This window comes from Taudactylus pleione, unplaced genomic scaffold, assembly GCF_031769625.1.
Source record: "Taudactylus pleione unplaced genomic scaffold, aTauple2 ptg001135l, whole genome shotgun sequence".
NCBI lineage: Eukaryota > Metazoa > Chordata > Amphibia > Anura > Myobatrachidae > Taudactylus > Taudactylus pleione.
In genome coordinates this window covers 304,797-448,975 of record NW_028285536.1, presented here as the reverse complement: position 1 = coordinate 448,975, position 144,179 = coordinate 304,797, and the positions used below count along the sequence as shown (strand labels likewise).

Here is a 144,179-nt window from a genome sequence, read left to right as displayed (position 1 = left end):
TACATACACACGCAGTATGACCATAACACCGCACCACCTCCATACATACACACGCAGTATGTACATAACACCGCACCACCCCCATACATACACACGCAGTATGACAATAACACTGCACCACCCCCATACATACACACACAGTATGTACATAACACCGCACCACCCCCATACATACACACACAGTATGTACATAACATCGCACCACCTCCATACATACACACACAGTATGTACATAACACCGCACCACCCCCATACATACACACACAGTATGTACATAACACTGCACCACCCCATACATACACACGCAGTATGACCATAACACCGCACCACCTCCATACATACACACACAGTATGTACATAACACCGCACCACCCCCATACATACACACGCAGTATGACCATAACACCGCACCACCCCCATACATACACACGCAGTATGTACATAACACCGCACCACCCCCATACATACACACGCAGTATGACCATAACACCGCACCACCTCCATACATACACACGCAGTATGTACATAACACGGCACCACCACCATACATACACACGCAGTATGACCATAACACCGCACCACCTCCATACATACACACGCAGTATGTACATAACACCGCACCACCCCCATACATACACACGCAGTATGACAATAACACCGCACCACCCCCATACATACACACACAGTATGTACATAACACCGCACCACCCCCATACATACACACAGTATGTACATAACATCGCACCACCTCCATACATACACACACAGTATGTACATAACACCGCACCACCCCCATACATACACACACAGTATGTACATAACACTGCACCACCCCATACATACACACACAGTATGTACATAACACCGCACCACCCCCATACATACACACACAGTATGTACATAACACCGCACCACCCCCATACATACACACACAGTATGTACATAACACCGCACCACCTCCATACATACACACACAGTATGTACATAACACCGCACCACCCCCATACATACACACACACAGTATGCACATAACACCGCACCACCCCCATACATACACACGCAGTATGCACATAACACCGCACCACCCCCATACATACACACACAGTATGCACATAACACCGCACCACCCCCATACATACACACACAGTATGCACATAACACCGCACCACCCCCATACATACACACACAGTATGCACATAACACCGCATCACCCCCATACATACACACACAGTATGTACATAACACCGCACCACCCCCGTACATACACACACAGTGTGTACATAACACCGCACCACCCCCATACATACACACACAGTATGTACATAACACCGCACCACCCCCATACATACACACACAGTATGTACATAGCACCGCACCACCCCCATACATACACACACAGTATGTAAATAGCACCGCACCACCTCCATACATACACACACAGAATGTACATAACACCGCACCACCTCCATACATACACACACAGTATGTACATAACACCGCACCACCTCCATACATACACACACAGTATGTACATAACACCGCACCACCTCCATACATACACACACAGTATGTACATAACACCGCACCACCCCTATACATACACACGCAGTATGACCATAACACCGCACCACCTCCATACATACACACGCAGTATGACCATAACACCGCACCACCCCCATACATACACACGCAGTATGACCATAACACCGTACCACCCCCATACATACACACGTAGTATGTACATAACACCGCACCACCCCCATACATACACACGCAGTATGACCATAACACCGCACCACCTCCATACATACACACGCAGTATGTACATAACACCGCACCACCCCCATACATACACACGCAGTATGACCATAACACCGCACCACCTCCATACATACACACGCAGTATGTACATAACACCGCACCACCCCCATACATACACACGCAGTATGACCATAACACCGCACCACCCCCATACATACACACGCAGTATGTACATAACACCGCACCACCCCCATACATACACACGCAGTATGTACATAACATCGCACCACCTCCATACATACACACACAGTATGTACATAACACCGCACCACCCCCATACATACACACACAGTATGTACATAACACCGCACCACCCCCATACATACACACACAGTATGTACATAACACCGCACCACCCCCATACATACACACACAGTATGTACATAACACCGCAACACCCCCATACATACACACACAGTATGTACATAACACCGCACCACCCCCATACATACACACACAGTATGTACATAACACCGCACCACCTCCATACATACACACACAGTATGTACATAACACCGCACCACCCCCATACATACACACACACACAGTATGCACATAACACCGCACCACCCCCATACATACACACGCAGTATGCACATAACACCGCACCACCCCCATACATACACACACACACAGTATGTACATAACACAGCACCACCCCCATACATACACACGCAGTATGTACAAAACACCGCACCACCCCCATACATACACACGCAGTATGTACATAACACCGCACCATCCCCATACATACACACGCAGTATGTACATAACACCGCTCCACCCCCATACATACAGACGCAGTATGTACATAACACCGCACCACCCCTATACATACACACGCAGTATGACCATAACACCGCACCACCCCCATACATACACACGTAGTATGTACATAACACCGCACCACCCCCATACATACACACGCAGTATGACTATAACACCGCACCACCTCCATACATACACACGCAGTATGTACATAACACAGGACCACCCCCATACATACACACGCAGTATGACTGTAACACCGCACCACCTCCATACATACACACGCAGTATGTACATAACACCGCACCACCCCAATACATACACACGCAGTATGTACATAGCACCGCACCACCCCCATACATACACAGACAGTATGTACATAGCACCGCACCACCACCATACATACACACACAGTATGTACATAACACCGCACCACCTCCATACATACACACACAGTATGTAAATAACACCGCACCACCTCCATACATACACACACAGTATGTACATGCACCACCCCCATACATACACACGCAGTATGACCATAACACCGCACCACCTCCATACATACACACACAGTATGTACATAACACCGCACCACCCCCATACATACACACGCAGTATGACCATAACACCGCACCACCCCCATACATACACACGCAGTATGTACATAACACCGCACCACCCCCATACATACACACACAGTATGCACATAACACCGCATCACCCCCATACATACACACACAGTATGCACATAACACCGCACCACCCCCGTACATACACACACAGTGTGTACATAACACCGCACCACCCCCGTACATACACACACAGTATGTACATAACACCGCACCACCCCCATACGTACACACACAGTATGTACATAGCACCGCACCACCCCCATACATACACACACAGTATGTACATAGCACCGCACCACCTCCATACATACACACACAGTATGTACATAACACCGCACCACCTCCATACATACACACACAGTATGTACATAACACCGCACCACCTCCATACATACACACACAGTATGTACATAACACCGCACCACCTCCATACATACACACACAGTATGTACATAACACCGCACCACCCCTATACATACACACGCAGTATGACCATAACACCGCACCACCTCCATATATACATACGCAGTATGACCATAACACCGCACCACCCCCATACATACACACGCAGTATGACCATAACACCGTACCACCCCCATACATACACACGTAGTATGTACATAACACCGCACCACCCCCATACATACACACGCAGTATGACCATAACACCGCACCACCTCCATACATACACACGCAGTATGTACATAACACCGCACCACCCCCATACATACACACGCAGTATGACCATAACACCGCACCACCTCCATACATACACACGCAGTATGTACATAACACCGCACCACCCCCATACATACACACGCAGTATGACCATAACACCGCACCACCCCCATACATACACACGCAGTATGTACATAACACCGCACCACCCCCATACATACACACGCAGTATGTACATAACATCGCACCACCTCCATACATACACACGCAGTATGTACATAACACCGCACCACCCCCATACATACACACGCAGTATGTACATAACACCGCACCACCCCCATACATACACACACAGTATGTACATAACACCGCAACACCCCCATACATACACACACAGTATGTACATAACACCGCACCACCCCCATACATACACACACAGTATGTACATAACACCGCACCACCTCCATACATACACACACAGTATGTACATAACACCGCACCACCCCCATACATACACACACACACAGTATGCACATAACACCGCACCACCCCCATACATACACACGCAGTATGCACATAACACCGCACCACCCCCATACATACACACGCAGTATGCACATAACACCGCACCACCCCCATACATACACACACAGTATGCACATAACACCGCACCACCCCCATACATACACACACAGTATGTACATAACACCGCACCACCCCCATACATACACACACACACAGTATGGGCATAACACCGCACCACCCCCATACATACACACACAGTATGTACATAGCACCGCACCACCCCCATACATACACACACAGTATGTACATAGCACTGCACCACCTCCATACATACACACACAGTATGTACATAACACCGCACCACCTCCATACATACACACACAGTATGTACATAACACCGAACCACCTCCATACATACACACACAGTATGTACATAACACCGCACCACCTCCATACATACACACACAGTATGTACATAACACCGCACCACCCCCATACATACACACGCAGTATGACCATAACACCGCACCACCTCCATACATACACACGCAGTATGTACATAACACCGCACCACCCCCATACATACACACGCAGTATGACCATAACACCGCACCACCCCCATACATACACACGTAGTATGTACATAACACCGCACCACCCCCATACATACACACGCAGTATTACTATAACACCGCACCACCTCCATACATACACACGCAGTATGTACATAACACAGCACCACCCCCATACATACACACGCAGTATGACCATAACACCGCACCACCTCCATACATACACACGCAGTATGTACATAACACCGCACCACCCCCATACATACACACGCAGTATGACCATAACACCGCACCACCCCCATACATACACACACAGTATGTACATAACACCGCACCACCCCCATACATACACACGCAGTATGTACATAGCACCGCACCACCCCCATACATACACAGACAGTATGTACATAGCACCGCACCACCACCATACATACACACACAGTATGTACATAACACCGCACTACCTCCATACATACACACACAGTATGTACATAACACCGCACCACCTCCATACATACACACACAGTATGTACATAACACCGCACCACCCCCATACATACACACGCAGTATGACCATAACACCGCACCACCTCCATACATACACACACAGTATGTACATAACACCGCACCACCCCCATACATACACACGCAGTATGACCATAACACCGCACCACCCCCATACATACACACGCAGTATGTACATAACACCGCACCACCCCCATACATACACACGCAGTATGACCATAACACCGCACCACCTCCATACATACACACGCAGTATGTACATAACACCGCACCACCCCCATACATACACACGCAGTATGACCATAACACCGCACCACCTCCATACATACACACGCAGTATGTACATAACACCGCACCACCCCCATACATACACACGCAGTATGACAATAACACTGCACCACCCCCATACATACACACACAGTATGTACATAACACCGCACCACCCCCATACATACACACACAGTATGTACATAACATCGCACCACCTCCATACATACACACACAGTATGTACATAACACCGCACCACCCCCATACATACACACACAGTATGTACATAACACTGCACCACCCCATACATACACACGCAGTATGACCATAACACCGCACCACCTCCATACATACACACACAGTATGTACATAACACCGCACCACCCCCATACATACACACGCAGTATGACCATAACACCGCACCACCCCCATACATACACACGCAGTATGTACATAACACCGCACCACCCCCATACATACACACGCAGTATGACCATAACACCGCACCACCTCCATACATACACACGCAGTATGTACATAACACCGCACCACCACCATACATACACACGCAGTATGACCATAACACCGCACCACCTCCATACATACACACGCAGTATGTACATAACACCGCACCACCCCCATACATACACACGCAGTATGACAATAACACCGCACCACCCCCATACATACACACACAGTATGTACATAACACCGCACCACCCCCATACATACACACAGTATGTACATAACATCGCACGACCTCCATACATACACACACAGTATGTACATAACACCGCACCACCCCCATACATACACACACAGTATGTACATAACACTGCACCACCCCATACATACACACACAGTATGTACATAACACCGCACCACCCCCATACATACACACACAGTATGTACATAACACCGCACCACCCCCATACATACACACACAGTATGTACATAACACCGCACCACCTCCATACATACACACACAGTATGTACATAACACCGCACCACCCCCATACATACACACACACAGTATGCACATAACACCGCACCACCCCCATACATACACACGCAGTATGCACATAACACCGCACCACCCCCATACATACACACACAGTATGCACATAACACCGCACCACCCCCATACATACACACACAGTATGCACATAACACCGCACCACCCCCATACATACACACACAGTATGCACATAACACCGCATCACCCCCATACATACACACACAGTATGTACATAACACCGCACCACCCCCGTACATACACACACAGTGTGTACATAACACCGCACCACCCCCATACATACACACACAGTATGTACATAACACCGCACCACCCCCATACATACACACACAGTATGTACATAGCACCGCACCACCCCCATACATACACACACAGTATGTACATAGCACCGCACCACCTCCATACATACACACACAGAATGTACATAACACCGCACCACCTCCATACATACACACACAGTATGTACATAACACCGCACCACCTCCATACATACACACACAGTATGTACATAACACCGCACCACCTCCATACATACACACACAGTATGTACATAACACCGCACCACCCCTATACATACACACGCAGTATGACCATAACACCGCACCACCTCCATACATACACACGCAGTATGACCATAACACCGCACCACCCCCATACATACACACGCAGTATGACCATAACACCGTACCACCCCCATACATACACACGTAGTATGTACATAACACCGCACCACCCCCATACATACACACGCAGTATGACCATAACACCGCACCACCTCCATACATACACACGCAGTATGTACATAACACCGCACCACCCCCATACATACACACGCAGTATGACCATAACACCGCACCACCTCCATACATACACACGCAGTATGTACATAACACTGCACCACCCCCATACATACACACGCAGTATGACCATAACACCGCACCACCCCCATACATACACACGCAGTATGTACATAACACCGCACCACCCCCATACATACACACGCAGTATGTACATAACATCGCACCACCTCCATACATACACACACAGTATGTACATAACACCGCACCACCCCCATACATACACACACAGTATGTACATAACACCGCACCACCCCCATACATACACACACAGTATGTACATAACACCGCACCACCCCCATACATACACACACAGTATGTACATAACACCGCAACACCCCCATACATACACACACAGTATGTACATAACACCGCACCACCCCCATACATACACACACAGTATGTACATAACACCGCACCACCTCCATACATACACACACAGTATGTACATAACACCGCACCACCCCCATACATACACACACACACAGTATGCACATAACACCGCACCACCCCCATACATACACACGCAGTATGCACATAACACCGCACCACCCCCATACATACACACACACACAGTATGTACATAACACAGCACCACCCCCATACATACACACGCAGTATGTACAAAACACCGCACCACCCCCATACATACACACGCAGTATGTACATAACACCGCTCCACCCCCATACATACAGACGCAGTATGTACATAACACCGCACCACCCCTATACATACACACGCAGTATGACCATAACACCGCACCACCCCCATACATACACACGTAGTATGTACATAACACCGCACCACCCCCATACATACACACGCAGTATGACTATAACACCGCACCACCTCCATACATACACACGCAGTATGTACATAACACAGGACCACCCCCATACATACACACGCAGTATGACTGTAACACCGCACCACCTCCATACATACACACGCAGTATGTACATAACACCGCACCACCCCAATACATACACACGCAGTATGTACATAGCACCGCACCACCCCCATACATACACAGACAGTATGTACATAGCACCGCACCACCACCATACATACACACACAGTATGTACATAACACCGCACCACCTCCATACATACACACACAGTATGTAAATAACACCGCACCACCTCCATACATACACACACAGTATGTACATGCACCACCCCCATACATACACACGCAGTATGACCATAACACCGCACCACCTCCATACATACACACACAGTATGTACATAACACCGCACCACCCCCATACATACACACGCAGTATGACCATAACACCGCACCACCCCCATACATACACACGCAGTATGTACATAACACCGCACCACCCCCATACATACACACACAGTATGCACATAACACCGCATCACCCCCATACATACACACACAGTATGCACATAACACCGCACCACCCCCGTACATACACACACAGTGTGTACATAACACCGCACCACCCCCATACATACACACACAGTATGTACATAACACCGCACCACCCCCATACGTACACACACAGTATGTACATAGCACCGCACCACCCCCATACATACACACACAGTATGTACATAGCACCGCACCACCTCCATACATACACACACAGTATGTACATAACACCGCACCACCTCCATACATACACACACAGTATGTACATAACACCGCACCACCTCCATACATACACACACAGTATGTACATAACACCGCACCACCTCCATACATACACACACAGTATGTACATAACACCGCACCACCCCTATACATACACACGCAGTATGACCATAACACCGCACCACCTCCATATATACATACGCAGTATGACCATAACACCGCACCACCCCCATACATACACACGCAGTATGACCATAACACCGTACCACCCCCATACATACACACGTAGTATGTACATAACACCGCACCACCCCCATACATACACACGCAGTATGACCATAACACCGCACCACCTCCATACATACACACGCAGTATGTACATAACACCGCACCACCCCCATACATACACACGCAGTATGACCATAACACCGCACCACCTCCATACATACACACGCAGTATGTACATAACACCGCACCACCCCCATACATACACACGCAGTATGACCATAACACCGCACCACCCCCATACATACACACGCAGTATGTACATAACACCGCACCACCCCCATACATACACACGCAGTATGTACATAACATCGCACCACCTCCATACATACACACGCAGTATGTACATAACACCGCACCACCCCCATACATACACACGCAGTATGTACATAACACCGCACCACCCCCATACATACACACACAGTATGTACATAACACCGCAACACCCCCATACATACACACACAGTATGTACATAACACCGCACCACCCCCATACATACACACACAGTATGTACATAACACCGCACCACCTCCATACATACACACACAGTATGTACATAACACCGCACCACCCCCATACATACACACACACACAGTATGCACATAACACCGCACCACCCCCATACATACACACGCAGTATGCACATAACACCGCACCACCCCCATACATACACACGCAGTATGCACATAACACCGCACCACCCCCATACATACACACACAGTATGCACATAACACCGCACCACCCCCATACATACACACACAGTATGTACATAACACAGCACCACCCCCGTACATACACACAAAGTGTGTACATAACACCGCACCACCCCCATACATACACACACAGTATGTACATAACACCGCACCATCCCCATACATACACACGCAGTATGTACATAACACCGCTCCACCCCCATACATACAGACGCAGTATGTACATAACTACGCACCACCCCTATACATACACACGCAATATGTACATAACACGGCACCACCCCCATACATACACACACAGTATGTACATAACACCGCACCACCCCCATACATACACACACAGTATGTACATAACACCGCACCACCCCCATACATACACACACAGTGTGTACATAACACCGCACCACCTCCATACATACACACACAGTATGTACATAACACCGCACCACCCCCATACATACACACACACACAGTATGTACATAACGCCGCACCACCCCCATACATACACACACAGTATGCACATAACACCGCACCACCCCCATACATACACACGCAGTATGCACATAACACCGCACCACCCCCATACATACACACAGAGTATGCACATAACACCGCACCACCCCATACATACACACACAGTATGCACATAACACCGCACCACCCCCATACATACACACACAGTATGTACATAACACCGCACCACCCCCGTACATACAGACAGTGTGTACATAACACCGCACCACCCCCATACATACACACACAGTATGTACATAACACCGCACCACCCCCAAACATACACACACAGTATATACATAACACCGCACCACCCCCATACATACACACAAAGTATGTACATAGCACCGCACCACCCCCATACATACACACACAGTATGTACATAACACCACACCACCTCCATACTTACACACACAGTATGTACATAACACTGCACCACCTCCATACATACACACACAGTATGCACATAACACCGCACCACCCCCATACATACACACACAGTATGTACATAACACCGCACCACCCACATACATACACACACAGTATGTACATAACACCGCACCACCTCCATACATACACACACAGCATGCACATAACACCGCACCACCCCCATACATACACACACAGCATACACATAACACCGCACCACCCCCATACATACACACGCAGCATACACATAACACCGCACCACCCCCATACATACACACGCAGTATGCACATAACACCGCACCACCCCCTACATACACACGCAGTATGCACATAACACCGCACCACCCCCATACATACACACACAGTATGTACATAACACCGCACCACCCCCATACATACACACACAGCATGCACATAACACCGCACCACCTCCAAACATACACACACAGTATGTACATAACACCGGACCACCCCCATACATACACACACAGTATGTACATAGCACCGCACCACCTCCATACATACACACACAGTATGTACATAACACCGCACCACCTCCAAACATACACACACAGTATGTAACACCGCACCACCCCCATACATACACACACAGTATGAACATCGCGACAAAAGAAATATGATCCCTGGTGGTGTACATATAGCCACACAGTTGATTAGTGTAACAACCGGCTTCCAAATTATGGTAGCTTTAGATCCCACTAGGATCACGGGGGAGCTTTAAATTTTAGATACATCCAAGACCTGGCTTAATTAATAGACAATATCACTGAGATGTATGATGACACTTTCAGGTTTACGGGTAAGGAGCTACAGGCTTATAAAAAGGAATTGGTACAACATAGGCTAATGTTAAACTACCTGACATCTATTACTGGTGGATATTGTGTGACTTTGGCCACCCAATTTGGTGTCAAATGTTGCACATACATCACCAATAAAACTGATGACCCCAAAGAGGTGATAGACCGGAAAATTGATGAAATCCTACAACTGAAGTGGGAATTTCGGATTGGCCATAATATTTCCCTGTATGAGACTGAGGTAAAGGTAGAGAAATGGTTCTCGTGGTTAAACCCTGTAAAATGGTTCTCTGGTCTGGGAGAGTGGGTACAGGAGATGATTGCTAGTATAGGTAAGCTCCTTATTCTTATACTTGTTGTCATTTTAGTAATTGGTTTATGTGTCAGATATGTTCTTACTGTGGGGTATAAAAATATGAGATATGGTAAGAACTTACCTTTGTTATCTCTATTTCTACGAAGTCCATAGGGTTCCACAGGATACCTTGGGGTATAGGTGATGACGTCAGGCATCTGGCACCATAGAGTTAAGTTTTCAGCCTCCCAGGATGCACTAGGGTCCCCCTCCTATACCCCGCCCCCGAGCCAAGGCATCTCAGTTACGTACCAAGCCATAGGCCGGAGGAGAAGAAGGAAGAGAGAGAAAAAAGATCTGGACACACACAAGAATCACATTCTCACCAGAGGGAGACGGAGAAACCGGTGACCAGATCAGAGCCCATCTGCAGCACAGGTGCGACAGGGTGAGAGTCCTGTGGAACCCTATGGACTTCGTAGAAATAGAGATAACAAAGGTAAGTTCTTACCATATCTCATATTTTCTACATCAGGATCCATAGGGTATCCACAGGATACCTTGGGGATGTCCCAAAGCAGTATCCTTTAAGGGTGAGGACGCTCCTGTGCTGAAAGGAGAATCCGCCACCCGAAGGAAGCATCCTGAGAGGCAAAGGTGTCAAACGCGTAATACCTCACAAAGGTATGGACCGGGGACCAAGTGGCAGCCTTGCAGATCTGGACTGCAGAGGCACCACGTGGAGCAGCCCACGAAGGACCCACAGACCTAGTGGAATGAGCCCTCACAGAGAAATTAACCGGAAGGCCATCATGAAGATACGCTTCTGAAATGGCCATACGAATCCAGCCTGCCAAAGTCTGCTTTGAAGCAGACCAACCCTTTTTACGGAAGCCATAGAGGACAAACAAGGCGTCTGACTTCCTAAATGAAGAAGTGCAGTCAACATAAATCCTTAAGGCTCGCGCAACATCCAAAGTGGCCTCACCCACTGAAAGATCGGGTGAGTTAAAAGCCGGCACAACGATTTCCTTGTTGATGTGAAAACTGGAAACAACTTTAGGAAGGAAAGCAGGACCAGTGCGCAGCACCGCCCTGTTCCTATGAAAAATCAGAAAAGGGGGTCTACAGGAGAGAGCCCCTAAGTCAGAAACACCTCTGGCCAGAAGGAAAATTGTTTTAGCTGTCAGCCATTTGATGTCCACTGAGCCCAGTGGTTCAAACGGCGGTCCCTGGAGAGCCCTCAGGACCACAGCTAAATCCCAAGGCGCCACCGGTGGAACAAAAGGTGGCTGAATTCTGAGCACACCTTGCATAAAGGTGCGCACATCAGGGATTGCAGCAATCCTACGATGGAACCAGATGGACAGGGTAGACACCTGCACCTTCAGAGACGCAAGGCGAAGCCCATGATACAGTCCCGCCTGTAGGAAAGCTAACACTCTAGACAGACGGAACTCCCGAGGAGCATAACCTCTCGGCCGACACCACTGGAAGAACGTATGCCACACACGATGGTATATCCTTGCAGAGGATGGTTTCCAAGCCCTTAGCATTGTTTGCACTACAGAGCTGGAAAACCCCCTGGACCTTAACATGGCCGTCTCAACAGCCACGCCATCAAAGACAGCTGAGTCAGGTCCAGGTGAAGACAAGGACCCTGTGCCAGGAGGTCCGGTCGTAACGGCAACCGCAGAGGAATGTCCACGGACAGTCCCTGGAGGTTTGAGAACCAGTGCCTCCGGGGCCACGCAGGAGCTATCAACACGAGCGTCCCTCCTTCCTGTTTGAATTTTACGGATTACCCGTGGAAGAAGGGAAAACGGAGGAAACAGATAAGCAAACCGGAACGTCCACTGGACGGACAGAGCATCCACCAGAGATGCCTTTTCGTCTCTTGTGCGAGACCCGTACACCGGCAACTTGTTGTTGTGCCGTGACGCCATGAGGTCGATCTCTGGAAGACCCCACCTGTCCACCAGAAGTTAAAAGACGTCCTGGTGCAGAGACCATTCCCCCAGATGAACGTCCTGGCGACTGAGACAGTCCGCCTCCCAGTTTAGGACTCCCAGGATGAAGACTGCTGATATGGCCGGAAGATTGCGCTCCGCCCAAACCAGGATTCGGGACCTCTATGAGAGCCGCCTGACTTCGGGTTCCTCCTTGCCGATTTATGTAGGCCACGGTGGTAGCATTGTCCGACTGGACCTGCACTGGGTGACCTTGGAGAACCCGATGTGCCTGCTGGAGAGCATTGAAAACCGCGCTGAGCTCCAAGATGTTTATTGGAAGCTCCGCTTCCGCCCGAGTCCACCTGCCCTGGAACAAGTGTGGACCCGTGACTGCTCCCCAGCCCCGAAGACTGGCGTCCGTTGTCAACAGGACCCAATTCGCCACCCAGAACGGACGACCCTTGTTGAGATGGGTCGTCTGCAACCACCAGGCTAGAGACAGGCGAACCTCCGGAGTAAGCACCATTGTCTGGGATTTTAGACTCTGAGGCAGTCCATTCCATTTGGACAGGATCAATTGCTGCAGAGGTCTGGAGTGAAACTGGGCATATTCCACCATGTTGAATACTGACACCATGGAGCCCAGTAACCTCATTGCCGAGTGCAGAGACACACGGCGATTCTGCAGACAACTGCGCACCCTCAACTGCAAGGCAGAGATCTTTTCCCCCGTCACAAAGATCCTTTGCTGTCCAGAGTCCAATAAGTGGTGCAGAATCCTCTGAGACGGGATCAGGGTGGACTTCTGCCAGTTTATCAACCAGCCGTGCCGTTGCAGTACCGCAATGGTCAGGTCCAAGTGGCGTAGAAGGAGCTCTGGAGATCCTGCCACCAACAGAAGGTCGTCCAAGTACGGTAACATGCGGACTCCCTGCGGCCACAGGGAAGCCGCCATGACCGCCATCATCTTGGTGAATACACGTGATGCTGTCGCCAGCCCAAAAGGTAACGCCCGGAACTGAAAGTGGTCGTTGCGGATTGCAAACCTGAGGAATTGTTGATGGCGTAAAAGAATAGGGACATGCAGGTAAGCGTCCTGTATATCCAACGACACCGTGTAATCTCCAGGTTCCAGCGCCAGAATGATGGACCGTAGGGTCTCCATCCAAAACCGCGGCACCCGCAAAGACTTGTTGAGTGCTTTGGAGGATCGGACGATACGACCCATTGGGTTTCTGCACCAAAAACAGATTGGAATAGAAACCCTGGCCCCTCTGGGAGAATGGAACAGGCACTATAACTCCAGCCTGGAGCATAGTGTGCAAAACCTTCCGCAGTTCCATGGCTTTGTTCCGGTCTGATGGAAGACCCGTGGTGAAGAATCGAGACGGGGGCCTGTGCCGAAAGGAGAAGGCGTACCCGTGAGAAACCACCTCGAGAACCCAAGTGTCTGTCGTGGTCACCAACCAACACTGGGTGAACTGCAGCAGGCCGCCTCCCACTTTGGGATCCCCCAAAGGGAGGCCCGGACCGTCAGGCCGCAGGCTTGTCATCGGGCTTAGGGGCCAGACGTCTGGTACTCCAGGCTTGTTTACGGGGCTTGGCCGATTTCTTGGGGCCAGCCTGTCTGGGAAAAGACTGCGTCTTAGGCCTACCCTGGGCCCTGTAAGGCCGACTGTCACAGTTGGGGCTAGTGAGTTACCTGTATCAGGTGATGAACTGGAATCACTGGAGGCCGGCTGGACTGGAACCATGGATAACATGAATAGCTCTTTTATTAGAAGAAGTGGGTAGCAGTGAGAACTGCCTTTGGTGAAGAGTGACTGGAACTGGAAACTTGAGATGTTGGAATGAGACCAGAAGGAACTTGGAGGGACCAGACTGGGAGGCTGACTGAGCTGGTTGGGACCAGTAGATGGGCTTGCAGACGGAAGGTAGCGTGGAAGCTAAGCCGTGGGTAGACATTGGTAGCTGGGTGGCTACGTGGAGCGGCTGGATAGCCGTGGGTAGACGCTGGTAGCTGGGTAGCTACGTGGAGCGGCTGGATAGCCGTGGGTAGATGCTGGTAGCTGGGTAGCTATGTGGAGCGGCTGGATAGCCGTGGGTAGACGCTGGTAGCTGGGTGGCTACGTGGAGTGGCCGGATAGCCGTGGGTAGACGCTGGTAGCTGGGTGGCTACTTGGAGTGGCTAGACAGCCGTGGGTAGACGCTGGTAGCTGGGTGGCTACGTGGAGCGGCTGGATAGCTGTGGGTAGATGCTGGTAGCTGGGTGGCTACGTGGAGCGGCTGGAAAGCCGTGGGTAGACGCTGGTAGCTGGGTGGCTACGTGGAGCGGCTTGGGAGCCGTTGGTGAGAGATGGTAGTGTGGAAGCTACTTGGAGTGGCCTGGGAGCCGTAGGTGAGAGATGGTAGCGTGAAAGCTGCTTGATGCGGCCTGGGAGCCGTGGGTGAGAGATGGTAGCATTGAAGCTACTTGGTGCGGCCTGGGAGCCGTGTGGAGAAGCTGGTAGCGTGGAAGCTACTTGGAGCAGCCTGGGAGCCGTAGGTGAGAGATGGTAGCATGGAAGCTACTTGGTGCGGCCTGGGAGCCATGTGGAGAAGCTGGTAACGTGGAAGCTACTTGGAGCTTATGTGTACCTTGCACGTAGTACACATAAGCTGGAGAGGAAAGTCACTCTCAGACATGATGGTAAGTATGTGACCCCTCTCACTGATACTTGTTAGTATAGTGTGAGACCACCCCGCAATCACCGCACCGCAAGGGCTTTAGCAGAAGAAGAGCAGGGACAGTGAAAAGGCTGACAGTAGAAATGAAAGTACAGGCAGCAGCACTAGCAGAAGTCACATACAATGCAAAGAAAATCAATTCCTGCACTATCAGCGCTGATACTCAACTACGCAGACAGGGAGCCTGGTAGGACACAGCGCTGCATACACAGACCTGAACCCAACGGAGGAGAGGAATGCCGGGGGACCCAGACCGCGATGCCACCGCTCCAGAGCTTCCACCATGCGTCTTGAAAAGATGGCCACCGAGGAGCATAGAGGAGGCCGGCCTGGGGGAGGAGCGCTGCCACAGGGCCAGTCAGCACAGTGCAGAGAGGGCTGTGTGCAGCGGGGGAGGCGCTGGCTGTGTACAGGGAAGGCGCGCTCCCCTGGCATGCAATTAACCCCTGGGATGCCGCAGCACTACCGCTCAGCCGCGGTCCGCTGTCCCAGGGGGGTAGTGGAAGCGCAGGTTAGATACCTGGCTCCACGCTGCAGCCAGTCCCCAGGGAGCCGCCTGCCTGGGGACCCTGGACCATGTCTCAGCAGGGTCCAACCGCGGGACCCCGCTGCTTACCTGCTGCCCCCTTGGATCCGGCCATGGTCCCAAACATCTGGGGTCACCGCTAGCTGTGACCCCAGATGCTTACCAGCATCCCCGGATTGGTACCGGCGTTCTGGTACCTGCGGGGGTGTAGAGAAGACAGCATGGACATCAGCACTGACTGTCCATGCTGTACTTCCAGATGTGCAGCCACAGCTGCATTGAAGAAAACTTCAGGGGCAATTCTTAGCCTCCCTCTAACAGGTGCATCCGACTCCGGCCGGGCACCAAACGAAACTGAGATGCCTTGGCTCGGGGGCGGGATATAGGAGGGGGACCCTAATGCATCCTGGGAGGCTGAAAACTTAACTCTCTGGTGCCCGATGCCTGACGTCATCACCTATACCCCAAGGTATCCTGTGGATACCCTATGGACCCTGATGTAGAAATGTACCAGCAAGGTAAACAGTGAAAACAAAATCATGATGGTGGTGAGTGGTGGTGGTATAGGTACTAAGGTTGATAAAGAACTGCATTACAATCCTGAAATTGAATGTGCCATCAGATAATAACATGTGAATAGGCTTGGTCATGTATAATAAAAAGTATTGTAAATGTTCCATTAAAACATCATAGATAATGTAGTCTCAATTCCCCCCAAACTTCCTTTATAGTTCGATGAGGTCCCACATCCTACCAATGGTCCCCTATAGATCCACAGATGGTGTATAAGGGTTGTTTTACCCTTTCCTGAAATGCATTATTAACGGCTCAATGACCGAGTTGTGTCATACCGTTTAGAACATTGAATACTCATTTATTATGCATGACTAATAAGGTTGAATAGAATGTGATAGTTTTATGTTTGCTATCAAAGGGTGGACTGTCAAAATCAAATAATTGGATATTATCGCTTGCAATTATTATCTGACGATCTAATCGTCTATGGTCTGACGATGTTACCACGACGCCACTTTGCATCGGCGCAATCCAATGCGCACAAATGCGATTCCACAACACATACATACTGATGCACATAACGCACACACATATACATATATGCATACACAGACGCTCGTATGTGTATCCACATACGTACACATAGACGCTCATATGCGTATTCACATACATACGAACATTTCCTATTTCAATATACAGACGCACATATGCGAACGCATACATATAAAAGGGTTCCTACACATTATAGTTAATAACCAGAGTTATTAAAGGTTTTGTTTGTTAATAATTACGATGTAATATGTACTTAAATGAGATCTAAGGTTTAGAATACAGTGGACATGTCATGTTTGGTATCATACTAATTCCCTTTTTATTTGCAGACATCCGTTTCTATCGGCGAAGGATTCGCATCTTGCGTTCGCTAGTTATGGATTATAGGTAGTTATTGGTTAGAATGCTATTACTTGTATGCAGTGTCTGTAGCCAGTTTTAACTAGTTCTTCGGTGGGAAACTACACAAAGAAGCTATTGGAAAACTAAGCCATACCTCTGATGACACCGTATGAACTAACCAATGACCAGATTGACCAGATGCAAGAACCAATGAAAACATGCCAACTTGTCCCTTTGTTAACCTTGTAACCTGTACCGTATATATGCTGTGTGCTGGTCTCAGTGTTCAGTCATTCTCCATTTTGGGTGACCGCAGGATTCAGGATAGAAGGACTGCATACTGGGACCAGTAGCGCATACATATGTATCGGCTTGTACTATTTTTAATTGCTTTTTATTCTAATTGTTAAATCTTTCCATGTTTACATAAATAACTTTTTGTGCTTTGGAACCACAAGATTGGACTGGAAAGCAATTATTTCTTGAGCGACTTGCAGCGCTAACTAGCGACAATTAGGAATCAATACTAGATCATGGATCCTTTCTGTCTGCCACTCCCAGGCCACTGAATCATGGATCCTTTATATCTGCCACTCCCAGGCCACTAGATCATGGATCCTTTATGTCTGCCACTCCCAGGCCACTAGATCATGGATCCTTTCTGTCTGCCACTCCCAGGCCACTGGATCATGGATCCTTTCTGTCTGCCACTCCCAGGCCACTGGATCATGGATCCTTTCTGTCTGCCACTCCCAGGCCACTGGATCATGGATCCTTTCTGTCTGCCACTCCCAGGCCACTGGGTCATGGATCCTTTCTGTCTGCCACTCCCAGGCCACTGGATCATGGATCCTTTCTGTCTGCCACTCCCAGGCCACTGGATCATGGATCCTTTCTGTCTGCCACTCCCAGGCCACTGGATCATGGATCCTTTATGTCTGCTACTCCCAGGCCACTGGACCATGAATCCTTTCCGTCTGCCACTTCCAGGCCACTAGATCATGGATCATTTCCATCTGCTACTCCCAGGCCACTAGATCATGGATCCTTTCGGTCTGCCACTCCCAGGCCACTAGATCATGGATCCTTTATGTCTGCTACTCCCAGGCCACTGGACCATGAATCCTTTCCGTCTGCCACTTCCAGGCCACTAGATCATGGATCATTTCCATCTGCTACTCCCAGGCCACTAGATCATGGATCCTTTCCGTCTGCCACTCCCAGGCCACTAGATCATGGATCCTTTGTGTCTGCCACTCCCAGGCCACTAGATCATGGATCCTTTGTGTCTGCCACTCCCAGGCCACTGGATCAGTAAGTGCTACTTTTAATAAATGTTATTCACTTAGGGCCTGATTCAGAGTCACACGCAAGTTAAAATGCAGACACATCTCTCGCCATTTATCAACCTACTCACAATGCATATGTACTTGAAAGATGGTCCACGCATGACAGGTTATCTCTGTCTATAAAATGTGTATTTCTAGGTGTTAGCAAAAAATATGGTAGTTGCTCAATCAGCTTAATAATATACTACAGGAGCTTGTAAAGGGCGGGGTTTACACTGAGCTACAGAAAAAAGGAATTTGCCCCCCAGCACACTGCAGCTAAATCAAAAATACTTGAATCCTACATAATAATAGAAATTCAGAGGTATTGGTAACATACATTTGAAAATATATGAATAAGCGCTGTGCCATCGTCAAGGCTCCTCTATACCAGCGTCCCTAACATTAAGGGGTTCACGTCCGAGAAGCGAGGCACCCCTAAAATATTCCAGCCAAGGACCATCCCCAGGGCATCACACGAAAAGGGGAGGAGCATCCTTAGGCTGCTTTAGACGGTCCATGTGGCACTACTGCATAGATTCTGGCTGCAGGGTGACATTATAGGCCCCGTTATCCACATGAGACTAGCAGAAAAAAATCTCAGAGGGCCAGACCCAATGATTCTGCGAGCCTTATATGGCCCCCGGGCCAGAGGTTCCCCATCCCTGCCCTAGACTCTACTCAACGCATTTCACACCTGTCAGGCCCTTTAATGAAACAAATAATTTTTTAACTGCCTAGATACAGCCCAATTGCTTTGTAAATGCCCAGATTCTGTCCCCAATTGTTGTCTACACAGAATACCCCCCAGTAACTAACGTGAGATGACTCTTCCCGCCAGACAGCACACCCTTGGTTTTATTCGGCCGACATTCGTGCTGCGGCGCTGTCACATCGCCATTTTTCCATCCCCTTTGTCCGGCGTCAGAACACATTCTGTGCAGTGTGCATAGCTGTCCAACAACAAGGGGAGAGTCCGGGCCCGGGTGAGTGCCAGTCAGTACCTGCATTTAGTACTTGTTGTTACGCCCAGCCGCGCTCATGCATTAACTTGTGCTTCTGGGTGACCCTTCTGTTGCATTTACCCTCTTTGTGATCATACTTTGGGCAGTATTCTATTGGGTTAGGGTGCTCGATCTCCCATCTAAAGTGAGAGGAGATTGCAGGACAATGTTCAATTGATGCCTGACATTGCGCTGATCGCGTCCATAGCGGTCGGGTTTAGCCTTGTAAAACGACTACCCCTACCAAAGTGCTGGGCGCGATCACGACCAATCAGGTAACTTTTCGCCAATTTCAGCTTGCACCCCCCAGGGGGTTCGAGCTGGATAGGTGCACCAGCAGATGATCAAGCCTAACAGGAGCAACTACCGGTATTGAATACAGAAGCTCGTCTCGGGCGCGTAGGAGGCGAAACAATTGAATTTCGTCCTTTATTTGTACTTTTGGCTGTACGGTGCTGCGGAATCTGTGGCACCTTATAAATAATGATGATATCTGCACAATAATTGCTGCTTGGACACTGACCTTATCTTTTGCCCAGATACTGCTGAGTTTTTGAAGGGATTTTTTGTATCTAACAGCTGCTGGCTACACAGGAGGGTGGCAAGTTCCAGGTGGCCACAAACGCAGAGCGGCAGCAGGAGGACCACTCTCTCCACTGTCCCCGCTGCCACCGAGGCACCCTCTTATACAGGGGGAGGGGTCTTCTCTCCAGTCTGATGCCGCCCACCATCCCCTTCCTCTTATACAGGGGGAGGGGTCTTCTCTCCAGTCTGACACCGCCCACCATCCCCTTCCTCTTATACAGGGGGAGGGGTCTTCTCTCCAGTCTGACGCCGCCCACCATCCCCTTCCTCTTATACAGGGGGAGGGGTCTTCTCTCCAGTCTGACGCCGCCCACCATCCCCTTCCTCTTATACAGGGGGAGGGGTCTTCTCTCCAGTCTGATGCCGCCCACCATCCCCTTCCTCTTATACAGGGGGAGGGGTCTTCTCTCCAGTCTGACGCCGCCCACCATCCCCTTCCTCTTATACAGGGGGAGGGGTCTTCTCTCCAGTCTGATGCCGCCCACCATCCCCTTCCTCTTATACAGGGGGAGGGGTCTTCTCTCCAGTCTGATGCCGCCCACCATCCCCTTCCTCTTATACAGGGGGAGGGGTCTTCTCTCCAGTCTGACGCCGCCCACCATCCCCTTCCTCTTATACAGGGGGAGGGGTCTTCTCTCCAGTCTGATGCCGCCCACCATCCCCTTCCTCTTATACAGGGGGAGGGGTCTTCTCTCCAGTCTGATGCCGCCCACCATCCCCTTCCTCTTATACAGGGGGAGGGGTCTTCTCTCCAGTCTGACACCGCCCACCATCCCCTTCCTCTTATACAGGGGGAGGGGTCTTCTCTCCAGTCTGACGCCGCCCACCATCCCCTTCCTCTTATACAGGGGGAGGGGTCTTCTCTCCAGTCTGACGCCGCCCACCATCCCCTTCCTCTTATACAGGGGGAGGGGTCTTCTCTCCAGTCTGATGCCGCCCACCATCCCCTTCCTCTTATACAGGGGGAGGGGTCTTCTCTCCAGTCTGACGCCGCCCACCATCCCCTTCCTCTTATACAGGGGGAGGGGTCTTCTCTCCAGTCTGATGCCGCCCACCATCCCCTTCCTCTTATACAGGGGGAGGGGTCTTCTCTCCAGTCTGATGCCGCCCACCATCCCCTTCCTCTTATACAGGGGGAGGGGTCTTCTCTCCAGTCTGACGCCGCCCACCATCCCCTTCCTCTTATACAGGGGGAGGGGTCTTCTCTCCAGTCTGATGCCGCCCACCATCCCCTTCCTCTTATACAGGGAGAGGGGTCTTCTCTCCAGTCTGACGCCGCCCACCATCCCCTTCCTCTTATACAGGGGGAGGGATCTCCTCTCCGCTATGACTCCGCCCACCCATGTGACGCGGAAGTGGTCGCGATGTTGTGACGTTCTCTCCGTCAGTGCAGCGCGACTTTCGTCGCATCAAAACCATAACAGGACCGGGCAGCGGGGTCCCTATACCGGGCAGCGGGGTCCCTATACCGGGCAGCGCCCCGGGGACGTTACGCTCTGTGCCCAGGATGAAGCTGCTGGAGAATTCCCGCTTTGAAGCTGTGAACTCCCAACTCTGCGTAGAGACCGGAGACTCTCACATCGTAGGCAGGTACATAAGGGGTATATCCGCCTCCTAATGCCCCCCGGGGGCACCGCTGCTGTCACTATGGGGGTATATCCGTCACCTGTGTTATCCCTTATACCCCAATACTAACCACACCTCACCTGTGTTACCCCTTATACCCTAACACTAACCACACCTCACCTGTGTTATCCCTTATACCCCAATACTAACCACACCTCACCTGTGTTACCCCTTATACCCCAATACTAACCACACCTCACCTGTGTTATCCCTTATACCCCAATACTAACCACACCTCACCTGTGTTATCCCTTATACCCCAATACTAACCACACCTCACCTGTGTTATCCCTTATACCCCAACACTAACCACACCTCACCTGTGTTATCCCTTATACCCCAACACTAACCACACCTCACCTGTGTTACCCCTTATACCCCAATACTAACCTCACCTCACCTGTGTTATCCCTTATACCCCAATACTAACCACACCTCACCTGTGTTATCCCTTATACCCCAATACTAACCACACCTCACCTGTTACCCCTTATACCCCAACACTAACCACACCTCACCTGTTACCCCTTATACCCCAACACTAACCACACCTCACCTGTGTTATCCCTTATACCCCAACACTAACCACACCTCACCTGTGTTACCCCTTATACCCCAATACTAACCACACCTCACCTGTGTTATCCCTTATACCCCAACACTAACCACACCTCACCTGTGTTATCCCTTATACCCCAACACTAACCACACCTCACCTGTGTTACCCCTTATACCCCAACACTAACCACACCTCACCTGTGTTACCCCTTATACCCCAATACTAACCTCACCTCACCTGTGTTACCCCTTATACCCCAACACTAACCACACCTCACCTGTGTTACCCCTTATACCCCAATACTAACCTCACCTCACCTGTGTTATCCCTTATACCCCAACACTAACCACACCTCACCTGTGTTACCCCTTATACCCCAACACTAACCACACCTCACCTGTGTTACCCCTTATACCCCAACACTAACCACACCTCACCTGTTACCCCTTATACCCCAATACTAACCACACCTCACCTGTGTTACCCCTTATACCCTAACACTAACCACACCTCACCTGTGTTACCCCTTATACCCCAATACTAACCACACCTCACCTGTGTTATCCCTTATACCCCAATACTAACCACACCTCACCTGTTACCCCTTATACCCCAATACTAACCTCACCTCACCTGTTACCCCTTATACCCCAATACTAACCACACCTCACCTGTGTTACCCCTTATACCCCAATACTAACCACACCTCACCTGTGTTATCCCTTATACCCCAACACTAACCACACCTCACCTGTGTTATCCCTTATACCCCAACACTAACCACACCTCACCTGTGTTACCCCTTATACCCCAATACTAACCTCACCTCACCTGTGTTATCCCTTATACCCCAATACTAACCACACCTCACCTGTGTTATCCCTTATACCCCAATACTAACCACACCTCACCTGTTACCCCTTATACCCCAACACTAACCACACCTCACCTGTTACCCCTTATACCCCAACACTAACCACACCTCACCTGTGTTATCCCTTATACCCCAACACTAACCACACCTCACCTGTGTTACCCCTTATACCCCAATACTAACCACACCTCACCTGTGTTATCCCTTATACCCCAACACTAACCACACCTCACCTGTGTTATCCCTTATACCCCAACACTAACCACACCTCACCTGTGTTACCCCTTATACCCCAACACTAACCACACCTCACCTGTGTTACCCCTTATACCCCAATACTAACCTCACCTCACCTGTGTTACCCCTTATACCCCAACACTAACCACACCTCACCTGTGTTACCCCTTATACCCCAATACTAACCTCACCTCACCTGTGTTATCCCTTATACCCCAACACTAACCACACCTCACCTGTGTTACCCCTTATACCCCAACACTAACCACACCTCACCTGTGTTATCCCTTATACCCCAACACTAACCACACCTCACCTGTGTTATTCCTTATACCCCAATACTAACCACACCTCACCTGTGTTACCCCTTATACCCCAATACTAACCTCACCTCACCTGTGTTACCCCTTATACCCCAACACTAACCACACCTCACCTGTGTTATCCCTTATACCCCAATACTAACCACACCTCACCTGTGTTATCCCTTATACCCCAACACTAACCACACCTCACCTGTGTTACCCCTTATACCCCAATACTAACCACACCTCACCTGTGTTACCCCTTATACCCCAATACTAACCACACCTCACCTGTGTTACCCCTTATACCCCAATACTAACCACACCTCACCTGTGTTATCCCTTATACCCCAATACTAACCACACCTCACCTGTGTTATCCCTTATACCCCAATACTAACCACACCTCACCTGTGTTATCCCTTATACCCCAATACTAACCACACCTCACCTGTGTTATCCCTTATACCCCAATACTAACCACACCTCACCTGTGTTATCCCTTATACCCCAATACTAACCACACCTCACCTGTGTTATCCCTTATACCCCAATACTAACCACACCTCACCTGTTTATCATTATATGCTCTATTAATAACCTTGATGGAAGTTATTCTCACATTGCTTTCTTTTGTAAGAATCATAAAGGAAATGTCTAGGTGGCTGTATGTGTGTATGTATGTGTGTATGGATTAGTTGTATCATTTGGTTGGTAGCACCTCTGCTTATGTGGTGTTATCTGTGTTCTCCAGTTCTCTCTATGATGCACCTGCTGATAGGTCTAATCCAGGGTTACTATGTAGGTCCTGCTGTGCTTTACAGTAACACTCTCTATGTACAATGACACTCTTCTCTTTATCCAGGGTTACTATGTAGGTCTTGCTGTGCTTTACAGTAACACTCTCTCTATGTACAATGACACTCTTCTCTTTATCCAGGGTTACTATGTAGGTCCTGCTGTGCTTTACAGTAACACTCTCTATGTACAATGACACTCTTCTCTTTATCCAGGGTTACTATGTAGGTCTTGCTGTGCTTTACAGTAACACTCTCTCTATGTACAATGACTCTCTTCTCTTTATCCAGGGTTACTATGTAGGTCCTGCTGTGCTTTACAGTAACACTCTCTCTATGTACAATGACGCTCTTCTCTTTATCCAGGGTTACTATGTAGGTCCTGCTGTGCTTTACAGTAACTCTCTCTATGTACAATGACACTCTTCTCTTTATCCAGGGTTACTATGTAGGTCCTGCTGTGCTTTACAGTAACTCTCTCGATGTACAATGACACTCTTCTCTTTATCCAGGGTTACTATGTAGGTCCTGCTGTGCTTTACAGTAACACTCTCCGGGTACAATGACACTCTTCTCTTTATCCAGGGTTACTATGTAGGTCCTGCTGTGCTTTACAGTAACACTCTCTCTATGTACAATGACACTCTTCTCTTTATCCAGAGTTACTATGTAGGTCCTGCTGTGCTTTACAGTAACACTCTCTCTATGTACAATGACACTCTTCTCTTTATCCAGGGTTACTATGTAGGTCCTGCTGTGCTTTACAGTAACACTCTCCGGGTACAATGACACTCTTCTCTTTATCCAGGGTTACTATGTAGGTCTTGCTGTGCTTTACAGTAACACTCTCTCTATGTACAATGACACTCTTCTCTTTATCCAGGGTTACTATGTAGGTCTTGCTGTGCTATACAGTAACACTCTCTCTATGTACAATGACACTCTTCTCTTTATCCAGGGTTACTATGTAGGTCCTGCTGTGCTTTACAGTAACACTCTCTGGGTACAATGATACTCTTCTCTTTATCCAGGGTTACTATGTAGGTCTTGCTGTGCTATACAGTAACACTCTCTCTATGTACAATGACACTCTTCTCTTTATCCAGGGTTACTATGTAGGTCCTGCTGTGCTTTACAGTAACACTCTCTCTATGTACAATGACACTCTTCTCTTTATCCAGGGTTACTATGTAGGTCTTGCTGTGCTTTACAGTAACACTCTCTCTATGTACAATGACACTCTTCTCTTTATCCAGGGTTACTATGTAGGTCTTGCTGTGCTTTACAGTAACACTCTCTCTTTGTACAATGACACTCTTCTCTTTATCCAGGGTTACTATGTAGGTCCTGCTGTGCTTTACAGTAACACTCTCTCTATGTACAATGACACTCTTCTCTTTATCCAGGGTTACTATGTAGGTCTTGCTGTGCTTTACAGTAACACTCTCTCTATGTACAATGACACTCTTCTCTTTATCCAGGGTTACTATGTAGGTCTTGCTGTGCTTTACAGTAACACTCTCTCTTTGTACAATGACACTCTTCTCTTTATCCAGGGTTACTATGTAGGTCCTGCTGTGCTTTACAGTAACACTCTCTCTATGTACAATGACACTCTTCTCTTTATCCAGGGTTACTATGTAGGTCCTGCTGTGCTTTACAGTAACACTCTCTCTATGTACAATGACACTCTTCTCTTTATCCAGGGTTACTATGTAGGTCCTGCTGTGCTTTACAGTAACACTCTCTGGGTACAATGATACTCTTCTCTTTAATCCAGGGTTACTATGTAGGTCCTGCTGTGCTTTACAGTAACACTCTCTCTATGTACAATGACACTCTTCTCTTTATCCAGGGTTACTATGTAGGTCCTGCTGTGCTTTACAGTAACACTCTCTCTATGTACAATGATACTCTTCTCTTTAATCCAGGGTTACTATGTAGGTCCTGCTGTGCTTTACAGTAACACTCTCTCTATGTACAATGACACTCTTCTCTTTATCCAGGGTTACTATGTAGGTCCTGCTGTGCTTTACAGTAACACTCTCTCTATGTACAATGACACTCTTCTCTTTAATCCAGGGTTACTATGTAGGTCCTGCTGTGCTTTACAGTAACACTCTCTCTATGTACAATGACACTCTTCTCTTTATCCAGGGTTACTATGTAGGTCCTGCTGTGCTTTACAGTAACACTCTCTCTATGTACAATGACACTCTTCTCTTTATCCAGGGTTACTATGTAGGTCCTGCTGTGCTTTACAGTAACACTCTCCGGTACAATGACACTCTTCTCTTTATCCAGGGTTACTATGTACGTCCTGCTGTGCTTTACAGTAACACTCTCTCTATGTACAATGACACTCTTCTCTTTATCCAGGGTTACTATGTAGGTCCTGCTGTGCTTTACAGTAACACTCTCCGGTACAATGACACTCTTCTCTTTATCCAGGGTTTTGCTAGAGGTGAGGCTGCCCCAGGTACAGTGCATCCAGAAAGTGTTCACAGCGCTTCACTTTTTCCACATTTTGTTATGTTACAGCCTTATTCCAAAATGGAATAAATTCATTTTTGTCCTCAAAATGCTACACACACTACCCCATAATGACAACGTGTAATAAGTATTCACAGCCTTTGCCATGAAACGCAAAATTGAGCTCAGGTGCATCCTGTTACCGCTCATCAATTAAGATGTACTAACATCTCAAGGATTTTTGTCTACCTATGTAAATTCAGTTGATTGGACATGAGTTTGAAAGGCATACACCTGTCTTTATAAGGTCACTCACTTGACAGTGCATGTCAGAGCACAAACCAAGCATGAAGTCCAAGGAATTGTCTGTAGAGCTCAGAGACAGGATTGTCTCGAGACACAAATTTTAGGGAAGGGTACAGAAAAATATCTGCTGCTTTGAAGGTCCCAATGAGCACAGTGGCCTCCATCATCCGTAAATAGAAGAAGTTCGGAACCACCTGGACTCTTCCTAGAGTTGGCCGGCCATCTAAACTGAGCGATCGTGGGAGAAGGGTCCTAGTCAGGGAGGTGACAAAGAAACCGATGGTCACTCTGTCAGAGCTATAGCATTCCTCTGTGGAGAGAGGTGAACCTTCCAGAAGGACAACCATCTCTACAGCAATCCACCAATCAGGCCTGTATGGTAGAGTGACCAGACGGGAGCCCCTCCTTAGTAAAAAGCACATGGCAGCCCACCTGGAGTTTGCCAAAATGCACCTGAAGGACTCTCAGACCATGAGACACAAAGATTGAACTCTTTGGCGTGAATGCCAGGCGTTATGTTTGGAGGAAACCAGGCCAATACCATCCCTACAGTGAAGCATGGTAATGGCAGCATCATGCTGTGGGGATGTATTTCAGTGGCAGGAACTGGGAGACTAGTCAGGATAGAGGGAAAGATGAATGGAGCAATGTACAGAGACATCCTGGATGAAAACCTGCTCCAGAGCGCTCTTGACCTCAGACTGGGGCGACGGTTCATCTTTCAGCCGGACACCGACCCTAAGCACACAGCCAAGATATCACAGGAATGGCTTCAGGACAACTCTGTGAATGTCCTTGAGTGGCCCAGCCAGAGCCCAGACTTGAATCCGATTGAACATCTCTGGAGAGATCTGAAAATGGCTGCGCACCGACGCTTCCCATCCAACATGATGGAGCTTGTGAGGTGCTGCAAAGAGGAATGGGCGAAACTGCCCAAGGATAGGTGTGCCAAGCTTGTGGCATCATATTCAAAAAGACTGGAGGCTGTAATTGCTGCCAAAGGTGCATCAACAAAGTATTGAGCAAAGGTTGTGACTACTTATGTACATGTGATTTCTTGGTGTTTTTTATTTTTTTTTATTTAAATTTGCAAAAATCTCAAAAAACCTTTTTACACGTTGTCATTATGGGGTAGTGTATGTAGAATTTTGAGGATGAAAATGAATTTATTCCATTTTGGAATAAGGCTGTAACATAACAAAATGTGTAAAAAGTGAAGCGCTGTGAATACTTTCCGGATGCACTGTATATGACTCTCCAATTGTAGAATCTATATGAATCTTGGCAAATGGCTAATGAATAGCCTGGACTTCCGAGCTAATTGAATATCTCCCGGGGGATCCATTGCTCATAGGCTGGTATCCAATGTGCTGTTACTGTATGTCCCTATATACGATGGAGTCCATATATATACGGTAGGGAGGTATATACTGAACGTGTCCATATATACAGGTAGTGAGGTATATATTGAATGTCTCTCTGTGTTCCCCCATCCAGGATAGAGAGCTACTCCTGTAAAATGGCCGGTGATGATAAACACATGTTTAAGCAGTTTTGCCAGGAGGGGCAACCACATGTCCTTGAAGCTCTGTCTCCCCCCCAGACTGGAGGAGTTAGTCCCAGCAGGTAAATGTTGTCCTCCAAAAGTCTCTCTAAGGTTAAACAAAAAATATGTATTTTTGTTCTTTAGCTCTCGCGTAGTTTTTGAGTTAGAAGGTCAAAAATTCACAAATTTTGCCACTTGCGAACCCACAAAAAACACATTTTCTCAGGTCAGGATTAAGATACTTGGAAAAAACAAAAAACTTATCAGAAGAAAACACGTTTTAATTTGATTTTACCACAAGCCCATTTAAAAACAGATGTTCAAAAACAAAATTCTACAATATTGTGTTTATTCCTTGATGTTTTCCGATTGTACAAAAGACAGGAGGTTAAGGAGGGCTTCTCCGCACTGCAATATAAATGACAAATCCTTTATATTAGATGTATATAGAGGAGAACCAATATTCTGTGCATAGTCACGGATCTAACCAAAGTTACTCATCTTCCCATTGTCACACGGGAGAGTAGGGGGTACATTCTCTGTACCAGTATATCATATTCATACACATACACACAGTTACTCCTCTTCCCATTGTCACACAGGAGAGTAGGGGGTACATTCTCTGTACCAGTATATCATATTCATACACATACACACAGTTACTCCTCTTCCCATTGTCACACAGGAGAGTAGGGGGTACATTCTCTGTACCAGTATATCATATTCATACACATACACACAGTTACTCATCTTCCCATTGTCACACAGGAGAGTAGGGGGGTACATTCTCTGTACCAGTATATCATATTCATACACATACACACAGTTACTCCTCTTCCCATTGTCACACGGGAGAGTAGGGGGTACATTCTCTGTACCAGTATATCATATTCATACACATACACACAGTTACTCATCTTCCCATTGTCACACAGGAGAGTAGGGGGGTACATTCTCTGTACCAGTATATCATATTCATACACATACACACAGTTACTCCTCTTCCCATTGTCACACAGGAGAGTAGGGGGGTACATTCTCTGTACCAGTATATCATATTCATACACATACACAGTTACTCCTCTTCCCATTGTCACACAGGAGAGTAGGGGGGTACATTCTCTGTACCAGTATATCATATTCATACATACACACAGTTACTCCTCTTCCCATTGTCACACAGGAGAGTAGGGGGGTACATTCTCTGTACCAGTATATCATATTCATACACATACACACAGTTACTCCTCTTCCCATTGTCACACAGGAGAGTAGGGGGGTACATTCTCTGTACCAGTATATCATATTCATACACATACACACAGTTACTCCTCTTCCCATTGTCACACGGGAGAGTAGGGGGGTACATTCTCTGTACCAGTATATCATATTCATACACATACACACAGTTACTCCTCTTCCCATTGTCACACTGGAGAGTAGGGGGGTACATTCTCTGTACCAGTATATCATATTCATACATACACAGTTACTCCTCTTCCCATTGTCACACAGGAGAGTAGGGGGGGTACATTCTCTGTACCAGTATATCATATTCATACATACACACAGTTACTCCTCTTCCCATTGTCACACAGGAGAGTAGGGGGGGTACATTCTCTGTACCAGTATATCATATTCATACATATACACAGTTACTCCTCTTCCCATTGTCACACAGGAGAGTAGGGGGTACATTCTCTGTACCAGTATATCATATTCATACATACATACACACAGTTACTCCTCTTCCCATTGTCACACAGGAGAGTAGGGGGGGTACATTCTCTGTACCAGTATATCATATTCATACATATACACAGTTACTCCTCTTCCCATTGTCACACAGGAGAGTAGGGGGTACATTCTCTGTACCAGTATATCATATTCATACATACACACAGTTACTCCTCTTCCCATTGTCACACAGGAGAGTAGGGGGGTACATTCTCTGTACCAGTATATCATATTCATACACATACACAGTTACTCCTCTTCCCATTGTCACACAGGAGAGTAGGGGGGTACATTCTCTGTACCAGTATATCATATTCATACATACACACAGTTACTCCTCTTCCCATTGTCACACAGGAGAGTAGGGGGGTACATTCTCTGTACCAGTATATCATATTCATACACATACACAGTTACTCCTCTTCCCATTGTCACACGGGAGAGTAGGGGGGTACATTCTCTGTACCAGTATATCATATTCATACACATACACAGTTACTCCTCTTCCCATTGTCACACAGGAGAGTAGGGGGGGTACATTCTCTGTACCAGTATATCATATTCATACACATACACAGTTACTCCTCTTCCCATTGTCACACAGGAGAGTAGGGGGGTACATTCTCTGTACCAGTATATCATATTCATACATACACACAGTTACTCCTCTTCCCATTGTCACACTGGAGAGTAGGGGGGTACATTCTCTGTACCAGTATATCATATTCATACACATACACAGTTACTCCTCTTCCCATTGTCACACAGGAGAGTAGGGGGGTACATTCTCTGTACCAGTATATCATATTCATACATACACACAGTTACTCCTCTTCCCATTGTCACACGGGAGAGTAGGGGGGTACATTCTCTGTACCAGTATATCATATTCATACACATACACACAGTTACTCCTCTTCCCATTGTCACACAGGAGAGTAGGGGGTACATTCTCTGTACCAGTATATCATATTCATACACATACACAGTTACTCCTCTTCCCATTGTCACACAGGAGAGTAGGGGGGTACATTCTCTGTACCAGTATATCATATTCATACACATACACAGTTACTCCTCTTCCCATTGTCACACAGGAGAGTAGGGGGGTACATTCTCTGTACCAGTATATCATATTCATACATATACACAGTTACTCCTCTTCCCATTGTCACACAGGAGAGTAGGGGGGTACATTCTCTGTACCAGTATATCATATTCATACACATACACACAGTTACTCCTCTTCCCATTGTCACACAGGAGAGTAGGGGGGTACATTCTCTGTACCAGTATATCATATTCATACACAGTTACTCCTCTTCCCATTGTCACACAGGAGAGTAGGGGGGTACATTCTCTGTACCAGTATATCATATTCATACATACACACAGTTACTCCTCTTCCCATTGTCACACTGGAGAGTAGGGGGGTACATTCTCTGTACCAGTATATCATATTCATACACACATACAAAATAACTTGGGTACAGTACAAAGAGGTGCTGTATTCTGTATGACATTTTATTAATATATATTATTTAAAAAAAGAATATAATTCTCCAATCTAAACACAACCATATAATCATAAAATAATAGATTAGATTGATTTTGTTTTGGATTTTAAATTTTAACAAAATATTAAAGAAAGGATGCGTCCATCTAAGTGCAAATGGTAAAACCGGAATAAGGTGATTAAAACCAAAGTTGGGGAACCTATGTCTCTATTGGGCCCAACAAGGAGAATACCTCCAATTTATACAGCTGTCCCATATTGTCCGCCAAAGAAATTCCCCCCCTAGTCTGGTCTTATTCACTTTATTGCTGTTTTTTTCCTTTTTGCATTAGATGAACATTTCTCCCTCTCTCTTTTGGTAAAATTTTAAATCTGAACTAAAATAAAAATGAATAAATCTAATCTATTATGTTATTATAGTGTTTTATTTCAATTTGAAATGTAATTAAAATATCCTTTATTTAAATATAAAATTATTATGGAACAGTGTCTGCTTTTTATCCTTTTGCTCTTTGTCTGTTATAAGATCGTCCGTTCCAAATTTCAAGTTGGAATCTCAGTGAGATTTTGGTCACAGTAATAAGTGAACATTGAAACTTTTTTTAAAAGGTTTTACAAAAACATAATACAAAAGGAACAAGGAATTATCTGTACACGAGCGGATGTGTGCAGCATAAACACAAAAAAAGACATCATCATAGGACGACACATTTGTATAATAGAATAATTAGCGAGATCAGATGGCTTAGCTATATAACAGTAACCAGGGCACAAGTGCAGAGAGAGAACGGCACGTGGGAGCAATAAAAACCATGAAGAGGGACAGTGTAGAAGGATTCGGTGAGAGATATTCGAGGGTGGACTTAAATGGGACCAAGACCAGGTATGCCACATGGTGCAACTTCTCTACTGCATTGCTGCTTATATACAGCAGGGATGGGGCTGGATAGAGTGGGGAATGCAGGCAGAGAGGAGGGCCAGGTGGGGCAGAGTGGGGACGGGGCTGGATAGAGCGGGGACTGCAGGCAGAGAGAAGGGCGAGGTGGGGCAGGGACGGGGCTGGATAGAGCAGGGAATGCAGGCAGAGAGGAGGGCGAGGTGGGGCAGGGACGGGGCTGGATAGAGCAGGGAATGCAGGCAGAGAGGAGGGCGAGGTGGGACGGGGCTGGATAGAGCGGAGAATGCAGGGAGGGCGAGGTGGGACGGGGCTGGATAGAGCGGGGAATGCAGGCAGAGAGGAGGGCGAGGTGGGACGGGGCTGGATAGAGCGGGGAATGCAGGCAGAGAGGAGGGCCAGGTGGGGCAGAGTGGGGACGGGGCTGGATAGAGCGGGGACTGCAGGCAGAGAGAAGGGCGAGGTGGGGCAGGGACGGGGCTGGATAGAGCAGGGAATGCAGGCAGAGAGGAGGGCGAGGTGGGGCAGGGACGGGGCTGGATAGAGCAGGGAATGCAGGCAGAGAGGAGGGCGAGGTGGGACGGGGCTGGATAGAGCGGGGAATGCAGGCAGAGAGGAGGGCGAGGTGGGACAGGGCAGGGATTGGCTGGATAGAGCTGGGAATGCAGGCAGAGAGGAGGGCGAGGTGGGACGGGGCTGGATAGCGGGGAATGCAGGCAGAGAGGAGGGTGAGGTGGGGCAGGGACGGGTCTGGATAGAGCGGGGAATGCAGGCAGAGAGGAGGGCAAGGTGGGACAAGGCAGGGACGGGGCTGGATAGAGCGGGGAATGCAGGCAGAGAGGAGGGCGAGGTGGGACGGGGCTGCATAGATCGGGGAATGCAGGCAGAGAGGAGGGTGAGGTGGGACGGAGCTGCATAGAGCGGGGAATGCAGGCAGAGAGGAGGGCGAGGTGGGACAGGGACGGGGCTGCATAGAGCGGGGAATGCAGGCAGAGAGGAGGGCGAGGTGGGACAGGGACGGGGCTTGATAGAGAGGGGGAATGCAGGCTGAGGAGGGCGAGGTGGGACGGGGCTGGATAGAGCGGGGAATGCAGGCAGAGAGGAGGGCGAGGTGGACGGGCTGGATAGAGCGGGGACAGAGCAGGGACGGGGCTTGATAGAGCGGGGAATGCAGGCAGAGAGGAGGGCGAGGTGGGACGGGGCTGGATAGAGCGGGGAATGCAGGCAGAGAGGAGGGCGAGGTGGACGGGCTGGATAGAGCGGGGACAGAGCAGGGACGGGGCTTGATAGAGAGGGGAATGCAGGCAGAGAGGAGGGCGAGGTGGGACGGGGCTGGATAGAGCGGGGAATGCAGGCAGGGACGGGGCTGGATAGAGCGGGGAATGCAGGCAGAGAGGAGGGTGAGGTGGGACGGGCTGGATAGAGCGGGGACAGAGCAGGGACGGGGCTGGATAGAGCAGGGAATGGAGGCAGAGAAGAGGGCGAGGTGGGAAAGGGCAGGGGGCAGCACGGAGTAGTCCTTCACTTTACTAGTTATATTATGTTGAAAATGCTTTTACTCCAAATTTGGAAAAAAACAAATCCTGCTAAATGATTTTAGTAATGTTCTGCGTCATCGTAGTGAATTGTTCAGACAAAGGTAGGGAGCTGGTGTCGGTAGGGGCTCAGCCTGGCAATCCAGTGATTTGGAAAGGTAGCAAGCCATCAGATTCTAGATATCCGGTATCTGGTATAGTCCAGAAAAAGAAAAGACAGCATCTGATTGGCTGGCGTTTTTCCTGTCCTTGTGCAGCTGACCCATTGGTAGAAATGCAATGTCCTCTATTATGTATTTAGCGTTATTTCTGCCGCTCGCTCCTGAGGCGATGAGCAGAAATGTGTGAAAAGTCGTCAGTGCGCCCAATCATTTAGATGGGTTTAACCGCTTTATGCGGCTGATCTGTGCCTTTGGTCATCTGTGGCATTCGCACCCGTCGCTGTAACAATTGATGCATATTGTTGTCCCTATAAAGGACTGCGCTTCATCCTGCACCGGTGACGGACTCATTCTCTCGCGGCGTCTCAGGTTACTTGTAGGATGCAGTTTGCTGTTGAGCTTTAATAATAGTTTTAACTATAGAAATTGTTCAGACATCTTCAGCACTTTTAGTAAACGCTTGTCCTGTCCTGTCCTCTGTGTCCATCAGCTGTCCCCTTACCTGGACCTAAATGTCCCTCATATGCCACCTTTACCCGCGTTCCTCTTATCAGAAGTCGCTGTGTTTAGGATATAGTTCAACAAATTTTGATAACACCGTTTTCTCCTTTGGGTCCCAACACTACCAGTCAGAAGTTTTAGACAAACCCCATTTTTCCAGCTTTTATTGAAATGTCTTAATGTACTATGCAATTATCGCATAGGACATATAAACAATAGGCGATGAAAAGAATTCAGAAAAACATTTTGTTTGTGTCAAAATTAAACCTAACTCTGACTTCTCACAGTATCCGCCTCATGCAGATCTAACCGCCAATCACATATTCCCAACGCTATGCGGCTGCTGTGCCGCGACGCCTTCCCACTACGGCAGCTTTACATTTCATCGTGCCATAGAGGCAGCTCAACACGGGGACCACCTAGGGAGACCTGAACAGAGACTGTTTTATAAGAAGCCAATTTGGGGCTGAGGTGAGCCACAGGTCATATTTACACACTTACCATCTGGACAGTTATATCTAGAAAGTGTCATAATTACACACTTACCATCTGGACAGCTGTATCTAGGAAGTGTCATAATTACACACTTACCATCTGGACAGTTATATCTAGGAAGTGTCATAATTACACACTTACCATCTGGACAGTTATATCTAGGAAGTGTCATATTTACACACTTACCATCTGGACAGTTGTATCTAGAAAGTGTCATAATTACACACTTACCATCTGGACAGCTGTATCTAGGAAGTGTCATAATTACACACTTACCATCTGGACAGTTATATCTAGGAAGTGTCATAATTACACACTTACCATCTGGACAGCTGTATCTAGGAAGTGTCATATTTACACACTTACCATCTGGACAGTTATATCTAGGAAGTGTCATATTTACACACTTACCATCTGGACAGCTGTATCTAGGAAGTGTCATAATTACACACTTACCATCTGGACAGTTATATCTAGGAAGTGTCATAATTACACACTTACCATCTGGACAGTTGTATCTAGAAAGTGTCATAATTACACACTTACCATCTGGACAGTTATATCTAGGAAGTGTCATAATTACACACTTACCATCTGGACAGTTATATCTAGGAAGTGTCATAATTACACACTTACCATCTGGACAGTTATATCTAGGAAGTGTCATATTTACACACTTACCATCTGGACAGTTGTATCTAGAAAGTGTCATAATTACACACTTACCATCTGGACAGCTGTATCTAGGAAGTGTCATAATTACACACTTACCATCTGGACAGTTATATCTAGGAAGTGTCATAATTACACACTTACCATCTGGACAGCTATATCTAGGAAGTGTCATAATTACACACTTACCATCTGGACAGCTGTATCTAGGAAGTGTCATAATTACACACTTACCATCTGGACAGCTGTATCTAGGAAGTGTCATATTTACACACTTACCATCTGGACAGTTATATCTAGGAAGTGTCATAATTACACACTTACCATCTGGACAGTTGTATCTAGGAAGTGTCATAATTACACACTTACCATCTGGACAGTTGTATCTAGAAAGTGTCATAATTACACACTTACCATCTGGACAGTTATATCTAGGAAGTGTCATAATTACACACTTACCATCTGGACAGTTATATCTAGGAAGTGTCATAATTACACACTTACCATCTGGACAGTTGTATCTAGGAAGTGTCATAATTACACACTTACCATCTGGACAGTTATATCTAGGAAGTGTCATATTTACACACTTACCATCTGGACAGCTGTATCTAGGAAGTGTCATATTTACACACTTACCATCTGGACAGCTGTATCTAGGAAGTGTCATATTTACACACTTACCATCTGGACAGCTGTATCTAGGAAGTGTCATATTTACACACTTACCATCTGGACAGTTATATCTAGGAAGTGTCATATTTACACACTTACCATCTGGACAGTTATATCTAGGAAGTGTCATAATTACACACTTACCATCTGGACAGCTGTATCTAGGAAGTGTCATAATTACACACTTACCATCTGGACAGTTATATCTAGGAAGTGTCATAATTACACACTTACCATCTGGACAGTTATATCTAGGAAGTGTCATAATTACACACTTACCATCTGGACAGTTATATCTAGGAAGTGTCATAATTACACACTTACCATCTGGACAGCTGTATCTAGGAAGTGTCATATTTACACACTTACCATCTGGACAGTTATATCTAGGAAGTGTCATAATTACACACTTACCATCTGGACAGTTATATCTAGGAAGTGTCATAATTACACACTTACCATCTGGACAGCTGTATCTAGGAAGTGTCATAATTACACACTTACCATCTGGACAGCTGTATCTAGGAAGTGTCATAATTACACACTTACCATCTGGACAGCTGTATCTAGGAAGTGTCATATTTACACACTTACCATCTGGACAGCTGTATCTAGGAAGTGTCATATTTACACACTTACCATCTGGACAGTTATATCTAGGAAGTGTCATAATTACACACTTACCATCTGGACAGCTATATCTAGGAAGTGTCATAATTACACACTTACCATCTGGACAGCTGTATCTAGGAAGTGTCATATTTACACACTTACCATCTGGACAGTTATATCTAGGAAGTGTCATATTTACACACTTACCATCTGGACAGTTATATCTAGGAAGTGTCATATTTACACACTTACCATCTGGACAGCTGTATCTAGGAAGTGTCATATTTACACACTTACCATCTGGACAGTTATATCTAGGAAGTGTCATATTTACACACTTACCATCTGGACAGCTGTATCTAGGAAGTGTCATAATTACACACTTACCATCTGGACAGCTATATCTAGGAAGTGTCATATTTACACACTTACCATCTGGACAGCTGTATCTAGGAAGTGTCATAATTACACACTTACCATCTGGACAGTTATATCTAGGAAGTGTCATATTGGAGAGACTATCGCTACACTCATGTCAGATATAACATCCTGTCTTTTTATTGCTATAACACACTGAATTGAGACATTGGTTTCTTTAATTGTTGCCATTGTGTAGCTCTTTATTGTGGTGAAATAAAACGGTTTTATATTAGTCTATCAGCGCTACCGTCTTTTACCGCTGTTATCTACGTCTGTATGTAGATGATCGAAGTCCTAATTTGTCACCTAATATTTCTCGGCGATTGATTCCCTGTTATTTCTGCCTCTGTGTTTGTGACTTCTCAATAAAATATGATTCATTTTGTACATTTTGTGAGCATCGGGCTTAATGCATCTTTCCTCAGCCCGGGATGTAGATTTCCCATCTGCAGGGATCATACACATAGAATAGAACAGGTAATTATATAGTGTCCCGCGGGTGGAGAAATGTGCGGTGGCCTGGTCACCACCGGAGAATAGACGCCAGACACATGTGCCCGGCATCTATTCTCCCTATCTGCAGCGCTTGGGGGCTGCCCGGCGCGTCCGTAAGTGCCGGGCACGCCCCCAAGTATGACGAAAAGGGGACGCGTCTTATAGACACGCCCCCTTTTCATGGCCACACCCCCTTTTCGGGCGCGTGCTCAACGTTGCCCTCTCTAGCTCCGGCACCTTGCCTGGCGCTGGAGTGAACACTAATTATATATATTTATGCATTTTTATACTAGGGCATAGACTTTATTAAACATCTTGTTTTTATATTTACTAGTCCGGGCGCCGAGCACCAGGAGTTCATCCCTTTGTGAGTTGGGGTTACCGAGAGCCAAGTCCCAGTCCCCAGCTTTCCTCCACACTCTCCATAGGCCAAGCTTCCAGCTCTGACAGCTGGGGACTGCAGCTTGTCCTAGGTTGGGGCAATCACAGGGCTTCTACACCAGGGACCACCTTTCCTCCACACTCTCCATAGGCCAAGCTTCCAGCTCTGACAGCTGGGGACTGCAGCTTGTCCTAGGCTGGGGCAATCACAGGGCTTCTACACCAGGGACCACCTTTCCTCCACACTCTCCATAGGCCAAGCTTCCAGCTCTGTCAGCTGGGGACTGCAGCTTGTCCTAGGCTGGGGCAAACACAGGGCTTCTACGCCAGGGACCACCTTTCCTACAGACTGATTATTATTTAGTCAGTGACAGTATGTGGAGCTTTCTCTCCCAGTCCCCAGCTCTGTACACATCTACGCTATGTGCTCCTGGCTGCACGCACTTTCTCTTTATACTCCTCTGTTGCAATGGGGGATACACAGCATTGTGAGGATACGCAGATCACTCGGGCACGGTAGTAGATGAACAGCCCAGCACGCCTCAGTAATACAATCTTAACAGTTCCCACAACAAATCCTCGGCAAAATATCACCTCTACACCTAGGGCCAGTTATTCTGAGCAAGGCAGCGCACAGATTCACAGGACCCTGGGGTAAGGTATCCAAAGGAAGAGGAATGAGGGTCCTTTCAGTCCTTCTCCCTCCAGGAACCATTACTACACCAGCCTTATCTCTGTTCTTCCTTGCGTCTCCTTATACTCCCAGAATAGCCTCAGGCTGTTTGGTTTACTTCTGTGTGTTAAGATCTCATTGCATAGGACAGAGGTTCCCAAACGCGCTCCTCACGGCTCCCCAACAGTTCAGGTGTTAGAGAGATCCATGGATGAGCACAGGTGGTTAAATCAAATTGACTGAGGTACTAATTAAGTCACCTGTGCTCAGCCACGGCTCTCTCTCACACCTGTGCTCGGCCACGGCTCTCTCTCACACCTGTGCTCGGCCACGGCGCTCTCTCGCACCTGTGCTCGGCCACGGCGCTCTCTCGCACCTGTGCTCGGCCACGGCGCTCTCTCGCACCTGTGCTCGGCCACGGCGCTCTCTCGCACCTGTGCTCGGCCACGGCGCTCTCTCGCACCTGTGCTCGGCCACGGCGCTCTCTCGCACCTGTGCTCGGCCACGGCGCTCTCTCGCACCTGTGCTCGGCCACGGCGCTCTCTCGCACCTGACCTGTTGGGGAGCCGTGAGGACCGCGTTTGGGAATACAATACATATTCCCTAATTAAGGTAATTAATTAGGCACAACGAGTTAAGGTGGGTGAGTCCCCCTATGCATTGCCCCCAGTAGTTGACCCCCTATGCATTGCCCCCAGTAGTTGACCCCCTATGCATTGCCCCCAGTAGTTGACCCCCTATGCATTGCCCCCAGTAGTAGTCCCCCCCCCCCTATGCAATACCCCTAGTAGCAATCTCCCTAAGCATTGCCCCCAGTAGTAATACCCCTATGCTTTATCCCTAGTAGTCCCCCCCAAGTATTGGCCCACCTATTTGCCCTTTAGTGACCTGGGCATAATGCCCAGGTTACTCATACCTTCAATTGGGCCTAATGCCCCCTATGTGGCCTCCTATATACCCACTGGCCTATTGCCTGAATGTATCCCACGGGCCTAGTGCCCGACAACCCTGGTAGTCTAGGGAGGGGTTAAAATAACGGTGGCCCAAGGCCGCTTACCCGTACGGTGGTAGAGGCTGCGGGGCAGTCCTCTTCGGTCCTCCGCTTCATTCTTCTGCCGCTGGCCGGTCCTTGCCAGCGGCGCCGCCTCTTCCTTCTTGATCATGCAGTCTTCTGGCCCCTTGCGCGGCCGCCGGAACTGTTGCCGCGCCGCTCTTCACTCCTCCCCTCCGCCGACGGACTGAATGTTCCCAAGTGGTCGGGGCTATGACGTGGCAAGCTGCGATTGGCTCGTCACGTCTGCCTCCTATTGGCTGCTGGACCGTGAGCCGTGTTTGGCTCTCGGCCAGTGCCAAACAACCGCCGCAGCTTCTTAGCTTCCGGGCAGCGAGCTCCACTTAGCTTGCGCCCGGAGCCAAGCTTCTTCCGCCGCCACTTTACCGCCGACGCTGGTGGAAGGGACCAGGCGGTCCCTTCACCAGGTACCCGCCGCAGTGGCTTACCCAACGCTGGGAACAAACGCACTGTCCCAGCGCCGGGCACGGACACTGTGCCGATGCTGGGATCAGACACTTGATTCCAGCACTGCTTTCCACAGCAGCAGCCAATGAGGGTCTATCTGACTCTCGTTGGCTGTTCTAACAGACAGCGTTGTCTTTCTCAGGGGGACGCGCTGTCAGGGATTGGCCACAGCACAGCGCGTCCCCGTGGACCCGGCTAATTTATAAAAGTGAGTCCCCAGTGTCCAATATCGGTTTGCGAACAGTGTGTGTGTGTGTGTGTGTGTGTGTGTGTGTGTGTGTGTACACACATACTGTCCAAAAAGTAATGCCTAAATGCTCATAACTGCAATATTTATATGAAACTTTGTCAGTCTGTAGTTTAATATGTCTGCTAGCTATATATGTATTTTTGTTTAGGTAGTCCAAGAAATACCATGGAATCCAAGATGGAACAAAGAGCAGTCATTGAATTTCTGGAAAAAGAAGGCTGCAGTGCTACAGAAATCCACAGAGGACTGAAAAACGTGTATGGTGAGCGTCCAAGTGACTATAGCAATGTCAGAAGGTGGATGAAGCGTTTTCAATCGGGAGAATCGTCCTTGTGTGACAACACTCGTGGTGGCAGACTATCAACTGCAGGGACAGCAGAGGACCAACACAATGTCGATGCCATGATTCAGAAAGACCGTCGTGTGACCATCAGAGATATCAGTGATGACCTGGAATGTAGCCATGGCACTGTAAAAACACTAATCAATGATTTGGGATATCGTAAAGTGTGTGCTAAATGGGTTCCAAAGCAATTAACCAGGGATCATAAGGCCCAGAGGGTGGAAGTGTGCAATGGCCTTTTTACCAACTTTGAAGCCAACCCTGAGACGTTTTTGGAAAATCTCATTACAGGACATGAGACCTGGGTATTCCTTTATGACCCAGAAACAAAGGCCCAATCAAAACAATGGAAATGTCCAAGTTCACCTAGGCCAAAAAAGTTTAAATCACAGCGATCCGTAAACAAAGTCATGGCCACATTCTTCTGGGATTGCCGGGGTGTTGTTCTCATCGATTACTTGGAACCAAACCAATCAACTGTGATTGATACATTATTACACTTAAGCTGAAAGAAGCCATCCGCAAAAAAAGGTCAACAATTCGACTATCAAATGTCATCTTACACCACAACAATACCAGACCCCACACTGCGATGGCAACATCTGTGGCCATTGCCAAAATGGGGTGGGCAATAATGCCACATCCACCATACAGTCCTGATTTGGCCCCTTCTGACTTTCATCTGTTTGGCCCTCTCAAATACTGTCTCCGGGGTCAACAATTTTGAAGACATAGAGGTTGTTAAAAACGTCATACGTTTCAAACACCAACCACTGGAATTTTTCCAAAGTGGAATCACAGCTTGGGTTGAGAGGTGGAGAAAATGTTTGAGGGCAGATGGTGAATTTTTTGAGTAGAGTCATTCTGTTACTAAGACTTCAGAGTATTTTACTGCAAATTTTCAAATCTGTAGCTATAATAATGTGTGAGCATTTAGGCATTACTTAAAAAAAAAAAAAAAAAAATATATATATATATATATATATATATATATATATATATATATATATATATATATATATATATATATATATATATTTGGTATAGGATACCTTGGGGTATAGGTGATGACGTCCTGCATCGGGCACCACAGGGTTAAGTTTTTTTTTTTTTTTTTTTTTTTCATCCTCCCAGGATGCATTGGGGTCCCTCTCCTATACCCCGCCCCCGAGCCTCAGGCACTCCGTTTTTCGTTGGTGCCCGGCTCGGAGTCGGATGCAGCTGTATCAGAGGGGGGGTCTGTTAAGGCCCCTGAAGTCCTCCACCCCCCCGGTACCAGAATGCCGGTACCGATCCGGGGATGCTGGTTGGTAACTGGGGTCACAGCTAGCAGTGACCCTGGTTACCAGGACTGTGGCTGAATCTACGGGGGCAAGGCAAGCGGCTGGGTCCCCGCTGATCAACACAGTCCTGAGTCCCCAGGCAGGGGGCTCCCTGGGGACTGGCCGCAGCGTGGAGCCAGGTACTGATCCTGCGCTTCCACTACCCCCCTGGAACAGCGGGCCGCAGCGGTGCAGAAACGTCCAGCGTCCTGGGGGTTAAATGCAGGGCAGGGGAGCGTGCCTTCCCTGCACAGCAGCCGGCGCCTCCCCCACTGCACACGTCCTTTCCATTGTGGACTGGCTTATGTGTAGGCGCTCCTTCCCCGGGCCCGCCTCCTTTCAGCTCCTCGGTGGCCTTTTTCTCTAACTTGGCGAGCGCTGCTGGACGCTGATAGCGGTGGCATCGTGGTCCGGGTCCCCCCTGCATACCTCTCCTCCGGTGCAAGGTCTGTGTATGCAGCGGTGTTTCCTACCAGGCTCTGTAGTCTGAGTAGTTGATCACAGCGCTGATGGTGCAGGGTCATTGTGCATGGTATGTGACTTACTGCTAGCGCTGCTGTCTGTGCTTTCATTCTCTGCTGTCAGCCAGTTTACTGTCCCTATTATTCTCTGCTAAAGCCTTGGCGGTGCGCTGTTGCAGGGTGTTATTGTCACATACAGTTCTGTTCACTCACCATATCTGACAGTGAAAGCGATTTTCCTCTGCGGCCAAAGTGTACCATTGGCGGAGGGTGATGGAAATTCTGAGGGGCTATGTATGGTGTGTTTTTTAATATCACGCCCGATATCTGTCACTGCACCTGTGCAGGAGCCGTCCTGGGCTTGTTTTGCTAAGGCACTTTCAACTTTCAACCCTTGTGGGCCAGCTAGCGACGCCCCCTGCGTTCCCCCAGATGGGGTTTTCACAGCAGTCAGTGGTGTCGTCACCCGTACAGGGGTTCCCCAGACAGTTGGTGGTACCCCAGAGTCTCCGAATCTCGCCCCCTCAGGTTGCTCAAGAGCCGACGTGGGTTAGTTCCCTGTCCACTACGGTGGAACACCTGTCGGATGTTTTACAGGGGGAGTCATCATTGCGGCCGCTTAAGCGACCTTTGCCGTCTCAGCCTGCACAGTATGATCAATATGATGTGTTGACTGATGACTGTGAAATGTTAGACCTTTCTGACCAGGAGACTTTCCGTACAAGAGAGGCGGAGTCTAAGTCTAAGGTACACATACCAGCCTTATACGTGCAGTCCGTACGGCCCTAGTTATTGATGAGGACCATCCCCACGTGACTAAATCGAAATATGCCTTTTTTAAGGATATTAAGGGTGATACCACTGCGTTTCCCCTATCTGGTCAGCTAGTGGACCATTTAGAGGAGGCGTGGAAATATCCGGGTAAGCGGTACCAGCCTCAAAGACGTTTGGCCGTCGCATACCCTTTTGCGGATAATTATTTCTCAAAGTGGATACTCCTCCACAAGTGGACTCTCATGTCACACGCCTTGTGAAGAGTGCTACATTGCCCATGCCCTCCATGTCCTCCTTTTAAAGGATGCTACGGATCGCAAGGTGGAAATATGCCTGAAGTCCATTTATTCCCTTGCTGGGGGAGCGTCCAGACCGGCTATGGCCGTGTGCTGTCTGGCTAGAGCCATGGAGCGCTGGGCTGATAGCTTGGAGGCGTCTCTGGACACTTGACTGGTCACCTGACCAGGTGGAGTTAGTGGGTAATCTAAGAGACTCTGCTACATACATTAATGAGGCAGCCTTGGATATAGGTCTCCTTGCTTCCAGGATCTCCTCGGCAGCAGTGGCTGCTCGCCGTTCCTTATGGTTGCGTTCTTGGAAGGCGGATGCAGATTCCAAAAGTTTGGAATGCTTGCCTTTTAAAGGACGTCCTATTTGGGCCTGATCTGGACAAAATTGTGGCTACTCTGGTGGCGGCCAAGTCTGCGTGTCTGCCATCAGCTATGGACCCATCAGGGTCGGGTTCGTCGTCCTTTCGGCCTTACAGAATTCAAGGTACAGTCCTTTCTGAGACAGACAGGAGCCAAGAGAACTGCAAAGCCGAAGAAACAGGCTTGGAGTGCCAATCGTCAGGCTCCCAAGTCAGATGACAAGCCTTCAGCCTCACGGGGCGGACCTCTCTTTGGGGGACCCCAAAGTGGGAGGCCTACTTCAATTCGCCCAGTGTTGGCGTCTGACCACATCAGACACTTGGGTAAAAGAAGTACTTTCTCAGGGGTACGCCCTCTCCTCTGCGTTACAGGTAAAGGTTCGCATTTGCCTGCGGAGTCGCCGGATGTCTATTCACTCGGCGATGAGGTCACTGGGTTCCATGGTGTCTATGTTCGACATGGTGGAGTTCGCCCAGTTCCACTCCAGACCTCTGCAGAGGTTGATTCTCTCCAGATGGAATGGGTTGCCCCAGCGGATAAAGAAACAGACAATGGTGCTTTCCCCGGAGGTACGTCTGTCTCTAGCCTGGTGGCTGCAGACTGCTCTCCTGAACAGGGGGCGCCCCTTTTGGATTGCAGACTGGGTCCTTCTGACGACGGACGCCAGTCTCCGAGGCTGGGGAGCAGTGATGGGTCCTCACTTCTTCCAGGGAACATATTGGAACTTCGGGCAGTGTTCAAGGCTCTCCAGCAAGCAAGACAGGTCCTGCACGAAAGACCCGTGCAGGTACAGTCAGACAACGCCGCCAGGGTGGCTTACATAAACCGCCAGGGAGGGACCTGCTGTCAGGCGGCTCTGACAGTGGTGTCCCGCATTCTAGCTTGGGCGGAAGGCAATCTCACTGCAATATCGGCAATGTTCATACCAGGAGTTCTCAACTGGGAAGCAGACTTTCTCAGCCGTCAAGACCTGCATCCAGGAGAGTGGTCTCTTCACCAGGAGGTGTTTCAGCTACTGGTGAACAGGTGGGGCCTTCCAGGAATAGATCTCATGGCCTCCCGACACCACAACAAACTGCCGGTGTTCGGGTCAAGAACAAGAGACGCAAGGGCTTGTATATAGTGGATACCCTGTCGGTCAGGTGGACCTTCCAATATGCGTACCTCTTTCCTCCGTTCTCCCTCCTTCCACGAGTGATACGCAATTTCAAGCAAGAAGGCGGCACGCTCTTGCTGATAGCTCCAGCGTGGCCCAGATGGCACTGGTACTCAGACCTTCGGAGTCTCTCGGTAGACACTCCAATGCTGCTGCCTCAACGTCCGGACCTGTTATTTCAGGGTCCTTGTCATCATCCGGACCCGGGTCGGCTGTCTTTGACGGCGTGGCTATTGAGACTGCCCTCTTGAGGTCCAGGGGTTTTTCCAGCTCTGTAGTTAACACCATGCTAAGAGGTCGGAAACCCTCATCTGCAAGAATTTACCATCATGTGTGGCATACTTTCTTTCAGTGGTGTCGCCCTTGAGGCTATGCTCCTCATGTGTTCCGGCTATCCAGGGTATTGGCTTTCCTACAGGCAGGCTTAGATCACGGTCTTCGCCTTGCTTCTCTGAAGGTGCAGGTATCTCCCCTGTCTGTATGGTTTCATCGTAGGATTGCTACGCTTCCTGATGTCCGCACCTTCAGCCTCCCTTTGTACTACCTGTGGTGCCTTGGGATCTGGCTGTGTCTTACGAGCTCTTCAAGGACTGCCGTTTGAACCATTGGGCTTAGTGGATTTGAAATGGCTAACGATTAAGACTGTATTCCTTCTGGCCATTGCCTCGGCTATGCTTCGCACTCGTCCTTGTTTTCTCCCGAAGGTGGTATCTAGTTTCCATATCAACGAGGAAATTATTGTGCCGGCCTTTAATTCACCGGACCTTTCGGTTGGTGAGGCCACCTTAGATGTGGTGTGGGCCCTAAAACTTTGTTGACCGCACTGCTTTTAGGAAGTCGGACTCTTTTATTTGTCCTTTGGCTTTCGGCAGAAGGATTCGCCTGGCTATTTCTGAAGCTTATGTTCATGAAGGCCTTCCTGTTCCATCTTCTGTTAGGGCTCATTCCACTAGGTCTGTGGGTCCTTCGTGGGCAGCTCAACGTGGCGCCTCAGCGGTTCAGCTTTGCAAGGCAGCCACGTGGTCATCTGTCCATACTTTCGTACGATATTATGCATTTGATACCTACGTCTTTCAGGAAGCTTCCTTCAGGCGGCAGATTCTCCTTTCAGCACAGGAGCGTCCCCAACCTTAAAGGATACTGCTTTGGGACATCCCCCAAGGTATCCTGTGGATATCCTATGGACCCTGCAGTAGAAAATAAGAGATATGGTAAGAACTTACCCTTGTTATCCTCCACTCGTTACCTGTATTAATGGCACCTGTTTGAACTGGTTAACTGTATAAGACACCTGTCCACACCCTCAAACAGTCAGACTGCAACCCCTCCACCATGGCCAAGACCAGAGAGCTGTCTAAGGACACCAGGGACAAAATTGTAGACCTGCACAAGGCTGGGATGAGCTACTCGACAATAGGCAAGCTGCTTGGTGAGAAGAGATCAACTGTTGGCACAATTATTAAAAAATGGAAGAAATACAAGATCACTGACAATCTCCCTCAACCAGGGACTCCATGCAAGATCTCACCTCGTGGGGTTTCAGTGATCTTGAGAACGGTGAGGGATCAGCCCAGAACTACACGGGGGGGACCTGGTCAATGACCTCAAGAGAGCTGGGACCACAGTCACAAAGGTTACCATTAGTAACACACTACGTTGTCATGGATTCAAATCCTGCAGTGCCCAAAAGGTCCCCCTGTTTAAGCCAGCACATGTCCAGGCCCGTCTAAACTTTGCCCGTGACCATCTGGATGATCCAGAGGAGGATTGGGAGAATGTCATTGGTCAGATGAGACCAAAATATAACTTTTTGGTATAAACTACACACGCCGTGTTTGGAGGGAAAAGAATGATGAGTGGCATCCCAAAAACACCATACCCACTGTGAGGCAGGGGGGTGGAAACATCATGCTTTGGGGATGCTTTTCTGCAAAGGGGACAGGACGACTGATCCGTATTACGGAGAGGATGAATGGGGCGGCCATGTATTGTGACATTTTGGGGAAAAACCTCCTTCCCTCAGTAAGAGCACTGAAGATGCAACGTGCATGACAATGACCCCAAACACACTGCCCGGGCAACTAAGGAGTGGCTCCATAAGAAGCATTTCAAGGTCCTGAATTGGCCTAGCCAGTCTCCAGACCTCAACCCAATAGAAAATCTGTGGAGGGAGTTGAAAGTCCGTGTTGCCCGGCGACAGCCCCAAAACATGACACGTCTAGAGAAGATCTGCATGGAAGAGTTGGCCAAAATACCTGCTGCAGTGTGTGCAAACCTGGTCAGGAACTACAGGAAACGTTTGACCTCTGTAATTGCCAACCGAGTTTACTTTACAAAGTATTGAGTTAAACTTTTTGATTGTCCAAATATTTATTTTCCGCAAGAATATACAAATAAATTGTTTAAAAATCATACAATGTGATGTCTGGAATTTTGTGTTCTGATTCGGTCTCCCACAGTTGTACCTATGATGGAAATTACAGGTCTCTCTCATCTTTTAAAGTGCAACAACTTGCACAATCGGTGGCTGCCCAAATACTTATTTGCCCCACTGTATGTGTGTGTGAGATACATATCTATCTATCTATCTAATATACACACACTCTGAACGATCACCTGCTTTTGGCTGCGTGTCCCTCCATCCTCCCTGCTGCAAGTATACGGGTGGTCGCACATACTGCACGATGCCCGATTTATTGGCAGGTCTATCTGTCCATCGGCTGTGCAGCAGAGCCGACATGGTATCTCTGAACGACGTTGTTCAGACATAACGCTGGTACACACTGGCCGACGGGCACCCTATATATTGGCCGATCAGTTGACAGCCAAATATATCTGCCAGTGTGTAGCCAGCTTTACCCTGTCTAGATAGATTTGGAGCAGAAGGGAACCTATCTCATCTCCTGTTAGGTAACAAAGACGGCTTCTGTTACAGTCTGCTCTACATGAGCTGACAATCTAATTACTGATGTATGCCATAAGTCACCAATAGGAATCTCCAGGGCTAACGTGTATATTCCACCTACAGTGTAAAGGCGTTGTTATATAGCGCAGAATATTCCGTTGCGCTTTACAATTGGAAATATTAATAGAACAAAACTGGGTAGAAGGCCCTGCTTAAAAGCTTACAATCTATATGGAAATAGGCATTGATACAAAGGACAGGTGCTATATATTGCATTTTGGTCCAGCCAGTCCTGTGATGCATTGGGACAAATCCCCACTCCCTCGATCCCGGGGACCAGGCATCGGTCAGTGATTTGCTGATCACTATTAAAATATCATCGTGATCAGCAAATCGGGGAATTTTTACCCCCACCATTTTATTTTTTTTTACGTAATTTTAATTTTAACACTTTTTTTAAGCTTTTTACACACAGATGCATCCACGGAACTCACTGATGCTTCTGTATCTGACACAGGTCTGTGATGGGAGGGTCTATGGGAATGGCCGCATCGTACAGGTCTGAGCAACATATAGTTTGTCGTTAGGTAGGGCGTACACACTGCACGATAAGAAGGGAATTGTTATAGATAGGGCGTACACACTGCACGATAAGAAGGGAATTGTTATAGATAGGGCGTACACACTGCACGATAAGAGGGGAATTGTTATAGGTAGGGCGTACACACTGCACGATAAGAGGGGAATTGTTATAGGTAGGGCGTACACACTGCACGATAACAGGGGAATCGTTATAGGTAGGGCATACACACTGCATGATAAGAGGGGAATTGTTATAGGTAGGGTGTACACACTGCACGATAAGAAGGGAATTGTTATAGATAGGGCGTACACACTGCACGATAAGAAGGGAATTGTTATAGATAGGGCGTACACACTGCACGATAAGAGGGGAATTGTTATAGGTAGGGCGTACACACTGCACGATAAGAGGGGAATTGTTATAGGTAGGGCGTACACACTGCATGATGAGAAGGGAATTGTTATAGGTAGGGCGTACACACTGCACGATAAGAAGGGAATCGTTATAGGTAGGGCGTACACACTGCACGATAAGGGAATCGTTATAGGTAGGGCGTACACACTGCACGATAAGAGGGGAATCGTTATAGGTAGGGCGTACACACTGCACGATAAGAGGGGAATCGTTATAGGTAGGGCGTACACACTGCACGATAAGGGGAATTGTTATAGGTAGGGCATACACACTGCACAATAAGGGGAATTGTTATAGGTAGGGCGTACACACTGCACAATAAGAAGGGAATCGTTATAGGGAGGGCGTACACACTGCACGATAAGAGGGGAATCGTTATAGGTAGGGCGTACACACTGCACGATAAGAAGGGAATTGTTATAGATAGGGCGTACACACTGCACGATAAGAAGGGAATTGTTATAGATAGGGCGTACACACTGCACGATAAGAGGGGAATTGTTATAGGTAGGGCGTACACACTGCACGATAAGAGGGGAATTGTTATAGGTAGGGCGTACACACTGCATGATGAGAAGGGAATTGTTATAGGTAGGGCGTACACACTGCACGATAAGAAGGGAATCGTTATAGGTAGGGCGTACACACTGCACGATAAGGGAATCGTTATAGGTAGGGCGTACACACTGCACGATAAGAGGGGAATCGTTATAGGTAGGGCGTACACACTGCACGATAAGAGGGGAATCGTTATAGGTAGGGCGTACACACTGCACGATAAGAAGGGAATTGTTATAGGTAGGGCGTACACACTGCACGATAAAAGGGGAATCGTTATAGGTAGGGCGTACACACTGCACGATAAGAAGGGAATTGTTATAGGTAGGGTGTACACACTGCACGATAACAGGGGAATCGTTCTAGGTAGGGCATACACACTGCATGATAAGAGGGGAATTGTTATAGGTAGGGCGTACACACTGCACGATAAGAAGGGAATTGTTATAGGTAGGGCGTACACACTGCATGATAAAAGGGGAATCGTTATAGGGAGGGCGTACACACTGCACGATAAGGGGAATTGTTATAGGTAGGGCGTACACACTGCACGATAAGAAGGGAATTGTTATAGGTAGGGCGTACACACTGCATGATAAAAGGGGAATCGTTACAGGTAGGGCGTACACACTGCACGATAAGAAGGGAATTGTTATAGGTAGGGCGTACACACTGCACGATAAGAAGGGAATTGTTATAGGTAGGGCGTACACACTGCACGATAAAAGGGGAATCGTTATAGATAGGGCGTACACACTGCACGATAAGGGGAATTGTTATAGGTAGGGCGTACACACTGCATGATAAGAGGGGAATTGTTATAGGTAGGGCGTACACACTGCATGATAAGAAGGGAATTGTTATAGGTAGGGCGTACACACTGCACAATAAGGGGAATTGTTATAGGTAGGGCGTACACACTGCACGATAAGAGGGGAATTGTTATAGGTAGGGCGTACACACTGCACAATAAGGGGAATTGTTATAGGTAGGGCGTACACACTGCATGATAAGAAGGGAATTGTTATAGGTAGGGCGTACACACTGCACGATAAGAAGGGAATCGTTATAGGTAGGGCGTACACACTGCACGATAAGAGGGGAATCGTTATAGGTAGGGCGTACACACTGCATGATAAGGGGAATTGTTATAGGTAGGGCGTACACACTGCACGATAAGAGGGGAATCGTTATAGGTAGGGCGTACACACTGCATGATAAGAAGGGAATTGTTATAGGTAGGGCGTACACACTGCACGATAAGGGGAATTGTTATAGGTAGGGCGTACACACTGCACGATAAGAGGGGAATCGTTAACGAGATTGGTAGATTTTCCTGCATGTACAAAAGAGCTGAAGCTGGGACCAATGATCCGCAGGAATGCGGATCGTCATAGTGTACACACTGGATGATATGAATGATTTGTCGTACCGATGTGTCGGAATGGGCCAAATCATTAAATATATCGTCTATTGTGGGGCCTATAAGGGACTAAAAAGTACATATTCATGTGGTTTTGTCACAAGCATGAATCACAGCAGCCCTGGGCTAGTCCTACAAAACAAAAATACATTGAATATTTACGTTGAAATGGCCCCTTATGCCGATAGTCCTTATGAAAATGCTGCAGCACAAGGTTTGTAAATGTTTGAATCTGTTACCTTGAATTGTTGACTGCCTTAAAAGCTAGGCTTGTGGTGTGTGTACATGCTAGGCTTGTGGTGTGTGTACATGCTAGGCTTGTGGTGTGTGTATACATGCTAGGCTTGTGGTGTGTGTACATGCTAGGCTTGTGGTGTGTGTATACATGCTAGGCTTGTGGTGTGTGTACATGCTAGGCTTGTGGTGTGTGTATACATGCTAGGCTTGTGGTGTGTGTATACATGCTAGGCTTGTGGTGTGTGTACATGCTAGGCTTGTGGTGTGTGTACATGCTAGGCTTGTGGTGTGTGTACATGCTAGGCTTGTGGTGTGTGTACATGCTAGGCTTGTGGTGTGTGTACATGCTAGGCTTGTGGTGTGTGTACATGCTAGGCTTGTGGTGTGTGTACATGCTAGGCTTGTGGTATGTGTATGTGTGTATGTATGTATGTATATGTATGTATGTATATGTATGTATGTATGTATGTATGTATGTATGTATGTATATATCTCTATATATCTATCTTAATCCTGACCTGGGAAAATGTAGGTTTTTGTATACTCAAGTGGCAAAATTAGTGGATATTTGACATATTCAAACCCTCATAAATGCTACATGAAATGAAAATGTGAAATTCAATTTATAGTCTGCTGTGATGTATCAGTAGTATATAGAGTGCAATACAAATTGGGAATCTAAGGTAAAAAAGTGAAGCCATAGGCTGTTAGCCTGATTACTGGCCGGCCTGGTGATGTGGAATAAGCCATAGGCGGTTAGCCTGATTACTGGCCGGCCTGGTGATGTGGAATAAGCCATAGGCGGTTAGCCTGATTACTGGCCGGCCTGGTGATGTGGAATAAGCCATAGGCGGTTAGCCTGATTACTGGCCGGCCTGGTGATGTGGAATAAGCCATAGGCGGTTAGCCTGATTACTGGCCGGCCTGGTGATGTGGAATAAGCCATAGGCGGTTAGCCTGATTACTGGCCGGCCTGGTGATGTGGAATAAGCCATAGGCGGTTAGCCTGATTACTGGCCGGCCTGGTGATGTGGAATAAGCCATAGGCGGTTAGCCTGATTACTTGCCGGCCTGGTGATGTGGAATAAGCCACTCCTGTAGACTAGGTAATGATCATCTTATACATGGAGAGACCTGATTAGTTACTGACAAGCTTAGAGATGGAGTGGTTAATAGAAGACTGAAGTTATGGTGGAGAAGACACTCCTGTAGACTAGGTAATGATCAGCAAGACCTGATTGGGTACGGGGAAACATGGAGATGGGGAGCGTTGAAGTTAATCTGACACACAGATGATGGTGGAGAAGACAGTATCTTGTACACTTGGTAATGGCCATCATGTAGCTAAGGGGGGGAGACCTGCTTGGAGATTGTGAGGTGCATATAAAGGGCCATTTAACATTTTTTTTTTTTTTTCTTTCAGGCTGGGCAAGAGCCTCGGAGGAGATGAAGAAGGACCTTTGAGTGATAAGTGCAGTCGAAAAACACTCTTTTATCTGATTGCAACTTTGAACGAATCTTTCCGGCCTGACTATGATTTCAGTGCAGCTCGGAGTCATGAGTTTAGTCGGGAGCCCAGTCTCAATTGGGTGAGTGATGGTTTCTGTTCAGCATCTTCCTGATGGTTCTTCAGTCACAAAGCAGAAATGTGGGTCTGGTAAATCACAGCATGGTGACCTCAAAACTATTATTCAAGAGGATTTTCAGAATGGTCTAAAGTGTCCTAAATCATGTAAGACTGCAGGAGAGAGGAAAATGTCCTCCCCTAAGTGGTGGACGTCACATTTTTATGTGCAATGTCTTTCTTATTTAGGACGAGGCACTGGCATATCTATAAGGGGTGCACATTGGACCCTTGGTCATGGGGCTGTCCCACAGTGCTACATCCTGCACCTAGAACGGTATGCCCTCAGCGTGCCCCTGAACATTTGCTGCTCTTTCATGTGATAAATAACCCAGGTACAGTTCTGGGTGTCGGTGTATGTGGGTGTAAGTACGCCTGATGTAACCCTGGTACATGTGTGACTGGTGCAGAGATGGGTGTCGGTGTATGTGGGTGTAAGTACGCCTGATGTAACCCTGGCACATGTGTGACTGGTGCAGAGCCGGGTGTCTGTGTATATAGGTGTAAGTACCCCTGATGTAACCCTGGTACATGTGTGACTGGTGCAGAGCCGGGTGTCGGTGTATGTGGGTGTAAGTACGCCTGATGTAACCCTGGTACATGTGTGACTGGTGCAGAGCTGGGTATCGGTGTATGTGGGTGTTAGTACGCCTGATGTAACCCTGGTACATGTGTGACTGGTGCAGAGCCGGGTGTCTGTGTATGTGGGTGTAAGTACCCCTGATGTAACCCTGGCACATGTGTGACTGGTGCAGAGCTGGGTATCGGTGTATCTGGGTGTAAGTACGCCTGATGTAACCCTGGTACATGTGTGACTGGTGCAGAGCTGGGTATCTGTGTATGTGGGTGTTAGTACGCCTGATGTAACCCTGGCACATGTGTGACTGGTGCAGAGCCGGGTGTCGGTGTATGTGGGTGTAAGTACGCCTGATGTAACCCTGGTACATGTGTGACTGGTGCAGAGCTGGGTATCGGTGTATGTGGGTGTTAGTACGCCTGATGTAACCCTGGTACATGTGTGACTGGTGCAGAGCCGGGTGTCTGTGTATGTGGGTGTAAGTACCCCTGATGTAACCCTGGCACATGTGTGACTGGTGCAGAGCTGGGTATCGGTGTATCTGGGTGTAAGTACGCCTGATGTAACCCTGGTACATGTGTGACTGGTGCAGAGCTGGGTATCTGTGTATGTGGGTGTTAGTACGCCTGATGTAACCCTGGCACATGTGTGACTGGTGCAGAGCTGGGTATCGGTGTATGTGGGTGTTAGTACCCCTGATGTAACCCTGGCACATGTGTGACTGGTGCAGAGCCGGGTGTCTGTGTATGTGGGTGTAAGTACGCCTGATGTAACCCTGGTACATGTGTGACTGGTGCAGAGCTGGGTGTCGGTGTATGTGGGTGTTAGTACACCTGATGTAACCCTGGCACATGTGTGACTGGTGCAGAGCTGGGTATCGGTGTATGTGGGTGTTAGTACACCTGATGTAACCCTGGCACATGTGTGACTGGTGCAGAGATGGGTGTCGGTGTATGTGGGTGTAAGTACGCCTGATGTAACCCTGGCACATGTGTGACTGATGCAGAGCCGGGTATCGGTGTATGTGGGTGTAAGTACGCCTGATGTAACCCTGGCACATGGGTGACTGGTGCAGAGCCGGGTTGTGTGGTTTTTTTGGGGTGTTCCCTTTTTTGTTTTCTCTCATCTGTATCCAAGTTTGCATCAGCCGGTAAATTTTCTTGTGGCTTTTTCACATGATCTTTAGCGCGACCCTCGGATCTCCTGCTCTGAGTGACCCAGTGCCCCTTTTATATACTATTTGATGGACAATTGAGTATATGCAGCACGTCAGCCATTGTGAGACATTGAGACCTATTTACAGAGTACAGTGCACGTCGGCCATTATTGCTCCCTCATTGGTGTCCGCGTCTCTCCTGTCAGAACACCAGTTCCATATCCTTAATTTGATAGACGTCCTCTCCCCAATACTTGCACTCATTACACGTCGGCACATTTATGCATAGCTCACAATTATGTCCGCTCCCCCCAATTACAGCGCAGTTACTCCCCTTCAGTTGCACGTGCAGATGTGACTGTATTACGCAAGTCTCCATGTTGCCCTTGTAACCCTCTGTACATAAATCAAATTAATCTCTGTGCCTGGAGTCCGACCGCACGTAGCTGAAATCACCACCCCGGGACTGAAGGGGTTAACCCTCATTGCACGGAACCATCGCCCCTATGGGAATGTAATTTGGAGACACACTGCTAGTTAGACATCCTCTCCTCGGGACTGATATGGTAATTGCCCTAGCCGGGCAGTGGAGGGTTGGTAATGACTGAACAGGCGGGCTAGGGAGGCTCCGGTGTGCCTCTGGGTAGTGTACCCAGCAAGTTTGTGGAACACAATTTGTTTGTGTGTAAGAAGCTCTTATTGGATGGAGCTTCCTAATTACTGGAGGTGGTAAGACAGGGAAAGCCAAACTGGTTACATGCATTGTTCCTGGTATGTGAGAGGATGAATACAATGTATCAGTTCCTGTGATATGTTATATTACCGTGTGTGAGATGCGTCTATGCTAAGTTTGTGTGTTTTAGGAAAGCCAAATGTTTTTGGGGGGTAACGAGGAAATGTAGCTATTTTCTGTTAAATGTAAGATGTTATTTATGTTTAGTGAGAGAGCCTGATTGGCTAAGAGGAACCTTGGCGGACTTACCCCCTGTGGTATTGGAGTGGCACTTTAGAGGGCATGTGAGCCCTGTATGTGAACATCCTTGTATAGCTTGTGAAGATCAGACGGCTGTAACATCTCTGTACACTGTACCCCCTTAACGCTGAGGGACTGAGCAATAAACACCTTTGTCTATTCGACTGCATCTGCATCCTGTGACTTACAGAATTGCGCAAAACGCTTTTCCGTTCTCTGGCTGTTCTGGGTGGGGCCAAACGTCTCCAAAGCTCAATCCCTCTGCCAGCTACGGTGCAGACCTGGTCCATTGCGAGGGATCAGGAGGAATCAGCCGACACCAATCAGGAGGTGTGGCCGCAGTTAGTCGACGCATACGTAGCAGTAAGCGGTTCCAAACTTTGGTGGTGGCAGCATCGTTACACGCCCACGTCGCAGTGGACGGAGTCAGTGACAGGCAGTCACTGACGGTAAGCGGGAATCCCTGATACCCCAAGATCCAGTGGGGATGAGACCCCCCAATCTGTGATCGGGTGGCAAGAGCTGAGGTAATCCGGGCACCATCTGTTTCTGGCAATGGGATACAATGATGCATCTTGTGACTATACGTAAAGGTTATTAGTAGCCAAGCTTCACCTCATGGATTTAGCATTTCACCCATGTGCACAAATGACTTCTGTATGCAGAGCGAGAGCAAATGGTGCCTGTAATAAGGCTTCTTCTGTCCACGTTACTTTCCTGCATGTGCAAAATGTATGCAGAGTGAGAGAGCAAATGGTGCCTGTAATAAGGCTTCTTCTGTCCACGTTACTTTCCTGCATGTGCACAATGTATGCAGAGCGAGAGAGCAAATGGTGCCTGTAATAAGGCTTCTTCTGTCCACGTTACTTTCCTGCATGTGCACAATGTATGCAGAGCGAGAGAGCAAATGGTGCCTGTAATAAGGCTTCTTCTGTCCACGTTACTTTCCTGCATGTGCACAATGTATGCAGAGCGAGTGCAAATGGTGCCTGTAATAAGGCTTCTTCTGTCCACTTTACTTTCCTGCATGTGCACAATGTATGCAGAGTGAGAGAGCAAATGGTGCCTGTAATAAGGCTTCTTCTGTCCACGTTACTTTCCTGCATGTGCACAATGTATGCAGAGCGAGTGCAAATGGTGCCTGTAATAAGGCTTCTTCTGTCCACTTTACTTTCCTGCATGTGCACAATGTATGCAGAGTGAGAGAGCAAATGGTGCCTGTAATAAGGCTTCTTCTGTCCACTTTACTTTCCTGCATGTGCACAATGTATGCAGAGTGAGAGAGCAAATGGTGCCTGTAATAAGGCTTCTTCTGTCCACGTTACTTTCCTGCATGTGCACAATGTATGCAGAGCGAGAGAGCAAATGGTGCCTGTAATAAGGCTTCTTCTGTCCACGTTCCTTTCCTGCATGTGCACAATGTATGCAGAGTGAGAAAGCAAATGGTGCCTGTAATAAGGCTTCTTCTGTCCACGTTACTTTCCTGCATGTGCACAATGTATGCAGAGTGAGAGAGCAAATGGTGCCTGTAATAAGGCTTCTTCTGTCCACGTTCCTTTCCTGCATGTGCACAATGTATGCAGAGTGAGAGAGCAAATGGTGCCTGTAATAAGGCTTCTTCTGTCCACGTTACTTTCCTGCATGTGCACAATGTATGCAGAGCGAGAGAGCAAATGGTGCCTGTAATAAGGCTTCTTCTGTCCACGTTACTTTCCTGCATGTGCACAATGTATGCAGAGCGAGAGAGCAAATGGTGCCTGTAATAAGGCTTCTGTCCACGTTACTTTCCTGCATGTGCACAATGTATGCAGAGTGAGAGAGCAAATGGTGCCTGTAATAAGGCTTCTTCTGTCCACGTTACTTTCCTGCATGTGCACAATGTATGCAGAGCGAGTGCAAATGGTGCCTGTAATAAGGCTTCTTCTGTCCACTTTACTTTCCTGCATGTGCACAATGTATGCAGAGTGAGAGAGCAAATGGTGCCTGTAATAAGGCTTCTTCTGTCCACGTTACTTTCCTGCATGTGCACAATGTATGCAGAGCGAGTGCAAATGGTGCCTGTAATAAGGCTTCTTCTGTCCACTTTACTTTCCTGCATGTGCACAATGTATGCAGAGTGAGAGAGCAAATGGTGCCTGTAATAAGGCTTCTTCTGTCCACTTTACTTTCCTGCATGTGCACAATGTATGCAGAGTGAGAGAGCAAATGGTGCCTGTAATAAGGCTTCTTCTGTCCACGTTACTTTCCTGCATGTGCACAATGTATGCAGAGCGAGAGAGCAAATGGTGCCTGTAATAAGGCTTCTTCTGTCCACGTTCCTTTCCTGCATGTGCACAATGTATGCAGAGTGAGAAAGCAAATGGTGCCTGTAATAAGGCTTCTTCTGTCCACGTTACTTTCCTGCATGTGCACAATGTATGCAGAGTGAGAGAGCAAATGGTGCCTGTAATAAGGCTTCTTCTGTCCACGTTCCTTTCCTGCATGTGCACAATGTATGCAGAGTGAGAGAGCAAATGGTGCCTGTAATAAGGCTTCTTCTGTCCACGTTACTTTCCTGCATGTGCACAATGTATGCAGAGCGAGAGAGCAAATGGTGCCTGTAATAAGGCTTCTTCTGTCCACGTTACTTTCCTGCATGTGCACAATGTATGCAGAGCGAGAGAGCAAATGGTGCCTGTAATAAGGCTTCTTCTGTCCACGTTACTTTCCTGCATGTGCACAATGTATGCAGAGTGAGAGAGCAAATGGTGCCTGTAATAAGGCTTCTTCTGTCCACATTACTTTCCTGCATGTGCACAATGTATGCAGAGCGAGAGAGCAAATGGTGCCTGTAATAAGGCTTCTTCTGTCCACGTTACTTTCCTGCATGTGCACAAATACCAATGAAATAAAAACATTGCAATGTAAAACAGTGGTATGTGTGTAATTACTCTGCATGATTACTGTGTGACCTAATTTAGGACAAATATGGAATAGCTGACTTGGATGGAGGGTGGGGGTGGACACCGGAGAGAACTTTCCCACCATCTTTTGTTCTGGTCGGACCCTGAGACGCACTAAGCGATGCATAGGAATATATCTCGTCTCTATAAGTATCAGGTTTCCACATGACCGGATTACAAGCTGCTGCTTTGTCTCCCCCAGGTGGTGAATGCTGTGAACAGCAGTCTTGTGTCAGCCCTAGGAGAAAATTTCACTTCTCTGAAGCCTAATTTGTGGGACGCTGTGGATGAAGAGATGTGCCTGTCCGAGTGTGATATCTACAGGTGCTTCTATGTATATCTGTGTGTGACAGCTGTCCGTCAGCACGCCCTCAGGGAGAGTGTTCCATAGGCTGACTACCTAATCTTATCTATTGTTATTATTGCTAGTGCACCATTCCGCAGCGCTGTACAGCGTATATCGGTCATTCACATCAGTCCCTGCCCCATGGAGCTTACAATCTATATTCCCTATCACATGTATCTCATGTACACTTACACATGCACACTAATGGCAATTTTTTGGCCGGAGCAATTTAACCTACCAGTGTGTTTTTGAGGGAGGAATCTGGAACACCCGGAGGAAACCGACACACACATGAGGAGAACATGCAAACACCACACTTATAGGGCCATGGTGGAAATCTCTATAATGTAATTAAATTTGAGCTACATCTGAGCTGTACCAGTGTTCGCAAATACGCGCTATAGCGCGTATTTTACCCAGGATTGAGAGTGGGGACTCACTTTTAAAAAGAAGGCGGGTCCCCGGGGATGCGACGCGCTGTGCTGTGGCCAATCCCTGACAGCTGGCTGCAGCACAGCGCGTCCCCCTGAGAAAGACACAACGCTGTCTGTTAGAGCAGCCAATGAGAGTCAGACTCATTGGCTGCTGCTGTGGAAAGCCGTGCTGGGATCAAGTCTCTCATCCCAGCATCGGCACAGTGTCCGTGCCCGGCGCTGGGACAGTGCGTTTGTTCCCAGCGCCGGGTAAGCCACTGCGGCGGGTACCTGGTGAAGGGACCGCCTGGTCTCTTCCACCAGCGTCGGCGGTAAAGTGACGGCGGGAGAAGCTTGGCTCCGGGCGCAAGCTAAGCGGAGCTCGCTGCCCGGAAGCCAAGTAGCGGCGGCGGTTGTTTGGCACTGGTCGCAAGCTTTTTGCTTGCGGTCCAGCAGCCAATAGGAGGCAGACGCGACGAGCCAATCGCGGCTCGCCGCGTCATAGCCGACTCGCGACGTCTTGAATAGACACCGCTGAGCGGGAATGTTCAGTCCGGCAGCGGAGGGGAGTAGTGAAGACCTCCCGAAGACAAGTGAAGAGCGACGCGGCAACAGTTCCAGCGGCCGCGCAAGAGGCCAGAAGATGGCGTGATCAAGAAGGAAGAGGCGGCGCCGCTGGCAAGGACGGGCCAGTGGCAGAAGAATGAAGCTGAGGACTGAAGAGGACTGCGGGGGTGGAAAGAAAGCGCTAACGAAGCTCCCCCCACAGCCTCTTCCACTGTACGGGTTGGCGGCTTTGGGCCACCGTTATTTACCCCTCCCTAGACCACCAGGGTTGTCGGGCGCTAGGCCCGTGGGATATATTCAGGCAATAGGCCTGTGGGGTATATAGGTGGGCACAAGGCCCGGGGTACATAGGGGGCATTAGGCCCAATTGAAGGTGTGAGTGACCTGGGCATTAGGCCTAAGTCACTAAATGGCAAATTAGGTGGGCCAATACTGGGGGCAATGCATATAGGGTAAATTACTGGGGGCAATGCATATATGGTAAATTACTGGGGGCAATGCTTAGGCAGATTACTACTAGGGATAAAGCATAGGGAGATTACTACTGGGGGCAATGCGTAGGGAGATTACTACTATGGGCAATGCATAGGGGGATTACTACTGGGGGCAATGCATAGGGAGATTACTACTAGTGGTAATGCATAGGGGGATTACTACTGGGGGCAATGCATAGGGGGATTACTACTGGGGGCAATGCATAGGGAGATTACTACTGGGGGCAATGCATAGGGAGATTACTACTAGGGATAATGCATAGGGAGATTACTACTAGGGGTAATGCATAGGGAGATTACTACTGGGGGCAATGCATAGGGAGATTACTACTAGGGATAATGCATAGGGGGATTACTACTGGGGGCAATGCATAGGGGGATTACTACTGGGGGCAATGCATAGGGAGATTACTACTAGGGGCAATGCATAGGGGGATTACTACTAGGGGCAATGCATAGGGGGATTACTACTAGGGGCAATGCATAGGGGGATTACTACTAGGGGCAATTCATAGGGGGACTACTACTAGGGGCAATTCATAGGGGACTACTACTAGGGGCAATGCATAGGGGGACTTCTACTGGGGCAATGCATAGGGGGACTACTACTGGGGCCAATGCGTAGGTGGACTACTACTAGGGCCAATGCGTAGGGGGACTACTACTAGGGCCAATGCGTAGGGGGACTACTAGGGGCAATGCCTAGGGGGGGACTACTAGTAGTGGTAATGCATAGGGGGACTAATACTAGCGGCAATGCATAGGGGGACTACTATTAGGGGCATTGCATAGGGGGGGGACTACTAGGGGCAATGCCTAGGGGGGGGACTACTAGTAGTGGTAATGCATAGGGGGACTAATACTAGGGGCAATGCTTAGGGGGGACTACTACTAGGGGCATTGCATAGGGGGGGGACTACTAGTAGTGGTAATGCATAGGGGGACTAATTCCAAGGGCAATGCATAAGGGGGGCTACTACTGGGGGCAATGCATGGGACTACTTCGGGCAATGCATAGGGGGGGGCTACTGCTGGGGGCAATGCATAGGGGGACTACTACTGGGGGCAATGCATAGGGTGACTACTACTGGGGGCAATGCATAGGGTGACTGACTACTAGTGGTAATGCATAGGGGGACTACTAGGGGCAATGCATAGGGGTGCTACTACTGGGGGCAATGCATGGGGCTACTACGGGCAATGCATAGGGGGGGACTGCTGCTGGGGGCAATGCATAGGGAGACTACTACTAGGGGCAATGCATAGGGGGACTACTACTAGTGGCAGTGCACAGGGGGGACTGCTACTGGGGGGACTGCTTCTGGGGGCAATGCATAGGGGGACTACTACTGGGGGCAATGCATAGGGGGACTACTACTAGTGGCAATGCTTTGGGGGGGACTACTACGGGGGGTAATGCATAGTGGGACTAAAGGGCATTAATGAGTAAAAGCCGGGCATGGCTGTGTGGCATCATTTGTAAGGGGTTAGGGGAGGTCTGAGAGGCATATGGGGAGCTCTAAAGCATAAATTATGATGGGACCCAGAAATGTTCAGATAGGACCCCACTTTTTTTAAGTGGAGGGTCCCTGGGACCCACATATTTTGTCACTCGCGATCACTGCTGTACCCCATGTTACAGATGTCTTGCACATCAGTATAATTGTTAGCCAGCCGTGTCCTTGGAGGACTGGGTGGACTGTTTTATTACTGTCGTCCTTTAATCTAATGTTAGAAAACCTGACTCCAAAGAGCGTCTGCCCAGCGCTATGTGGCAGGGAGCGGCTTTCGTGTATTGCTACACCACTAGCTAAATGCACTGTAGCCGTAAGGTTACCATCCTATTAATAGATATTAGTGTTTCATTACCTATAGCGGCAGCTGCAGTGATCCAGTGCCCCATCTCTGGCTTTTCCCAGCTGTATCCTATGTATATATCTTATATAAGTGTTACGTTACACGTCTACTTCCAATATGGCCATCTGTAATATAAGCTGTGTGACCGGACTTAGCATCCAGCCATGTGTGCAGAGAGGAGTGATCTGTCTTACTGTAATACTGACACTGATGGGAGAGAGTCCTGTAATATAAGCTGTGTGACCGGACATAGCATCAGCCATGTGTGCAGAGGGCAGCGATTTGTCTTACTGTAATACTGACACTGATGGGAGAGAGTCCTGTAATATAAGCTGTGTGACCGGACATAGCATCCAGCCTTGTGTGCAGAGGGGAGCGATCTGTCTTACTGTAATACTGACACTGATGGGAGAGAGTCCTGTAATATAAGCTGTGTGACCGGACATAGCATCAGCCATGTGTGCAGAGGGGAGCGATCTGTCTTACTGTAATACTGACACTGATGGGAGAGAGTCCTGTAATATAAACTGTGTGACCGGACATAGCATCCAGCCATGTGTGCAGAGGGGAGCGATCTGTCTTACTGTAATACTGACACTGATGGGAGAGAGTCCTGTAATATAAGCTGTGTGACCGGACATAGCATCAGCCATGTGTGCAGAGGGGAGCGATCTGTCTTACTGTAATACTGACACTGATGGGAGAGAGTCCTGTAATATAAACTGTGTGACCGGACATAGCATCCAGCCATGTGTGCAGAGGGCAGCGATTTGTCTTACTGTAATACTGACACTGATGGGAGAGAGTCCTGTAATATAAGCTGTGTGACCGGACTTGGCATCAGCCATGTGTGCAGAGGGGAGCGATCTGTCTTACTGTAATACTGACACTGATGGGAGAGAGTCCTGTAATATAAACTGTGTGACCGGACATAGCATCCAGCCATGTGTGCAGAGGGGAGCGATCTGTCTTACTGTAATACTGACACTGATGGGAGATAGTCCTGTAATATAAGCTGTGTGACCGGACATAGCATCCAGCCATGTGTGCAGAGGGGAGCGATCTGTCTTACTGTAATACTGACACTGATGGGAGAGAGTCCTGTAATATAAACTGTGTGACCGGACATAGCATCCAGCCATGTGTGCAGAGGGGAGCGATCTGTCTTACTGTAATACTGACACTGATGGGAGAGAGTCCTGTAATATAAGCTGTGTGACCGGACTTGGCATCAGCCATGTGTGTAGAGGGGAGCGATCTGTCTTACTGTAATACTGACACTGATGGGAGAGAGTCCTGTAATATAAGCTGTGTGACCGGACATAGCATCCAGCCATGTGTGCAGAGGGGAGCGATCTGTCTTACTGTAATACTGACACTGATGGGAGAGAGTCCTGTAATATAAGCTGTGAGTCCTGTAATATAAGCTGTAATATACAGTCAGTGTAGGGCAGGCTCTCCCCTCACACAGGATATACAGTCAGTGGAAGGCAGGCTCTCCTCTCACACAGGATATACAGTCAGTGTAAGGCAGGCTCTCCTCTCACACAGGATATACAGTCAGTGTAAGGCAGGCTCTCCTCTCACACAGGATATACAGTCAGTGGAGGGCAGGCTCTCCTCTCACACAGGATATACAGTCAGTGTAAGGCAGGCTCTCCTCTCACACAGGATATACAGTCAGTGTAAGGCAGGCTCTCCTCTCACACAGGATATACAGTCAGTGGAGGGCAGGCTCTCCTCTCACACAGGATATACAGTCAGTGTAGGGCAGGCTCCCCTCACACAGGATATACAGTCAGTGTAAGGCAGGCTCTCCTCTCATACAGGATATACAGTCAGTGTAGGGCAGGCTCTCCTCTCACACAGGATATACAGTCAGTGTAAGGCAGGCTCTCCTCTCACACAGGATATACAGTCAGTGTAAGGCAGGCTCTCCTCTCACACAGGATATATAGTCAGTGTAAGGCAGGCTCTCCTCTCACACAGGATATACAGTCAGTGTAAGGCAGGCTCTCCTCTCACACAGGATATATAGTCAGTGTAAGGCAGGCTCTCCCCTCACACAGGATATACAGTCAGTGTAAGGCAGGCTCTCCTCTCACACAGGATATACAGTCAGTGGAAGGCAGGCTCTCCTCTCACACAGGATATACAGTCAGTGTAGGGCAGGCTCTCCTCTCACACAGGCTATACAGTCAGTGTAAGGCAGGCTCTCCTCTCACACAGGATATACAGTCAGTGTAAGGCAGGCTCTCCTCTCACACAGGATATACAGTCAGTGTAAGGCAGGCTCTCCTCTCACACAGGCTATACAGTCAGTGTAGGGCAGGCTCTCCTCTCACACAGGATATACAGTCAGTGTAAGGCAGGCTTTCTACTTCAGGGTCCATAGGGGGTCCACAGGGTTGACCTTGGGGGTATAGCTGGATCTGGATCCATGGGCACCACGCAGTTAAAGCTTTAGCTGCTCCCAGGATGCTCTTGGGTCCATCCTCCTCTATACCCCGCCCCCGAGCCACAGGCACCTCAGTTTGAGTTGGCGCCCGGCCGGAGTCGGGTCACCCTGCGCAGAGGGGCTACAGGAGCAGCCCCCCCAAAGCTTTTTATTTAAAAATAAAAAATTGCCTGTTAGTTTTTTTTTAATTTTAACAAGGGGCTCTTCAGTGTGGCAGTGAAGGGCTGTCTGTACAGACGCCCACGCTGCCGCTCTTACTCCCCGCTGGCGCCGCGATGCCAGTATCGCACTGGGGATTGCGGTGGGAGGCCAGAGTCCGTACTAGCCGGACTCTGGGGACCTCCCTGGACTGCTGCCGGAATCGCCGGGGAGAAGGTAAGCCGCGAGTCGCCGATTAGTGGCGGCTCGCGGGTCTTACTATAGATGCAGTCCTTTGCTCCCGGTTCTAGGGGACAGACCGGTGGCTGCTAGCGGTACCTTCCATCGGAGGTATACCCCGTCTGTCCACTAAACCACCAGGGTTATTTAGCGGCAAGCGAGATGCCGGCAACCCGGGGGTTAATAGCTAGCCAGGGGAGGAAGCCTTCCCTGTTTAGCGGCTCCTGCCCTCAGCTCAGCGCGCCTTTCAGCACGTAGTCTGGTGTCGCTGAGCTGCAGATTACTCGGCTAGATATTAGTGTTTCATTACCTATAGCGGCAGCTGCAGTGATCCAGTGCCCCATCTCTGGCTTTTCCCAGCTGTATCCTATGTATATATCTTATATAAGTGTTACGTTACACGTCTACTTCCAATATGGCCATCTGTAATATAAGCTGTGTGACCGGACTTAGCATCCAGCCATGTGTGCAGAGAGGAGTGATCTGTCTTACTGTAATACTGACACTGATGGGAGAGAGTCCTGTAATATAAGCTGTGTGACCGGACATAGCATCAGCCATGTGTGCAGAGGGCAGCGATTTGTCTTACTGTAATACTGACACTGATGGGAGAGAGTCCTGTAATATAAGCTGTGTGACCGGACATAGCATCCAGCCTTGTGTGCAGAGGGGAGCGATCTGTCTTACTGTAATACTGACACTGATGGGAGAGAGTCCTGTAATATAAGCTGTGTGACCGGACATAGCATCAGCCATGTGTGCAGAGGGGAGCGATCTGTCTTACTGTAATACTGACACTGATGGGAGAGAGTCCTGTAATATAAACTGTGTGACCGGACATAGCATCCAGCCATGTGTGCAGAGGGGAGCGATCTGTCTTACTGTAATACTGACACTGATGGGAGAGAGTCCTGTAATATAAGCTGTGTGACCGGACATAGCATCAGCCATGTGTGCAGAGGGGAGCGATCTGTCTTACTGTAATACTGACACTGATGGGAGAGAGTCCTGTAATATAAACTGTGTGACCGGACATAGCATCCAGCCATGTGTGCAGAGGGCAGCGATTTGTCTTACTGTAATACTGACACTGATGGGAGAGAGTCCTGTAATATAAGCTGTGTGACCGGACTTGGCATCAGCCATGTGTGCAGAGGGGAGCGATCTGTCTTACTGTAATACTGACACTGATGGGAGAGAGTCCTGTAATATAAACTGTGTGACCGGACATAGCATCCAGCCATGTGTGCAGAGGGGAGCGATCTGTCTTACTGTAATACTGACACTGATGGGAGATAGTCCTGTAATATAAGCTGTGTGACCGGACATAGCATCCAGCCATGTGTGCAGAGGGGAGCGATCTGTCTTACTGTAATACTGACACTGATGGGAGAGAGTCCTGTAATATAAACTGTGTGACCGGACATAGCATCCAGCCATGTGTGCAGAGGGGAGCGATCTGTCTTACTGTAATACTGACACTGATGGGAGAGAGTCCTGTAATATAAGCTGTGTGACCGGACTTGGCATCAGCCATGTGTGTAGAGGGGAGCGATCTGTCTTACTGTAATACTGACACTGATGGGAGAGAGTCCTGTAATATAAGCTGTGTGACCGGACATAGCATCCAGCCATGTGTGCAGAGGGGAGCGATCTGTCTTACTGTAATACTGACACTGATGGGAGAGAGTCCTGTAATATAAACTGTGTGACCGGACATAGCATCCAGCCATGTGGACATACAGGTTATACAGTCAGTGTAGGGAAGGCTCTCCTCTCTCACAGGATATACAGTCAGTGTAGGGCAGGCTCTCCTCTCTCACAGGATATACAGTCAGTGTAAGGCAGGCTCCCCTCACACAGGATATACAGTCAGTGTAAGGCAGGCTCTCCTCTCATACAGGATATACAGTCAGTGTAGGGAAGGCTCTCCTCTCTCACAGGATATACAGTCAGTGTAAGGCAGGCTCTCCTCTCATACAGGATATACAGTCAGTGGAGGGCAGGCTCTCCTCTCTCACAGGATATACAGTCAGTGTAAGGCAGGCTCCCCTCACACAGGATATACAGTCAGTGTAAGGCAGGCTCTCCTCTCATACAGGATATACAGTCAGTGTAGGGCAGGCTCTCCCCTCACACAGGATATACAGTCAGTGGAAGGCAGGCTCTCCTCTCACACAGGATATACAGTCAGTGTAAGGCAGGCTCTCCTCTCACACAGGATATACAGTCAGTGTAAGGCAGGCTCTCCTCTCACACAGGATATACAGTCAGTGGAGGGCAGGCTCTCCTCTCACACAGGATATACAGTCAGTGTAGGGCAGGCTCCCCTCACACAGGATATACAGTCAGTGTAAGGCAGGCTCTCCTCTCATACAGGATATACAGTCAGTGTAGGGCAGGCTCTCCCCTCACACAGGATATACAGTCAGTGGAAGGCAGGCTCTCCTCTCACACAGGATATACAGTCAGTGTAAGGCAGGCTCTCCTCTCACACAGGATATATAGTCAGTGTAAGGCAGGCTCTCCCCTCACACAGGATATACAGTCAGTGTAAGGCAGGCTCTCCTCTCACACAGGATATACAGTCAGTGGAAGGCAGGCTCTCCTCTCACACAGGATATACAGTCAGTGTAAGGCAGGCTCTCCTCTCACACAGGATATACAGTCAGTGGAAGGCAGGCTCTCCTCTCACACAGGATATACAGTCAGTGTAGGGCAGGCTCTCCTCTCACACAGGCTATACAGTCAGTGTAAGGCAGGCTCTCCTCTCACACAGGATATACAGTCAGTGTAAGGCAGGCTCTCCTCTCACACAGGATATACAGTCAGTGTAAGGCAGGCTCTCCTCTCACACAGGCTATACAGTCAGTGTAGGGCAGGCTCTCCTCTCACACAGGATATACAGTCAGTGTAAGGCAGGCTTTCTACTTCAGGGTCCATAGGGGGTCCACAGGGTTGACCTTGGGGGTATAGCTGGATCTGGATCCATGGGCACCACGCAGTTAAAGCTTTAGCTGCTCCCAGGATGCTCTTGGGTCCATCCTCCTCTATACCCCGCCCCCGAGCCACAGGCACCTCAGTTTGAGTTGGCGCCCGGCCGGAGTCGGGTCACCCTGCGCAGAGGGGCTACAGGAGCAGCCCCCCCAAAGCTTTTTATTTAAAAATAAAAAATTGCCTGTTAGTTTTTTTTTAATTTTAACAAGGGGCTCTTCAGTGTGGCAGTGAAGGGCTGTCTGTACAGACGCCCACGCTGCCGCTCTTACTCCCCGCTGGCGCCGCGATGCCAGTATCGCACTGGGGATTGCGGTGGGAGGCCAGAGTCCGTACTAGCCGGACTCTGGGGACCTCCCTGGACTGCTGCCGGAATCGCCGGGGAGAAGGTAAGCCGCGAGTCGCCGATTAGTGGCGGCTCGCGGGTCTTACTATAGATGCAGTCCTTTGCTCCCGGTTCTAGGGGACAGACCGGTGGCTGCTAGCGGTACCTTCCATCGGAGGTATACCCCGTCTGTCCACTAAACCACCAGGGTTATTTAGCGGCAAGCGAGATGCCGGCAACCCGGGGGTTAATAGCTAGCCAGGGGAGGAAGCCTTCCCTGTTTAGCGGCTCCTGCCCTCAGCTCAGCGCGCCTTTCAGCACGTAGTCTGGTGTCGCTGAGCTGCAGATTACTCGGCTACTCCTCCTCTGAGATCTCTGGCGGCCATTTTCTTTGTGGCAGCGCAGATCTCTCAGGGAGCACGCGGACCGGTCCCCCTGTGTACCTCTCCCCCGATCAAGGACAGTGTACACAGCACTATAGCCCTCCCAGACACTGAATCTGGGCAGGGTGATTGTAGTGGAAAGGTGCAGTGAGTATACTTCTCTGCATGGTATGTGACTTTTGCTAGTGCTGCTGTCTGTGCTAATCTCTACTTACTGTCGGCCTATACCTATCCCTTTACTTCTCCGTAGCCCTACAGGTGTGGGGGGGAGGGGCGTTTCTACAGACCTCACCTATATAAATCACGTATTTGTGAGGTCCGTCACATACAGTTGTGTGCTACACAGTACCATATTGTGGGCTGTTGTTCAGCACACTGGTGAGTGCGCTTGATTCTGCTCTGTTGCCAGATTTATTTATTTATATAATATATTTAGTCATGTCGGACGAAGAGATTGAGCACTCCGTGGCTCCGGTGTTGGTCTCCTGCGGACGCTGTTCTGCAGGAATGGATAGGGAGGATTTGTCACAGGATTGCCTGTGTAGACGGTGCCAGGTGGCTCCTGGCCCATCAAAACCTCCTATAACGCAGGAGCCACCATGGGCGATGTTTTCTCAGGTGCTGGTGTCTATTGCGGACCGTCTGGCGGTCCCGACTGCTGTCCCTACTAGGGCGTAGCCCCAGCCGGCTATCCCCCATTCCCCGGGTGTCCCGCAATTATTGCGGAGCCCCCCCGGGTCTCAGTCTGTTGGTCCTTATGCGGGGTTACCTATGTATATACAGGCTTCCCCTGTGACGCAGCAGTCTGTGGTACCCTTCCAGTCCCCTGTGGCGGCTCCTCCACCCTGGGTGAATGTGCTCTCCAACTCAGTACAAAATTTGGCGGCCGCGTCTTCGGCTTTCCAGTCAATGTTGCAGAATGACATGCCTTCTAGGGCGTCAAAACGCACACTAATGGCGCAGGCGGCACATTTATCGGACTCCGAGGGGTCCTCAGATGATGGGGAGGTTCATGATGACACTGACTCGGACACATCGGTCCTGGAGGTGGATACCAAGTCGTCCATTAATGTGCGAGCACTGGTTAGGGCGGTGCGAGCCATTCTCCTAATAGAGGATGAGGCACCAGCTCCTAAGTCGAAGTATCCTAGTTTAAAGAAAACTAAGGTGGCTTCTGCGGTGCTTCCCCTGTCTGATCAGTTGACGGATCATATGGCGGTAGCTTGGCAGGCGCCCAGTAAGAGATTCCTACCACAGAAGCGGTTGGCTTCTAATTACCCTTTTCCGGAGACACATTGTAAAAAATGGGAAACTCCACCAGCGGTGGATTCCCATGTCACCCGTTTAATAAGGAGCGCTACTTTGCCATTACCGTCTATATCCTCGCTGAAGGATCCCACGGACAGAAAAGTTGAGACTTGCTTAAAGTCCATTTACTCAATCTCAGGGGCAGTAGCCCGACCGTCCATGGCCATCTCCTGGGTGGCCAAGGCCATTGAGGGTTGGGCCAACGCATTAGAGGATACCTTTCCGGACTATGCTCCGGATGTCCAGAGGGCGCTGTTAGGACAGATGAGAAACGCTGCTTCCTACATTGGAGAAGCCTCTTTAGAGGTCAGCAGACTAGCATCCAGAGTATCAGCTGCAGCAGTGTCTGCCCGCCGATCCTTATGGCTGAGGTACTGGAGAGCTGACTCAGATTCAAAGAAAGGCCTGGAGGCCTTACCTTTCAATGGAGAATTGCTATTTGGTCCGGACTTGGACAAAATAGTGGATACCCTGGCTAAATCCAAGTCAGCTTTCCTCCTTTCTGCAGCAACGCCTGCCAAGGTCCGGAACTCGGCCTTTCGTTCCTTTCGGGTTCAGGGTACGGCAAAAGGTCAGTCCTTCCCGAGGCAGTCGGCGGCTAAGGCCGCCTCTAAACCCAAGAAGCAAGCCTGGAGTGCTCGGCGCCCTTCTTCCAAGCAGGAGGATAAACCTGCTGCCTGATGGGACGGGCCTCCCTCTGGGGGACCTCAGAGTGGGAGACAGACTTCTCCAATTTTCCCAGTGTTGGCACAATACCACCACGGATGCCTGGGTTCGAGAAGTAGTCTCTCAGGGGTACGCCCTGTCTTTTCGGGTCAGGCCGCCCCACCAGTTTTTTTGCACGGGTCCGTCTTTGGACAAGACCAAAGCTTCCCAGATTCAGGTGGCTATACAATCCTTGCTACAAGCAGGGGTCATTGTTCCCGTTCCGCAGTCTCAACGCGGGACGGGGTACTATTCTACTCTGTTTCTGGTACAGAAGCCCAATGGTTCTCATCGCCCTATCCTGAATTTGAAGTCTCTGAACAAATACCTCAGAGTTCCCAGGTTCAGGATGGAAACGTTACGTTCCATCATTCTGGCGATGGAACCCGGGGATTACATGGTCTCCCTGGATATCCAGGACGCCTATCTCCACGTGCCCATAGCACCGGCACACCAGCGGTACCTGCGGTTTGCTATCCTGCAACATCACTACCAGTTTCGGGCGTTGCCTTTTGGCCTTTCCACGGCTCCGAGGGTGTTCACCAAGGTGATGGCAATTATGGCCACCCACCTTCGGGGCCAGGGTGTACGGCTGCTGCCGTATCTGGACGATCTTCTTCTGCTGGCGAGCTCCCCGGAGGAACTTCTTCGACATCTCCACCTGCCCATTGCTTGTCTTCAGGCACACGGGTGGTTGATAAATTTGAAGAAGTCATCTCTGATCCCATCACAACGGATGGTTCATTTGGGAGCCCTTCTGGATTCTCGTCAGCAAAGGATTTTCCTGACTCCGGAAAAGGTGTCCTCCCTACAACTGCGGATACACAGTTGCCTAAGCAGTGCCAGGGTGTCGGTACACTCGGCCATGAGAGTCCTAGGGTCCATGGTGTCTGCATTCGACATGGTGGAATTTGCCCAGTTCCATTCCAGGCCCCTGCAGGGCAGATTCTATCGGAATGGAACGGGTTACCTCTCCGGATCCGATCCCAGACACTGGTCTTGTCCTCGGAAGTGCGCCAGTCTCTAGCTTGGTGGCTTCTGCCAGCTCATCTCATCGAGGGTCGCCCCTTTTGGATCCCGGACTGGGTTCTGCTCAAAACAGATGCCAGTCTCCGGGTTGGGGGGCAGTGACCGGCTCGTTGTCTCTTCAGGGCCGTTGGTCTGTGGAGGAAGCAGTTCTTCCCATAAACGTGCTGGAACTGAGGGATGTGTACAGGGCTCTGCTGTCGTCAGGCACCGCTCTTCACGGAAGGGCAGTTCAGGTGCAATCCGACAACGCCACCACGGTGGCGTACATCAATCACCAGGGAGGAACTCGCAGTCGAGCTGCGATGTCGGAGGTGTCTCGGATCCTGGCTTGGGCGGAGTGCCACCTTCCAGCAATCTCGGCAGTCTTCATCCCGGGAGTCCTCAATTGGGAGGCAGACTTCCTCAGCCGTCACGACGTGCATCCCGGGGAATGGTCGCTTCACCCAGAGGTGTTTCAACTTCTCGTGGACAAATGGGGACTGCCGGAGTTGGACCTGATGGCCTCTGGTCACAATTACAAGTTACCCGTGTACGGCTCAAGATCAAGGGACGCAGGCGCAAGCCTGATGGACGCGCTGTCGGTGAAATGGACATTTCACCTAGCGTACCTGTTCCCTCCAATCTCCCTGCTACCTCGGGTACTAAGAAAAATAAAACCGGACGGGGGCACGTTTCTGCTGGTGGCTCCAGCGTGGCCCAGACGTCCTTGGTACTCCGATCTCAGGAGCTTGTCCGTAGATGCCCCGTTCCTTCTGCTTCAGCGTCGGGACCTGCTGTATCAGGGGCCTTGCCTTTACCCAGATCTGGGTCGGCTGTCTTTGACGGCATGGCTCTTGAGACAGCCGTCTTAAGGTCCCGGGGCGTTTCAAGCTCTGACTTCAGTACCATGCTGAGGGCGCGTAAACCTGCCTCTGCACGGATTTACCACAGAGTGTGGCACACTTACTTTCAGTGGTGTGAGTCCAGAAACTTTGATCCTCAGGTGTTCAGGGTTTCTAGGATTTTGGCATTTCTGCAGTCAGGTCTTGACCTGGGCTTACGTCTTGCTTCCCTGAAGGTTCATGTATCGGCTCTGTCTGTGTGGTTCCAACGTAGAATCGCTACACTGCCTGACGTTCACACCTTATTCCGGGGTGTTCTTAGAATCCAGCCTCCCTTTGTGCCTCCAGTGGCTCCGTGGGACTTGGCGGTGGTTCTTCGGGGCCTGCAGGGACCTCCTTTTGAACCTCTTGAGTCGGTTCACCTCAAGTGGTTAACACTTAAGACTGTGTTTCTCCAGGCCATTGCTTCGGCCAGGAGGGTTTCCGAGTTGGGGGCACTTTCTTGTAGTCCCCCCTTCTTAATTTTTCACCAGGACAGAGCAGTGCTTCGCACTCGTCCTGAGTTTTTGCCTAAAGTTGTCTCTAAGTTCCACATCAATCAGGAACTGGTGGTGCCAGCGTTTCAGTCCCCTGATCTTACAGCTGGCGGACTGCTTCTGTTAGAAGGTCCGATTCTTTGTTTGTCCTCTTTGGTTTTCATAAGAGGGGTTGGCCTGCCAACAAACAAACCTTAACCCGTTGGCTTTGGTCTGTTATTAGGGAGGCTTATGTACCGGAAGGTTTACCTGTTCCAGCCTCTGTTAAGGCTCATTCCACTCGGTCTGTGGGTCCTTCTTGGGCTGCTAGACGTGGTGCCTCCGCGGTTCAGTTGTGCAAAGCAGCCACTTGGTCTTCCATTCAGACGTTTTTGAGGTTTTATGCGTTTGACACCTTTGCCTCTCAGGATGCATCCTTTGGGCGCAGGATTGTCCTTTCTGCACAGGAGCGTCCCCGCCCTTAGTTGAACTGCTTTGGGACATCCCCAAGGTCAACCCTATGGACCCTGAAGTAGAAAGCAAGAGATATGGTAAGAACTTACCTTGTTATCTCTGTTTCTACGAAGTCCATAGGGTCCACAGGGCGCCTGCCCTGACGCACCTGGCTTCAAATGGGCTGTGTTGCTGGTCACCGGTTTTCCGTCCCCCATTTCTGTGAGTATGGTTTTCTTGTGTGTTCCAGTCTTCCTTCTCTCTGTTTAGTCTCCTCCTCCGGCCTGGGCTGCTTACCAACTGAGGTGCCTGTGGCTCGGGGGCGGGGTATAGAGGAGGATGGACCCAAGAGCATCCTGGGAGCAGCTAAAGCTTTAACTGCGTGGTGCCCGTGGATCCAGATCCAGCTATACCCCAAGGTCAACCCTGTGGACCCTATGGACTTCGTAGAACTGGGAGGTGACAGTGCTTGAAGACGTCCTTGCACCAGGGACAAAATGCTGTAATTAAGCCCCGCCCCTTCCCCATCCACATTCAGTGGTAATGATGTATAATACAGAAAGATGGGAGAATTGTACTGCCTGGATACACATTTCTGTGTGCGCTTCTGTGTGTGTCTGTGTGCGCTTCTGTGTGTGTCTGTGCGCGCTTCTGTGTGTGTGTCTGTGCGCGCTTCTGTGTGTGTGTCTGTGCGCGCTTCTGTGTGTGTGTCTGTGCGCGCTTCTGTGTGTGTGTCTGTGCGCGCTTCTGTGTGTGTCTGTGCGCGCCTCTGTGTGTGTCTGTGCGCGCCTCTGTGTGTGTCTGTGCGCGCTACTGTGTTTGTGTCTGTGCGCGCTACTGTGTTTGTGTCTGTGCGCGCTTCTGTGTGTCTGTGCGCGCCTCTGTGTGTGTGTTCGCCTGTTAATGAATGTAATTTCTCTTTTTAATTCCAGTTACAACCCAGACCTAGACTCTGATCCCTTTGGAGAGGATGGAAACTTGTGGTCCTTCAACTATTTCTTCTACAATAAGAAGCTGAAGAGAATCGTATTTTTCACGTGTCGGTCTATCAGGTGACCTATGGAATTATTATTGTCTTAGTTATACAAAGCAGTGGAAAAGACAGTGTTACAAGACGTACATCATGTGGTATAAGAGAAACACTCCTATGGAACCAATATAGGGCACAGGACCCCCCAGGCCAACCCAGCAGAACTGCTCCGTGGCGTCACACTAGTGTGAGATTACAAATGATAGTTACAAATTATAAAGAAACTCCTATGTGTTAAGTCTTACATAAGTAAGAGGTTATAATTAAAAAGTGTTCTGAAGTGCTACATACATAAAAAACAAACTAAAGAAGTGATCGTGTTCATTATGATACCATGGAACAGTCCAGCCCCACCATCCAAGAGAGCCCCGTGCCCCAATACCAGTCCCGAAACTAACACACAGCATATATATATATTATATATAGATAGATAGATAGATATATATAGTTAGTAGGTCTTATTACATGTGCAGTCTTGGAGTGCAAGGACTCCTTGCTAATTAAAAATACCCAGGAACAGGTGGGATGGGTGCTAATCAGGGTAGAAGGAGTCTCGTCCTTCCAATGTACATACATACACACCGTACAGAATACATAGGTTCTGCTGGGTTGGCCTGGGGGGGTCCCGTGCCCTATATTGGTTCCATAGGAGTATTAAGGACCTGCCTGATAGCGGTCACCCGGATGCGGTGGGCAGGCCCATAATTATGCCCATTTTTATGCTAAGAACCTCTTTGATACACTTTAGCAGTAGTAGTATTAGGGTTAGAGTATGCACTTTAGCAGTAGTAGTATTAGGGTTAGAGTATGCACTTTAGCAGTAGTAGTATTATTGTTAGAGTATGCACTTTAGCAGTAGTAGTATTAGGGTTAGAGTATGCACTTTAGCAGTAGTAGTATTAGGGTTAGAGTATGCACTTTAGCAGTAGCAGTATTATTGTTAGAGTATGCACTTTAGCAGTAGTAGTATTAGGGTTAGAGTATGCACTTTAGCAGTAGTAGTATTATTGTTAGAGTATGCACTTTAGCAGTAGTAGTATTAGGGTTAGAGTATGCACTTTAGTAGTAGTAGTATTAGGGTTAGAGTATGCACTTTAGTAGTAGTAGTATTAGGGTTAGAGTATGCACTTTAGTAGTAGTAGTATTAGGGTTAGAGTATGCACTTTAGCAGTAGTAGTATTAGGGTTAGAGTATGCACTTTAGCAGTAGCAGTATTAGGGTTAGAGTATGCACTTTAGCAGTAGTAGTATTAGGGTTAGAGTATGCACTTTAGCAGTAGTAGTATTAGGGTTAGAGTATGCACTTTAGCAGTAGCAGTATTAGGGTTAGAGTATGCACTTTAGCAGTAGTAGTATTAGGGTTAGAGTATGCACTTTAGCAGTAGTAGTATTAGGGTTAGAGTATGCACTTTAGTAGTAGTAGTATTAGGGTTAGAGTATGCACTTTAGTAGTAGTAGTATTAGGGTTAGAGTATGCACTTTAGCAGTAGTAGTATTAGGGTTAGAGTATGCACTTTAGCAGTAGTAGTATTAGGGTTAGAGTATGCACTTTAGCAGTAGTAGTATTAGGGTTAGAGTATGCACTTTAGCAGTAGCAGTATTAGGGTTAGAGTAGGCACTTTAGCAGTAGCAGTATTAGGGTTAGAGTAGGCACTTTAGCAGTAGTAGTATTAGGGTTAGAGTATGCACTTTAGCAGTAGCAGTATTAGGGTTAGAGTATGCACTTTAGCAGTAGCAGTATTAGGGTTAGAGTATGCACTTTAGCAGTAGCAGTATTAGGGTTAGAGTATGCACTTTAGCAGTAGCAGTATTAGGGTTAGAGTATGCACTTTAGCAGTAGCAGTATTAGGGTTAGAGTATGCACTTTAGCAGTAGTAGTATTAGGGTTAGAGTATGCACTTTAGCAGTAGTAGTATTAGGGTTAGAGTATGCACTTTAGCAGTAGTAGTATTAGGGTTAGAGTATGCACTTTAGCAGTAGTAGTATTAGGGTTAGAGTATGCACTTTAGCAGTAGTAGTATTAGGGTTAGAGTATGCACTTTAGCAGTAGCAGTATTAGGGTTAGAGTATGCACTTTAGCAGTAGTAGTATTAGGGTTAGAGTATGCACTTTAGCAGTAGTAGTATTAGGGTTAGAGTATGCACTTTAGCAGTAGCAGTATTAGGGTTAGAGTAGGCACTTTAGCAGTAGCAGTTTTAGGGTTAGAGTATGCACTTTAGTAGTATTAGGGTTAGAGTATGCACTTTAGTAGTAGCAGTATTAGGGTTAGAGTATGCACTTTAGCAGTAGTAGTATTAGGGTTAGAGTATGCACTTTAGTAGTATTAGGGTTAGAGTATGCACTTTAGCAGTAGTAGTATTAGGGTTAGAGTATGCACTTTAGCAGTAGCAGTTTTAGGGTTAGAGTATGCACTTTAGTAGTATTAGGGTTAGAGTATGCACTTTAGTAGTAGCAGTATTAGGGTTAGAGTATGCACTTTAGCAGTATTAGGGTTAGAGTATGCACTTTAGTAGTAGTAGTATTAGGGTTAGAGTATGCACTTTAGCAGTAGCAGTATTAGGGTTAGAGTATGCACTTTAGCAGTAGTAGTATTAGGGTTAGAGTATGCACTTTAGTAGTATTAGGGTTAGAGTATGCACTTTAGCAGTAGTAGTATTAGGGTTAGAGTATGCACTTTAGCAGTAGCAGTATTAGGGTTAGAGTATGCACTTTAGTAGTATTAGGGTTAGAGTATGCACTTTAGTAGTAGTAGTATTAGGGTTAGAGTATGCACTTTAGTAGTAGTAGTATTAGGGTTAGAGTATGCACTTTAGTAGTAGTAGTATTAGGGTTAGAGTATGCACTTTAGTAGTAGTAGTATTAGGGTTAGAGTATGCACTTTAGCAGTAGTAGTATTAGGGTTAGAGTAGGCACTTTAGCAGTAGTAGTATTAGGGTTAGAGTATGCACTTTAGCAGTAGTAGTATTAGGGTTAGAGTATGCACTTTAGCAGTAGTAGTATTAGGGTTAGAGTATGCACTTTAGCAGTAGTAGTATTAGGGTTAGAGTATGCACTTTAGCAGTAGTAGTATTAGGGTTAGAGTATGCACTTTAGCAGTAGTAGTATTAGGGTTAGAGTATGCACTTTAGTAGTAGCAGTATTAGGGTTAGAGTATGCACTTTAGTAGTAGTAGTATTAGGGTTAGAGTATGCACTTTAGTAGTAGTATTAGGGTTAGAGTATGCACTTTAGCAGTAGTAGTATTAGGGTTAGAGTATGCACTTTAGTAGTAGCAGTATTAGGGTTAGAGTATGCACTTTAGTAGTAGTAGTATTAGGGTTAGAGTATGCACTTTAGCAGTAGTAGTATTAGGGTTAGAGTATGCACTTTAGTAGTAGTAGTATTAGGGTTAGAGTATGCACTTTAGTAGTAGTAGTATTAGGGTTAGAGTATGCACTTTAGCAGTAGTAGTATTAGGGTTAGAGTATGCACTTTAGTAGTAGCAGTATTAGGGTTAGAGTATGCACTTTAGTAGTAGTAGTATTAGGGTTAGAGTATGCACTTTAGCAGTAGCAGTATTAGGGTTAGAGTATGCACTTTAGCAGTATTAGGGTTAGAGTATGCACTTTAGTAGTATTAGGGTTAGAGTATGCACTTTAGTAGTAGTAGTATTAGGGTTAGAGTATGCACTTTAGTAGTAGTAGTATTAGGGTTAGAGTATGCACTTTAGTAGTAGTAGTATTAGGGTTAGAGTATGCACTTTAGTAGTAGTAGTATTAGGGTTAGAGTATGCACTTTAGTAGTAGTAGTATTAGGGTTAGAGTATGCACTTTAGTAGTAGTAGTATTAGGGTTAGAGTATGCACTTTAGTAGTAGTAGTATTAGGGTTAGAGTATGCACTTTAGTAGTAGTAGTATTAGGGTTAGAGTATGCACTTTAGTAGTAGTAGTATTAGGGTTAGAGTATGCACTTTAGTAGTAGTAGTATTAGGGTTAGAGTATGCACTTTAGTAGTAGTAGTATTAGGGTTAGAGTATGCACTTTAGTAGTAGTAGTATTAGGGTTAGAGTATGCACTTTAGTAGTAGTAGTATTAGGGTTAGAGTAGGCACTTTAGCAGTAGTAGTATTAGGGTTAGAGTATGCACTTTAGCAGTAGTAGTATTAGGGTTAGAGTAGGCACTTTAGCAGTAGTAGTATTAGGGTTAGAGTACGCACTTTAGCAGTAGTAGTATTAGGGTTAGAGTAGGCACTTTAGCAGTAGTAGTATTAGGGTTAGAGTAGGCACTTTAGCAGTAGTAGTATTAGGGTTAGAGTAGGCACTTTAGCAGTAGTAGTATTAGGGTTAGAGTAGGCACTTTAGCAGTAGTAGTATTAGGGTTAGAGTAGGCACTTTAGCAGTAGTAGTATTAGGGTTAGAGTATGCACTTTAGCAGTAGTAGTATTAGGGTTAGAGTATGCACTTTAGTAGTATTAGGGTTAGAGTATACACTTTAGTAGTAGTAGTATTAGGGTTAGAGTATGCACTTTAGTAGTATTAGGGTTAGAGTATGCACTTTAGTAGTAGTAGTATTAGGGTTAGAGTATGCACTTTAGTAGTAGTAGTATTAGGGTTAGAGTATGCACTTTAGTAGTAGTAGTATTAGGGTTAGAGTATGCACTTTAGTAGTAGTAGTATTAGGGTTAGAGTATGCACTTTAGTAGTAGTAGTATTAGGGTTAGAGTATGCACTTTAGTAGTAGTAGTATTAGGGTTAGAGTATGCACTTTAGTAGTAGTAGTATTAGGGTTAGAGTATGCACTTTAGTAGTAGTAGTATTAGGGTTAGAGTATGCACTTTAGTAGTAGTAGTATTAGGGTTAGAGTATGCACTTTAGTAGTAGTAGTATTAGGGTTAGAGTATGCACTTTAGTAGTAGTAGTATTAGGGTTAGAGTATGCACTTTAGTAGTAGTAGTATTAGGGTTAGAGTATGCACTTTAGTAGTAGTAGTATTAGGGTTAGAGTAGGCACTTTAGCAGTAGTAGTATTAGGGTTAGAGTAGGCACTTTAGCAGTAGTAGTATTAGGGTTAGAGTAGGCACTTTAGTAGTAGTAGTATTAGGGTTAGAGTAGGCACTTTAGCAGTAGTAGTATTAGGGTTAGAGTAGGCACTTTAGCAGTAGTAGTATTAGGGTTAGAGTAGGCACTTTAGCAGTAGTAGTATTAGGGTTAGAGTAGGCACTTTAGCAGTAGTAGTATTAGGGTTAGAGTAGGCACTTTAGCAGTAGTAGTATTAGGGTTAGAGTAGGCACTTTAGCAGTAGTAGTATTAGGGTTAGAGTAGGCACTTTAGCAGTAGCAGTATTAGGGTTAGAGTAGGCACTTTAGCAGTAGCAGTATTAGGGTTAGAGTAGGCACTTTAGCAGTAGCAGTATTAGGGTTAGAGTAGGCACTTTAGCAGTAGCAGTATTAGGGTTAGAGTAGGCACTTTAGCAGTAGTAGTATTAGGGTTAGAGTATGCACTTTAGTAGTAGCAGTATTAGGGTTAGAGTATGCACTTTAGCAGTAGTAGTATTAGGGTTAGAGTATGCACTTTAGTAGTAGCAGTATTAGGGTTAGAGTATGCACTTTAGTAGTAGTAGTATTAGGGTTAGAGTATGCACTTTAGTAGTAGTAGTATTAGGGTTAGAGTATGCACTTTAGTAGTAGTAGTATTAGGGTTAGAGTATGCACTTTAGTAGTAGTAGTATTAGGGTTAGAGTATGCACTTTAGTAGTAGTAGTATTAGGGTTAGAGTATGCACTTTAGCAGTAGTAGTATTAGGGTTAGAGTATGCACTTTAGTAGTAGCAGTATTAGGGTTAGAGTATGCACTTTAGTAGTAGTAGTATTAGGGTTAGAGTATGCACTTTAGCAGTAGCAGTATTAGGGTTAGAGTATGCACTTTAGTAGTAGCAGTATTAGGGTTAGAGTATGCACTTTAGTAGTAGTAGTATTAGGGTTAGAGTATGCACTTTAGTAGTAGTAGTATTAGGGTTAGAGTATGCACTTTAGTAGTAGTAGTATTAGGGTTAGAGTATGCACTTTAGTAGTAGTAGTATTAGGGTTAGAGTATGCACTTTAGTAGTAGTAGTATTAGGGTTAGAGTATGCACTTTAGTAGTAGTAGTATTAGGGTTAGAGTATGCACTTTAGTAGTAGTAGTATTAGGGTTAGAGTATGCACTTTAGTAGTAGTAGTATTAGGGTTAGAGTATGCACTTTAGTAGTAGTAGTATTAGGGTTAGAGTATGCACTTTAGTAGTAGTAGTATTAGGGTTAGAGTATGCACTTTAGCAGTAGTAGTATTAGGGTTAGAGTAGGCACTTTAGTAGTAGTAGTATTAGGGTTAGAGTATGCACTTTAGCAGTAGTAGTATTAGGGTTAGAGTATGCACTTTAGCAGTAGCAGTATTAGGGTTAGAGTATGCACTTTAGTAGTAGCAGTATTAGGGTTAGAGTATGCACTTTAGTAGTAGTAGTATTAGGGTTAGAGTATGCACTTTAGTAGTAGTAGTATTAGGGTTAGAGTATGCACTTTAGTAGTAGTAGTATTAGGGTTAGAGTATGCACTTTAGTAGTAGCAGTATTAGGGTTAGAGTATGCACTTTAGTAGTAGTAGTATTAGGGTTAGAGTATGCACTTTAGTAGTAGTAGTATTAGGGTTAGAGTATGCACTTTAGTAGTTGTAGTATTAGGGTTAGAGTATGCACTTTAGTAGTAGTAGGGTTAGAGTATGCACTTTAGTAGTAGTAGTATTAGGGTTAGAGTATGCACTTTAGCAGTAGTAGTATTAGGGTTAGAGTATGCACTTTAGCAGTAGTAGTATTAGGGTTAGAGTATGCACTTTAGTAGTATTAGGGTTAGAGTATGCACTTTAGTAGTAGTAGTATTAGGGTTAGAGTATGCACTTTAGCAGTAGTAGTATTAGGGTTAGAGTATACACTTTAGTAGTAGTAGTATTAGGGTTAGAGTATGCACTTTAGTAGTAGCAGTATTAGGGTTAGAGTATGCACTTTAGCAGTAGTAGTATTAGGGTTAGAGTATGCACTTTAGTAGTAGTAGTATTAGGGTTAGAGTATGCACTTTAGTAGTAGTAGTATTAGGGTTAGAGTATGCACTTTAGTAGTAGTAGTATTAGGGTTAGAGTATGCACTTTAGTAGTAGTAGTATTAGGGTTAGAGTATGCACTTTAGTAGTAGTAGTATTAGGGTTAGAGTATGCACTTTAGCAGTAGTAGTATTAGGGTTAGAGTATGCACTTTAGTAGTAGTAGTATTAGGGTTAGAGTATGCACTTTAGCAGTAGTAGTATTAGGGTTAGAGTATGCACTTTAGCAGTAGCAGTATTAGGGTTAGAGTATGCACTTTAGTAGTAGTAGTATTAGGGTTAGAGTATGCACTTTAGTAGTAGTAGTATTAGGGTTAGAGTATGCACTTTAGTAGTAGTAGTATTAGGGTTAGAGTATGCACTTTAGTAGTAGCAGTATTAGGGTTAGAGTATGCACTTTAGTAGTAGTAGTATTAGGGTTAGAGTATGCACTTTAGTAGTAGTAGTATTAGGGTTAGAGTATGCACTTTAGTAGTAGTAGTATTAGGGTTAGAGTATGCACTTTAGTAGTAGTAGTATTAGGGTTAGAGTATGCACTTTAGTAGTAGTAGTATTAGGGTTAGAGTATACAGTTTAGTAGTAGTAGTATTAGGGTTAGAGTATGCACTTTAGTAGTAGTAGTATTAGGGTTAGAGTATGCACTTTAGTAGTAGTAGTATTAGGGTTAGAGTATGCACTTTAGTAGTAGTAGTATTAGGGTTAGAGTATGCACTTTAGTAGTAGTAGTATTAGGGTTAGAGTATGCACTTTAGTAGTAGTAGTATTAGGGTTAGAGTATGCACTTTAGTAGTAGTAGTATTAGGGTTAGAGTATGCACTTTAGTAGTAGTAGTATTAGGGTTAGAGTATGCACTTTAGTAGTAGTAGTATTAGGGTTAGAGTATGCACTTTAGTAGTATTAGGGTTAGAGTATGCACTTTAGTAGTAGTAGTATTAGGGTTAGAGTATGCACTTTAGCAGTAGTAGTATTAGGGTTAGAGTATGCACTTTAGTAGTATTAGGGTTAGAGTATGCACTTTAGTAGTAGTAGTATTAGGGTTAGAGTATGCACTTTAGCAGTAGTAGTATTAGGGTTAGAGTATACACTTTAGCAGTAGTAGTATTAGGGTTAGAGTATGTACTTTAGTAGTAGTAGTATTAGGGTTAGAGTATGCACTTTAGCAGTAGTAGTATTAGGGTTAGAGTATACACTTTAGCAGTAGTAGTATTAGGGTTAGAGTATGCACTTTAGTAGTAGTAGTATTAGGGTTAGAGTATGCACTTTAGCAGTAGTAGTATTAGGGTTAGAGTATACACTTTAGCAGTAGTAGTATTAGGGTTAGAGTATGCACTTTAGCAGTAGTAGTATTAGGGTTAGAGTATACACTTTAGTAGTAGTAGTATTAGGGTTAGAGTATGCACTTTAGTAGTAGTAGTATTAGGGTTAGAGTATGCACTTTAGTAGTAGTAGTATTAGGGTTAGAGTATGCACTTTAGTAGTATTAGGGTTAGAGTATGCACTTTAGCAGTAGTAGTATTAGGGTTAGAGTATGCACTTTAGTAGTATTAGGGTTAGAGTATACACTTTAGTAGTAGTAGTATTAGGGTTAGAGTATACACTTTAGTAGTATTAGGGTTAGAGTATGCACTTTAGTAGTAGTAGTATTAGGGTTAGAGTATGCACTTTAGTAGTAGTAGTATTAGGGTTAGAGTATACACTTTAGTAGTATTAGGGTTAGAGTATGCACTTTAGTAGTAGTAGTATTAGGGTTAGAGTATGCACTTTAGTAGTAGTAGTATTAGGGTTAGAGTATGCACTTTAGTAGTAGTAGTATTAGGGTTAGAGTATACACTTTAGTAGTAGTAGTATTAGGGTTAGAGTATGCACTTTAGTAGTAGTAGTATTAGGGTTAGAGTATACACTTTAGTAGTAGTAGTATTAGGGTTAGAGTATACACTTTAGTAGTATTAGGGTTAGAGTATGCACTTTAGCAGTAGTAGTATTAGGGTTAGAGTATGCACTTTAGTAGTAGTAGTAGTATTAGGGTTAGAGTATGCACTTTAGTAGTAGTAGTATTAGGGTTAGAGTATGCACTTTAGTAGTAGTAGTATTAGGGTTAGAGTATGCACTTTAGCAGTAGTAGTATTAGGGTTAGAGTATGCACTTTAGTAGTAGTATTAGGGTTAGAGTATGCACTTTAGTAGTATTAGGGTTAGAGTATGCACTTTAGTAGTAGTATTAGGGTTAGAGTATGCACTTTAGTAGTAGTAGTATTAGGGTTAGAGTATGCACTTTAGCAGTAGTAGTATTAGGGTTAGAGTATGCACTTTAGTAGTAGTATTAGGGTTAGAGTATACACTTTAGTAGTATTAGGGTTAGAGTATGCACTTTAGTAGTAGTATTAGGGTTAGAGTATGCACTTTAGTAGTAGTAGTATTAGGGTTAGAGTATGCACTTTAGTAGTAGTAGTATTAGGGTTAGAGTATGCACTTTAGTAGTAGTAGTATTAGGGTTAGAGTATGCACTTTAGTAGTAGTAGTAGTATTAGGGTTAGAGTATACACTTTAGTAGTAGTAGTATTAGGGTTAGAGTATACACTTTAGTAGTATTAGGGTTAGAGTATGAACTTTAGTAGTAGTATTAGGGTTAGAGTATGCACTTTAGTAGTAGTAGTATTAGGGTTAGAGTATGCACTTTAGTAGTAGTAGTATTAGGGTTAGAGTATGCACTTTAGTAGTAGTAGTATTAGGGTTAGAGTATGCACTTTAGTAGTAGTAGTATTAGGGTTAGAGTATGCACTTTAGTAGTAGTAGTATTAGGGTTAGAGTATGCACTTTAGCAGTAGTAGTATTAGGGTTAGAGTATGCACTTTAGCAGTAGTAGTATTAGGGTTAGAGTATACACTTTAGTAGTAGTATTAGGGTTAGAGTATGCACTTTAGTAGTAGTAGTATTAGGGTTAGAGTATGCACTTTAGTAGTAGTAGTATTAGGGTTAGAGTATGCACTTTAGTAGTAGTAGTATTAGGGTTAGAGTATGCACTTTAGTAGTAGTAGTATTAGGGTTAGAGTATGCACTTTAGTAGTAGTAGTATTAGGGTTAGAGTATGCACTTTAGTAGTAGTAGTATTAGGGTTAAAGTATGCACTTTAGTAGTAGTAGTATTAGGGTTAGAGTATGCACTTTAGTAGTATTAGGGTTAGAGTATGCACTTTAGTAGTAGCAGTATTAGGGTTAGAGTATGCACTTTAGTAGTAGTAGTATTAGGGTTAGAGTATGCACTTTAGTAGTATTAGGGTTAGAGTATGCACTTTAGTAGTAGTAGTATTAGGGTTAGAGTATGCACTTTAGTAGTATTAGGGTTAGAGTATGCACTTTAGTAGTAGTAGTATTAGGGTTAGAGTATGCACTTTAGTAGTATTAGGGTTAGAGTATGCACTTTAGTAGTAGTAGTATTAGGGTTAGAGTATGCACTTTAGTAGTAGTAGTATTAGGGTTAGAGTATGCACTTTAGTAGTAGTAGTATTAGGGTTAGAGTATGCACTTTAGTAGTAGTAGTATTAGGGTTAGAGTATGCACTTTAGTAGTAGTAGTATTAGGGTTAGAGTATGCACTTTAGTAGTAGTAGTATTAGGGTTAGAGTATGCACTTTAGTAGTAGTAGTATTAGGGTTAGAGTATGCACTTTAGTAGTAGTAGTATTAGGGTTAGAGTATGCACTTTAGTAGTAGTAGTATTAGGGTTAGAGTATGCACTTTAGTAGTAGTAGTATTAGGGTTAGAGTATGCACTTTAGTAGTAGTAGTATTAGGGTTAGAGTATGCACTTTAGTAGTAGTAGTATTAGGGTTAGAGTATGCACTTTAGTAGTAGTAGTATTAGGGTTAGAGTATGCACTTTAGCAGTAGTAGTATTAGGGTTAGAGTATGCACTTTAGCAGTAGTAGTATTAGGGTTAGAGTATGCACTTTAGTAGTAGTAGTATTAGGGTTAGAGTATGCACTTTAGTAGTAGTAGTATTAGGGTTAGAGTATGCACTTTAGTAGTAGTAGTATTAGGGTTAGAGTATGCACTTTAGCAGTAGTAGTATTAGGGTTAGAGTATGCACTTTAGTAGTAGTAGTATTAGGGTTAGAGTATGCACTTTAGTAGTAGTAGTATTAGGGTTAGAGTATGCACTTTAGTAGTAGTAGTATTAGGGTTAGAGTATGCACTTTAGTAGTAGTAGTATTAGGGTTAGAGTATGCACTTTAGTAGTAGTAGTATTAGGGTTAGAGTATGCACTTTAGTAGTAGTAGTATTAGGGTTAGAGTATGCACTTTAGTAGTAGTAGTATTAGGGTTAGAGTATGCACTTTAGTAGTAGTAGTATTAGGGTTAGAGTATGCACTTTAGCAGTAGTAGTATTAGGGTTAGAGTATGCACTTTAGTAGTAGTAGTATTAGGGTTAGAGTATGCACTTTAGTAGTAGTAGTATTAGGGTTAGAGTATGCACTTTAGTAGTAGTAGTATTAGGGTTAGAGTATGCACTTTAGTAGTAGTAGTATTAGGGTTAGAGTATGCACTTTAGTAGTAGTAGTATTAGGGTTAGAGTATGCACTTTAGTAGTAGTAGTATTAGGGTTAGAGTATGCACTTTAGTAGTAGTAGTATTAGGGTTAGAGTATGCACTTTAGTAGTATTAGGGTTAGAGTATGCACTTTAGTAGTATTAGGGTTAGAGTATGCACTTTAGTAGTAGTAGTATTAGGGTTAGAGTATGCACTTTAGTAGTAGTAGTATTAGGGTTAGAGTATGCACTTTAGTAGTATTAGGGTTAGAGTATGCACTTTAGTAGTAGTAGTATTAGGGTTAGAGTATGCACTTTAGCAGTAGTAGTATTAGGGTTAGAGTATGCACTTTAGTAGTAGTAGTATTAGGGTTAGAGTATGCACTTTAGTAGTAGTAGTATTAGGGTTAGAGTATGAAATTTAGCAGTAGTAGTATTAGGGTTAGAGTATGCACTTTAGTAGTAGTAGTATTAGGGTTAGAGTATGCACTTTAGTAGTAGTAGTATTAGGGTTAGAGTATGCACTTTAGTAGTAGTAGTATTAGGGTTAGAGTATGCACTTTAGTAGTATTAGGGTTAGAGTATGCACTTTAGTAGTATTAGGGTTAGAGTATGCACTTTAGTAGTAGTAGTATTAGGGTTAGAGTATGCACTTTAGTAGTATTAGGGTTAGAGTATGCACTTTAGTAGTAGTAGGGTTAGAGTATGCACTTTAGTAGTAGTAGGGTTAGAGTATGCACTTTAGTAGTAGTAGTATTAGGGTTAGAGTATGCACTTTAGTAGTAGTAGTATTAGGGTTAGAGTATGCACTTTAGTAGTAGTAGTATTAGGGTTAGAGTATGCACTTTAGTAGTAGTAGTATTAGGGTTAGAGTATGCACTTTAGTAGTAGTAGTATTAGGGTTAGAGTATGCACTTTAGTAGTAGTAGTAGTATTAGGGTTAGAGTATGCACTTTAGTAGTAGTAGTATTAGGGTTAGAGTATGCACTTTAGTAGTAGTAGTATTAGGGTTAGAGTATGCACTTTAGTAGTAGTAGTATTAGGGTTAGAGTATGCACTTTAGTAGTATTAGGGTTAGAGTATGCACTTTAGTAGTATTAGGGTTAGAGTATGCACTTTAGTAGTAGTAGTATTAGGGTTAGAGTATGCACTTTAGTAGTATTAGGGTTAGAGTATGCACTTTAGTAGTAGTAGTATTAGGGTTAGAGTATGCACTTTAGTAGTAGTAGTATTAGGGTTAGAGTATGCACTTTAGTAGTAGTAGTATTAGGGTTAGAGTATGCACTTTAGTAGTATTAGGGTTAGAGTATGCACTTTAGTAGTAGTAGTATTAGGGTTAGAGTATGCACTTTAGTAGTATTAGGGTTAGAGTATGCACTTTAGTAGTAGTAGTATTAGGGTTAGAGTATGCACTTTAGTAGTAGTAGTATTAGGGTTAGAGTATGCACTTTAGTAGTAGTAGTATTAGGGTTAGAGTATGCACTTTAGTAGTAGTAGTATTAGGGTTAGAGTATGCACTTTAGTAGTATTAGGGTTAGAGTATGCACTTTAGTAGTATTAGGGTTAGAGTATGCACTTTAGTAGTAGTAGTATTAGGGTTAGAGTATGCACTTTAGCAGTAGTAGTATTAGGGTTAGAGTATGCACTTTAGCAGTAGTAGTATTAGGGTTAGAGTATGCACTTTAGTAGTAGTAGTAGTATTAGGGTTAGAGTATGCACTTTAGTAGTAGTAGTATTAGGGTTAGAGTATGCACTTTAGTAGTATTAGGGTTAGAGTATGCACTTTAGTAGTATTAGGGTTAGAGTATGCACTTTAGTAGTATTAGGGTTAGAGTATGCACTTTAGTAGTAGTAGTATTAGGGTTAGAGTATGCACTTTAGTAGTATTAGGGTTAGAGTATGCACTTTAGTAGTATTAGGGTTAGAGTATGCACTTTAGTAGTAGTAGTATTAGGGTTAGAGTATGCACTTTAGTAGTATTAGGGTTAGAGTATGCACTTTAGTAGTATTAGGGTTAGAGTATGCACTTTAGTAGTATTAGGGTTAGAGTATGCACTTTAGTAGTATTAGGGTTAGAGTATGCACTTTAGTAGTAGTAGTATTAGGGTTAGAGTATGCACTTTAGTAGTATTAGGGTTAGAGTATGCACTTTAGTAGTATTAGGGTTAGAGTATGCACTTTAGTAGTATTAGGGTTAGAGTATGCACTTTAGTAGTATTAGGGTTAGAGTATGCACTTTAGTAGTATTAGGGTTAGAGTATGCACTTTAGTAGTAGTAGTATTAGGGTTAGAGTATGCACTTTAGTAGTAGTAGTATTAGGGTTAGAGTATACACTTGTACTTTTTCTCTTTTTCTGCTTGCAGCACTACAAGTCTCAGCAGGTATATTGTGGTACCTGCTATATTTTCAGAGTCTATACCATGGTTTCCCAACTCCACTCCTTAGGGACCCCGAAGAGTGCATGTTTTCTGGATCTCCTAATTGGTGCACAGGTGTATTCATTACTGACTGACACATTTTTAAAAGATTCACAGGTGGTTGTAATTATTTAACTTGTGATAATGAGGAGATCTGTAAAACATGCACTGTTAGGGGTCCCTGAGGACTGGAGTAGGGGTATACCGGTCTACTCATATATTAGTCTAATGTGTATATAGAGAAAGATGGATTATCTTTACATCCACTGGACGACAGGCACATTACGGCATTGTAATGGTGCAGTGTTTTGTCAGTCTGTGATGTGCCGAGCAGTCCTTCAGTGTAGGCTCATCAATCATCTGCTAACATACTGAGCCTTACCATATCGTCAGGTTGTACAACATATTTGTATATGATGATGTGTAAACGACCAGCTGGAACGCGCATCGCTGGTCGTTTTAGACATTTTCTTCTTCGGTGTCCATGGGGTACACAGCCATTACGTTGGGGGTATGTGGCTGGAGTGATCCAGGCACCAAACTGTTAAGACAAGCTCTCAGCTCCCAGGATGCCCTGGGTCCTCCCCTCATATACCCCGCCCCCGGCTACAGGCCGTCAGTTGTTCTGATTGGTGCGAGAAGTCCCAGAGACAAGGTTTTTTTTTGGTTCCTCTCTTTGAGCGTGCGGCGCATGCTGTGAAGCAGCTAGGCGTCTGGAGACGCGTGGGTCGCCCGCTCCATTTACCCCCGCCGCAACACTGGTGTAAAGCCAGTGATTTCGGTAGGGGCACAGGGCCCTGGACTGCAACCGGGATACAGGTAAGGGTGGTTTCGGCTGATGCCGGAGCCACGTGGCAGTCAGTCCCCCGGCGGTGGAGACAAGCCGGGGAACCGCCGTAGTGAGGAGCCAGGGTAGTCTGCCTCCCACAGTAGACCACCGGGACTTGATGGATTCCTGACAGCCGGGGGCTAGTTGGCGGCGGCCATGTCAGTGAGCCATGTGGATCCATACAGCATATTGGAGGGGTTCACTCTCCCTGGTGGCCCCTTCCCCAACCCTAACTCTGGCCCTTCCAGGTTCCTACACCTGGGTTGCTCCTCCCAGCCTCCCGCTATATGAGGTGCTCTCGGTGGCTATACACTCAGGAAGTTGGGTCAGTCTCCCTGTATACCTCTCCCACGGTGACTGGTCATACAGAGCTCTGTAGCCTACTAGGCCTCAGGCTGTTCGTAGTGAACGAAGAGCTTAGGATGCATATGCTGATATAAGGGGGTATATAATATATACATTGCATGTGACTTTTGAAAGCTGCTGTGTGTGGTGCTGCCTTTATATCTATATAACTGTCAGTCTGATAACCTATCACTGCTATTTCTCCTTATAACCCTCTACTACAGGTGTGTGGGGTAGTTGGGGTGAAACATTGTCACGTGTGCTCAGAACTTTTGCATGAAAAAACTATGTCTAAAGCGTCTGAAAGACAGGTGGCTGCTGCCCCTGTGCTGGTGTCATGTATGACCTGCAAAGCGGGGTTATCCCCTCAGGATTTCATACAAAATGGATTATGTGGTCACTGTGTTAAGGAGTCACCACATCCGTCAAACTTACCATCCTCTGGACAAGAGCCCCCTTGGACTTTTTTTTCCCAGATCATGGCGCTGGTTGCGTAACGATTGGCAGTTCCATTGGCCCCAGTGTTGAGATATTCTCAGCCGCTGCAACCGGCTATGCTCATGCCCCCTATGCTTCCTTCGTGGATGGATATGTTTACGCACACTGGTCAGGGTATGGCTTCTTCTTCAGCTTTTCAGCAGCCGCTACAAGCAGCTAGTTCAATGCAGCCAAGGACCAGAAGGCGTTCGGTCTCGCATGCAGGCCAGGCCACGGACTCCGATACGTCCTCTGATGACGGTGAGGAGGCGCATGTTTCCTCTCAAGAATCTCTCTCGGGAGAGGATGGGGATCATTTTCCTGTAGCAGATGTCCCTTTTTTAACTAGGGCAGTCAAAGCTGGGGTAGAACCACTGCAAAGAAAGGCGCCTGTGTTTAAGTTCCAGAGAGTGGTGAAGGCTGAGTTTCCCAGATCCGAACACTTGTCGGAGCTTTTGGGGGAAGCACGGAAAGTTTCGGATAAAAAGTTTCATCTTACTAGAAAGGTTGCGGCCTTATACCCGTTTCCGTCGGAACAGTGTACTAAATGGGAAAGTCCGCCATCAGTAGACGCGCATGTGGCACATCTGGTAAGGAGCGCCACATTGCCCATACCGTCTGCATCTTCTCTTAAAAATTCCACGGATAAGGAGCTGGAAGCCTGTCTGAAGGCAGTCTTCTCACTCTCAGGAGCTGCCACTCGCCCAGCTATGGCTTGAGTTTCCAAAGCCATTTGAAGAATGGATGAAGACTTTGGCAGAATCTCTGCCAGATATGTCTAAGGAGCATCTGGAAATCACTTCCAGTTTCAGGCACTGCCGTTCGGTTTATCCGCAGCCCCTCGGGTGTTTACCAAGGTCATGGCAGTGATGATGTCATGTCCTCAGTCATGGCAGTGATGATGTCATGGCGTCAGAATTCTGCCATACCTGGACGATCTCCTGTTATTAGGATAGTCTCCACAGGAGTTGCAATATCATCTCGGGCTGACCGTTTCCTGTCTACACAGTCACGGTTGGATCATAAATCGGAAGAAGTCATCACTTCTTCCAGTGCAACAGATGGTACATTTGGGGGCACGCCTGGACTCAGAGAATATATCTGCCGGAGGACAAGATTGCAGCCCTCCAGTTGCGGATCTGTAAATTGCTTCACAACAGGCGGGTGTCTGTACAGTCAGCAATGCGGGTGTTGGGGTCAATGGTGTCCACCTTCAGCATGGTGGAATGTGCCCAATTTCACTCCAGACCATTGTAGCACTTGATCCTCTTACTCTGGAATGGGGAGTATTGATCAATAAAATCCCAGATGATCCGTCTCTCACCAGAAGTGCGGTTGTCCCTATCTTGGTGGTTGAGGACGTGCTGTCTCAACCAGAGTTGCCCATTTTGGGCACTCCTTACTCCTTCCAGTCTTCACGACTGGGGGGCGGTGACAAGACAGCACACTTTTTTCAAGGAAAATGGACAGGGGCAGAGAGTCTTCTGTCCATAAATATCCTAGAACTGAGAGCAGTATTCAGAGCGTTGGTGCAGGCTCAGGGAATACTGAAGGGCGGGGGGCCATGGCAGAAGTGTCAAATTCTCGGCTGGGCGGAGCGCCACCTTCCGGCAATATCAGCCGTGTTCATACAAGTGCTCCTAAATTGGGAAGCAGACTTCCTGAGTCGGCAGGATATAAACGCCGGAGAGTGGACTCTTCATCCACAGGTATTTCAGAGCCTGGTGGACAGATGGGGTCTTACAGAAATAGGCCTCAAGGCACAACCACAGGGTGCCCAGGTACGGGTTCAGACCAGAGATCCGATGGCCGAATTTTCTAGACGCTCTGTCAGTATGGTGGAATTTCAGACTGGCGTATCTTTTTCCGCCTTTGACTTTTCATCCCAGGGTCATCAGGAAGGTCAAGCAGGAAAGCGGTATGGTGATACTGATAGCTCCGGCCTGGCCCAGACGCCATTGGTTCACCGATCTACAGTCTCTCTCCGTAGACACTCCGTGGCCTCTTCCTCTAAGACCGAACCTGCTTGTACCCAAATTTTCCTCGTTTGTCTTTGATGGCATGGCTCTTGAGGCCTCCGTCCTAAGGACAAAGGGGTTTTCTGATTCTGTAATATAATGTTGAGACCATGAAAACCTTCCTCTGCCCGCATCTATTATAGAATTTGGCACTCATTTTTTCAGTGGTGTGAACTGAGAAGATATGACCCTGAAGTATTTAGGGCAGTGTTGGCTAACCTTGACACTCCAGCTGTTATGGAACTACATAACCCAGCATGCACTGCTACAGTTTTGCTATTAGGGCATGCTAAAACTGTGGCAGGGCATGCTGGGATATATAGTTCCACAACAGCTGGAGTGTCAAGGTTAGCCTTCACTGGTTTAGGGTGTCTCGAGTGCTTTCTTTTCTCCAGACTGGTTTAGAGCAGGGTCTCCGTCTGGCCTCCCTGAGCGTTCAGGTTTCTGCACTTTCGGTTTTGTTTCAGCGGAGGATTGCCACGCTGCCTGATGTAAGGAAATTTTTTCAGGGTGTTCTAAGGGTTCATCCGCCCTTTGTTCCCCCGGTAGCCCCGTGGGATTTGACATTAGTTCTCAGGGCTTTACAGGCTCCCCCCATTTGAACCCCTGAAATCAGTAGACCTCAAATGGCTGACAGCAAAGACAGATTTTTCTTTTTGCTATCGCCTCTGCCCGTAGGGTTTCTGATTTGGCAGCTCTTTCTGTCCGCTCCCTCTTTTTGATATTCGATCAGGATAGAGCGGTACTGCGTACTAAAGTGAGATACCTTCCTAAAGTGGTATCGCGTCTTCATATAAATGAAGAAATTGTGGTTCAGCTTTTCAGACTTCAGGCCTCTCTGTTGGGGAGGCTTCTCTGGATGTTCGTGCGCTACGTATTTATGTGGATTGCACCAACAGCTTGAGGAAATCCGATTCTCTCTTTGTGCTGTATGGCTGTCATAAGCGCGGCTGGCCAGCCAATAAGCAGACTCTCGCCAGATGGCTTCTTATGGCAATTTCTCAGGCATACACTCAGGCGGCTTGCGTGGTGCCAGATTCGGTTACTGCGCATTCTACACGGTCAGTGGGACCTTCGTGGGTGGCCTGCTGTGGGGTGCCTCTGCGGAACAATTGTGCAAGGCAGCCACATGGTCTTCCGTCCACACCTTTGTCAAGTTCTACGCATTTGACACCTTTGCCTCTCAGGATGCTTCCTTCGGGTGTAGGATTCTCCTTTCTACTGAGACACAGGAGCGTCCCCGCCCTTAGGGGTACTGCTTTGGGACATCCCCAACGTAATGGCTGTGGACCCCGAAGAAGAAAATAAGAGTTATGGTATAACATACCTTTTTGTTAACTCTTTCCATGGGGTCCACAGGTCACCCACCCTAACGCACCTGGTGTTATTGGGTAATCTTTTTTTTGTATCTCTCTGTGATTTCCCTCTTCTGTGAGAGATCGGCCTAGAGAACAAGGGTTCTTCCTTCTTATCCTTTTGCCTTCTCCAGCTTGGGCTTTTATAACGAACTGACTGCCTGTAGCCGGGGGCGGGGTATATGTGGGGAGGACCCAGGGCATCCTGGGAGCTGAGAGCTTGTCTTAACAGTTTGGTGTCTGGATCACTCCAACCACATACCCCCAACGTAATGGCTGTGTACCCCATGGACCTCGAAGAAAAAGAGTTAACAAAGGTATGTTATACCGTAACTCTTATTTTTTTTTTTAAACAATCTGCAAATGATTTTCAAGCGATTATCGAACGATCTAACGTTCAATCGCTCAATTTAATCGTCTAGTGTATGTGTGCCTTAACTTTGTTCCCCTCGCTTACTCAGTCCCACCTTCTCTATCTCTGCCCATCCCTCTTTTTATCTCTGGCCCCCCTCTCTCTTTGGCCCCACATCCCTCTCTCTCTCTATTTTGCCCTATTTTTCTGTCTCCCTGTCTTTCTTTTTTTTTTTTTTTCTTTCTTCAGGGTGCATAGGGGGTCCACAGGGACACCATGGGGAAATGTGGTTGGAGTGGTCCAGGCACCAAACAGTTAAGCTTTCAGCTCCCAGGATGCCTCAGGTCCTCCTCCACATATACCCTGCCCCTGGCCACAACCGTTCAGTTGTTTGTTTGCTGCAGCAGGATCGGTTGCACCTTCTAACGGGGGACTGCTTAGCTTAATGCTGCTGCTCCATCTACCTCCGCCGGTAACCGGACTGGTGATCTCAGCGAGTACCAGCAGAGTTTGGCTAGCGGCGATGCTGGGACCCAGGACAGCGGCCGGGTACACGGAGATGCAGCTTAGGCACTTGCAGGATACCGCATGTGGCAGTCTGTACCTCTGGCGGTGGAGACCCGCCGGAGGTCGCTGTAGTGGGGCAACTGGTGTGACCGCTCCCCCACCAAGACCACCAGGGTAATATTTGTCTAGCGCCGGGGGAAGGTAGTAGCGGTTGCTATGGGACACCAGTGCACCCAGGGGTTAATGCAGCACAGGGGATTTAGGCTCTCCCCGGCAGCCCCTCCCCCAGCCCAGACGGCGATCCATCCAAGGTTTTCCTGCGTCTGGGTTACACCTCCTACCCTCCTCTGTATATGAGACGCCCAGCGACCACCTGTCAGTGCTCTGCTGAAGCTGCTGGTCTCAAGAGGGTTTGGGTCTGGTCTCCCTGTATACCTCTCCCCAGAGGTTATACAGTGCTCAAATCCTAGCAAACCTAGGGCCTCATTTACTAACGAGTTTTATCACCAAAACGAGTGATAAATTTCACTGTGTATGATAAATGATGCTCCAGCCAATCCGCTCCCAGCTGTCAACTGTTAGAAAAATGACAGTGGAAGCTGATTGGCTGGAGCACCATTTATCATACATAGTGACATTTATCACTCTGTTTGGTGATAAAACTTGTTAGTAAATGAGGCCCTTGTGTTTTAAGTAGTTGATTCAGAGCCCATTGTATGTGACTTATCCTAGCACTGCTGTGTTGCCTTTATTTTCTGTACTGTCAGGTATAACTATCACTGCTATTTCTCCTCAACCCTTTACTACAAGTGTGGGGATTTTTTTTTTCTCTATTGTACTTCACATTTATTGATACTTGTTACATTTCCACTTATTTATTATGTCTAAGGGTAACCAGGAGGCTGAGGCCCCTGTGCTGGTTTCATGTAAAAGCTGTTTGGTGGGCTTGTCCCCTCAGGATTTTATACAGGGTGGTCTACCCACCCCTGTACAGGAGCCATCTTGGGTGTCGTCCTAGTCTCAGGTTATGACGCAACAGTTTAGCAGCTCCCACGCTGCCTCCCATAATGGGATACCCACAGCATTTCCAGCCTGCTATGTTTGCCACCCCCCCCCCACCCCCTTTACATCCTTCCTGGATGGATGTTTATGCCCACTCAAGTTAGACTACGGCTCAGTCAGCTGCTGCGTTTCAACAAATGTTGTAGGCAAACAGACCGGTAGACATTAAAGACCCAAGCGGATGATATCATCTTGTCAGTCCGCCCAGCTTGTAGATTCTGACGCATCATCGGAGGAGTCAGAAGATGCGCCGGGTTCTTTGCCAGGGTCTATCTCAGGAGAGGAGGACCATCCTTCTACAGTGGATGTCCCTTGTTTGGTGAGGGCTGACGAGTCAGCTCCTAGACCTAAGGCTTCAGTGTTTAAACAACAAAAGGTGGTAAAAGCTGAGTTTCCTGAGCAGTTCACTGAGCTTATGGGAAAAGCATGGAGTACTCCTGAAACGGTTCCATGTTACAAAAATATTAGCATCTTTGTATTATTTCCCAACTACTAAATGCACTAAGTGGGAAGATCTCCTACTGTAGACGCTCATGTGAAACATTTAGTCAGGAGCGCTACGTTGCCTATACCGTCCACATCTTCCCTTAAAGATCATGCAGATAGAAAACTTGAAACCTGTCTTAAATTAGTATTTTCATTATCTGGAGCTGTTACTCGGCCGGCTATGGCCTGGTTATCCAAGGCTGTTGAAGAATGGACGGGGGCATTGGAAGACACTCTACCAGATGCTACCAGAGAACAGCTGACATAACTCCCATATTTGGGAAGCGGCCTCTTATTTGGGGGAAGCTGCAATAGATGCTGGACTCCTGGCTTCTAAAGCATCGGCTACTCCAGGTCCTGGAGCAGATGCGGGATCCAAAAAGGCTCTGGAATCCCTACTTTTTTATGGAAACATACTTTTTGGAGCAGAATTGGATAAGATAGTGGCTACACTGGCAGCCTCAAAATCTGCCGGTCTGCCATCAACCACTACATGAAAGCCTAGGCAGTCCTCTTTTCGGTCCTTTCGTTCAAAGAAGAGCAAAAGGACAGCCTTTCTCCAGACCGCCTAGTTCTCTTCGGACCACCAAGCCACAAACTAAGAGGTCTTGGCCGGTCAGACGTCCAGCTTCCAAGTCGGACGACAAAGCCTCTCCCTGGTGAGGCCGGCCGTCTCCTGGGGGATCCCAGGGTGGGAGGCCAACTTCTTCATTTTGCGGACTACTGGCATCAAGCAACAACGAGCCCCTGGGTCCGCGAAGTTTTCTCTCAGTGGTATGCCCTCACCTTCCAGTGGCATCCTCCCCAGAAGTGTTTTTTGTACAACACCCCCATCAGATTCGATCAAGGCCTTGGCCCTCCAGGAGGCCATTTACTCCCTGTTGCTGGCAGGGGTGATAATCCCGGTTCGTGTGATTCAACAAGGAAGGGGTTATTATTCCAATCTGTTTTTTTGGTTCAGAAACCAATTCGCCCTATTCTGCATCTGAAAACCCTCAAGTTTATCAGTGTACCCAAGTTCCGTATGGAGACTCTTCGGTCAATTATTCTGACAATGGAACCTAGGGATTTTATGACTACCCTGGACATTCAGGATGCGTATCTGCATGTGCTTATTACGCTATCCCACCAACAATTTATGGCTTTTCTGTCCTGCAACAACATTACCAATTTCAAGCACTGCCCTTTGGTCTGTCAACGGCCCCACAGGTCTTCACCAAAATAATGGCGGTTATGATGGCCCACCTCAGGCGTTAAGACATCAGAATCCTGCCATATTTGGATGATCTCCTGATATTGGCACAGTCTCCAGCTGTTTTACAACACCTTCTCCAACTGACCATTGCTTTCCTACAGATGCACGGCTGGATCATCAATTGGAAGAAGTCCTCCCCAATTTAGCGGATGGTAAATCTGGGGGGGATGTAGTTATGAGACCGGTGGCCGTGATGCCGTCAGTCTCCATGCCTAAATCAAAATCCCGACAAGGGACTTAAGATGGGTGTCGAAATACCGATTTCTATCTTAATCCCGACGCTGGGACGCCAGCCCCAACGAGGTAAGTCCAGGGTGCCCTTAGCGTAGCTACTAGGGGAGGGGGTTAGGTTTTTGGGGGTTTAGATTTTAGGGATAGGCACCCCATGGGGAGGTTAGGGACATGCATCCCCCCCGGGAGGGTTAGGTTTAGGGTGCGGTAAGGGGGGCGGTGTTGGGCTCCCCCGGGGAGAGGTTACGGTTAGATACTAGGGTGGGAAGTTGGAGTTAGTCACCACCAAGGGAGAGTTAGGGGGGGGGAGAGGGGTAGGGATAGGGAACTTACCTGCCCTGTCTGGATCTGTTCTCTTCGGGCTGCCGGCGTAGGGATATGAACCGGCAGCTATTCCATCTGGGGGCACTTCTAGATTCTCAAGCACAAAGGGTGTTTCTGCCAGGGGACAAGATTTCGACCCTATTAGTGCTAGTGCACAAATTGCTCTGCAAGTGAAGGGTATCCATCCTATCAGCGATGGAGGTCCTAGGATCAATAGTATCCACCTTCGAAATGGTGGAATATGCTTAGTTCCACTTCAGGCCTCTGCAACAATTGATTCTCTCCTTGTAGAACAGGCAGTATCATCTAATCCGGTCCCAGAGGATCCTTTTCACTCCGGAGGTTCGGCTCTCTCATGTGGTGGCTACAGAAGTCTCATCTGGACAATGATCGCCCATTTTGGATTCCAAATCGGGTGCTCCTCACCACGGACGCCAGTCTTCGCGGATGGTGGGGCGGTGATAGGTCATCATATCTTTCAGGGAAAATGGACAAATCAGGAAAGTCACCTGTCCATAAACATCCTGGAGCTTCGTGCAGTATACAAAGCCTGGCACAGGACCTCCTCCAAGGCATGACTGTCCAGATTCAGTCCGACAACGCGACCACAGTAGCCTATCTCAATCATCAAGGAGGCACGCAAAGTCATGCAGCCATGAGGGAAGTAGCAAAAATTCTGAACTGGACAAAACGTCATCTTCCAGCTATCTCGGCAATATTCATCCTGGGGATCCTCAACTGGGAAGCGAAGCCGTCAGGACATACACACCAGAGAGTGGGCTCTCCACCCGGGAGTCTTTGAACTCCTGGTGAACATCCCCAGGTACGGGTCAAGGACCAGAGATCCCTCAGCCACCTTCGTGGATGCGCTGGAAGTGAGGTGGGACTTCAAACTGGTGTACCTCTTTCCTCCGATTTCTCTCCTCCCAAGGGCCCTCTCCCTCTCAAGCAGGAAGCGGCACATTAGTACTGGTAGTTCCTGCTTGGCCCAGGCGCCATTGATTCACCGACATATGGAATCTATCCATAGACACTACCTCATCTGTCCCTGACGCCGTGGTCTTCCATCTTAAGAGCCAAAGGTTTCTCCATCTCTGCTTAGGGCACGAAAGCCTTCCTCTGCCTGCATCAATTAGAGTTTGGCACTTCTTTGGTCAGTGGTGTTCCCACAGAAAGTATGACCCTAAGGTTTTTAGGGTTTCCCAGGTACTTGCTTTCTCCATGCTTGGTTAGACCTCAGCCTCTGCCTGGCCACCCTGAGGGTACAGGTTTCTGCACTGTCAGTTTGGTTCCAGCAAAGGATCGTTTCCCTGCCAGATGTTAGAACTTTTTTTTCAGGGTGTTCTCCAAGTTCAGCCACTTTTTGTCTCACTGGTGGCACTGTGGGATTTGTCTTTGGTTCTCAAGGGGCTACAGGCTCCCCAATTTGAACCTCTGGACTCAGTAGATTTGAAGTGGTTGACAGCGAAGACACTTTTTCTCTTTGCGATATCTTCTGCCCACAGAGTCTCTGATTTAGCAGTGCTCTCTTGTCACTCCCATTTTAGATCTTTCACCATGATAGAGCTGTCCTCCATGCACAGGCGGGTTACATTCCTAAGGTATTATCCCGTTTTCATGTGAATGAAGAGATTGTGGTTCCAGCCTTCCAGTCTTCAGACCTTTCTGCTGGTGACGCCTCCCTGGATGTGGTTCGTGCTCTCCGTATCTATGTGGATCGTACAAACTCTCTTAGAAAATCAGATGCTCTTTTTGTGTTGTGGTGTTTTCACACACACTCTGGCTCGATGGCTGCACATGACTATCTCTCGGGCTTATACGCAGGCTGATCTCCCTGTTCCAAACACGGCGACAGCACATTCTACTCAGTCTGTGGGACCATCATGGGCGGTTCGACGTGGTGCATCTGCTGAACAATTGTGCAAGGTGGCCACGTGGTCTTCTCTCCAAACATTTTTTTTTTTTTTTTTAGGTTCTACGCCTTTGACACCTTTGCCTTTCTGCCAGGAGCGTCCCCACCCTTAAGGGAACTGCTTTAGGACATCCCCATGGTATCTCTTAGGACCCCCTATGGACCCTGAAGAAGAAAATAAGAGTTATGGTAGACCTACCTTTTTGTTAACTTTTTCTTCGAGTTCTATAGGGTCCACCTGGCACCCACCGTGACGCACCTGGCTTCATTCATCTTCTGAGAGCGTTTCTGGTGTACATTGTCCTTCCTTGTCCTCTTTCCTTCTCCTGCCTTGTTTTGTTTACAAAACTGAATGCCTGGTGCCAGGGGCGGGGTATATGTGGAGGAGGACCCGAGACATCCTAGGAGCTGAAAGCTTAACTGTTTGGTGCCTGGATCACCCCAACCACATTTCCCCATGGTATCCCTGTGGACCTCAAAGAAAGAGTTAACAAAGGTAAGTCTACCATAACTCTTCTTCCTCTCTCTCTCTCTCTCTCGCCATCTCTCTCTCTCTCGCCATCTCTCTCTCGCCATCTCTCTCTCGCCATCTCTCTCTCTCTCGCCATCTCTCTCTCTCTCTCGCTCGCCGTCTCTCTCTCTCGCTCGCTCGCCGTCTCTCTCGCTCGCTCGCCGTCTCTCTCGCTCGCTCGCCGTCTCTCTCGCTCGCTCGCCGTCTCTCTCTCGCTCGCCGTCTCTCTCTCTCGCTCGCCATCGCGAGCCCCACCTCTCGCCACCTCGCTCTCTTTATCCCCGTCCTCCCATTCTTACTTTGCCCCACCTAGTTTTCCCTCTGACCCCTTTCTCTGCCTGGTCTCACGCTCTCTCCCTTCTCCATCAGATAGATCAGAGACGGGCTTGATACTTCCCCTAGGTCTCTTTCTCATGGACATTTTCTGATGTGAATTTGTTCACATTTCAGCGGATATACCTATAAACGTGCTGATGTAGGTTCTGAACTGGATATGTATCTTGAGGAGGAAATGGAAGATGAACTCAGTCACATTGGAGGGGACAGGTAAGATCACACGATGTCAATGACGACAGATATTTGCTGGTCATGTGCCTCTTATGTACTCTGAGGTCACCCTATGAGTGCTCCATGTAACCTTGGTCAGTCCCTTAACACTTAGGGCCTGATTCAGACCCGTTCTCACGTAGCCTGCCGATGTTTGCATACCGCGCATGCGTACAAGACTAAGGGCGCGTACGCCAACTAGTTCATGCGATCGGGAAGCATTCGCAGCCTGTACACAGACGCACCGCAAGCATGAGTGACAGGAAGTGCCGTTTGTGGGTGGTGACGGGGTTGTCAATGGTAACGGGGGTGTGGTGGTGTGAACGCAGGCGTGTCTGTGCGTCAACGCCGTTTCAGGGATAATTAAGACGCATCTTCAGCGTGCACGTCACATGGCTGAATTACACAGCAGCACTAGCAGTGCTTGCGGTAGGGTATGGTCAGCCACAAGTGCTGCGTATGGGTTCGATGTTACCGATTGTTGCATACGCCTCCTGGAGATGACGTATGTTACTAAGGGAAAGTGGGCGTCTTGTGTCAGGCTGGTGGGCGTCTAAATACATACCGCATACCGCGATCGCACAGCAATACATACCGCATACTGCGATCGCACAGCAATACATACCGCATACTGCGATCGCACAGCAGTACATACCGCGTACCGCGATCGCACAGCAGTACATACCGCATACCGCGATCGCACAGCAATACATACCGCATACCGCGATCGCACAGCAATACATACCGCATACCGCGATCGCACAGCAATACATACCGCGATCGCACAGCAATACATACCGCGATCGCACAGCAATACATACCGCGATCGCACAGCAATACATACCACGATCGCACAGCAATACATACCGCCTACCGCGATCACACAGCAATACATACCGCCTACCGCGATCGCACAGCAATACATACCGCAATCGCACAGCAATACATACCGCAATCGCACAGCAATACATACCGCAATCGCACAGCAATACATACCGCGATCGCACAGCAATACATACCGCATACCGCGATCGCACAGCAATACATACCGCATACCGCGATCGCACAGCAATACATACCGCGATCGCACAGCAATACATACCGCATACCGCGATCGCACAGCAATACATACCGCATACCGCGATCGCACAGCAATACATACCGCATACCGCGATCGCACAGCAATACATACCGCGTACCGCGATCGCACAGCAGTACATACCGCAATACATACCGCGTACCGCGATCGCACAGCAGTGCATACCGCGATCGCACAGCAGTGCATACCGCGATCGCACAGCAATGCATACCGCGATCGCACAGCAATACATACCGCATACCGCGATCGCACAGCAATACATACCGCATACCGCGATCGCACAGCAATACATACCGCATACCGCGATCGCACAGCAATACATACCGCGATCGCACAGCAATACATACCGCGATCGCACAGCAATACATACCGCATACCGCGATCGCACAGCAATACATACCGCGATCGCACAGCAATGCATACCGCGATCGCACAGCAATACATATCGCGTACCGCGATCGCGCAGCAAGACTTAGTGGGCGTGCTAATGTCTTGCTAGTGATCACGGGTTTTGCACACTTTGGCTGCTGATGGCTCTGAATCAGCCCCTTAGATCCTTGTTGGTCTCTTCCATTCTACACCTCAGCCTGTCATCCCTCTGAGTCCTGATAAGATGCGGTTGCTGCTTACCCCTCTATTGCTGTTGTGGGGGACACTTGATACAGGGCCTGATTTAGAGATTTACGCAAACCAGATGGTGTTAGTGTAAGCAGTCTGCACATGCGCAGGACAGGTCTGCAGGATTGCTCACAGTCCACCCCTCAAAAACAACAATCTAAGCGGTACATATGGTGGTAGAGTAACAATTATTTCTTCTCCGGGTCCATAGGGTCCACAGGATCTACTTAGGGTATGTGGTTGGAGAGATCCAGGCACCAAACCGTCAAAGCTTCAGCTCCCAGAATGCCCTGGTCCTCCTCCAGACATTCAGTTTTTTGTTTGGTGCTCAGCAGGATTCAGACGGTGCTCAGCCAGTCCCAAACTTTCATTTTATTCTATTTTACTGGGTCAGCAGTGCTGAGCGTCCTAACGAGAAGCATGCAGTGCGACGTCTCCTACCTCACCTTGAATGTCCTCCTGGTCTCAGGTTATGACGCAGTTAGTGGATCAGCTCCCACACTGGTTATAGCCTGCTAGGCTTCCTCTTCCCATACATCCTGGATGGGGGGTTATGTCCACTCGGTTTAGAATCTGGCTTTTAGCATCTACCGATCTGCAGATGTTACAGGCGAATAAGGCATCAGCCGTCTAAGCATATAGATGGACAGCACCATCCTCTCAGTCCACCCTCCTTTCAGATTCTGATATATCATTTGAGGAGGCAGAGGATACACAGGTTTCTCCCTCTGGGCCTATCTCTGAGAGGAGGAGTGTGATCGGGAGTAATCCCTTCAATGCCTTGGCAGCCATTTTAATCATGTGTGGTCGGCCTCCGGCCACATTTCTCCCTCTCATCCATGAGGGCCATGTCCCAACGATTTGGCTTATGGTCCCGCAGTCTTTTGGGGTGAAAGGACGCTACCCGGGGGGCTTTGCCTCTGGTCTAGACAGTTCAACCATATTGCAGTGGGCCTAGCCTTGTCGGCAGACAATGTCAAAATAGTCACACTGAAGTCCAAGGCTCCACCACAACAGTCTGTCAGTTTCCCTTTTGGGGGACCAGTCGCACACACAGTGCTGAAGGTGGTCCAATGCCCAAACACTTGCCAACCACTGTGTTCCAATTGTGGCATACCCCACCTCCCACCGTAGCAGTATCCTGCTCAAACAAGCCAAAGGGTGCTCCTGCCCATATGGCTCCTCCTGGCTCCATACTGCTCCCAGTCTGTGCAATGACGCATTAGTTCGTACCACAATGTCCTGGTCCTGTAATTGCGCCATCTGCACTGGAGCTGGTACCGGAGCCTCCTTCAATGACTGGAATGCCAACTCACAAGCGGGTATCTAGTCCACTGACTTGGGATGTCCCTCCCTGGTCAACTCTGTAAGGGGTGTCACTACAGCACTAAAGTCAGGGACAACTCGTCTGTAGGGCCTTTCAGTTTCTAAGGTCAGTACCTGTCTTGGGGTTGTGGGCAATTGGTCTGGGCTTACCACTGTCTCCCCCCACTCTATACCCTGGGCACTGCACCTCGGTCATCTCCACCTGGCATCTGTCTGTACTACCTGACAGACCTCCCCTACCATCCTCCTCCAATGACCTATGACTAGGGGAACCTACCCTGTCACCTAGGCCTTCTCTCACCACCTTGTCCACTACCTGTTCCATAGTGATGGCGGGCTGATCACCAGCCTCTGAACCCCGTGTGACATCCACCACGGTTAGGCTGCGTGTCTTCCCCGATCTACTTGGCACAAGCAGGGGACCTTGCTCCCTATCTCCTTCTACCTTCCTGGCTACCCTGTATCTTAACCCTTCCCGCCAGGTCACACTCACTGCCATCATCCCTGAAAGGCGACTGCCAGCTTGGCACGATATGCCTTCCAAAGATGGGTCAGCAAGCTGAGCTTCCCTGAACTCCTGCCTGTGGTCCTCAGTTCCTTCTAAGTGGGGACATTCTACAGGGGGGTATGGGTTGGGATCGCTAGGGTCAGTCTGGTTGAGGTCAGTCAAAGGGAAGTCAGTGTGGTCATACTCACCGCCGGAGTTGGCAAACCACTAGGGACAGGAGCATCACTGGGCACCCTCACAGGATCCAACGAGCCGGAACCAACATCCTCTGCGTTGCTAGGGGACGTAGGCATACCAGAGGCAAAAGGCATGCTGGGTAGATGTGCTGATCTAGCTGCTGTAATCTTTTCCTCTGGGCTGGTTGATGCTGTGGTATGCTGCACTGACAGTTGTCTAGCCGCTGTGGTATTTTCCTCTGGGCTGGATTGTTCTGGTGTAGTTGATGTAGACACTGATCCGTAAACTTGACTCCGGGCGATGGCGTCAGCAAACCTGGTAACGATTCCACCACCAAGATCATTCCCCAGGACCACATCAGTTGGAAGGCCATCCATGATGGCAACATCCCTCAACTCAGAGCCAGCTCCCCAGTCCAGGTAGAATCTCGCCACAGGTACCTCTCGCTCCATTCCGCCTGCCACGGTCACTTTGGCAGTGGGACCTGCAGCAGGATCAATAAGGTAGGGGCTCACAACAGTGATTGAGGCCCCAAAGTCTCTTAATCCTTGTCCCTGCAGGGGCCCCATTTGGACCGTCTGCAGGTGCTGCCACATATTTTGGGGTGGCCCCTTGGCCATGCACGTGACCCTCTCCGAAGAGTCCACCTGATTCTCGCCACACTCCATTGGACTGACTAGAGTAGGAACAGTCTCTTTTTGCTCACCTCCTCGGGATAGACAAGCAAGCTGGGCTCCATCACTTGGAATTGGGGCACGAGTCTGGTGCTCGAGGTGTGGGACAGTTCATCCTCAGATATCTGATTTTCCCACAGCTGTAGGACTCAGGAGTGACAAAGTATCGCAGGAGGAGGGCCCTTGTGACTTTGTCATAGTCACCGCAGTCCTCGGTGGCCACTCCTCGATATGCCTCCAGGGCCCCTCCATGCAGTGTGGGCACTAGGTGTCTGACCCACTCCTGCTTGTGTAAATTGTGTAGTTTACAAGTCCTTTCGAATTCTTGCAAATGTCCATCAATGTCCCCATCACAATCTGAAAACTGTATATGATCTGATCCCGGTACAGCAGTCTGCAACGGTGCCCGCTCGTCATGCCACATCTGAATGATTAGCATACGTTCCTGCTCCGTTGCCCTTTCTCCCAATTCCGCTAGCCGATCCGCTAGGGTATCCATTCTTGTCCCCCTGGGACGTTGGGATCCCTGCCATGCTTGAGAATGCTGAGAAACCTAACTACTGCGAGAGGGGTCGGGACTTGTTGCTCTCACCACATTCTGAGTGTTTGTAACCGCTTCTTAGGTACACTACACTCAGGCTCCTACCGCCGGTGCCTGGAACCGCTCTGCTGCGTATGCGTCGACTAGCTACGGCAACACCTCCTGTTTGGTGTCGGCTGTTCCCACAGATCCCTCGCAATGGACCAAGCTCTGCACGGTAGCTGGCAGGTGGCTTGAGTTTCGGAGAGCTCGGCTCAACCCAGAACAGTAGGAGAACGGAATAGCGTTTGGCGCAATTCGGTTGGTTGCAGGATTGAGATACAATTGTAATAAAGGCAAGATGTTTATTGCTCAATGGTCTAAAAAAGACCCGTCCTTCCGGATGAAGGGGTACAACGCATACAGAAATCTTACCAATCAGCAGTTCTTCTCCTCCATGAATGTGCAGGGTTGTACAATTTTACCCGACACGAAGCCCTCTTTTATGCCACTCCACTACACATTACCACAGGGGGTAAGTCTGCCTTGGGTTCCTCTTGGCCAATCATGCTCCTGTTTCTCACAAAACATAAATAAACACATCTTATATTTCACAGAAATTAAATCAATTTCCTCAATACCACCCAAAAACATTTGTGTTCCTAAGCACAACTGAGTTAGCATATACTGTTTCTGAAAAGGTAAGTATAATGCAAATTTCTATTACATTCGTCTTTTCACATGTCTATGACTAAACCAGTTTGGGCTTTCTGAGTCTTAGTTCTTACACACATTAGACGCTCCTTTAAACACAAATAAATTGTTTTTCCCAAACTTGCTGGGTATTGTACATAGAGACACCAGAGACCTCTGCATTGACTTTTTCAATGAAAGTGCTAAACGAAGGGTTTGGCCACTACATCAGGATAAGTAACATATCGCTAAGAGGTGAGAATGTCTAAAAAGCCATTTGCTTCTAAATGTTACAGCTGTCTAAAACCAAATATATTATACATTCCTTTATAAGTGCATAGGCTGTACATTTTATAGTACATATCCACAACTTTGAACATGTTATATTCAATGTTCTGTGCAAACACATTACTTATACATTCGCAGTACATGGCACACTCAGCCTAAAGGTCCTTTTAAAAATGGTGCAACGGCATGAGGGTTAATCCCTTCAATGCCTTGGCAGCCATTTTAATCGTGTGGTAGGCCTCCACCGACCACACATGAGCATCATTCATCAGTGGATGTTCCTTTTTAATAGGGGCGGTTAATTCAATCCTCATTATAGAAGATGAAGTACCGGCTCCTAAAGCCTAATAAACCTTTAGACACCAGAAGGTGAATTAGGCTGGATTCCCTCAATCTGAAGAGCTCACTGAGCTTATGGGGGAAGCGTGGAACACTCGAAGGTAAACTGTTCCAAATTCCAAAAAGACTAGTGTCTTTTTACCCTCTCCCACAGGGAGAGTGCATCAGATTGGAAATCCCCCTCCCTACTGGGGTTTGTTAGGTGTCACCTTCCTAAAAGGTTACTTACCACAAGGTTGTTTGCACAATTCCCCCATCAGATCCTATGAAGGCCATTCATACCTTGCTAAATTCAGAGGTGATAATCCTGGTTCCCTTAGCTAACAAGGGGTGCTACTGGATTCCCTGGCACAAAGGATCTTTCTACCAGTGGACAAGTTTTCAGCTCTACAATTGCGGGTTCGCAAATTGCTCTGCAATCAGAGGGTATCGATTCACTCAGCAATGCAGGTCATGGAGTCCATGGTATCCACATTCAACATGGTGGAATATCCCCAGTTACATTCCAGGCCTCTACAAAGATTCTCTCCAGGTGGAGCGGATAGCATCATCTTATAAGGTCTCAGAGGATCCTTCTCACTCCAGAGGTTCGTCACTCCCTCCTGTGGTGGCTGAAAAATTACCATCTAAACAAAGGGCGCCCATTCTGGATTCCAAATTGGGTGCTTGTCACCACGGACGCCAGCCTGCTAAAAGGTCATCACACCCTTCAGGGAAAATGGGCAAATCAAGAAAGTCATCTGCCAATAGACATTCTGGAACTGCAAGCAGTATACAGAGCACTGATCATGGCACAGGATCTGCTCCAGGGCAAGCCGGTCCAGATCAAGTCCGATAATGCGACTACAGTGGCCTACCTCAACCATCAGGGAGGCACAAGAAGTTATACAGCCATGAAATAAGTGACACAGGTTCTGAATTGGGGAGAACGTCTTCTTCTTGCCATCTCGGCAATATTCATACCGGGAGTGCTAAATTGGGAAGCAGACTTCCTAAGTTGCCAGGACATACACGAGTGGTCTCTCCATCCGGGAGTGTTTCAGCTCCTGGTAAACAAACTGGGTGTACCGGAGATAGATCTCATGGCATCACACCACAACCACAAGGTCCCCAAGTACGGGTCCAGGTCCAGAGACCCATCAGCAGCATCTGTGGAAGCACTCACAGTAAGATGGGACTTCAAGCTGGCGTATCGATTTCCTCCGATTTCTCTACTCCCAAGAGTTCACAGACAATTCAAGCAGAAATGCGGAACGGTAATACTGGTGGCTCCGGCTTGAACCAGACGTCATTGGTTCACCGACATAGAGAATCTGTCCATAGACAGTCCTTATCCTCTTCCTCTATGGCAGGATCTGCTAACGCATGGTCCTTACCGACATCCGGACTTACCTCATCTGGATTTGACGGCGTGGCTCTTGAATCTTTCATTCTAAGAGCAAAAGGTTTTTCCAGTTCTGTAATCCAAACGATGCTTAGGGCACGGAAGCCTGCCTCTGCCTGCATCTATTACAGGGTTTGGTATTCCTTTTGGTCAGTGGTGTTCCAATAGAAAATTTGATCCTAAAATATTCAGGATTTCCAGGATACTGGCTTTTCTTCAGGCAGGATTAGATAAAGGTCTCTGCCTGGCAACTTTGTGAGTGCATGTTTCTGCACAGTCAGTCTGCTTCCAGAAGAAGATTGCCTTATTACCAGATGTTAGAATTTTTTTCCAAGGAGTTCTGCGAGTTCAGCCTCCTTTCGCTCCACTGGTAACACCGTGGGATTTGTGTTTGGTTCTTAAGGGGCTACAAGCTCCCCCATTTGAACCTTTGGGCTCTGTGGATTTAAGTGGTGAACAGCGAAGACACTTTTTCTTCTAGCTATCTCTTCTGCTCGCAGAGTCTCTGATTTTGGCAGCGCTATCTTGTCGCTCCCCATTTTTAATTTTTCTCTAGGATAAAGCTGTTCTTCGTACAAGGGAGGGTTACCTTCCTAAGGTAGTGTCCCGGTTTCATGTGAATGAAGAAATTGTGGTTCCAGCTTTTCAAGCTCCAGACCTTTCTGTAGGTGAAGCCTCCCTGGATGTAGTTCCTGCTCTCCGTATCTATGTGGAGAGTACAAATTCTGTTAGAAAATCAGATGCTCTTTTTGTATTATATGGTTTTCGCAAACAAGGATGGCCAACTAGTAAGCAGACCTTGGCTTGATGGTTACATATGACTCTCTCTCAGGTGTACACACAGGCTGATCTCCCTCTCCCAAGCACGGTGACAGCACATTCTACGCGGTCTGTAGGGCCATCGTGGGCATTTAGTCATGGTGCCTCTGCTAAACAATTGTACAAGGCAACCACGTGGTCTACTGTCCACACTTTTCTTAGGTTCTATGCCTTTGATACTTTTGCCTCTCGGGTTGCTTCCTTTGGGCAATGAGTTCTCCTTTCTGCTCAGGAGCATCCCCCACCCTAGGGGAACTGCTTTAGGACATCCCCATGGTATCCCTGTGGATCTCTATGGACCCAGAGGAAGAACATTAAACTTAAGGTAGACTTGCCTAGATAACTCCTTTTCTCCTAGGTCCACAGGGCACCCACCCTGATTTTTCTTTCGGTCACAGATTTTCTCATTTTGCCTAAGAGTGTATCTGGTGTATGATTGTTCTTCCTTCTCCTCTTTCCTTCTCCTGCTTTGAGGATTATTAACTAAACTGAAGTCCCTTGGTTAGGGGTGGGGTATATATGGAGGGGGACCCAAGGCATCCTGGGAGCTGAAGCTTTAACTGTTTGGTGCCTGGTCTTACAACCATAATATCCCAATGGTATCCCTGTGGATCCCTATGGACCCCGAGGAAGAAATGTTCTAATATCCAGCAGGGGAGCAATTCTGCGCTGGAACCAAACTGACAAAGCCGAAACCTGAACTCTCAAGGTAGCCAGGCAGAGACTGAGGTATCCCTGTGGACCCTATGGACCTCGAAGAAAAGGAGTTATCTAGGCAAGTCTACAATAACTCTAATTTTTTGCAGGGTGTTCCCCACCTTCAACCACTGTTTGTTCCTTCGGTGGCATCGTGGGTTTTATCCATGGTTCTCAGGGCGCTGCAGGCTCCTCCCTTTGAGCCCTTGGACACAGTGGGCCTGATTCAGAGCCGGGCGCTCTGACAGAGCGCTCGCTGTGAATCAGGGCCAGCCCTCTGGTTTTTTTAGAGCGGCCTCCTGTACGCTCGCATAGCTGTGGGTGACCACCCACAGCTATAATGAGCGGCCAGGAAGATGGTCGCGATGGTCAAGACCATCGCGACCATTGAGCTTGCGATGAGACCCTTGTGGTAGGGTCTCGTTGCCGCAAGCCCCAGAGTGCTTTCCGAAAGCACTCCCACTGACATCACTTGGTATGTCAGTGGGGCTGGCCCCAGATGGTAGGCGTTCCCATAGGAACGCCTTCGCCTGGGCAGCCACTCCCCCGGCCCGCCCACCAAAGGGGGCGTGCTGTCACTCAACATCGACAGCATGCCCCCTTTGGTATGAGACCCGGAGCGACGGATTGCCCGTTGCTATCCGTGTTTCACGCATGCGCACGACAGAACCTGCTCCATCGTGTGCATGCGCACTGGGCCACCATCGACCCGCTTGCGAGTGCATAGCGCTCGCGAGCGGGTCTGAATCAGGCCCAGTGTACCTCAAACGGTTGACAGAGAAGACACTTTTTCTCCTTGCTATCTACTCAGCTTGCAGTGTTTCTGATTTGGCAGCGCTTTCGTGTCGCTCCCCATGTTTGATTTTTCACCAGAATAGAGCTGTCCTCCGTACACGGGTGGGTTACCTTCTGAAGGTGGTATCCTGTTTTCATATGAATGAAGAAATTGTAGTTCCGGCCTTTCAGCCTTCAGACCTTTCTGTAGGTGAAGCTTCCTTGGATATGGTTCAAGCCCTTCGTATCTACAGGGATCGTACCAACTACATCAGGAAATCAGATGCGCTTTTTGTTTTATATGGTTTTCACAAGCAAGAGGCTGGCCAGCTAACAAGCAGACTCTGGCTCGGTAGCTGCGTGTGACTATATCTCAGGTTTATACACAGGCTGAGCTCCCTGTTCCTAACACGGTGACAGCACATTCGACTCTGTCTGTGGGACCATCATAGGCGGTTAGACATGGTGCCTCTGTGGAACAGTTGTGCAAGGCGGCCACTTGGTCTTCTGTCCACACTTTTATAAAATGTTATGCATTTGATACTTTTGCCTCCCAGGATGCTTCCTTTGGGCGGCGGATTCTTCTCTCAGGAGCGTACTCACCCTAAAGGGAATAGCTTTAGGACATACCCAAGGTAGTTCCTGTGGACCCTATGGAACCTGAAGCAGAAGATAAGAGTTATGGTAGACTTACCTTTGTTAACTCTTTTGCTTCGAGGTCCATAGGGTCCACAGTGAGCCCACCCTGACGCACCTGGCCTCAGTAAAGGGATCTGTTCCTCCTTGTCACTGATTCCCTCATCTTTGTGAGAGTGTTTCTAGTATGTGTTGTATTTCCTTCTCCACTTTTTCTCCTGCCATTGGGCTTGTTTACAAACTGAATGTTTGTGGCTGGGGCGGGGTATATATGGAGGAGGACCAGGACATTCTGGGAGTTGAAGCTTTGACTGTTTGGTGCGTGGATCACTCCAACCACATACCCCAAGGTAGTACCTGTGGACCCTATGGACCAGGAAGAAAAAGAGCTAACAAAGGTAAGTCTACCATAACTCTTATTATTTGCTGTAGGGGAACTGTGCCACCGATAATAAAGCTGCAACAATTCCACAGTGAATCCTAAGGAAATCTCCATGGGCTGTAAGATACTGTGTAGGATACTTGGAGCACCCTATAGTGATCAGGTGGATGATTTCTATGGTCTATATAAAATGATTGTATTTCCCTGTATGGCGCTACATATAAATGAATGATAATGTAGATAGTTGGAGACTGCCTGCTGTAGTCCATGTACACTTGTATGGGCAGTGTCACGTGTGTGTGTGTTTATTTATGGGCAGTGTCATGTGTGTGAACCCTCTTATCTACTGCACTCTGGTTGCCAGTCACTCTACTATCAGGCCATGATGGGAGATATCCCTCCCCTGGGGACCACCATCTATGAGCGGCAGATTGGTGGGGGTGCTCATACAGAGGCACGGTGACTATGGCTATGTACAGTGTGTGTACCCAGCGATAGGACAACGTGATGGAACGATACATTGAGCACACACATAAGCGATGTGTACGATATGTCGTTCCAGTTTGCCTCAAAATGACATTAGGCAACATATTGGTGGATGTATGGCCCCATCCTATGAATGTTGGTGGATGTATGTCCCCATCCCATGAATGTTGGTGGATGTATGGCCCCATCCCATGAATGTTGGTGGATGTATGGCCCCATCCTATGAATGTTGGTGGATGTATGGCCCCATCCTATGAATGTTGGTGGATGTATGGCCCCATCCTATGAATGTTGCTGGATGTATGGCCCCATCCTATGAATGTTGCTGGATGTATGGCCCCATCCTATGAATGTTGCTGGATGTATGGCCCCATCCTATGAATGTTGCTGGATGTATGGCCCCATCCTATGAATGTTGGTGGATGTATGGCCCCATCCTATGAATGTTGGTGGATGTATGGCCCCATCCTCTGAATGTTGGTGGATGTATGGCCCCATCCTCTGAATGTTGGTGGATGTATGGCCCCATCCTCTGAATGTTGGTGGATGTATGGCCCCATCCTCTGAATGTTGGTGGATGTATGGCCCCATCCTCTGAATGTTGGTGGATGTATGGCCCCATCCCATGAATGTCATATGCACACAAGGCTGCATTCGGGCTGCCCAGCTAGAGCTACATCTAAGAACGGGATCCTCACAGCTACTTAGAAGATATATTAAGGGCAGTGGGACCTTTGGAGATAATATCACTAAGCTTTATTCAGCGAATACTGCAGCTGCCCCCTCCATGCCGGAGACAGATTGTGGCACAGGTTAGTGCCACTGGTGTGCCCCGCACACCATCTGACCGGATCACCGTGGAGCTGGAGTGGCTGTTTGGCCTTTGAGGTATAGGCCTGCTGTGATAATATGCATAGCTATCCGGCTCCTCGGTTTTACAAAGGGTTGCAGCAAGTTTTGCCTGTTACAAAGGGGGCTTAACAAATATTCAATCATAACATTGTTCTTATGAAAAAATAATTATGGACCCCCAGAAAAGGAAACATCAGCCTGGGGTTTGCTTGTCCCCAAACATGGTCTGGAATAAAGGACCCTTGCAGTTATGTGTCATAGGCTAAAGATGTCCTAGTGCCGGGCAGCAGGTCTGAGCAAGAACTGGATCTGTAATTTCTCGAATCCCATCTAGAGGATGTGTGGGATGAGCGAGCGTGAAAGGTGGCTCCGGAAAGAACAGATGAAGCACAATCCATATGTACAAAGGGGTTGTGTGCAATTCTACACTCACATTATTAATGGTAGAGCGTTCCATGTAAGCATTGTGACTGGCTGAGACGTTCGGATTAGCGTCATTTGTCTATAGGAAATGCGCTCTGGCTGAATTCCACGACTTGTCTACAAAAGGCCAAATTCAGGGCAGCATGGATAGATATCCGCCAACGCCAAACGGGAAGGCGCTAATTACAAGTAACTAAAAGCTGCAATGTCCAGATGTGGAGCAGCTACTATAATGTACAATAGGAAGAAACCAGAATGGAATAAGGAGACCGAGCATTAGCTTCTAGGTATTCATGTGATATATTGTGTCCTCTTATGCTTGGGGGCATATCCAATTGGCGTGGTGGGGTTTTTCCCGCAGCCGCAGGGTTTTGCTATTCAATAAGGGACTGGAAATGGGACGCGGTGATCGTGATAGAAATCACAGCATCTTTTTTTCCTCGCACCTCCAGAGTGTCTGAATTTTAGGAAAGATGAGCGGGACTTGCTCTGGGACACCGGCGGCGGCACTCCTCATGAGGGGAAGTTTCCAATTAGCTTAATTAGTCTTTAGTCACCTTCCGAAGCTGTGTCTTCTTCCTCCAGCATCGGGAGCCGGGTCTTCTGCAGCAGGGTGAGTATCTGAGTGTTTGTAAGTGTGTATGACCCCCCCCCCCCCACTCCCAGCAGCCCCCTCCCTAGTGACAAGATGGAGGGGAGACCACCGGAAACGTAAGTATAATTTTCTTCTTTAGGGTTCCACACGGATACCATGGGGTAATGTGGTTGGAGAGATCCAGGCACCAAACCGTTAAAGCTTTTCAGCTCCCAGGATGCACTGGGTCCTCCTCCATATATACCCCGCCCCTGGCCACAGGCCTTCAGTTGTTTGGTGCGGCAGGATCAAGGCGCACCTTTGTAACGGGACTGCTCTAGCGTCCTTAGCTTTTATTTTGTTTTATTTTATTTTTTATGTTTGAGTCAGAAGTACTCAGCGTCTCACAGATAATGCGACGGAATTGTGCTGGTGATTCCGGCGGGGTCTCGGCTTAGCTTGCTAGCAGCAATGCTGCGACCTGGACTGCAGTTGGAAGCAGGGAGATGACAGGTAAGGCAATCTCGCGCAGCAGTCCTTGCTTCTGGTGTCAGATACGCACCAGAAGTCAGGGCCCGGAATTGTCCGCGTCCTCACTACACCAGCCGGGGCCTTATTGTCTGACAGCGGGGATCGGCAGCAGACTCCTATCTGCTTCCCTGAGGCCAGCGTTCCCGGCTGGTTGATGCAGCTTAGGGGAAGTAGGCGCTCCCCTGGTAGCTCCTCCCCCGACCCAGACACAGTCCTTCAACAAGGTTTGCGCGTCTTGATTGCTCCGCTTACCCTCCACGTGTATATGAGGCGCTCACAGCACGCTGTCAGTGCGCTACTGTTTGTCTCAGGAGGGTTTGCGTCGGTCTCCATGTATACCTCTCCCGTGGTTAAGGTATACAGTGCTCTATATTCTACCATGCCTCGTGTTTGAGTAGTTGATTTAGAGTATATTGCGATTTTCTACTTCAGGGTCCATAGGGGGTCCACAGGGTTGACCTTGGGGTATAGCTGGATCTGGATCCACGGGCACCACACAGTTAAAGCTTTTGCTGCTCCCAGGATGCACTGGGTCCATCCTCCTCTATACCCCGCCCCCGAGCCACAGGCACCTCAGTTTTAGTTGGTGCCTAGATGGATTTGGGTCACCCTTAGCGCAGGGGGGCTGCTTAGCAGCCCCTAAGCTTATTTTAGGAGGTTTTTTTTATTTTATTTTTTATTTTTAACTGACTCTAGAGCGGCAGCGTCGGACTGTCCATTGGACGTCCAAGCTGCTGCTCCTACACCCCGCCGGCACTGCAACGCCAGTACTGATCTGGGGGATCGCTGCAGGACCCCAGAGTCTGTACTAGCCGGACTCTGGAGGAATCCCTAGGCAGCTGCCGGATCGCCAGGGAACAGGTAAGCTGTGACCCGCGGGTGTAAATGAAGTATTCAGCCTCCGGTCACTGGGGACAGACCGGAGGCGCTAGTTGTGGCGGTGAGCTCCCCCTCCATGGAGGTATACCCCGCGAGTACACTAGACCACCAGGGATTACAGCGGGAGACGGCATCCCGGGGGTTAATTGCTAGCCAGGGGAGGCAGCCTTCCCTGTCTACCGGCGCCTTTCCGCTCAGGTCTGGCAACGCTGCGATAACGGTGGCCCGACTCTGGCCGGGCACCAACTTAAACTTGGGGTTACTTCACCATACTGCCCTTTGTCATCTCAGGGTATCTCGCAGTTTCTTGCACTTTACCCCTGTGTCACAGACTATCGCTCCCTGCCGGGGTTTTTCACAGTACATGAATGTCCTCCGGTACCACAACGGTCTCATTCCCCTTGCAGGGATTACCACAGCAGCCACCCTGGGTGGATGTCGTTTTTCTACGATATGCAAAATGGCGTGATATACGCCCTGTGGTTACTTCCCAGTGGCTCTGCCGTGAACTGGATGGTGTATTCGGCTCTTTCCCTCTCACATAGGGGGGAGCCGATTTCAAGTATTATTATCCCTGCTTTGGGGCTGGTAGCCAGGTTCATTCTGGATATAGAGAATGTCGATCCTGCACCTGTATCATACATTCCCCATTTCTGCCCAGCGGGTGGATCTCATGGCGGGAGTCTGGCTATCGCCAGATACGAGGAGTCACAAAGGCCTCCTGTTTCCCATTCCCTGAGGGTCATCACAAGTAATAGAAATCACCTCCTGCGGTGGATTTGTATGTTAATCGTCTGATTACAGGCATTAATACGCCATTCCGGCCTGGACGGATTTTATGGATCCGTAGGTGGTAACTCTGCCTGAAATCAATATACTCGCTTTCAGAGGCTGTTGCCTGTCCAACCATGGCCATCGCATGGTTGGTTAATACTGTTGAATACTGGGCTGATGCATTTGTAGCGTTTTTCCCCTCCGACACGTCTGAGGTTCAAATGTATTTTGCCGCTCACATAAAATATGCAGTTGTCATATGTGGGAATACCTACATTGGATGCCAGTCTTCTAACCTTCTGGGTTTCGGCTGGGACTGTATCCGCCACAGTACACTATGCTTTCCCAGAGCGCAGCCAGAGGTGCAGACACCATTTATGGGGATCTTGTTTGGTCCTGACCTTGACAAGTTTGTTGCATCACTGGCAGTATCACTAATGGCAAGATACCGTCTTTAGCTACTCCCACTACAATCGGACTAAATCTGTTAAGTCTTTTGGTCCTCAGGGTCAGCCTTAAGGCCTATTTTTGCCTAGGCTGTCGGCCTCCACGAGGGCCACCATATCCAGTACGGCCAGCACCTGGACTTCCAGACGATCCTGCTTCTAAGCCTAAGGATAAACCTTCAGCCTGACGGGACAGGTCTACATCTGGGGGATTCCAGAGTGAGATACCGACTTTCTCAGTTCACCCAGTGCTGGTGTCACGTCACCACGGATGCTTGGGTAGGAGTTGTAATCTCTCACGGGTACGGCCTTTCATTGCTTAGGTGGCCTCCTCACAGGCATTGTTACACGAGCCCTTCTTCAGACCCGATCAGGGCCTTACAAATCCAGAAAGCTATAGTGTTTGCGGTAAGCAGAGCTGTTTAGGCCAGCCTCACTATCTCAGGGAGGGACTGGTTGTTCTACTTTCTTTCTGGGGCAGTGGCCGACTGGTCCTCATTTGCCTATCCTCTGTCTCAAATCCCTGAATCAGATTCTAAGGGTGCCTGGACTCAGGAGGAGTCCACCATGCTTCATCATCCGATATTTGGAACCTGGGGACTTTATGGTATCTCGGAATATTCAGGACACGTACTTACGGGTACATATAGAGCCCTCTCATCAGCATGGGCTCAGGTTTGCTGTGCCACAGCAACACTTGCAATTTTCGGGCTCTGCCTTTTGGGATCACCAAGGTACTTTACAGCCAGGTCAGGATAACCGTGGCTTCTTCTCGGCACAGATGTGTAATCAACAGGGAAAAAGTCCTCCCTCTGTCCCTCGCAGGGTATTCTTCATCTGGGAGCCCTGCTGGATTCTCAGAATCTTAGAATTCTTCTGGCGTAAGACCAGATCTCCACTCTTCAACTAGGAGTGCGCGGATGTCTACGCAGTCGACATATGTCATTACACTCGGTGATGCGCCGTCAAAAATAGTGTGTCTACCTTTGGAAGGGTGGAATATTCTCTGTTCCATTCCAGGCCTTCCCATAATTGGCTCCTTTCCAGATGGAACAAGTTTTTTCCATCGGATCACTGTTCAATCGATAATGAACCGACTCGCCTCTTCGGAGGCGAGTCGGTCTCTGTCCGGGTGGCTATATTGATATCTTTCCACTTCTGGCGCACATAAAAGGCGGTTTGGAATAAGACAGGGGCAGCTGTCGGAAAGACCGGTACAGACGGGACCCACGTGGACTTATAGCACACATAGCGCTGCAGCCGCGGGTGAGAGCCGCGAGCACATTACTCTGCTAAAGAACCGGCACAGACGGGACCCACGTGGACTTATAGCACACATAGCGCTGTAGCCACGGGTGAGAGCCGCGAGCACATTACTCTGCTAAAGAACCGGCACAGACGGGACCCACACGGACTTATAACACACACAGCGCTGTAGCCGCGGGTGAAGAGACGCGAGCGCATCACTCTGCTTATTAGATCCAGCAGTAAGCCGGGGAGAGTGGACAGAGAAGCGGCTTAGTCTCGGGTGAGAGCCGAGACTCATTTAACATCCACCGCTTGTGAGGAAATACCATCCTGTGCATATCAGGTACTATAGGGTTTTCTCTACATCAAAACACTCACCGACAGAGGTAAAGTAGATCATACTGTGTGTCATTGGGTCCCCACAGGTCCGGTAAGATACCCCTCCGTTTTCTGTGCATAAATATTACATACTTGAAGTGGAAGAGACTGTTTTTTGGAAGATTTGTGTTTTAAAGGATAGTGTTTTTTTTATCTTGATATTTTGTTGCATTAAAGAATTCTTCTTGTTTTTTATGGAGGATTGTCTGTTTGGATATTTTTTCCAAGAGGACTAGTGCCCTCAGTCAGAGCCGATACGCTCTGAGCAGAGCGCACGCTCTGAATGAGGGCCGCCCTCCATAATTATGGAGCGTCCTCCTGGACGCTCGTATAGCTGTGGGTCACCACCCACAGCCTATACGAGCATGCAGTTTGATGGCCGCGATGGTCTTGACCATCGCGACCATCGCCACTGCGAGTCGGAGCCTGCGGTTGAGTTTTTCAACCGCAAGGCCCGGAGTGATTTTGGCTCTATCAGAGCCAAAATCACTCCCACTGACATCACTAGTGATGTCAGTGGGCCGGCTTCTGACGGTAGGCGTTCCCTTGGGAACGCCCCCGTCAGGGAGGCACGCCCACCAAAGGGGGCGTGCTGTCAATCAACATCGACAGCACGCCCCCTTTGATCAGACACAACGAGCGAAGGAAAGTCCTTCGCTCGTCGTGTCTGACGCATGCGCACGACTGAGCTCCCGCCGTCGTGCGCATGCTCAGTGCACAACATCGACCCACTTGCGAGCGGACAGCCGCTTGCGAGTGGGTCTGAATCAGGCCCTAGGATCAATCAGTCTTTTGTGGCCAGTTGGAACATTTGATTGGGACAGTGTATTCTTGCCTGTGTTAGGCAGGTGAAGCGAATTCGGATATTTTGAAGCTATTTATACACCATCTTTCACTTTGCTAACTTTTGAATATATTTTGTATCTTAAGCTATATAGAAGTCATCTTTATTTTTATTTTTGAACAATATAAACACAGCGCTGATACATATATCTGTCACAGGTGTGTGTATACACCATATATATTTTGGCTATGGCCATCTCGTCCAGGGTATTCTTTGCTACGGACAGTGTCTGGCCCGCATTCATTTCGGAGCAGTTGGACGTCTGTCGATTCCGCCCTGCCAATTAACTTGTTGGAACTTTAGGCTTGGGCCGTCACTCTGGCCTAACACATATTTCACAGTAAACCTGAAAAGGTTCAGTCCGACAGTGTCACAACAGTGGCTTCCATCTAGGAGACACTGGTCGTTGGGTGGCAATGACAGGAATGTCACACATTCTGACATAGTCTGAGGGTCTCCTCCCGGCCATCTCTGCAGTGTTCATTCCAGGAGCTCTCCATTGGGAAGCGGGCTTCCTCAGCCATCATGACGTGTTTCCCGGGGACTGGTCTCTTCTCCAAGAGAGGTTTCAACTCCTGGTGAGCAGAGGGGGCCTACCTGAGGTGATCCTCATGGCCTTCTGACTCTCACACACTACCGGTGTTACAGTCCAGCACTAGAGGTACTGAAGCAACCTTCGGTGACGCATTGTTAGTGAAGTAGACCTTCCACTTTGTGTACCTGTTTCCTCCGGTCTCCCTTCTTTCTCGAGGTCTTCGGAAGTTTTCAGTCGAGACGGAGGTGCTTTCCTGCTGGTGGCTCCAGATTGCCCCAGACGTCACTGGTACTTAGTTTTTCGGAGTCTCCCCATCGATTCTCCATTCCTGCTGTTTCACTATCAGGACCTGTTGTATCAGGGTCCTTTGATTTTCCCTGGACCTGGATCGTTTGTCTCTGACTACGTCCCTACTGTGGTCCTAAGGCTTCCCTGGCTCTGTCATTATTGAAATGTTTAGAGCGCATGGACCAGCTTTTGCTGGGTTCTACCACAGACAGTGGCATGCATAATTCTTATGGTATCGTCCCTGTCGCTACGATCCTCCGGTGTTTAGGATTTCCAGAGGTTCTGGCATTCCTTCCAGCTGGCTTGGGTCTCGCCTTCTGCCTGGCCTTTATGAGAGTGCGGATCTCTGCTCGGTCAGTAGGGTTCGGCTGTGGAATTGCTCCACTCTCTGGTATCCGATCCATCCTTCAGGGTGTTTTCTGGATTATGCCTCCCTTTGTCTCCCCTAGGGGCTCCTTTGGGATTTGGTAGTGGTTCTTCGTGCCCTCCTGGGATCTTCATTTGAACCACTAGCTTTGATTGCCATTACATGGTCTATAGCTTAGTCTCTCTCTTACGGCGTTTGCATCTGCCAGGAGAGTGTCGGACTTGGGAGCGTTCTCATGTGGCTCCCTCTTCCGATTAGTCCACCATGTCAGGGTTTTTGAGTTGCACTCGCCCTGTGTCTCTTCCTTAACTGGTTTTTAAGTTCCATATTATTCTGGAACTTACGGTACTGTCATTTCAGTCACCAGTCCGCTCGGCTGGTGTGGCCTCATTGACTGTGGTCCGGCCTCTCCGGATTTATGCCGTTCAAGTTCCTTCTGGAAATCCGACTACTTATTTGTGGTCTTTGGGTTTCACAGGAAAGGATGGCCGGCCAATAGACTGACGTTGGCTAGATGACTTCGTATGACTATCTCAGGGGCCTACACATAGGATAGGCCTTTCTGTTTCTGTGGATGCTTATTCTACTCGAGCTGTGGGTTCCTCGTGACTGGCTCGCTGTGGCGCCTCGGCTGTTCTGCCTTGCAAGGTGGCCACGTGGTCTTCTGTCCACACCTTTTTTAAGGTTCTATGCATTGGTTTCCTTTGCCACTCCGGATGCTTCCTTTGGGCGACGAATTCTCCTCTCAGCGCAGGAGCGTCCCCACCCTTATAAGGACTGCTTTGGGACATCCCCAAGGTCAACCCTGTGGACCCTGAAGTAGAAAACAAGAGATTTATGGTAAGAACTTACCATTTGTTATCTCTTTCTACAAAGTCCATAGGGTCCACAGGGCGCCCGCCCTGACGCACCTGGCTTCATATGGGCTGTGTAACTGGTCACCAGTTTCTCGTCTCCTTCTCTGTGAGTATGGTTATTGGGTGTTCCAGTCTTCTCTCTATCTTTCCTCCTCCGACCTTTGGCTACTTACAAACTGAGGTGCCTCTGGCTTGGGGGCGGGGCTATAGGAAGAGGGGACCCAGTGCATCCTGGGAGATAAAAGCTTTAACTGCGTGGTGCCCGGATTTGGTTCCCAACTTATACCCCAAGGTCAAACCCGTGGACCCCCTATGGACTTCGTAGAAACAGAGATAACAAAGGTAAGTTCTTACCATATCTCTTGTTTATGTGTAATGTGGGTAATAGTTTTTATGTTTGATATGTATTAAAATGGAAATTGATGTTTTGAAGATTATTAGGATTCTGTGAGATTAAGGCACGTTGCTATGTGATATATAAGAATTTGCTTCCATAACAGCTTATTTTGTGAAGTGTTAAATGTTCTGCATCATAGTTAACCCTTTGAGTACTAGTTTTCTTACTACAGGATAGAGTGTACCTGAGCGCGTGTGACCTTGGGAATAGCGAGTATTGGCAGGTGAGGGTGGGATCACTTCATTAACCCTTACAGAGACCTCCCACATCAGGTGCGCACAGGTGAGGGGTGTCTGACCATATATTCTATTACACCTGATATTCGGGGTGGGAAATGCAGCAGAGAGAGAGTTTATTCCCCGGACGCTTATTAATCTGTTTCTTTTACTTTCAGGCCTTCAATGATGTGCACCTAAGGAGATGATGGAAGCGATGATAGAGCACAACACTCAGACGTCTCAGCTCCGCTCCTAGCTCACTTCTATTCATTTATACTACTTATCACACTGCTATCTCCCCTTCCCACCTCGTGTGCCCCCCCGTGTACTCCCCTTCCCACCTCTTGTTCCCCCCCCTGTGTACTCCCTTTCCCACCTCTTGTGCCCCCCCCTGTGTACTCCCCTTCCCACCTCGTGTGCCCCCCCTGTGTACTCCCCTTCCCACCTCTTGTGCCCCTCCCCTGTGTACTCCCCTTCCCACCTCTTGTGCCCCTCCTCTGTGTACTCCCCTTCCCACCTCTTGTGCCCCTCCCCTGTGTACTTCCCTTCCCACCTCTTGTGCACCCCCCCTGTGTACTTCCCTTCCCACCTCTTGTGCACCCCCCCTGTGTACTCCCCTTCCCACCTCTTGTGCCCCTCCCCTGTGTACTCCCCTTCCCACCTCTTGTGCCCCTACTCTGTGTACTCCCCTTCCTACCTCTTGTGCCCCTCCTCTGTGTACTTCCCTTCCCACCTCTTGTGCACCCCCCCTGTGTACTCCCCTTCCCACCTCTTGTACCCCCTGTGCACTCCCCTTCCTACCTCTTGTGCCCCTCCCCTGTGCACTCCCCTTCCCACCTCGTGTGCCCCCCCTGTGTACTCCCCTTCCCACCTCTTGTGCCCCTCCCCTGTGTACTCCCCTTCCCACCTCTTGTGCCCCTCCTCTGTGTACTCCCCTTCCCACCTCTTGTGCCCCTCCCCTGTGTACTCCCCTTCCTACCTCTTGTGCCCCTCCTCTGTGTACTTCCCTTCCCACCTCTTGTGCACCCCCCCTGTGTACTCCCCTTCCCACCTCTTGTACCCCCTGTGTACTCCCCTTCCTACCTCTTGTGCCCCTCCCCTGTGCACTCCCCTTCCCACCTCTTGTGCCCCCCCCTGTGTACTCCCCTTCCCACCTCTTGTGCCCCCCTTCCCATTTCTTGTGTCCCATTCTGTACTCCCCTTCCTTCACCTTGTGCTTTCCTGCCCACCTTTTTGTTTACTCCTCTGTTCTCTTCCTCCCACCTCTTGTCCCCTCCCCCCATATTCTCTTCCTCCTACCTCTTGTCCCCTCACCCATATTCTCTTCCTCCCACCTCTTGTCCCCCCCGTGTACTCCCTTTCCCACCTGTTGTCCCCCCCCTGTGTACTCCTCTTTCCATGCTCATTATCTCTGGTACGTCGTGGCTGAGTTCTGTTTTCCGGAAGTCTGGACACTTTATGGCAGCCTAGGAAATAGTCGCTGAGACCGGGATGGATGTACTTTGGCTCTGTTGCTCTCTACTTTCTGTATTGAAGACTCTAATCTCCATTGATGCCATCTGGCCGCCTTGAACATTTTGTTTATGTATATAGTTACTAACTAATAATTGGTACCATCCTTTGTAAATGTATAAGAGGAGATGTGATAGGGGGAGCATTGCTGGGTGATATATATTTGTGTATTGAGCTTTCTTGCCTTGGAACATATGTGATATTGGCTTGTGCACTGTGTACAATTAGAGTGTGTTTATGTATATACTGAGATAAGCCCCTTCTACGTGGTATATAGCACATCTAGGAGTAATAATCGTTCAGAAGGATGAAGCCGGGAGATATCACCAGCTAGTTCTTATGTTCTGCTCCGTGCCGTGACCAGACTGTGCCATGCTCCGTGCCGTGGCCAGGCTGTGCCATGCTCCGTGCCGTGGCCAGGCTGTGCCATGCTCCGTGCCGTGGCCAGGCTGTGCCATGCTCCGTGCCGTGGCCAGGCTGTGCCATGCTCCGTGCCGTGGCCAGGCTGTGCCATGCTCCGTGCCGTGGCCAGGCTGTGCCATGCTCCGTGCCGTGGCCAGGCTGTGCCATGCTCCGTGCCGTGACCAGACTATCGGCGTTATACCATATTCTCTCCAACTGCTAAAGGTTTAAAGTAGCTTCAAATTTGTAGCCACAATTTGTGAGCAGTAATTAGAAGAGTGAAATGTATCAGAAACAGCCGCTTATTGGATTGGTTTAGATGTCGTTCAGAAAACAAAGTCCCAGTAATTCCCTTTCAGCTTCAAGATGAGGGAGTTTATTATGTGACGGGTTTTATTGTACAACTTTATACAATGTGTTGGTTGCAGATTGTGTTTTTAGAAGTTTTTTTTATGCAAATGGTAATTTTCTTCAGATTAATAAAAATTCTTTAAAAATAAGGTGTCGGCCGCGTGATGCTCGTTACCCTGACACAGATATAAAGAGTCGTTTAATCAGAGTTTTCCCCTAGTAAAAAAACAAAACCCTTTTACCAAGCGTAGGAATCAGTAGCTGTATCTGATGCTAAGCCTGGGTGCACATTACACGCTATATCATTATCAGGCGGATCGGAGGGATATATCGTACACATGGTATAATGTGTACCCGCGATTGCGCGCCTACCATGGGTCACATGCGATATCATGTGATTCGGGGCAGTGTGGTTTAATGACGGACGGAACGAGTTCTATCATTCATAAAATCTTCCTAGTGTGTACCGGAAAGCGGAGGGTAATCGCCCCAACCATCGGCAAGATTGCCGGTCATCTGAAGTGTACCCAGCGTAACTCGCCCGATGCCACCCTTTACTTTCTCCAGAACATTCACCTCATTTGTATTGAAAGATGTTGCTGACGAGGAGGCAGCAGGGATCTGCTATTACTTATACCGAGCTTATTATACTGATCTGCTATTACTTATACCGAGCTTATTATACTGATCTGCTATTACTTATACCGAGCTTATTATACTGATCTGCTATTACTTATACCGAGCTTATTATACTGATCTGCTATTACTTATACCGAGCTTATTATACTGAGCTGCTATTACTTATACCGAGCTTATTATACTGATCTGCTATTACTTATACCGAGCTTATTATACTGATCTGCTATTACTTATACCGAGCTTATTATACTGAGCTGCTATTACTTATACCGAGCTTATTATACTGAGCTGCTATTACTTATACCGAGCTTATTATACTGAGCTGCTATTACTTATACCGAGCTTATTATACTGAGCTGCTATTACTTATACCGAGCTTATTATACTGAGCTGCTATTACTTATACCGAGCTTATTATACTGAGCTGCTATTACTTATACCGAGCTTATTATACTGAGCTGCTATTACTTATACCGAGCTTATTATACTGAGCTGCTATTACTTATACCGAGCTTATTATACTGAGCTGCTATTACTTATACCGAGCTTATTATACTGAGCTGCTATTACTTATACCGAGCTTATTATACTGAGCTGCTATTACTTATACCGAGCTTATTATACTGAGCTGCTATTACTTATACCGAGCTTGTTATACTGAGCTGCTATTACTTATACCGAGCTTGTTATACTGAGCTGCTATTACTTATACCGAGCTTGTTATACTGAGCTGCTATTACTTATACCGAGCTTGTTATACTGAGCTGCTATTACTTATACCGAGCTTGTTATACTGAGCTGCTATTACTTATACCGAGCTTATTATACTGAGCTGCTATTACTTATACCGAGCTTATTATACTGAGCTGCTATTACTTATACCGAGCTTGTTATATTGAGCTGCTATTACTTATACCGAGCTTATTATACTGAGCTGCTATTACTTATACCGAGCTTATTATACTGAGCTGCTATTACTTATACCGAGCTTATTATACTGAGCTGCTATTACTTATACCGAGCTTATTATACTGAGCTGCTGTTACTTATACCGAGCTTATTATACTGAGCTGCTATTATTTATACCGAGCTTATTATACTGAGCTGCTATTACTTATACCGAGCTTGTTATACTGAGCTGCTATTACTTCTACCGAGCTTATTATACTGAGCTGCTATTACTTCTACCGAGCTTATTATACTGAGCTGCTATTACTTCTACCGAGCTTATTATACTGAGCTGCTATTACTTCTACCGAGCTTATTATACTGAGCTGCTATTACTTATACCGAGCTTGTTATACTGAGCTGCTATTACTTATACCGAGCTTGTTATACTGAGCTGCTATTACTTATACCGAGCTTATTATACTGAGCTGCTATTACTTCTACCGAGCTTGTTATACTGAGCTGCTATTACTTCTACCGAGCTTGTTATACTGAGCTGCTATTACTTATACCGAGCTTGTTATACTGAGCTGCTATTACTTATACCGAGCTTGTTATACTGAGCTGCTATTACTTATACCGAGCTTGTTATACTGAGCTGCTATTACTTATACCGAGCTTGTTATACTGAGCTGCTATTACTTATACCGAGCTTGTTATACTGAGCTGCTATTACTTATACCGAGCTTGTTATACTGAGCTGCTATTACTTATACCGAGCTTGTTATACTGAGCTGCTATTACTTATACCGAGCTTGTTATACTGAGCTGCTATTACTTATACCGAGCTTGTTATACTGAGCTGCTATTACTTATACCGAGCTTGTTATACTGAGCTGCTATTACTTATACCGAGCTTGTTATACTGAGCTGCTATTACTTATACCGAGCTTGTTATACTGAGCTGCTATTACTTATACCGAGCTTGTTATACTGAGCTGCTATTACTTATACCGAGCTTGTTATACTGAGCTGCTATTACTTATACCGAGCTTGTTATACTGAGCTGCTATTACTTATACCGAGCTTGTTATACTGAGCTGCTATTACTTATACCGAGCTTGTTATACTGAGCTGCTATTACTTATACCGAGCTTGTTATACTGAGCTGCTATTACTTATACCGAGCTTATTATACTGAGCTGCTATTACTTATACCGAGCTTATTATACTGAGCTGCTATTACTTATACCGAGCTTATTATACTGAGCTGCTATTACTTCTACCGAGCTTATTATACTGAGCTGCTATTACTTCTACCGAGCTTATTATACTGAGCTGCTATTACTTCTACCGAGCTTGTTATACTGAGCTGCTATTACTTCTACCGAGCTTGTTATACTGAGCTGCTATTACTTCTACCGAGCTTGTTATACTGAGCTGCTATTACTTATACCGAGCTTGTTATACTGAGCTGCTATTACTTATACCGAGCTTGTTATACTGAGCTGCTATTACTTATACCGAGCTTGTTATACTGAGCTGCTATTACTTATACCGAGCTTGTTATACTGAGCTGCTATTACTTATACCGAGCTTGTTATACTGAGCTGCTATTACTTATACCGAGCTTGTTATACTGAGCTGCTATTACTTATACCGAGCTTGTTATACTGAGCTGCTATTACTTATACCGAGCTTGTTATACTGAGCTGCTATTACTTATACCGAGCTTGTTATACTGAGCTGCTATTACTTATACCGAGCTTGTTATGCTGAGCTGCTATTACTTATACCGAGCTTATTATGCTGAGCTGCTATTACTTATACCGAGCTTATTATGCTGAGCTGCTATTACTTATACCGAGCTTATTATACTGAGCTGCTATTACTTATACCGAGCTTATTATACTGAGCTGCTATTACTTATACCGAGCTTATTATATGAGGTACTGGGCCTGTTTCATAGATGAACGCTGCGTCTATGTGCACCAGGAATGAGGTACTGGGCCTGATTATAGAGATTGAACGCTGCGTCTATGTGCACCAGGAATGAGGTACTGGGCCTGATTATAGAGATTGAACGCTGCGTCTATGTGCACCAGGAATGAGGTACTGGGCCTGATTATAGAGATGAGTAATCCGCAGCTCCATTGCAGAGGCCAGGAAGTTCTACCACAGCACTCCCAGGAAATGAGGGCGGAAGAAGGCCGGCACCCCCCCCAAATGGCCGCAGCCTGTCAGTTGACGCAGGACCATCAGATATATACCTGAAACCATTGTGTACATCTCTGAATGACGTCCAATACATTATTTCTATAGGACCAGGGAGGACTAGCGGCACCATGGTAAATACCATCCTGGATAATTTAGTCTTCTACTGTAGATATCGTTTCATTTCAGGCTTTAGCCTTTATTTTTCTTTAAAATAAGATTTTTATATGGTTTAATAATTATCACACCTGTAAGAAGGTGACGCCATCTGCATAGCTGCCCTGTCAGTAGCGGATCTGGTGGTCTACGCCAGGCATACGTCACATAAACTTACGCCCATGTTCTTATCCCTTTGTTCTGTTGAATGAACCCTAGACCCCCCTCTAATACAGCTGATACAATTCCCAGCCTCGTACAAGAAAACCCGCATAGGAGATGCAGAAAGCGCCTTCCAGCGTCAGCGGATCGCAAATCTCAAGCTTGCGACATCATCTGCTATTTACACGTAGCCATGACCTCCCGCCAATAATATGGTTTTCTCAGCATGAATGAGTCCCGATCCCGTCCTTCCCGGTGTATGCGTGTGCCCCTACCCCCCTCTCCCGGTGTATGCGTGTGCCCCTACCCCCCCCCTCTCCCGGTGTATGCGTGTGCCCCTACCCCCCCCTCTCCCGGTGTATGCGTGTGCCCCTACCCCCCCCTCTCCCGGTGTATGCGTGTGCCCCTACCCCCCCCTCTCCCGGTGTATGCGTGTGCCCCTACCCCCCCCTCTCCCGGTGTATGCGTGTGCCCCTACCCCCCCCCTCTCCCGGTGTATGCGTGTGCCCCTACCTCCCCTCTCCCAGTGTATGCGTGTGCCCCTACCCTCCCTCTCCCGGTGTTCTGTGTATGTGTGCGTGTGTCCCTACCCTCCCTCTCTCGGTGTTCTGTGTATCTGTGCGTGTGCACCTACCCTCCCTCTCCCGGTGTTCTGTGTATGTGTGCGTGTGCCCCTACCCTCCCTCTCCTGGTGTTCTGTGTATGTGTGCGTGTGCCCCTACCCTCCCTCTCCCGGTGTTCTGTGTATGTGTGCGTGTGCCCCTACCCTCCCTCTCCCGGTGTTCTGTGTATGTGTGCGTGTGCCCCTACCCTCCCTCTCCCGGTGTTCTGTGTATGTGTGCGTGTGCCCCTACCCTCCCTCTCCCGGTGTTCTGTGTATGTGTGCGTGTGCCCCTACCCTCCCTCTCCCGGTGTTCTGTGTGCGTGTGCCTGTGCCCCTACCCTCCCTCTCCCGGTGTTCTGTGTATGTGTGCCTGTGCCCCTACCCTCCCTCTCCCGGTGTTCTGTGTATGTGTGCGTGTGCCCCTACCCTCCCTCTCCCGGTGTTCTGTGTGCGTGTGCCTGTGCCCCTACCCTCCCTCTCCCGGTGTTCTGTGTGCGTGTGCCTGTGCCCCTACCCTCCCTCTCCCGGTGTTCTGTGTATGTGTGCCTGTGCCCCTACCCTCCCTCTCCCGGTGTTCTGTGTATGTGTGCGTGTGCCCCTGCCCTCCATCTCCCGGTGTTCTGTGTATGTGTGCGTGTGCCCCTGCCCTCCCTCTCCCGGTGTTCTGTGTATGTATGTGGGGTTATCGCATGTATTGGGGGATGGACTGAATTTGATCTTTTTCTATCATTATTGGGCATCTCTTGGTTGCGGCTCTGGTCTCACTGTAACCATCAGGTGATGTGCATCAATATAATATTACAGGTGATGTGCATCAATATTATATTACAAGTACACAGTTGTTATATTATTACGTTATGATGTGACTAATAATCCGATAATACAGGATAGTGGGTACCACCAATACACACATAACATATGTTTTGTACATGTTATGGGGTACTTGGTAAGAGAGCATATTAATTAAGGGGTAATTAGTAATAGGACACATTAAGAGATACTAGGGGGCACACTAATTGGGGTAATTAGAGGGCATACTCAGAGGGCGGTTAATAATGTCACACTGGGAGGGTAATTAGTAAGTGGGTACTTATTAGGGAGCAATTAGTAGGAGAGCACACACATTAGGGGGTATACACGAAAATAAAATGTAATGCATTTAATTAAGTGAACAAGGAAGAGCACTAAAGAGAAACGATTCTACTATAAATCTATATATATTTTGTTACTTGAGCCTGTTCCCTGCTAAGTCTTAGCACACATGCCATGGTACAAAGTATGTAGCACTGCATTGGATAGCGGCACACAGAGGATTCAAATGAGATACTGTAAATGTCTCAGTGCTTAACGTTTCAATGACGAAAGTGTGAATACACTACTCTGTCATCTACTCTGCTGCATCTACTCTCGTCATCTGCATCTGCTCTGAGTCATCTACTGCATCTACTCTGCGTCATCTACTGCATCTACTCTGCTTCATCTACTGCATCTGCTCTGCGTCATCTACTCTGCGTCATCTACTGCATCTACTCTGCGTCATCTACTGCATCTACTCTGCGTCATCTACTGCATCTACTCTGCGTCATCTACTGCATCTACTCTGCGTCATCTACTGCATCTACTCTGCGTCATCTACTGCATCTGCTCTGCGTCATCTACTGCATCTGCTCTGCGTCATCTACTGCATCTGCTCTGCGTCATCTGCATCTGCTCTGCGTCATCTACTGCATCTACTCTGTGTCATCTGCATCTGCTCTGAGTCATCTGCATCTGCTCTGCGTCATCTACTGCATCTACTGAGTCATCTGCATCTACTCTGCGTCATCTGCATCTACTCTGCGTCATCTGCATCTACTCTGCGTCATCTGCATCTGCTCTGCGTCATCTACTGCATCTACTCTGCGTCATCTACTGCATCTACTCTGCGTCATCTGCATCTACTCTGCGTCATCTGCATCTGCTCTGCGTCATCTACTGCATCTACTCTGCGTCATCTACTGCATCTACTCTGCGTCATCTACTGAGTCATCTGCATCTACTCTGCGTCATCTGCATCTGCTCTGCGTCGTCTACTGCATCTACTCTGCGTCATCTACTGCATCTACTCTGCGTCATCTACAGAGTCATCTACTGCATCTACTCTGCGTCATCTACTGCATCTACTGCATCTACTCTGCGTCATCTGCATCTGCTCTGCGTCATCTACTGCATCTACTCTGCATCATCTGCATCTGCTCTGCGTCATTTACTGCATCTACTCTGCGTCATCTGCTCTGCGTCATCTGCATCTGCTCTGCGTCATCTACTGCATCTACTCTGCGTCATCTGCATCTGCTCTGCGTCATCTACTGCATCTACTCTGCGTCATCTACTGCATCTACTCTGCGTCATCTACTGCATCTACTCTGAGTCATCTGCATCTGCTTTGAGTCATCTGCATCTACTCTGCGTCATCTACTGCGTCATCTGCATCTACTCTGCGTCATCTACTGCATCTACTCTGCGTCATCTACTACATCTACTCGAGTCGTCTACTGCGTCATCTACTGCATCTACTCTGCGTCATCTACTCGAGTCGTCTACTGCGTCATCTACTGCATCTACTCGAGTCGTCTACTGCGTCATCTGCTGCATCTACTCGAGTCGTCTACTGGGTCATCTACTGCGTCATCTACTCTGCGTCATCTACTGCATCTACTCTGCGTCATCTACTGCATCTACTCTGCGTCATCTGCATCTGCTCTGCGTCATCTACTGCATCTACTCTGCATCATCTGCATCTGCTCTGCGTCATTTACTGCATCTACTCTGCGTCATCTACTGCATCTACTCTGCGTCATCTACTGCATCTACTCTGCGTCATCTACTACATCTACTCTGCGTCATCTACTGCATCTACTCTGAGTCATCTGCATCTGCTTTGAGTCATCTGCATCTACTCTGCGTCATCTGCTCTGCGTCATCTGCTCTGCGTCATCTACTGCATCTACTCTGCATCATCTGCATCTGCTCTGCGTCATCTACTGCATCTACTCTGCGTCATCTACTGCATCTACTCTGCGTCATCTACTGCATCTACTCTGAGTCATCTGCATCTGCTTTGAGTCATCTGCATCTACTCTGCGTCATCTACTGCATCTACTCTGCGTCATCTACTGCATCATCTACTGCATCTACTCTGCGTCATCTACTACATCTACTCGAGTCGTCTACTGCGTCATCTACTGCATCTACTCTGCGTCATCTACTCGAGGAGTCTACTGCGTCATCTACTGCATCTACTCGAGTCGTCTACTGGGTCATCTACTGCGTCATCTACTCTGCATCTACTCTGCGTCATCTACTGCATCTACTCTGCGTCATCTACTGCATCTACTCTGCGTCATCTACTGCATCTACTCTGCGTCATCTACTGCATCTACTCTGCGTCATCTACTGCATCTACTCTGCGTCATCTACTGCATCTACTCTGCGTCATGTACTGCATCTACTCTGAGTGCCCCTATCCAATGCCATTTTCTCTCTCTCAATATATATTAAAAAAAGATTTGAGGGCGCTAGACAGGTATACCCTCAAATCTTTATTATTCTCCATAGACAACCTTTCACATGTCCCATACAGAATGAGATTGCTGTCACTCACATAATGGTGGAGTTGCATAGACTGCATGTGTGTATTCCAATGAGCACACAATTCTGTGAATTAGCAGCTCCACCATTTTGAGTGTCAGCAATCTCACTCTGAGAGTGCTGAATCTGCAGTTAACCATAGGGTGTGATGGCATACCATATCTGTATTACGCAAGGAACACGTCCATTAAGGCATCAGCCTTAATGATCAGAATTTCATTGCTTTTTTTAAGTTTGAGTGGCAGAAATTAAATAGGTTTTGTGAATTTTCAGATCATGTCTAAGCAGCCATAATGGGACATGTAAAACCGTAAGGTTTTTTGTCTGTGGAATTTCATTGCTTTTTTATAATTTATTAACCATCAGGGATGGGAGCAGCAATCCGGGCCACCTACAGGGGAGAAGGGCAACAAAATAGTACACTAGCATAGGTGGCAGAGGGGACAGCACACAGGAGATGTTTTGGGGGTGCAGAAGGAGAGACTGCTGCGGGAGCAGGCTGCAAGCGTGTGGTCAGTGGTAGCAGCAGGGCACAGAGGGGCTCACTGGTACTGATGGTCCAGCCCTGAACTGCTTTTTAAGGCTCCTACACAGGGAACAATGTACTCACGATGTGATATCGTGAACGATTTCCCTTGAACACCCCCCGGCACTCTGCGTCATCTACTGCATTTACTCTGTCATCTACTGCATCTACTCTGAGTCATCTACTGAGTCATCTACTCTGCGTCATTTACTGCATCTACTGAGTCATCTACTGCATCTACTCTGAGTCATCTACTCTGCGTCATCTGCATCTACTCTGAGTCATCTACTGCGAGTCATCTACTGAGTCATCTACTGAGTCATCTACTGCATCTACTCTGAGTCATCTACTGCGTCATCTACTGCGAGTCATCTACTGCGTCATCTACTGCGAGTCATCTACTGAGTCATCTACTGCGAGTCATCTACTGAGTCATCTACTGCGTCATCTACTGCATCTACTCTGAGTCATCTACTGAGTCATCTACTGAGTCATCTACTGCATCTACTCTGAGGCATCTACTGAGTCATCTACTGCATCTACTCTGAGTCATCTACTGAGTCATCTACTGCATCTACTCTGAGGCATCTACTGAGTCATCTACTGCATCTACTCTGAGGCATCTACTGCGAGTCATCTACTGCGAGTCATCTACTGAGTCATCTACTGCGAGTCATCTACTGCATCTACTCTGAGGCATCTACTGAGTCATCTACTGCGAGTCATCTACTGCGAGTCATCTACTGAGTCATCTACTGCGAGTCATCTACTGAGTCATCTATTGCATCTACTCTGAGTCATCTACTGAGTCATCTACTGCGAGTCATCTACTGCATCTACTCTGAGGCATCTACTGCGAGTCATCTACTGAGTCATCTACTGCGAGTCATCTACTGCGAGTCATCTACTGAGTCATCTACTGCGAGTCATCTACTGCATCTACTCTGAGGCATCTACTGAGTCATCTACTGCGAGTCATCTACTGAGTCATCTACTGCGAGTCATCTACTGCATCTACTCTGAGGCATCTACTGAGTCATCTACTGAGTCATCTACTGCATCTACTCAGTCATCTACTGCGAGTCATCTACTGCATCTACTCAGTCATCTACTGCGAGTCATCTACTGAGTCATCTACTGAGTCATCTACTGCATCTACTCTGAGTCATCTACTGCGAGTCATCTACTGCGAGTCATCTACTGCGAGTCATCTACTGCGAGTCATCTACTGCATCTACTGCGAGTCATCTACTGCGAGTCATCTACTGCGAGTCATCTACTGAGTCATCTACTGCGAGTCATCTACTGCATCTACTCTGAGTCATCTACTGAGTCATCTACTGCATCTACTCAGTCATCTACTGCGAGTCATCTACTGAGTCATCTACTGCATCTACTCTGAGTCATCTACTGAGTCATCTACTGCGAGTCATCTACGGAGTCATCTACTGCGAGTCATCTACTGAGTCATCTACTGCATCTACTCTGAGTCATCTACTGCGAGTCATCTACTGCGTCATCTACTGCGAGTCATCTACTGAGTCATCTACTGCGAGTCATCTACTGCATCTACTCTGAGTCATCTACTGAGTCATCTACTGAGTCATCTACTGAGTCATCTACTGAGTCATCTACTGAGTCATCTACTGAGTCATCTACTCTGAGTCATCTACTCTGAGTCATCTACTGAGTCATCTACTGAGTCATCTACTGAGTCATCTACTCTGAGTCATCTACTGAGAGTCATCTACTGCATCTACTCTGAGTCATCTACTGAGAGTCATCTACTGCATCTACTCTGAGGCATCTACTGAGTCATCTACTGCATCTACTCTGAGGCATCTACTGAGTCATCTACTGCATCTACTCTGAGGCATCTACTCTGAGTCATCTACTGCATCTACTCTGAGGCATCTACTCTGAGTCATCTACTGCATCTACTCTGAGTCATCTACTGCATCTACTCTGAGTCATCTACTGCATCTACTCTGAGTCATCTACTGAGTCATCTACTGCATCTACTGCGAGTCATCTACTGCATCTACTGCGAGTCATCTACTGCATCTACTGCGAGTCATCTACTGCGAGTCATCTACTGCGAGTCATCTACTGCGAGTCATCTACTGAGTCATCTACTGAGTCATCTACTGAGTCATCTACTGAGTCATCTACTGCATCTACTCTGAGTCATCTACTGAGAGTCATCTACTGCATCTACTCTGAGTCATCTACTGAGAGTCATCTACTGCATCTACTCTGAGGCATCTACTGAGTCATCTACTGCATCTACTCTGAGGCATCTACTGAGTCATCTACTGCATCTACTCTGAGGCATCTACTCTGAGTCATCTACTGCATCTACTCTGAGTCATCTACTGCATCTACTCTGAGTCATCTACTGCATCTACTCTGAGTCATCTACTGAGTCATCTACTGCATCTACTGCGAGTCATCTACTGCATCTACTGCGAGTCATCTACTGAGTCATCTACTGCGAGTCATCTACTGAGTCATCTCTTGAGTCATCTCTTGAGTCATCTACTGCATCTACTCTGAGTCATCTACTGAGTCATCTACTGCATAACGCTACTGGGGCCCCACACCACCGCCAGGTCCCGCTGCCACTAATGCCCGCTACCTCCGCCGGCTCCCGCTGCCACTAACCGCACCGCCGGCCATGCTTGTGCACCCAGGTGAAGCTACTGTACACCCCCTGCAGGAGGCCACCTACTGACCATGCTCAGCAAGTTGACATTCCCTATCTTTATAATGGGGCTTTTGTGGGCTAATAGTTTAAAAACTCTAACTTTCTCAATAAGCTGAACCCCAAAAGGCCCTACACTGGAACAAGATCTACCTAACAAAACAAACCGCAAGTCCTAATTCGTCCTCTACCCTGAGTTATGCCTCCCCAAAAATCCTTCATAGACTAAAACAGAAAAGTGTCAGTTTTGACCAAACGGAGCGGAAGAAAAAAAACTGACACTTTAAACTTTAAATTGTTCCCAGTTACTTATATTTTGTACAGAAATTTTGGCATGCAGCACCGAGTGCCAGTTCTACCCGCCCCTGCCAAAGTTCAGCTCAGTACGTCCAATAGCTTTTGAGATGTAGCCGCTTAAACACCACGTCCCCAACTCAGGAATTCCTTATGGGAGAATTCTTATTCGATGCAGCCTTAATATAAAGGCACGATGGTGCCCTTACAGTATGTGTGTGTGTGTGTGTGTGTGTGTGTGTGTGTGTGTGTGTATATATATATATATTTATACCATTTATACCTTAACACAACCCACCACGTGGGACGCCACCGGAAGTGACCCCATCGTGACAACATCCCTGTTCATCTATCAATTACACCATGTGCAACTATATATATATATATATATATATATATATATATATATACACACATATGTGATGGACGGAACTCCAGGACAAGTATAACAAATTCGAGAAACACTGTCTAATGTACAGTCAACGTTTCAGAGCATCTCAGCTCTTTTATCAAGACACAATGAAAAGATAACATGTGAAAAACAAACATATACATATCTTAATCAACCTGGTGCTCGTGTCACGCCGACCTGTTCGAGTCCCGATGACGTCATGGGCGCGCATACCGCCGGCGGTCGGTGACTCACAGAGGGGGCGTGGATTCTCGTGTATACCATATATTTTATATATATATATATATATATATATATGTATATTTATGTATATTTTATATATATATGTGTGTGTGTATATATATATGGTGTAATTGATAGATGAACAGGGATGTTGTCACGATGGGGTCACTTCCGGTGGCGTCCCACGTGGTGGGTTGTGTTAAGGTATAAATGGTGCCCATGATATACACACTGCTGTCCAAATATCTTATACTGTTGGTGGTTATTCCAGTCGGTCTTGATAAAGGCTTGATGGCAGCCGAAACGTCGACTTTTAAGATGGAATAAAGAATTTATTTTAATCTTTTTTTACAATCTAAAAAGTCTGGTGAGTGCTCTCTAAACATATCTACAGCTATAATTGGGAAATCCTGCATGGAGGACTCCCTGAGACATGGCACCCCAGCAATTGGACTCTAGAGGCTCGTGAGTGCGGTTTCTCCAGGGGATTATATTTGAGGACACGATAAGTATTCTCTAAACCAGCACCCGCTACATTATACGATCATGGATTTTTTTGAGTATGTCTCTTTTTCTATGATTGTATTTGACTGAAGTTTGACTATACCACTATTGGGCAAAGATATTTGGATTGCTTTGATTATTGTTATGGACATAAGTCTATATACGTTCTCTAACAATTGGTGATTTTATATTGAGTGCTCGGGCTATGAGTATCTATAGGTATTAAGGGCCTCTGTCTATGTGCTGGATTATTTCCTCCCATTTTACTCTGGAATATTCTTTATGAATAATGGCTCATGGTTTTGCAACTTTTGATGACAATTCATTAAGTGAAGCTGAAAATATACAGGTCAGTCTCACCGATGATGAGGTTGATAAAATTCTATTTAATCAATTAGAGTTTGACCAATTACCCTCTCAAACGGCTGTTGATGATTTCCACAAGTTAAATAAATTCAAAAAACGTGAAATATATTTAACCTTGCACGGACAATTTTTGTCTGAATGCTACCGTAAAAAACAAATACCATGCGGTTTTAGGATTAAGAATACTCCCACCATTGGGCGAAGAAATCCAAACTTTTGTGTCAAATGGTGCAGAGTACTGAACAAATGTTCTTTAGATTTATTAGTATTGGTCATTGAGGAAGTAGGTACTGAGTTACAAAAATTACGAGCAGAACTGAAATCTTTTGAGCGAGACTTTACGCCGATTTTGACTGCAGATAAATCTGAGGACTGGATATTAAGAATCCAGTCTCAAATTGATAAATATAAGGCTGACTTAATCTCATTCAAAAGAAATAAGTTGGAAAGTGTAGCTCAGGACTATCAAAGACACATGGTATATCGGTGGCTTTTAGGTGATGATAGACAGTCACGTCCTTATCAATCCCTGAAACAGAGGAGACTGTACAGACCTAATCGGTTTGAAAATTACACCTCTAATTCATCTTCTGAAACAGACACCACCGATAGCCTCCCACCTTCAGGGTCTTTTTTAGGCCCCAATACCAGATCCCAAATAGAGGGTCCCAACAGGGAAACTCGAGACCGCATCCGTGGTGGGGGGGGCACCAAGAGGAAGACCAAGGGGACAGAGAGGGGAAAGGAATTGATATTTAATCTTTCTTCACATGTCCTTACAGAGGCTGAGAACTCTTTACTCTCTAAGGGGTTATCTTTTATCCCAACCTGTAAGGCTGACTCTTTTCGATGGTCAGTGGATTTATTCAAAGTTGGCCATAAGCTTAGATTGAGAGAATTCTTTGATAGTAAACAGGGTAATAAGGAAAGGAGGGAAGTGAATAAATGTAAAAATAAAAGTACTTTTGATCCTAATTCAACCAACGCAAGTATAAAAACCTTTTTAAGAATGGTAGACTCTGGTTATTCTGTTTATAACCATCTTTCCAATCAAAGGTTTGAGAATTTGACTAGGAATGAGAAATCCGCTCTAAAAGATATACGTAACAACACTTCATTAAGAAATGCTGATAAGGGGGTTGCTATAGTCTTGCAGGACTTTGCATCCTATGATAAGGAAATAAGGAGACAACTGTCTGATGTGTTGACCTATCAGAAAGTAGATTTCAACCCTATGGTGAGAATTAAGAAGGAGGTTGATGACTTGATTCATTTTGCACATATGAATACCTGGATTGAGGAAGATACTGTGGCATTCTTGACAGTTGATTATCCAATCTGCCCGATACTTTATACCCTACCGAAGATCCACAAGACGTTGGTGGATCCACCTGGGAGGCCCATAATATCAGCTAGGGGGTCTATATTACAACCTGTGGCCCAGTTTTTGGATTTCTTTCTTCAACCAATTGTCAAGAGTGCCACTACTTACCTTCGTGATACCGGTCAACTATTATCGGAAATAAGAGCGTTAACTGATTTACCTTCCGAATATATGTTGGCAACACTTGGTGTTTGTTCACTATATACTGTGATACCTCATAGGCAAGGTATTGAGGCAGTCGAAAGAGCACTGTGTGAAGGTCCTTACAGTGGACCTCCAATACACTTTATGCTGGAATTGTTGCAAAAAGTACTTGAATGTAATCACTTCTTATACCAAGGGAAATATTACATTCAAATAACTGGTATGGCTATGGGGTCGAATTTGGCCCCGGCCTATTCTAATATTTACATGTATCAATATGAAAGAGTTTTTGTTGAGTAAATTTGGTGAGCGGATCTTTTATTACAAAAGCTTAATTGACGATATTTTTCTTATTTGGTTGGGTGATGAGGAGTCCTTTAACACTATGATCATGAGCCTACATAGCCCAATTGGCTTTACTTCCACTATAAGTGGTGTTTCCATTGATTTTTTGTACGTTACATTGTTCAAAAGTATTACAGGACTGGAATATACATTGTTTCGGAAATCAACCGATAGAAATACTCTTCTATGGGCAAGTAGCCACCACCCCACCCATGCTCCATAAGTAATAGGCATTACATCACCCTGTAGTATCTTTGAAATATCGTATGATAGACCATATTCCCCCTCTAATACGTGGTGGTGACAGGGGGGCTATGTTACTAAGGAGAGAGGCGGAATGAATCTTGAGGCTTGACGTACTTCACCCCAGGGGTTTAAATGACAATCTTCCCTTGGCTGGTATATGTTGAGAATGATGAGGTACTTTTTGGGCTTTAACGAGTAGTACATTCAGGTCAGACTAGAGTTCCCTTTTGGATGTCTTGATGTACACCGTTTTGTCTGTTTGGGGGGCCCTGTATAACTTATGGCTAGTAGCTGCCGTTTCTTCTATTTTTTGCCCTATTACTTATGGAGCATGGGTTACTAAGGCTCCTTTGTGTTGCCTAAGCCACATGTTTGCTTAGCTGTGGGGGTGCCCGTATTTAGTGATCATGGGCTTGTTACTTTTTTACTGAGGATCTGGTGTATGAGTGTGCTCATTTTGGTATACTTTAGTGAATGACTAGGGTCAGTGTAAAGACTCACTGTTAGTATGTGAATTGTACTCCTTCTCCGTTGTTGCCATAAGGCCTTTGTATTTATTAGTGTTAAAAATGCCATTAGGTGAACCATTTTGCTTAATTACATCAAATAGCTGTTATGTGACTAATCGAAGCTCTGACCACTGTACGGAGAATTGTCCTGTGTCTGTAGTTAGTAGTGTATCCTAATGTTATTTGTTATGACATCGTTACTTAGCAACGCGGGTGTCGGTCCACGTGGTGTGTGCCGGGTTGCTGACGTCATCATTTGCTGCCTGAATTGACGGGCGGGACGAAGGGTGCTGCCGATGGTCGTGGTCTCACATGGTGATTGGTAATGGACTATTTAAGGTTATGTGTTCACTATGTGTTTGTATTTTCTGAAGACAGTTTGATAAATAACTGAAACGTTATTACGAGTGGTCACCATTATTTGCTTCATTCCCGACCGAGAGTGCCGCACCTTTTGCAGTGTGTGTATGTATGTGTGTGTGTGTGTATGTATATATGTATATGTATATATGTATATATATATATATATATATATATATATATATATATATATATATATATATGTATATATATATATATATATATATATAATAATAAACCAACGGACTGGCACTCTGCTAAACTTGCAGCGAATGTACTCCAGTGCCTCCTGTGAAATAACAGTAGGACGAAAAAAATCAGTGGCACTTGGAGCTTTAGCAGCGGTTTGTTTAATGTGCACCCAGACACATGTCACCAACGTTTCGGGGCACTACGCCCCTTTGTCAAGGTAATGTATAGCAAGAGTAAGGAAGAATAGCCTACCTTATACCAGAGAAGCCCGCCATGTGAAAGTGTCAGGACGCCACCCGGGACCCCTCGTTACGTTATTGGAGTCCCGCAATGATGAAGTCACCGCGTCGGGCGTCTATGGGAACCTAGGTAACCAGGGCCCGCACTGTGACACGGCTGGCCGTCCTGTGAAAAGAAAAGTGAGATGAAGAAACCTAAGTGTATATACAAACTATAATAATCATACACAGCCCACATTATTAACAACACCTCAATAACCGGGCCAATAGCCCATAATGCAGCAAGTGAAAAAGAAGGGAAGAGGTAGAGTGGAAAACATGGAAAAAAGAACAAACTGTATTAATGCTACATAGCGATCTCTTGCAAGCATCACTAATAAACTATGTCGTGTAGTGGAATGGATAACAGCGTGAACACAATCAGAGGCAGACAAAAAAAGGACGCTTTAGAAGCGAAAAATTTAAATACTGCATTATAGTCCAAAATTCATAAAATGAATATCATGAAGTCCAAAAACGAAACAGTGGGGAAGCCTGATAAAATAGTACAGAACATAGCTTAACTCT

The 144,179-nt window shown here is 47.3% G+C and overlaps 1 protein-coding gene across 3 annotated transcripts; it reads left to right on the top strand.

Moving 5' to 3' along the window:
* The first annotated feature begins 23,238 nt into the window (after positions 1-23,238).
* Positions 23,239-127,021, top strand: MAF1 (MAF1 negative regulator of RNA polymerase III). Of its 3 annotated transcripts, none has more exons than XM_088461982.1 (7): positions 23,239-23,492; positions 30,576-30,704; positions 55,411-55,576; positions 61,462-61,583; positions 77,238-77,357; positions 103,482-103,577; positions 124,784-127,021. In XM_088461982.1, the coding sequence occupies exons 1-7, from the start codon at positions 23,410-23,412 to the stop codon at positions 124,803-124,805; spliced, it is 738 nt and encodes a 245-aa protein (XP_088318108.1). In that variant the 5' UTR covers positions 23,239-23,409; the 3' UTR covers positions 124,806-127,021. The 3 variants fall into 3 exon arrangements, with proteins under 3 accessions (XP_088318108.1, XP_088318109.1, XP_088318110.1); XM_088461984.1 differs by having other exon boundaries at positions 23,405-23,488; XM_088461983.1 differs by lacking the exon at positions 103,482-103,577.
* The last annotated feature ends 17,158 nt before the right edge of the window (positions 127,022-144,179 follow it).

What these genes read in the sequence shown, in the direction of transcription:
- MAF1 (XM_088461982.1), top strand. Translation starts at nt 23,410, where the DNA reads ATGAAGCTGCTGGAGAATTCCCGCTTTGAAGCTGTGAACTCCCAACTC. An exon ending in GGAGGAGTTAGTCCCAGCAG is followed by an intron (nt 30,705 to 55,410) that starts GTAAATGTTGTC and finishes TTTTTCTTTCAG; the next exon opens with GCTGGGCAAGAGCCTCGGAG. An exon ending in AGTCACATTGGAGGGGACAG is followed by an intron (nt 103,578 to 124,783) that starts GTAAGATCACAC and finishes TTTTACTTTCAG; the next exon opens with GCCTTCAATGATGTGCACCT.